This window comes from Spea bombifrons, chromosome 3 (genome assembly GCF_027358695.1).
Source record: "Spea bombifrons isolate aSpeBom1 chromosome 3, aSpeBom1.2.pri, whole genome shotgun sequence".
Classification (NCBI taxonomy): Eukaryota; Metazoa; Chordata; class Amphibia; order Anura; family Pelobatidae; genus Spea; species Spea bombifrons.
In genome coordinates, this window is record NC_071089.1 from 33,387,635 (window position 1) to 33,531,813 (window position 144,179).

The 144,179-nt window shown below is 37.8% G+C and overlaps 1 protein-coding gene across 1 annotated transcript; it reads right to left on the bottom strand.

Annotated features, from left to right (window-relative positions):
• Positions 1 to 34,610: 34,610 nt before the first annotated feature.
• On the bottom strand, positions 34,611 to 110,554 carry ADGRG6 (adhesion G protein-coupled receptor G6). The gene is made up of 29 exons (XM_053461059.1): positions 109,979 to 110,554; positions 102,011 to 102,111; positions 74,472 to 74,813; positions 73,033 to 73,647; positions 69,677 to 69,745; positions 68,362 to 68,445; positions 67,221 to 67,322; positions 66,023 to 66,097; positions 60,014 to 60,099; positions 59,277 to 59,329; positions 57,151 to 57,207; positions 56,693 to 56,749; positions 56,103 to 56,156; positions 55,202 to 55,344; positions 54,660 to 54,774; positions 54,139 to 54,200; positions 52,243 to 52,456; positions 51,421 to 51,586; positions 50,893 to 51,033; positions 48,772 to 48,900; positions 48,194 to 48,239; positions 46,775 to 46,884; positions 43,174 to 43,295; positions 42,799 to 43,067; positions 39,760 to 39,865; positions 38,509 to 38,792; positions 38,158 to 38,259; positions 37,356 to 37,511; positions 34,611 to 34,852 (listed from the first exon to the last, which is right to left on the bottom strand). Coding segments are annotated over exons 1-29 (4,041 nt in total). The 5' UTR covers positions 109,981 to 110,554; the 3' UTR covers positions 34,611 to 34,673.
• Between the last annotated feature and the right edge of the window lie 33,625 nt (positions 110,555 to 144,179).

Consider the following 144,179-nt stretch of genomic DNA (forward strand, 5'->3'; position numbering starts at 1 on the left):
TGGCTCAGAGCATCCTTGGAATTCCTGGATATCGTGTCATATGTAGGTGCTCAGCATAAAGGACGGTAATTTTGAAGGTACGTTATAGGTGTAGCTAGGGCACTGAACTAGGTCAAAGCTATGACACCCTCAACAAACAAACAATAAAAACACTGTATATATATTTTGTAGGTTTTTGTTTGTCCTTTGACATAGCTTATAAAACAGACAGAAACTCCCTTTCATTTGGCTTCCTTGAATAATGGTGGTATACAGATTTGCAGTTGTTTGGATTCAAATCTCATTAGATATATAATAAGCAAAGACTAATTTATGTATCTAAAGTTTTCACTTCAGTTGTAAATCATAGAACAGTACATTTCTAATTAAAATTCTGTTACACTGAGTTTGTGTTATTGTAACAGATTACAAAAGAAGAGGGATTACTACAACAGACATGTGAAAGGGAGCAGTGAGATCAAATGTTTGTTTCAAAAGTTTGAGTCTATCCAGATTTAATAACTTGTTTATTTTCCCAAACCCATTCCTGAAAGCTCTTTCAATCTTGCTTATTTTGCCTTTACTGAATACGATTTTACTCGTAACAAGTCTTGGTAGTGGACCTCTTAGCTTTGACACACAACATGTATCATTGCTCTCATTGGAATGCAAGCCATTACCACAATTTTGTTCCTAACACACTCAAAGATCATTTCTGATATATAAAAGAGTGCTTCAGTTAAAGTATGAGGGGAGAAGCAAAATGTAGTTCCACTCTCTACAACGTATCTATTCTGACTTGGACCTATTGATACTGATGAGTGACTACAGAAAACCACAAGTACCAGAAGCTGAAATCTACTAAATCCTACAAATATTTATACAGGAAGTTCCAGCAGCGGCATTTTGATGACATCGTGCCCACTACTGCAGGCTATCATTGGTCAAACTGCCATAAACTGAACGGAAACACACCATCTTAGAGAGAGGTAATGAGATGTTTCTCTTTAGAAAGTGAAAAGTCATATTAAGAGAGGCAGAGACAATACAAACAAACAATGATTCATACGCTAAGAGGTCACCTTGAGTTAAGAGTTATGACTTGACTTCCCCCCACGTGACTATAGAGCCCACTATACCACCCATCCTGTTACCAGTGGGATAGGGGGTACATTTAAGTGAAGCAAAATCCAAGAATTAGATACAATCCTTTGTCACCTCCATGCTACCCATTCTCATGTTTGGTGGGAGGCATTTCAGATATAATTAAAAAAAAAACATGGGTCAAAAAGATCACCTGGATCCTTTGTGCATTGGCATGGGCCTGAAGGTTATGCCAAATAAATATTTTACTTTAACCCATCTCCTCCAAATGGGCAGGGGATAAGGGCAGTGACCATACAGTAGGTAGATTGAATGCCCCCCAAGGGTTTTTATTTGTTTATATGTTAACCCTCCCAGTGGTAAAGGGATGGGTGATATAGGCTGGCATAAAGGGAGAAGTCAGCACACACACAGGAAATACAATTTAAAAGGCCTAAATAGCCAGGGATTTATCACACTACATTCCATATATTTCTAAGCCCACCACTACATCACAGTGCCCCAATTTTGGCAAGTCCTATCTACTTATTCATGGCTATATTGCTTACCAAGGAGCTGAATTAATGGAATCACACTTTTAACTCTAAGGGCACTGGGTCCCAGATCAGGTAGGAGTCTCGATGCAGGGGCAGGCTCAGATTCAGAGCATGGTCAAAGGCAGACGATGGAGGTTGCTCTCCACTTTAGCCCTAGTTTCCCTCTTGGGCGCCATCCATAGGCAATCTGAGCACAAGCAGGATATGAACTTGTGACAGCTTAGGACAGGCAGCATACAGGCTTGAAAAAACAATCTCTCAGTGGCAGAGTGTGCGGCTGGAAAGCCCTCTCTCTGTAGCCAGGAGGAAGCTGCCAGACAAAAACAGCATGGTGCCAAAGGATAATCTCAAGAAGAGTCTCAGTCCAAAGCCAAGGTAAAACCAGTACATCTCAAACAGCAAACTACTGAGTGGGGTGGGGGGGGCTCACAAGCAAGGTCTGGATCCACAGCCACAGGTCAAGCAATTGAAACAGGTCAGAGGCAGAAACCCACAGACTAGGAACAAGGCCAGGAATACAATGGTCTAGCATGGAAGCTTTGTCCTGCTCAACACTAACTTAAATAGTGATTATTGTAGAATGTACTTCTCTAAACCATGGTTCAACGTTTTAAAAAAAATGAGGTCCATTAAACAGACTTCCGTAATCCATGAACTGCTCTGGAAGGTCATGGAAACAGTTTTCAGTGATGTATTACAGCGTTGAAACACAGGACAAAAGAAAGATTACATTTCTACAGCCTACTAGAAATAAAACTACAAACAATTTGTAATCTTTTCTGTAGAAACTGAAACAGGAATACAATGTAACAGATCGATTAATCTTAGTTGATACATTTCTATTTGTCATCACCCAATATGCCTAGAAATTGATTTTTAGTAAACAAGGTTATTTGTAGCTGAAAATATGCCATAAAATAACTAATCAACCCCATTATCATAGTTATCTAAATAGCTTTATCCCAAAAATAATTACATTTGCTTTGACTAGGAACAATTGTCAGCAGAAGAATTTTAAGATTAGGAATCTCTTGAATAATTTAAAGTAATTAGTAAATAATTGAAGTGCCAAGGAAAGGGAGTAGAACGAGAGGAATAAGCCATCTTCCTTCTTGAGAAATCCTTAGAAAATGTAATACTAATTTTCCATGCCACTATAATAATGTTGTCAGCACTATTCATGAGTTACAGGTTTGCACCTGTAATATAGTAATCTAAGTTTTATTCATCATTAAAGTTAGGTTGGCCTCTGTCTACCTTTATTCCTTCTTATTGCTTTTCGTTCACATTAAATATTACAAAATAATACAAACATATACACAAAGATTCCAAAAATAACACAAACAAATTACTTTTTTACCCCCTGGATGACAATTGATGATCTGGGTACATCATGCGCTAACATACAGCTTTCTGCACCCAAATGGTGTTGCTGTAATGCCTCAATGTCAAGCATTCAGCAACACAAAACCCTGGGGTCTCAACGTCCACCATACACTGCATGGTGGCGGACGCTCATTTTAAAGGTGTTTAGGAGGTGATCAACAATGGTGTCGCTGAAATACCTTGATAGCGAGGCATTCAGCGACACCTAACACCCACCCCAGGACGCGCTGTAACGGTTCAACAGAGCGGTCACAATCGCCACTGCAATGGAGTTTGCCACTCGCAAGATGGCGGTGCATAAAAAACAAAGAAGTTGAAAGTTTCCGAGAGGGTCTCTCCAGACCCTCTTGAGAACTCTGGCTCCTAAGCAGGTTGAATACAGGTACTGAGACTCTTTACTATTTCTTTATCTTCTAGTTACATAGTTCATAAGGTTGAAAAAAGACCTAAGTCCATCAAGTTCAACCCTTCTACCTAACCTTCCTACTCTTGATCCAAAAGAAGGCAAAAAACCCTAATTAAGCTACTTCGAATTCTGTCATCAGGGGGAAAAAAAATCCTCCTTGACTCCAAAAAGTAATCTGATTTCTCATTGGATCAAGAAGCTCTACAATATTAATGTTATTATATTTATAGCCCTGTATCGCATGCCTTTCTACAAAATATCTATACCCATTTTGAAGGCATTTAATGTATTGGATAACACCACCCCCTTGGCAGTGAATTGAATTATTGTCCTTACTGTAAAGAATCCCTTCCTTTGTCATCTATGAAATCTCCGCTCTTCCAGTCTCAGAGGGTGACCTCTTGTTCTTTGTACATTTCTGTTAATGAACAGGTCACTGAAGAGCTCTTTATATTGGCCCTACATATATTTATATAATGTTATCATAAAAACTTATATGTGTCTGTTACCGGTTTCAAACATGGCGGAATGAGAGGCAGCAACTGTAGAATAATGAGAAGCAGGAACAGTTTGCAGTCAGTGTCATTCTAGCTGTTCGGCTTTTTTTATTACCATTTTTTCATTTTAGACAAGCATAACATTTTTCATAACATTTTTAACATTAACAACACATTTTCTTTAGGTTCAAAGATCAGGGCTATCAGTGTGCATATTCACAATTTCAGATGCTCAGTCTGTACACTCAGTTCAATTTACTTCAGTAGATTCAAAATGCACACTACTGTGTCTAACAGCATGTGTTCTGCTAACAACAAAATACAAAACGGTTTTTTCCTTTACATCTGGAGTGTTTTTCACTGTACCATTTCAATAAACAATAACAAGTGTCCTGTGTTTCATTTACACCATTATATACACCAATTCAACATACTCATAATACTTAAATGCTTTTCAGGATTGCAGCACAGATTTAAACTAATCTGCATTACTATTTCTTTACCTCTTTAATGCTGCATGGCTGCTAACCACCATTTTACATATCAGAACGCCACATGGCAAAATACATTCATCACTATAACTCAGCATGAGGCTTAACATATTAATCCAGCAAATATACACTTGAAATATATATCATATTTGTGCATCTGTTAGTTTGAACTTATATTTTTAATGATATAACAACTTTTGAACTGATTTTTAGGCTTTGAGAACTTGTACACCTTGCATTGATAAATGCTTGCTTTTAACTGAACATACACCATTGATGAGCCATATGAATCTCTAACATCAGTTTTAGTTGAAATGCTATTATTTAAACAGTTTTGCATACCTGTAGAATAATGAGAAGCAGGAACAGTTTGCAGTCAGTGTCATTCTAGCTGTTTGGCTTTATTTATTGGCCAGAATGTCACTTACCCCCTCATTACAGCATTCAGCGCAACCTACAGGTTGCTTCATCAATACCTTACATAGTACTCCAAGAACTGTACTAATTAAAAAAAATGTGAGCGGTATATGTTTTCTAACAATTTTTCCAGTCCATCCCATGTCCTGGAAAACATGGCTGATGTGGTCTTCCTAAAGCCAGCTCATGGGGAGTACTGCAAGTAGCCACTACAGCTACTGCCACCTGGGTTGGCTCTACCTTGAGGTCCTGAGGGACCTCAATCTATAATTGCCTTTAGACAATTCGACAGGCAGGGACTTGTGCATATACTTAAAATAAAGATTATGTCCCATATAATTAGAAAGTTTGATGTTAAGAGCTCTGAATACCTGATAATTGTCTGCTACAAAACTGCTCATATATAAATACTTTCATAATGGAGCACCAAGTTGTAACTCAATACTACTTGAACAGCCCTGTTACAGGTCAGTGGATAATCTGTTATTTGGCTTGTGAGAGAACAAGCTCTAAGTAAACGGCTAGTTAAAAGGGGTATAAACATAATCAGCAGATGACCTTAAATGTCTGACAAATGTAAACTTTAAAAAAATAATAATATCACAATCAGTAACCTAAACCAATAGGGCAGTTATGTTTTCTAATGCAATATATTAGATGTTTCATATGGAAAACACAATTACATTTTTAAACACCCATTGTACAGCGCTATAGAATTTGATGGCGCTATATAAAACAATAAATAATAATAAACAGGAAAACAAAATCCTCCTTGCAAAAAATGAAGCTGTGCCATGTGCGCACTACTGCTCTGGCATAGCACTGCAATTTTCACATGCAGCGATCTTATAATGGAATAGATGCAGATACTCCTTTGCAACATATTGCACAATGTAAAGGTAATTCTGTACAGTAAACAAAAGGCAAGGATCTTATCCCATCAGTATTGTATAGTACTAATACCATTGTTACCAACATTTAGAATTTTTTTTTCCAGGAAATAGCCAATTACATACCTGAAAATTTACCACAGCCACTGCTCCAAAGCTCCACCCACTCTGCCCAAACCACATAATTAGCATAAATTAGACCAGCCTAGTTATTACAGTACAGACACAAATTATATATAGACAACCTTTCCACCAATGCAAAAAGATTACTTTATGATAAACCAGAAAACAAGCATATATGTTGCCTTATACACTGCCCATACACACATATACACTACTCATGCATAGACACACACATATACATTTCTTGGTTCCTAATTTGCCCAGCCATGTGTCCAGTGCCCTGCCTGAGGGCTTCCAGTTGTGTTCCAGCCATGTGCCCTGTCTGAGGGCTTCCAGCTGTGTTCCAGCCGTGTGCCCTGCCTGAGGGTGTCCAGCCGTGTGCCCTGCCTGAGGGTGTCCAGCCATGTGCCCTGCCTGAAGGCTTCCAGCCGTGTGCCCTATCGGTCATTTTCCAGAGAGCGGGCCCTGCCAGTCCAGCTACAGCATCCTAGCACTTGTGCCCGACTAGAGGACTATCATGCTGTACATCTGCCTTTGTGCCTGTGCCCTGTTTGGTCCTGTCTACAGCCTGTACTTACCTGTCTTGCCAGCTTCTTCAATATAGACAATCTCATATTAAGATTCAGCCTGCTATCTGTTTCATTTTGCCTGTCTGTACCTTCCTTCTGTGAAAGATAAGGCTCCTACCTGACCTGCTTACCCGGGCTCTCCTATCAAGGGAACCACACAGTCCTATAGATACACATCTAAAATACAATGTGTGTGCAAAAAACACACACAAATTACTACTGAAACTTTGACAAAGGCTGGTGGTAAAATTAATGTATGTAAAGAGTTAAAACACCAGCATTTGAAATACCCTTGGTGTCTAGTGTCCATAAATAAATGGTTTTGTGGGTAAATCTATTTGTCTGACTTCAATGATGTCCCTAATAGGACATGAGACCAGGATGACCAGATTTGAAAATAATGTTTTTGGTACAGCAATATGCTAATTGTACTGATTGCCTTATAACTTGTACAAAGGAAAAAAAAAAAAAAAACATAAAACATTGGGCATTTCTAAACTCAGGGCAAATATTAGAATCGATTTAGCAGGTTTTCATAAGGTTTTCCAGATGAGTAAATACTTTCAAATAAAAGTGTTTTTTTTTTTTTAATTCTTCAACAAATTTTATATTTTTTTTCATAGTAAATTAGATTATATCATAAACATAATGGTATGCTTTCCTGAAAAAAAAAACAAGTATATAATGTGTGTGGGTGCACCAATTGAGAAAATTACATGTTACATGTTTAAAGAGCCTTTGTCCCAAAGTGTACAAGTGACTTGTCATTAAGAGGTTAATAACACATGTGAAGTGAAAATACAATAAACATCTTGATTGAATATGCATTAACCAGTCAAACATTATTTATTAACATTCACTATTTATATAAAAAATCTTAGGTTTTAATGAACGCAGGAACAATTTACAGCGTATTATCTAGTGTATTATAATAGGATGTAATGTATAGGAAAAATGGGCAGAGTAGATGAGCCGAATGATTCTTATCTGACGTCAAAGTCTATGTTTCTATAATTAATGACACCTACAGCTCTAGTGAGACAGGCTTCCTGCAGTCTTACAAAGAATATTCAGAAGAGTGAGTAATAGGTGTTCTACACACAAAGGTGATTATATGCACATATGGTGGAGCTGTGACAGGATAAAATAGTTCTGGTCTATAAAGACATGGTTGGATGAGTTTGGTGTTTAAGAATGTGACTGGCCTGAAATACAGCCCTGACCTCAACCCCATCGAATAACGTTTTGAAGAATTGTAATTCAGACTGTGAGCCAATCTTACCTCACAAATGCTCTACTGAATGAATGGGCAAAAACAGCCACAGAAACACTCCAAAATCTTGTGGAATGCCTTCCCAGAAAAGTGGAAGCTGTTATAGCTGCAGGGGGGGTGGGCTGCAACTACATATTAATTTCTATGTATTTGGGATATGAAGTCCCTGTTGGTGTAATGGTCAGGTGTCCCAATACTTCTGTTTTCTATAATGTGTGCATATATTCAAGGGTCACTGCATATAGGTATATGAGCAAACTTACAGGGCTTAATTGGCATGTGCATAATGAAGAATGAAGCCACACTCCCTGTCACCGATTAAAAGTTCCTGAATAAGATTTGGTTAACGTACCATAATTTCAATATTAAATGTCAGGGTGCGCCTAGATTTACCAATTGAGTAAAACAAATAAACAGGGAAGTAAAGCTTTCAGAATGTAGCACCACCACAACCAGCAGACCTTCCAGGTAGGCTCAGTCTTTATAAGGACCAAATCGTCCTAACTGGGTTATCTGGCTTCCCAGTGGGCACAGCTCAATGTTGGGATTTGCCATTACGGTTCAATAAACATATGGTTCAAATAAAAAAGAGGCTGAGATCTTTCAGATATTGGTGATTAAAAATATTTCTATGGTTGTTGCAATATGACATTGAACTGCATATCATGGTGCCGAACTTATCTGAAATGTAAAAAAGTGCTGGTGCTCAAGAACTTTAAGAAAACTTTAATCACCTAGAATCCATATTACACAGCAACAACAAAAGAAGTTGTCAAGTAATATTCTCTCTCATACAGTTCATTGTAAATCCCTTTCATTTCTTACTTGAGTGTACCAGAAAAGAAAGCAAAGCTGGTGGCATTCTTAAATTATAACCTGAAATAAAAACTTAAATTTTTTTTGTTCTTTTTACTGCTTTTTGGAAAGAAATAAGCACTCAAAAACAACAATTTTAGCAAATAAATGTGGACATAGATTTTTAAAATTGACTCCAAAGATGAGTTCTAATCATTTACTTGGATTTATTCTGGTTTCATTGGACTACCCTAAAGGTCTCATATTATTGTTGTGTATACGAATACAGTACATTTTTCAACAAGGCCAGTGACTCTGCTGTGTGGATGATGGCCATGTGTCAAGCCTAGGGCAGCTCCCAAGGTAAATACATCACTGCATCAACCCATTCCATGATTTACCATGTTATCCTAACAGAGGATCATCAATTTGTGAGGATGGGTCCAGGGTATCTGTAACTTGTGAGTTTAGAGACAGCATATGAACTGCTAGAAAGTGGTATTTTTCACTATGCTCACTATTGTTTTTTTCAGTTATAGATATAAAATTGATTCGTCACTGTTTTGCCTTTAGATTTTTAGTTTGCTAGTTAAATTAAATAACACAATATACAACATTTATCTATGTATCTCTTTATTTAAAGAGAGCCACATTCACATGACACTACCATAAGCTTTGAAAAATGATTTTCTTAAGGGGTAAAAATAAGATAAATGTCTCTTGAATAATACTATTATTGCCATTATGTTAATAATTATTATATTCTATATTTCTTCTCTATGTATTTATTGTGACATGCTTCTCTGTGTACAAAATATTTTGGTTTTTCATCACAAAAAGTAAACCTTATAGATGGATTTATGAAACCTGTTCTGTTTGTTATATGTAGTTCACTTGCCATTGTCCTGGATCAAGAAAAAAAGCAAAGAGGACTAATTAAGTCAGTCACTCATCCAAGAAAAAGATGTAAAGCTGTAAAAAAAAAATATACCGTAAAATGCATTCACATATTGTAAATGGACACTATGAATCAATATTCCATTATTTTCTAAAGTACATTTTCAAAGTGCTGCTTAACTACATAATGTTACTTGGGTAAAAGCTTGTCACAAACTGAATAAGTGTCAATGCAACTTAACTGATTCTTGGAGGGTGAGATCAGGGAAGCAGCTATTTCTCTGCCAGCCAGTAAGAAATAGAAAATCACACACTAATGCATCAACAAACCATTCCATTCCCTGCTACTGGAGAGCAGGCTCGGACTGGCCATCTGACACACTATGTGAGCAGAATAAAGAAATGTGTAGCCACACATATCCGCCAGACCTAAAGTGTCAGGACTCAGGGCTGCCCGACCATCACCAGTCCAGCCCTGCTGGATACACTGTACTCTCATGTAGATCTCCTTCTTTCCTCTGTGTTGTTGCACTTACATCACTTAGTACATAGGCGTCTCTATCCAGTGCCGGTCTTAGTGACAGGTGAGTCAGGTATCTGTCTGGAATGCCCAGACCAGGCTACGCCAAGAGTCAACCTAGTGAATCCTCACAATGTGTAGGAGTTGCTTTATCAGCTTACAGGGGTGCAACAGAAGTCAATGTGTGGGGAACATGCACAATAGACCTTGGCTGCCTAAATGTATAGTGCACTTAGTGCGCCTGCAAGATGTAAAAAAGGGGCTTCTTGTCTGGGATACTACTTGGTCAAAGATTGGCCATGTCTAATAATATAGATGGGTGGACATACAAAAAAGTACATTGTGGTAAGTATTGTATGTATATGTGCAGGGAGAGTGTCAACATGTATATACACAAGGTTTGCTTGACAAGTACTAGTTGAACTCACACACTCTGTCAAAGCCACACTTTTTATACCTGAATCAAAATTCGAAAATATGTCAACCCTTCTAAAGCCAGTACCACTCTTAACCAATTTGTGTTATTATTAGCAATAGTATTGTTTTTCCACTGGCGTAACTACAGGGGTTGTGACCCTTTCTTCTTGTCTCCTCATACCAGTTGAAAATTGTTTATAAAGGACCCTTCCAACCTGGACCACACCGTATTGGGGTCACGTAAACGGGGGTGGAAGGGAGGTGGGATGTATGTGTTATGTGTGTGTGTGTGTGTGTGTGTGTGTGTGTGTGTATGTATATATATATATATATATATATATATATATATATATATATATATATATATATATATATATATATATATATATATGTGAGCATGAATGTGTACTTGTGTGTGAGCATGGGTGTGTACTTGTGTGTGTATGTGAGCATGGAATGTGTACTTTTTTGTGTGTGTGAGGATGGATGTGTACTGGTGTGTGTGAGCATGGATATGTAATTGTGTGTGTGAGTGGGGTGAGATTGAGTGTTTGTTAGTGAGTATAAGTAAGTGTTTGTAATTTATGTGTGTACATATGTTTTATGTTGGAAGGGGGGGCAAAGGGCAAAGAAGGCACAGACTAGCTGTTGAAGTTGGGAACTTTCGCATCAGGGCCCTGTGGTTTCTAGTTACACCCCTGATCATAGCATATTTTAATAAACCAATAACTATAACATACAAACAAGTATCTATTGGCCAGTCTTGTTGCTTCTCTAGAACAGCATGAAATGTAACATGCTGCGTACTTTTATACAGTTCATTTTGGAAAATATGTATTCGGCAGGAGTATATTCTGCACATGTTTTTTCCTGCAAGGATCTAGGTTAGGTCCATGGTCCTGCCCCAGGCCCTGACTCCATCTTAATCTATATTCTACCATGCCCCCAACAGGATTGCCCTGATTAGGGCATCTGACATGTTAGGGAATATGTCCATGGGTTGTTCTGCTTGCAGGCCCACATGATTTTTGGTGGTTGACAGCACCATGATAAGAGTCAGATCTATTTTTACTAACACAGTTTAACCCATACACCTATGAATGTACATGGTACTGCTACTAAAGTCTTCAGCCTCTTTGACATCAGACACAGGCCTGTACAATTTTTCATGCAGTTACCTTAAAAATGAGCAGTCCTCCATATATAAAAATGAGTAGTCCTCCATATATATCGTCTGCCACATGAAGTTAAGTCTCTTACCTACAGCAGATGAACTTCAAAATGAATAATAATATTTTTAATAGCTTTTCAGAATAATTTATGAAATAAAGAAATGAGAAAATCTTTAGAAACTGTTAGTACATATATCTAGACTACCAGTGCCATCTATAGGTAGCATACAGAAAAGAGAACCTAGGAAATCATCTAAACTGAAACAAATTGGATATTGGAGATCTCTCAACCAGTAGCAAAACATAGCACAATGCTGTTTAATTTAGCTTTTTCCCCATATTGTAATTTTACACTTCATTTTCAACACATCTCAACAAGTTAACGTCCAAGCAAAATTGAATTCTAAAGATACATCAGTATAATGCCTATACATTATGTATATTGTCTTCTGCTACCACTATGTTTTTATTTTTACCTGTCAAGAGTGTATTAGCTCAAATGCACACCCATTGGCCAATTGTGCCAAATAGCAAAACTTAGAAAAAAGCTGTCCTGCAGGTCCAGGCCAGACAAATGCAGAAAAAACATCAGCAATTTTGTCTGGGCTTTGGCCCTTTGGCCCTTTCTCCCTCCAATTCACAACTAGGCCATGAAACGAATCTGGTTTAAAGTTGTCCAAAGCCAGCATCAACCATAACATCTTAATTATTTTGTTTACATTTTAACCTAAACATATAAAGGAATCCCAACTAATGGACAGTTATCAGAGCAGGCCTTAATTCTCGTACGCATTCACACTACCACCTCTCCCCATTTACCCCTCCCCTTCTTATTATCTGCCCCTTCTCACTATGTACCCCTCTCCTCTTCTCACTGCCTTCCCCCCTTTCTCACTATCTATCCCCTCTATCCCTTTCTCACTATCTAACTCCTCTACCCCTTTCTCACTATCTATCCCCTCTGTCCCTTCTCACTGCCTTCTCCCCTGTCCCTTCTCACTGCCTTCCCGCTCTGCCCCTCTCATTGCCTCCCCCCTCTGCCCCTTCTTATACCTGAAGTATAATAACTATGTACCCCCTCTCCTCTTCTCACTGCCTTCCCCCCTTTCTCACTATCTATCCCCTCTACCCCTTTCTCACTATCTAACTCCTCTACCCCTTTCTCATTATCTATCCCCTCTGTCCCTTCTCACTGCCTTCTCCCCTCTGTCCCTTTTCACTGCCTTCCCCCTCTGCCCCTCTCATTGCCTCCCCCCTCTGCCCCTTCTTATACCTGAAGTACAATTTATGTGAAAAAAAACAGTAATTTTACTTACCGTAAATTCTCTTTTCCCAAGTATAGTGGCAGTACCGTTGGGGTTGCTCTTTCCCCGGGACAAACACTGAAAATAGATCGAAGGGTTAAGCTCCACCCCCCCTCTTACCATATAACCGCCCGTACCGGCATGGCTAGTCAGTTAAATAACAAGAGGACCAAAAGGATGAAAAAAACAATTATCTTTATTAACGAAATTTGGGAGGGAAATCCGTACTGCCACTATACTTGGGAAAAGAGAATTTACGGTAAGTAAAATTACAGTTTTTTCCGGCGTATAGTGGCAGTACCGTTGGGATGTAGCAATATCCCCTGAAAAAAAGGGAGGGAGTTAGACCTTGACTGCATGAAGGACCTGATGTCCAAACTCAGCTGCCGCAGCAGAGGAAATGTCCAGTCTGTAATGTTTAATGAAAGTATTCCATGAGGACCATGTTGCTGCTTTACAAATGTCCTCCGGAGAGACTGAAGACCTGGAGGCCCAGGAAACAGAGATGGATCTCGTGGAATGAGCCGTAATCTGAGGAGGAATCGTGGCCCCACAGGAGTCATATGCCAGTCGGATGGTATCTGTGAGCCACCTGGACAGCGTAGATTTCGACACCGCTTGTCCTGAAAACCTTCCATGGAACTGAAGAAACAGATGGTCAGATGAACGAAAAGAAGAGGTACGTTCCAAATATATGGTAAGAGCTCTCTTAACATCCAACGAGTGCCAGTTACTTTCTTCTGGTGTCGCAGGATCTGGATAAAAAGTTGGCAGGATTATAGGTTGGTTAATATTAACCTGAGATAACACTTTAGGCAGGAATGATGGTCTAGGATACATCACCACTTTGTCTTGATGGAAAATGAGAAAATCTTTAGAGGCTGAGAGAGCCTGGAGTTCCCCAATCCGCCGTGCTGACGTGATAGCTACTAAAAATGCTGTCTTAAGGGAGAGGAATTTTAGCGACACCTCTTGAAGAGGCTCAAACGGAGATAAACACAGAGCTTTTTGTACCACAGTAAGATCCCATGGGGGAAAAAATGATCTAACCGGAGGTCTCTTAATTGTGATGGCCTTACAAAATCTCCGAATTAAACGATCTGACGCCAGATAAAGAAGCAGGAAATGACTGAGAGCAGATACCTGCCCTTTAAGTGTAGACACCTTGAGGCCCGCTGTAAACCCCACATGTAAAAAGCATAAAATGACCGGAATGGATGGAGGAGAATACTGCAGATCTAGAGACTGACACCATTCCAGAAATTTCCTCCATGTTCTCAAATAAATTCTTGATGTAGATAGTCTTACTGAACCCAAGAGGAGATCAGTCATAATAGGGTCTATACCTTGATTTTTCAGGATCAGCCTTGCAACAGCCAAGCCGTCAGTCTGTACATTCGGAGTATATGGAGCGGAATTCCTTTCGTCTCCAAAATGTCCGAGGACAACGGAAGTTCCCAATAAGTTATTGAAAGTTGGCAAAGGTCTGAAAACCAGCTCCGGTTTGGCCAAAACGGGAGAACTGCCAGTACTCTTGCCTTGTCCATCTTGACTTTGAGCAAGACTCGGGGAATAATCGCCACCGGAGGGAAGATGTAGGCCAGGTTGAATTGCCATTTGATCTCCAATCCATCCAGAAAAGGAGGGTAATCCATTCTGTACAGGGAGGCAAAAAGAGGGACTTTCCGGTTCAGTCTTGTTGCCATGAGATCCACTTCTGGCAAGCCTACTAACGCCACCAACTTCTGAAACATAGTTGGATGAAGGGACCATTCTGCTTGAGAGCATCTGTTTCTGCTGAGGTCGTCTGCTAGTACATTGTTCTGACCTCTGATGTGAACCGCAGAGATAGCTTCTAGATTTTTTTGTGCTCATCGCATGATGTTGGTGCATAAAATTTGAAGACTGGTTACTCTCATACCTCCTTGTCTGTTTATATAAGCCACTGTTGTGGCGTTGTCTGATTGAATCTTTACCGGGTTGCCCAATATCCATGGCTTGAAAACAGCTTTTAGTTCCCTGAAGTTCGAGGATTGACGTGCTTCCTGCGTTGACCACTTCCCTTGTGCTGTGTGAGACTGGAAATGAGCTCCCCAACCAGTCTGGGATGCATCTGTGGTAACTATCAGCCGCTGCTTGGGCTGGAATGACAGGCCGCTTGTCAAATTTTTCTTGATTTTCCACCACTCTAATTGTCGAAGCACTTCCTGAGATATCAGAATATCTTTGTCTAGGTCCTCGTCGTTTCTGGACCAGTGGGACAGAACGTGCCATTGGAGCGGCCTCATCCTTGCCTGTGCCCAAGCTACTGCCGGCATGGTGGAAGTCATAAGTCCCAAAACGCTCATCACCCTTCTGATAGAGCATATGGGGTGTGCTTGAAGAGCTGCGACCTTTAGCCGAATGCGTTTGGCTTTGTCTTTTGGAAGAAAAAGACGTAGAGATCTTGAGTCTACCCGAAACCCCAGAAACTTGATCTCTGGTGTTGGATTTAACTTCGATTTGGCCACATTCAGAAGCCAACCATGGTCTTTGAGCAGATTGATCGTCACTTGAAGATCTATTAAGAGTTGTGCCGCAGATGAGGCTTTTATCAACCAGTCGTCCAGATATGGGACCACAGCTATTCCTCTCAATCTTAATTCTGCCGCCAAGGGGTTGAGAATCTTGGTGAAGACTCTTGGCGCGGTTGAAAGGCCGAAGGGTAGTGCTTTGAATTGAAAGTGATGGAGACCTTGGCTTGTGTTCACTGCAAATCTTAGAAATCTTCTTGACTTTACGGTTATAGGAACATGTAGGTAAGCGTCCTGAAGGTCTAGGGAAGCCATATAATCCCCTCTCTGAATCATTTGAGTAACTGAAGAGATGGTTTCCATACGGAAGTGTTGGTAAGGAATATGTTGGTTGACGAACTTCAAATCCAACACGGGACGAAAGGTGCCACCTGGCTTTGGAACCAGGAACAACCGGGAATAAACCCCCTGAAAAACTGAGACTTTGGAACATTTTCTATCACTCCCTGACTGAGGAGTTTTGATGCTGCCCTGATTAGTGCTGTATTCTTGATCACTGATGGGTAAGAGGATACTAGGAAAAAATCGTGTGGAGGTCTGCAAAATATTATGGTGTAGCCTTCCGATATAATCCGACGGATCCATGGATTGCTGGTAGTCTGGAACCATCTGTCCCGAAACATCCGAAGGCGACCTCCTACTTTGTCAGAACCGTTTCGCCCTATCTTGTCTAGCTCCCATAGGGTGAAATCTGGTGTCTTTATTTTGTTTCCGAAAGGAAGACTTATCCGATGGTCTGGAATATCTCTGCCTATTGTAGGGATACCTGTGGTTCCATTTAGGCTTAACATCTTGAGGCAGCGCTTTCTTGGTGTCTGACATTTGTTTCAAGAGTTCTTCCAGAGGAGAACCAAAAAGCTTTTTCCTCTCAAATGGTAAATCACACAGTGAAGATTTAGATGCAGAATCAGCATTCCAGGATCTAAGCCAAATCGCTCTCCTGGCAACCGTAGACAGCCCCATATTACGGGCGGATAGTTTGACCAATTCTTCCACCGTATCAATTAAAAATTCATTAGAAAGCTTCAAATTTTTTAGAAGTTGAGAAAGATCATTATCTGCATCCTCCAGAACGTGTTCTTCTAATTTCTGGAGCCATAAGCCTTGAGCTCTTGCTACCGCTGCTCCAGCTGATGCTGCTTTGCTTTGAAGTCCTGCTGCTTGGAAGATTCTTCTATTAGCCGTCTCTGCTCTCTTGTCCATGGTATCTTTTAAGCCGGAGACTCCAATTGGTAATGTAGTTTTCTTAGACAACTGAGCAACCTGGACATCAACCTTAGGAAGCTCTTCCCATATGCTGTCATCCTGAAGCTTGAAAATTTGTTTGAAGTGGTTAGAAACAAACGCTCGCTTACTTGGATGCTTCCACTCACGCTGTACAAATCCCATGAGGCAAAATAGGAAAACCCTTTCTCTTAGCTTCTGGATTCAGTAATACATGATTCACTTCTTTAACGAATTTCGCCAGTTCTTGAGAGGGAAAACCGGATTCGGATTCAGAATCTTCAGAACTGGATACGTCCATAGATGAACGAGAACATTCCCCAGATGACAATTCTGATGTGGATGAACTTCGCTCTCTTCTGTGTTTTTTACTTGGCTTGTCATATACAGTTGGCTTGGCAGCCTCCTTAAATGCTTGAAATGTTTGAGACAAATTATCCTGGAACCAGGATAGGAAAGACTGCATATCCTTCTGTTTCTCCTTTGTCAGGATATCTGCTAAACACTGCTGGCATGTCTTCCTCTTGTAGCCGTCTGGGAGAGGAGTATTACATTCCAGGCAAGCCAAATGTTTAGACTTGCATGAAGCCTTTTTGGGAGGAGCAGAAAGCATTTTATCCTTCTCTGGAGATGAAGGGGTTAACATATTTTTGGTGTATCAATAGAAAGATCACCAAAAAAAAAAAAAAACGTGTGGGGGTCAGACACCACGGCAAAACCTGTCCTGACACACACTCTTGTGGTCAGACAGGCTTGCACAGTATTAATAGGCAGCCAATTTTTGAATTTGGCGCCAAACAACGGATGATCCGAACCTGCGCATGCGTTGTAGCACGCCCGGATCACCAGTGGAACGCATAGCCACCCGGGCGTGCGTTCCACCGTACTGCGCATGCTCCTCCCCTGGCTGCTTAAATCACCGCTACAGAACCCGTCTGTAACGCGGTGTTGCTGCACCGCAGCCGAGCACCCACCCGGGGAGCGAACGGACTGCAGGACCCCCTCTTGGCCGGCACAACCCGTGTGCTGACCGAAAAAAACTTATATCCAGAGGAGCCGAAGCCCCGTGTGTTCGTCCCTGCGGGACAAAAAACAACTGACTAGCCATGCCGGTGGGGGTGGAGCTTAACCCTTCGATCTATTTTCAGTGTTTGTCCCGGGGAAAGAGCAACCCCAACGGTACTGCCACTATATGCCGGGAAAAAATACTACCACAAATTTTGGCAAATCTCATGCATGGAAATGGATGGAAAGGGTTAAAATACTAGCATTTGACATACCTTGATGTGTCTCATGCATGGAAAGGGTTAAAATACTAGCATTTGAAATACCTTGATGTGTCTAGTAACCCCTGACGGCGAACTTACGGATTTCCGCTTCGGTCAACTCCCGCAATGCCGCGAAGATAAGGTAGGCTAGATGGGGAAGGGACCGGGGAGATTAGTAGACGAAGACGAAGACAATCACATAGATCTTCATCTACGTTTTACCGCCGCTGTCTTCTCTTCGTCGTGTCTTCGGAATGAACACGAAAACGCACTCTTCGTGTTCGTTTTCATGTTCGCCCAAAGACGAATGCACAAGTCTACCAGGAACTGTAAATCCATACCTGAAGCAGAATTTTTGTGATAAAAACACAAAATAAATTACTACCACAAAGTTTGACAAAGGGTGGTAGTAGTGCATGCAAAGGGTTAAAATGCCAGCATTTGAAATACCTTGAGGTGTCTAGTTTTCAAAAATATATGGTTTGATGGGGTAAATTGCATTGGCCGGCTTTAAAAATACCCGAAAAAGCACATGAGACAGAATGACCAGATTTAAAAAAAAATTAGTTTTGAAATAGCAAAACACTAATTGTACTTATTGCCCAATAACTTGCAGAAAAAAGCAAAAAAAAACATAAAAGACATTGGGTATTTCTAAACTCAGGACAAATAGTCAAATCTATTTCGCAGTTTTTTTCATTAGCTTTTTGTGTGGGTACCTTATATGGGTGAGCAGAAAATTACATCTAAACACGAGCACCGCAAAAGTGTTACAACAGCCTCGGTCCCAAACGGTACAAAAAGTTAAAACAAGCCTGGTCCTTAAGGGGTTAAAGTATTGTAGCAGCTAATGAACAAAAGATAGCTTTCCCATATTACTTATAATGGTGCTGTGATAGGTGTATGTATGAATATATATATATATATACACCTTATTTTCTCTCACCTTTTTGTGTTCACCATGTAAGGTATTTTTAGGCAAAACAATTGCAATCTCTACTTTGGTTCACTCACTTAAAAACACCACAAAAATATGTTTCTATGGCAACAACCTTCTGTGTTATATGAGTATCAAGCGTTCCTGGCAAAATGTATAAATGCAGCAAAATTTTACTTACAATAAATGTATAATATTGTATTTAGTTGCTAAAGTTTTTACCACCTTGGCGACAACTGACATGACAGGCACAGGTTACCAGTGGGATACCTCAGGGATCTGTACTTGGACCCATTCTCTTTAATATTTTCATTAGTGATATTGCAGATGGTGTTGATGGAAAGGTATGTTTATTTGCCGACGACACAAAAATTTGCAACAGGGTTGATGTTCCTGGAGGAAGAAGCCAAATGGCAAACGATCTAGGTAAGCTGGAAAAATGGTCAGAGCTGTGGCAATTGGCATTTAACGTGGATAAATGCAAAGTAATGCACCTGGGGCATAAAAACCCAAGGGCAGAGTATAGACTATTTGGTACTGTCCTAACCTCAACGTGTGAGGAAAGGGATTTAGGGGTAATTATTTCTGAGGATTTAAAGGTAGGTAGACAATGCAGTAGAGCAGCAGGTAATGCTAGCAGAATGCTTGGTTGTATAGCGAGAGGTATTAGCAGTAGGAAGAGGGAAGTGCTCATGCCGCTGTACAGATCACTGGTGAGACCTCACTTGGAGTATTGTGTACAGTACTGGAGACCGTATCTCCAGAAGGATATAGATATGTTGGAGAAAGTGCAGAGAAGGGCTACTAAAATGGTTTATGGATTACAAAATAAACCTTACCAGGACAGGTTAAAGGATCTTAACCTATATAGCCTGGAAAAAAGACGGGACAGGGGGGATATGATAGAAACATTTAAATACTTAAAGGGAATCAACAAAGTAAAGGAAGAAAGTTTATTTAAAAGAAGAAATAAAACCGCAACAAGAGGACACAAGCATAAACTAGAGGGGCAAAGGTTTAATGGTAACATCAGAAAATATTACTTTACGGAAAGGGTAGTGGACGCATGGAATAGCCTCCCAGTGGAAGTGGTAGATGTTAATACAGTAAAGTCATTTAAGCAAGCATGGGATAGGCATAATGCCAAGCTAGATATAGGATAAGGGCAAGTACTAAAGGAGAGTACTCAGAGGTTGGGCAGACTGGATGGGCCTTCTGGCTCTTATCTGCCGTCACTTTCTATGTTTCTATGTTTCTATCACAAAAATACATGTCCTTAACGACAATCACTGGCATAATTACAGGGGTGCAACCCTTGTGACCCCTCATTCCTGTCTCCTCATAGCGATTCAAAATTGTTCAGAAAGGGCCATTTCTAAATTACTTTGAATAAGCACAGGGAGACAGGAACATATCGGGAAGCCAGAGATAAAGCTGTTGCAGTAGAGTCAGGCGTATGGATGTATAATTGTGTGTGTATGTGAGCATGGATGTGTAATTGTGTGTGTGAGGATGAATCTGTACTTGTGCGTGTGTGTGAGCATGGATGTGTACTTGTGTGTGAGAGAGCATGGATATGTAATTGTGTGTATGAGCATGTATGTGTAAGTGGGGTGAGATGGAGTGTGTGTAAGTGAGTATGAGTAAGTGTGTGTGATTTATGTAAGTGTGTTTACATACGTTAGAAGTGAGGGGACAAAGAAGGCACAGACAAGTTGTTTGGGGGCAAAGAAGGCACAAACCAGCTGTTGGTGTTGGGGGCGGTGCAATTTTTGCACCAGGGCCCCGTGGATTCTAGTTACACCCCTGACGACAATTGACGTGTCTGTCATGGGGTTAAACGAGCATAGAAAGCAAACATAGATTGCTTTGTTAGCTCAGCTGTTGTTGTTGCAATGACTAACTCATTCGGCAATGCCCAAAAAAATGTAGAGGCCTTGTACGATCGCTCCAAAAAGTGATCATATTCACCATATTGAAAAGCTATATGCCTTTTAAATGTCAGTGCATGGCATTCAGCAACACAAAAAATAAAGCTGAAGTGCAATGTGTGTGGGGGGGGGAAATGCAAAAAAGTACTACCACAAAGTTTGAAGAAGGCTGGAAGTAGAATAAGTGCATGGAAAGAGTTAAAATACTAGAATTTGAAATGCCCTAGTTTAAAAAATATATAGTTTCATTGGGTAAATTAAAGACAATTAAAGATGTACCAAACAGGACATGGGGATAGAATGACCATGCCAGGAACTGGGTCTATACAGACGACTGTAATGACCCAGAGCGCCTAAAGATGGAGTTCAGGAGTTATTGCGCAGTAGCTGAGTAGGACAGGGCCTGGTGCAGGGCGACTGCAGTCTCCCGGGTGGACATCTAGTGTTATGCAACCACATACCAGCACCCTGAGATAGCAGCTGATGTTGTCCAGAACAAAACAAAGTGATATCCTGCAGGCACCCTGGAGCAGGCATGAGACATAGCTCTCCAGACAAATGTGCAGGATGCTGCAGGCTGGCAGTGTGGAAGCTAAGCAGAGTATATAGCAGAAACATAACAAGCAAGGGACAGGGAGACCAAGCAAGAAACATAACCAGACAAGATACACATAATACAGGGTACCACAGGGAACAATACAAGGAATACTCAAGATCTGACATGAACAGGACAGGACACCCCTCTATCGGGGATACGGGACAGGACACCCCTCTACCGGGAATACGGGACAGGAATACACAGAAACCACAAAACCAAACAGGACTAGCCTAGGACTACAAGATAACAATTGGAGATTCTCTCACATCTTATGGACATAGTATGCTTAGCCCACCACTGCGCCAAAGTACTCCAATATTTGCTGGGTGCTAACGCTAAACCCTGCCTACAGGAGTACTAATAAATTGAACATTGAATCTATACACAAATCCAAGTAGGACATACCTTTAGACTGCTGACTGAGACAAACAGAACACATGGGTGGGGCACACCTTATAAAGGAAACAGAGCTGAAGCAAAGAGCAAGACTGGAATCAAGGAATCAGAAGCACAGTACAGAGCACAAGGAAATCCAGGAATGGACCACAGCAAGACAGGGGAACAAAAGACAAGCAGCTCCGCAGCCTGGATGGGGCCTGACAGACCAGTTTTGAAAAAATGGTTTGAAATAGCAAAATGCTATTTGTACTCCCTATAACTTGCAAAAAAGCTCAAAAACAACACAGGACATATATTAGAACCTATTTAGCAGGCTTTTTCATTAGCTTTTGTAGATGAGTAAAGGATTCTTCAAATAAAAGTCAGAAAAAGTGCTTTTTTCAATTTTCACCATATTTTATAAAACATTTTTATAGTAAATTAGATGATATGATCAAAAAATGTTATTTAAAGAAAACCCTTCTTGTGAATAAAACAATATATAATTCGAGTACAGTAAATGAGAGAGATGAAAATTACAGCTAAACACGAACGCCACAGAAATGTTGAAACAGCCATAGTCACGAAGTATACAAAAAAAAAAACAGCTCTGTACTTACGGGGTTAAGTGTTAAATTAAGCAGAGCGGAACAGCACCTTCAACAATACAGCAGTCTAATTATGTGCAATGCACTTTATTGGTATACTTATATTCCACTCACAGATCTTGACATCTGTTAAAGATAATCAACGGAACCTTGTTGTTTATTTTTTAAAAGCAAACATCAGAAGTAATGAGCAACATACATACAAAGAATTTAATTATATATTGCTTGAATTTCATGAATGAAATTAAAATGGAAAAAACTGGTCATACACAGTGACTTCAACCAGAATGAGCAGTGGAATATTTGCATGTAATGGTTCCATTATTGTATATAAGATTATTTGAATCTTAAAATGATGCATTGTGGGATAGCCCAGTCATTTCTCATATTAACTGTTAAGGCTTAAGTCATCCAATAGAGCCTTAACATGGCAATATAGTGACACAGCTACAGGTCAACCTATCAATACCTCCTCCATTTTAAATGCAACCTCTTCGCGGTAGGTTCAGATGCCACAAGAGGGAGAGCAATGCAGTTCATGTGCCATCATGCTGCTTTCCCCAGTAGGACTGAAAGGGCTTATTTTAAGTTAAATAGCATATAGTTTACTCCTGTGATATGTTGGTCATGTTTTTGGATAGGTTTCAAGCAGTATGCAATTTTTCTGTGTCTAAAGACATAGTCGGCAGAATCTCAGCAGGTGGTGAATGGTTTTTAAATATAGTTTTTTTCCTTAAATCTGTCTGGTAAAAAAAAACAGTATAATATTTTACAAGGCTTTATTCCATATGGGCATATTTTCCTCTGAATCTGTGGCATAGTAATTGAGAAATAAATCTTACTAAACAAAGCTTCAGTGAACCAACTGAAAATGTGCAAAAAATGATTTAGGAAAAAAAATATCTACAGCGCTACGGAAAAGGAAGGAACTATATAATCCAATAAATAATAATAATAATAATGATCTGTAATATTAAATATGGGTTGTCTGTTAAATATGGAAACTAGACCTAAGAAATCACATTTGTGTGTTAATAGGAAATTGATGAAATGTTTCTATTACATTGTAAAATGAACTAGACCCACACACAATTTGAAAAATGTGATACTTTCTACAGGTAACATCTGGTGAGGATATAGTCACTAAATAAGGTCATATTTTGTTATGAGTCAGAAAAGATATTGCATCTGGATTGGACGTTCTCAAAGGAAAGGTGAAAATAAAAGGTGAAATAAAAAATAAAGCTTACAAAATTAAAGGGCTTTGTAAAATATCCTGAGGGTCACAAAATAATGTTATATGCTTTAGGTCACAAAAAAACCTTTATTTTGAAATGTCAGGGAAACAGTAAAGGTGACAAATGCTGAAGTAATAAAAACAAAAATAATATTAAACCAAAGGTGGCTCAAATTTTGTAATTATAAATAAATAAGGTGTTTCTGTTTTCAAGGCCTAAATATGGATTTATCTACAATGCATCACCTCTTATGTAACCCAATTTAAACGTGCATTGCTGGCCCTGTCTTCCTGCCACCAAAAGGCAATATACTAGATGTAGGTGTTTAGATATCAGGAAGTAAACTGAAAAAGTATTTTTTGTAACAGTGTTTCTCTGATAAAAATGGCAGCTGGGTACCTAGAAGAATGTTTAGGATATCCTTTGACATTTTGAACAGAAACATGCTCATCTTCACTTATCTTAGAAAACAGGGCTAATTTTCCAAAAGGTACCAGGTCCCCTTGTTGTTCAAAATGGGCAAATACCCAGTGGGACTTTGATAGCACTACCTCTCACTACTATGGCTCATCCAATTCTTTAGTGTGTGTCTGCCTGTATCAACTGGAAAAGCGTAAGTAGCTGATGTAAATTTTACAGCGCTACGAAATTTGATGGCGCTATATAAAACAATAAATAATAATAATGTAAGTAATGTAAATGTGCAGCACGTGGCCATATGTAACAGTTGCACACATGTGATTAATCAACTGTTTGGCATAAAGTGCCAAGGACAGATTTTCAACCCTACTCCGCTCTTGTTCATTACTCACACACGAACTGGAAAATTATTGAGACTGCAATTTTATATTCTGTTGTAGTACTTTGTGTTGTCACTCTTTTTGTTTGTGTCTTAATGCGTCACTGTCTAGTCCACCTTTATGGTAATTGTGAGTTGCTCCCTTAATACCTTTGCCATTCTTGTGTATTTAATGTTGTTGTTTGTAGGAAGACCATATAGCTGTTGATAAATAGTTTGCAATAATGCATTTTATTGGTAAGTTTATTATTATTATTATTCATTATTGCCTGAACAGACAAGTGTTGAATTTGATTCATGTAATGCTTTAATTCAACACCAGAGGTCAATATTGCACTGCAAATAAATAAGAATCACAAATGTCAGTGTATAATACAACATTTAATATGTTAATTTGTTTTACAATATATAAAAATTTATATTTTGTTTAACCTCACAAGCATGTAGAAATATTACATCCCTCAGCCTCCTCAGAGCCAGGCCAAGACAGGCCATCTAAAGAGTGAGGCCAGTGGCTGTATTGGCCAGACTGAATGCTTCTTGAGCAGAAAAAAAGTTGAGTGTGGCGACGCATATTCAATTGCTGGCCACACTGATGTCATCAGGCGTCTGCCAGCCTTAAAATGCCCAGCCCTGCTCAAAGCCTGTAACATCTCAAATGCCAGCCCTATTCACATACCTGGGAACTTCTCAGCTTCGTCCGTGTGCAGTCCTGGCCGGGTCCCGCAAGGGAAGGCTCCGTGCCTTCCCTTGCGGGACCCGGCCAGGACTGCACACGGACGTCAGTCGTGGGCGGACCCGCTGATGTCGGGGGCGTTCCCACTGACATCAGGGGGAACACCCCCATGTAAATAAAAAAATGGGCGGGGAGCAGGGTGTGTCAAGACCATGATCCCGCGACCCGGAGGATTTGGGTCTTGACCCAGAGAACCGGAGGAGCAGCGCTCACACGGCAATCTCCGTGTCAAACCCGGAGAGTTCCCAGGTATGCCTATTCAGCACATCATTTCTGGTAAGCCAGAGTAGATACTCAGATACAGACCACTGTTCTAGAGGCATGGTGGTAATCACACTGGAAATAGCTCCTAGTCCTCCATACCCTAAATTGGGGTAATCATGATCATCCTAAAATATACTGATATCGTTATTATGCTTTGATTCATCTTTTTCCCATATTTTGAATATTGTCACCATGTTCTATGACTATAATTTTTAGAAATACCAATAACAAATACCAATAATACCAATAACCAATAACATAAGTTATAGTGGGTAATGGTGCAGAAAACTAATTTTAGAATCTGTAATGGTCTTTCATGTTTCTACTTTAAATATGGTGCAGTTGGAGAATACATACATGCTTGCTGTTTGCCTATGCTCAGATGTCCAGCATCAAGTAACTCATTTGTGAAAGAAACCAATTACAAAGGAACATTTTGAAGTGAAACCTTGTACATATTCCTTTTAAACAGATATAGTGAAGCAAAATAGTTTTACATCATTTATCTCTTTGAAAAGAATTTTGGACATGACTGCTACTGTTATCTTCCTTTTTAATTGGTCTTCACCTGAACCAGCAAATAATATTCAATAACACTTTGTTAACAAATCTAAACTAAGCATACTGCTACCACAGGACTGTGACAATAGTTGAAGCCACATTCATGGCTACCTCCCAAGTAATTTCACACTGTTGAACATCCCTTAAGGAAGTTACTTGCTAAAGCAAATTTCCTTGTTTAAGTAATTTATATTTTCCTGATAAAACATAACTGTAAATCATGCCAAGTAAGTCTATGTCTCACATTCTCACCTTCCTCTGTTTGTGGCCCTGATGTCTACTCAGCTATACCTTTTGCCCTGCCATGACGCCCCCACCATTTGTAAGGAAAGCAAAATCCTTTTATGAAATTTCTCTGGATATACAGTGAAGGAAAAACATATTTGATCCCCTGCTGAATTTGTACGTTTGCCCACTGACAAAGACAGGATCAGTCTATAATTTTTTTTTTTATAAATCAAATTTTATTGTTTTATAACAACAAATATACAACACAGGTGGAAGACAGGTAGGAATGGGGGGGGTCAAGAGAAACAGTAATACACCTCATGATCCTGACACAGCAGGATAGGTTATAGAACAATGATGACAAATATGATAGTATCTTAGTCAAGGGAAATACAGCCCTCTAAACATTAAAGAAAAAGTCAGTGTAATAGCACCTGAGTGGAAAGATCCGCCAAGAATCGGGACCAGTAAAACCAGGTTCGACGATGTCTTTCACCAAGACTATCGGATCTGGACACCAGCTCCTCCATTTCTCTTACAGTCTCAAACCGCAACACCCACTCCCGAACAGAGGGCGGAGACGTCTCTCCCCAATGCAGTGGAATCAGGGCTTTAGCTTCGTTCAGAAAGTGCCTAACCACCGATCTCTTGTACACGGAGACTGGCAGGGAGGTAAGATGCAGCAAACAGTTAGCAGGAGCAAAAGGAGATGGGGAGTCGGTAAAATGGTGAAGGGTACCATGAAACATCCAGATTAGTCCGAATCACTTCCAAAAAGGGTTCCAGAAAAAGGACAAAGAGCATGGGGGCAACGGTCAACCCTGTCTAGTGCCATTAGCAGTCTATAATTTTACCCATCCACGACCCATTTTCAATGCCCTGGTTGAGGGAAGGAGGTTTTCACCCAAGATTTGACGGTACATGGCCCCATCCATCGTCCCTTTGATGCGGTGAAGTTGTCCTGTCCCCTAAGCAGAAAAACACCCCCAAAGCATAATGTTTCCACCTCCATGTTTGCCAGTTCCTCCTCCTCCAAACAAGGCCAGTTGAGTTGATGCTAAATAGCTCAATGTTGGTCTCATCTGACCACAACACTTTCACCCAGTTCTCCTCTGAATCATTCAGATGTTCATTGGCAAACTTCAGACGGGGGACCTTGCGGGCGCTGCAGGATTTCAGTCCTTCACTGCGTAGTGTGTTACCAATTGTTTTCTTGGTGACTATGGTCCCAGCTGCCTTGAGATCATTGAGAAGATCCTCCCGTGTAGTTCTGGGCTGATTCCTCAGCTTTCTCATGATCCCTGAAACTCCACGAGGTGAGATCTTGCATGAAGTCCCAGAGCGAGGGAGTTTGACAGTTATTTTGTTTCTTCCGTTTGCGAATAATCGCACCAACTGTTGTCATCTTCTCACCAAGCTGCTTGTAGATGGTCTTGTAGCCCATTTCAGCCTTGTGTAGGTCTACAATCTTGTCCCTGACATCCTTGGACAGCTCTTTGGTCTTGGCCATGGTGGAGAGTTTGAAATCTGATTGATTGCTTCGGTGGACAGGTGTCTTTTATACAGATAATAAGCTGAGCTCGTTACCTGTATAAAAAGACACCTTGGAGCCAGACATCTTGCTGATAGATAGGGGATCAAGAACTTATATGTAAATCAATTTACTTATTTGAAATGCGTTATTCTGGATTTTTTTGTTGTTATTCTGCCTCTCACTGTTCAAATAAACCTAGGATAAAAATTATAGACTGATCAAGTCTTTGTCAGTGGGCAAACATACAAAATGACCAGGGGTTTAAATATATATATATATATATATATATATATATATATATATATATATATATATATATATATATATATATATATATATATATATGCTAGGTCAGGGCTTGACAAATTTGTTGTGAATCTAGGCGCCAGGTAAAAAAGTTAGGAGCCAGGATTTTTTTTAAACTTATAGTTGGTCAGGAGTGATCTGATCATCATCAGCCCACTTACTAAACTCACAGCGTTTGACCTGGAAGCACCCTGGATCTTTTGATGCTGATGTTCCATTGGAGCACAGCATTGACATATTTAGTCCCCACATGCTTGTGGGGACAAATGTTAACCCCTGCTATGCCACAAATGTGTCATACACAATTGTGGCATTGAAGGGGTTAAAGCTGCACTGTCAACTCTTAGGGAGCGATCACGAAGCAGGGGGGTGTTGGGGCTGGTGTCCACACTCATGTGGAGACCGAAGAAGTCTCTCCCCTGTCCCTGAAGCTGCCTCTGGCAGCTGGGACTCAATTGCTGGTCTATAGACCAGCCATTGCAGAGGGGAGTCTCTGATGACTGCTGTAGGCTTCCATGCCTACAGGAATCATCAAAGGGCTTGTGGGGGCTCGTTTTTGCTGTTGCTGGTCTGCCTGGCCACCAGCAGCAGAGCCCCATACAAAACGGGAATTAACCCCTAAATTGAAGGTTTTAACGCTGCACTGTCGCTCTCATGGAGCGATCAGGCAGCTGGGGGGCGTTGGGTCAGGTCCCCACACTTGTGTGGGGACCCAATCAACACACAACCCCCTTCCCTGAAGCTGCCTGTGGCAGCTGAAAACACAATTGCTGGTTTTGCAGCAACCGCGGTTTCAGCCTACAGGCTCACTCCGTGGGAGTGATCTCAGGCTCGGGGGCGGGCTCGGAGTGGCTGTGCTGCAGACTCCTGGGCAGGCAGCAGCGCCCCCGTGTGGTGACTCAGCCTCTTACATTCACAATTTTTTCTGGATGTAAGAGGCTGACAAAACCTAGGCGCCAGGACAAAATTCTCTGTCGCCATGGCGCCCTGGCGCCTGGGATTTGTCGATCCCTGTGCTAGGTATTCACTGTGAGTATATTGCAAACTATTCCTGGTGCCCATGGACACAAAGTTGGAAGCATAGCATTGTCCACAATGTCTTGGTATGTCCCCTTCAGCATTGATTGTCAATATTTTTGAGAGTGATATTATATAATAATAATATCCTGATTCATTAAGACGATGTTGATAACAATGCTGGGTCTTTATCTGGCATAGGTGGCATAGAACTGTTCTAGCCGCTGTGAGGGAATTTTATTGGAACTGGATGGTTCCTCTAATGGTGACATCACTAGGATTTTTTTTTCATTTTACCACTGTGATTTGTTATCTAGGGTCTATTGACTTACATGGTTGAATTAAGTACCTCATGATGGTCTGGAGAGGACCTCCTGGGAACTTGTTTATTTTTTAATGGGTAGTACCATAATGTAAGAGGCAAACCTCTTGCTGTGTCGCTTGCAACGGCTCTCCTGAGTGGTCACAGTGTGCCCTGGGATGAGTTTTTCGATATTGAGGCATTTCAGCGACATCGTTTGGAAGAAGAAAGCAATCTAAGATCGCTTTCTAAACCTGTGTAACCTCATGACATGCAAGGCACCTCAATAGTCAACAGTATGTTTCTGTGATGTGCTGGCACATCATATGTTGTCAAGGGGTTAAGCACATACAAATTAAGCAGCACTGATTGAATCACTAAAACATTGCTTTATGTAAATAACATGATATTGTTTGATGTAGGTGTTTAGGGTGTTGAGCTGTTAGGATGGGCTCCATGAGGTCCTTTCCTCAGTTAGCATGCAAATGCTCTAGGCACATAGTTTAGCTAGGGTGAGATTAGAGGACTGAGTCCAATATTAAGGTCATATAATATAATTTCTATGATATTTTTGTGATTGGTAGTTTTTTCATGTAGTCCTTACAAACATAAAACATGGTTCAATTAGAGATATGTTAACGACATGGTGACATGATAGGAGTTTCATGAGAACAGTGCAGTTTTGTTGTTCAAACGATAATATTTTGAACTGATCCAGATTTAAGTCTAACTACGTATTTCAATAGTTTCTTAAATTACCCATAAAGTCCATTGTTTTTACTAAAGCAAGAACTAATTTTTAACAAATTATTTTAAGTAATATAACTAAATTGAATTTACTCCATTCCAGCTCACAACTATAATGCACAACTGAAGGTTAAATAATAACACTTATACTTTCCCTTTTAACGTGCACAGAAAACATTTATTTCCCTTGGAGGTACAGTCATACACCCATCTGATAATATTCCTGCAAACTAAGAAATGTTGCTATTAAACAAACACAGCATGTGTATCTTTATTTTTCTTCTGTCTAAGGAAATAATATCAATGAACTTAGGTCAGGTATTTCCTGATTCAGTAATTAAGCAGGAAATATCCTCCCTGCAAGTGAGGAACACGGTAATAAATGTTTTTGCGGTAATATAGAACAGAATATCTTTCTAAAGTTGTCAGGGTGGGATCCCTATCTGAAATATTTAGCACATCATCATATAGAATACAGAAATTTTAATTAATATGGCTGCCATGCTACAAAAATGACAGAGAACATAATTTCTACCTTTTGTCACTTAATCAAACTCATATTATACTCATTATTATACTTAACAATATGAAGTACAGAACAAGCATTCTGTTGAGCACCAAATGGGTTAGTAGTAGAGTATAGTGAGACTTGACAAGACATGGGTGCAAGGTCACCATTATGACTAGAAATTGCATCCTTGTGCTTAGAGAATCATCTGCTGGACACATAATCCAGTTATATTGAGATCCGTCTTTTCATTTCTCTGGGCTGCTGGGCAGTGGGAGCTTTTTATGGTCACAAGGTGCAATATCACAGGACTCAGCAGTGGTCTCGAATTTTGTAGCTGGTTCCTGCACGTACAGTGGATTTGTTGGGTCTTGTTTTATGGTATTCTAGGGGTTCATATAAATCTACAGACTAGCAGGGTTTGCCCTTGAGTCTCGGGGTGAAAAAGCATATTCTTAAGGAATATATTCTTTGATCAAGCAACAAAAAGTTCAGATGCAGTCCTATCAATTTCTTAACATGATAAGCAAATGTGGTGCTCTTACAATGGAGATGTATAACCATTTATGTAAAAATGCTTATGTAAAAATAAATTATGTATTAATCATGTCCACAACAGAATAAACTAAATAAAGTCAAATTTTATTAAAAAAACACACTTGCTCATGTGTTAGAACATGTGATATATTCACTGCTCTAAGTCCAATAACTAATATTTTACACAGTAACAGTTGTACAGTGAAAGGCACTCATGTTATAATTTTTTCCAACACTCTCAACTAAATACAACACAAAATGTCCTCTTTCCTTATTGACGTGACACAAGCTAATAATATGGTAGGTACTGGAAAAATCTAAGAAACCGGTATTATTTGACACATTCACACAAATAAATAAATATGTACATGGCAGGCCATGCCAACCACAGTGTTATATGAACTGGGGTTGACAGGAAAACAAAAGTCAAGAACAGTCAAGCATATAATGTACAGAGGAGACTGAATACAATAAAACATCAGTGTTGAAAGCATGAAAACCTGTTACAATAATTGAAAATGAGATATTGGACAGTAATAAAAATTCTACTACACAGTAGTAAAATAAAAGAAAAATAAAACTGCAACATATACATGAACATATTTGACATTTCATATTTTCAGGTTACTCGCAGACATTTTAATTGGCATATTTTATCTTTATCATATTTATATTTAAAATTCTGATTGATTCCAAACTTCTAGCAATAAGTTAAATTCTGTTTATACTTAAAGTATTCTTGAAAATTCTTGATTTACCACTTGATTATGTCACTGTGTCTAGATAACAACCTCCAAGGCTAACAGGTAGCAACGTGTTTTTATGAAAATAAAATAATAATAATGCAATTTTGGTTGATTCCTAATTGCAGAGGAGTAAAGGCACCAAATGTTGCATAGACGACCTCCATCGAGCAGGACTATTTAGAGGATTCGGTGTAACAAAACTGGTCACAAAAGAATATAAGTAAACTGCATCTATTAATCATCTTTTTTCTCTAGAAACATTAAAACAAAATGCATAAATCTATCACTGAACATTATTTAACCGAGGCTAAATAGAGATGTGCTTGTAATAACCGTAACAACCTCTTTCGTGAAATCCAGCGGTGTAAAGACTTTATATAATATGTTTGTATATATTGGTTTGTATACCTTTAATGTTTCAAGTAAAATAAAACAGCAGATTATTTTACTGTAGCTTGGAATACCGAAGAATTCTACATCTATTTGTTAATTATGTATAGGGCTAGTATGATTCTAAGAACCATAATAATAGTTTTTGTTTTCTAATGCCAATAGATTGGCAGGATAAGATGTCAATGTATATAATTTTTGCATCCCAGATGTTATTACACTATTCCCTCTTCTAATGTAAGAACCTTACAACACCATGGAATTCTAAAAGAGATTCAACGTTGTAGAGACTGATAAATTCACCCATTGCATCTAAAAACGTTTTAATAAATATCTTATTAGTGTGACATAAACCTTTATATAGCTGCATAAGAGTGCAAAGGGTTAAAGGGTGAAAGGGTTATGAGGGTGTTGATGCAAGGTGGTGCATTGAGACTTGGTTACTGGATTCTTTATCTTTACCACGTGCTGATTTCTGAACAATGAAGTTCATTTTTACTTATCTGCTGTATTGGTGGTAGGCCTTGCTATGATACCAATTATCTTCCTTTCTGTTTCATCATGTGTTCTCTTTTGTTGGAATGTCATATCTCAAAGCAAATCGTTTTTATTATCCCCAAAGTCCCTTATTAAGGAATCAGACCATAGAATAGAAACGATTGCAGTTCCATATATCTAAATGATCCTCTGCCATTGTATTTGTTTAAATGATGGCTGGATTTTCAGGGAACCATTTTTTTCCATAACCATAACAGATACTAACAAAACTACAAGCAAGACAAATGCTAAAATGAACATCTACCTTGTGTTCTTGGCAAATATGTAGCCATCACGGGGAACCATACAATCATAAGCATGATAAGCCGTATGCTGAAAAATGTTCAATAATATCTCATATACATTATGAATTTATGTCTACCTGTAGATACAGTTTTTACATAGCACTACTAAGCTACACAACACTTCACAGTAATATTAAGCAACAATAAATAAATCAAAGGGGTTAAGGAAAGATATTAGCAGATTCTTTTCCTGACTGGCAAGGTCAAAGTGTCTTTTTTTTTATCCATCATTTTGGCCAGTACCACCCATAAACTTCGATATGTATGTGCAAGCATTACATGTGAGACATCAACCTCAGAAGCACAAGCTAATATGGACTTTCAGTCCCAAATACCTTACCTAAAGAACATTACAAATGATGTGCCTCGATGACACAGTCTTAAGTCGTGAAATTATAATTGGATTTCACTTATAAGTGTTATGCCACAATTTGGATGCCTAATACATGGTAACTAGCAAAATAGTGTTCAGGGTTTGCTTTAGTGAAAATAAATATTTTCAATTTGAGACTATAAGCCATATTATACAGGCCAATACTAGAGAAATTCTGTTGCAAAGAGTAGTTTAAAAATAATGTTTTATCTGCTCATTCAACATATAGTATTTTGCCCTTGGTTTCCACCAATACTTGTTTTAAAAATAAGACCTGTTAAATACAATCTACAAAAGTTTAGAGTTTTCGGTGTATCGGAATTGTTTGTTACATATTGTGCTGTTAGGAACATATCCAATATATCAGTTGGGTTTCTACTAAATCTAGAATTCCTCACCACTGTTAACTAATTCTTGGTCAATCTAATATTCCCTTTTTTTTTTCTTTTACAAAAATTAGGTATGTGCTTTATTAAATTGAAGCCACAAAAATGTGCCATAGTTCCCTTATAAATATATAATTTCAAAGCAAAACAGTTCTATTTTCTGTTTATATGATATGCATATTATTATTATTTGTTGTATGTTATAGTTTCTACATCACATGTTGAAAAAGCATTGGAAATGAAACTGCTGAAATATTGTAGCTGAATAGGTAAGTTTCAATATGATAAAAACAGAACACAAAACTCCATCAGTAAAAAAGAACATGGATTTCGATACAAACAGTTCATATTATTGACAGGTATATGCCACTAAGACAACTATGGTTTTCAGTAATAAATTAAGAGATACATTCACTTAGACATTTAAAATGAATTGCATTGGCTCAAAACATTGTCCGTTTAGAAGACACATATATAAATGAATATGGGCTGCTTATGGTCGCCCTAGGTTATTTTTTTGAATTTACAAAAATTAAAGCTCAAAGGTCTCCATGTAGACAAGGTGCAGCACACACCATCAACCTTAAAATAAACCGTTTTTAAATCCCATTGACGGAGATTAGAAATCCTACAAAGGCTGCCGAATAAGGCTTTCAAAACTGAAAGTTCTTCAGATTTTCTTATATTTGCAGTTATTTAGCGGCAGATCGTGGAAAGTGCCAGTTCCAAGCCAAGTTTTTGTTGATGACAATTCAGGGTCTCTGCTTTTAGCTTCTAATCATTGGTTTTGCATGCATTTTCCCCTTTCCATTTGTGTGAGGCCAAGCGTATCTTCATGCCATAGATTATTGTGGTTTTCACTTGGACCTAAAATTTGGTGCTATGGCTAAAAGAATCTGACAAGATGATATTTTTATAGAAGTTGTCAGAGTGGGAATGGCAATATCCTTTGACTTTGTCAATAACATGATGAACTTGAAGAATTGAAGTCTGTTCACCATCCACCGGTGCAAACTTGACAGAAGGCCTCTGTCCAAAAATATAACCTGTCAAAACAAAATATATACATATCTTTATTAGCTATTTACACCTTTTTTATTGTGCTGTTCTATCATGTCTATTTAAAGTAGTAGCTATTTTTAATTTACAGTTTCAAGTTGTCTTAAACAATAATTTTGTAAAGTTGAATACTGACAATTTTAAAACTAGGCGGTATAATTTTCTTAAATACTTTAACACTAACAGCTTTTAGTAGTTATTTATATATAATTGGGTGTATAAACATATAATGCTATTCAGTTGCAAACAGGTGACGAGGCCTGATCACTCTTTATAGCACCATGTCATGCAGTGGCATATTAAGCCTAGGCCTAAGGTAGCCTTGTAACAGGAAATACAGGCTGTAAGCAGGTGCCACCCACAAGGAAACTAAGCTTTCTTCAATTATGTGATATATATATATATATTTATATATATATATATATATATATATATATATATATATATATATATATATATATATATATATAAAAATTTTACCAAGCCAAAGTCACCATGGAGATATAAAGTCATGAATAAGCACATGCACTGAAGTGTGTTTGTGTGAGTATGTCACAGGCAAAGCATGATGTCAAGCACTGTATATGATAGCTAAAAATACCCTGTACACCAGGAATCCATACAATGGGGTCCATTTATAAAAAGTTGAGGCAGTTGAGGTTAATGTTTACCACCCTAAATGACCATAACTCTTTCACCATTTTAGCATACCTTTGTTCAACAATTAACAAATAATCCAGCATTAATTATTAAGTGTAGATAAAGTGCATAACAAATATTTTTTTGTTTAAGTCTTAGTTACAAATAATTTTAAAAAAAGCCTGAACAAAAGACTGATCTAAAAATGTCTTAAAATACCAATTTGCTCCCTGTGAACATATATATTGATTTATTAGCCAAAGAGAAAATGGGAGATGGGACTTCTGAGGTCCCAAAATCTTTTTCTATATTGGCCCAATAAAAGGTAGCATTTCTTTTTGATCTCAGACTGGGGAGTGTCAATAGGCTCTACCCATTCCTCTCCTGGTTCTTTCCACTCCCACCCCTGACTTCAAAATGAAATGACAGTGAGCGTTCTTTTGGTGAAGACTTGTGGGCTTCCTAGGTATGTGCGTAGTAGTCGTGCCAGTGTGGCTGGTGACAGCCAAAATGACAGCTGGCGGCACGCAAAATTAATAGAAACATAGATTTGTGATATCATGTCGGGATTATACAACTTCCTACTAATTGACCTAGCCCTCCTACCTTTCACCACTCCCACCCATCCTCACTACAGCTAGATTAATCTTTCTCTGACACCATTCCACATCTGCTGCTCCTCTTTGCCAATCGCTCCACTGGCAAATCCTTTTAAGTATGTAAATGTTTCTATCACATCTTCTCTTCTTTTCTCAAAGCTATACATATTAAGCTCCATTAGTCTTTCCTGATAATTTTTTACCCTGCAAACCATTTGCCATTTTGGTAGCCCTCTTCTCAACTCTCTCCAAAATGCCAATATCCTTCTGAAGTAAGAGTCTCCAGAACTTTACACAATATTCAAGGTGAGGTCTGACCAGAGATCTGTAATGTGGCAGAGCCAACACCTTATTCATTAAGTTAATGAAAATTGCTACGTGGTTGCTCTGCTGTCCGGCACAAGAGTTAATAAATAAAGAGCAGTGTTCACATAAGCACACTGTTGGTGTTACACTTTCAAGAACAATACAGATCAGGTTTGGTGCAACAGAGCAGAAAAAAGCAAATGCAAATCTTTGTCGACCACCAGAAAGGAGAACCAAAGGCCCAAAGAGAAGTAGCAGAATGATTAGACCAAAGTCTTTAAATTTCCCTTAGATGACTTCATGCAAGAGCACCCCACCCTTTGGTTGAAAGATCATGCATCCAGCAACAAACCTTAAAGAAACATTACCTGGATGACTCCACCTCTGTTTAAGGAATGCTCTTAGAGGCCATTATCTATACCATAAACATGAATGTCTGGGTCAATTGTGCAGCAGGAAAATGAACATTAACCATAAGAAATATACAGCATTAAGTGAAATTTAGAAATGGCTCTTTTAACTAGGCTTCCATTACTTGGAAGCCATATAACAATATTGTAAAAAAAAATTATGATCCAAACTGTAAAATTCAAAATCTAACCAGCTAAATACAATATAATTGTCGTTATTGTGCACAATAACCTCTCCAACCCACTGGGAATTCTGCTCAAATGGCTGATTTAATATAGTATTATGTGTCCACCTCAGCAGTGGACAAACCCTTTTGATAAAAAAAAATGTGGATATATAACTTTTTTGTATAAATTGCTGACAAATAATGATAACTTGCTTGTGATAATGCTGTATTTCGTTAATACACATCAATAATGTTTATTGTTTTTTTAATGCCAACGATAACAGCCACAAGACAAAGTATTATCACTATAAAAACTTTCACATATATGTTGGAAAAGTTCACTAAACATTCTTTTATCAAGGACCTTACCTGTGCTGCTGTTTCTTTTAAAGAAAGGGTTTGAGCTAGATTTTGATTTAGACGTCCAGTAAGTAGAGTTCGAGCCTATTGAACTGGAGGAAAGGGATTTCCCCAGATTATCTGAGCTGACCTTCTTTGTGTTGTTAGTTGCCGTTTTGCTCCAGTCTGCAAAATAAAATAGTAAAGGTTCCTATTTAAGAGAAGGAACAGCCACAGATAAGCCCCGAGACATTTACAATAAACACAGAATAATATTCTGTGTGTTATGCTAATGCAAATTCGTACTGACACCATTTGTCTACACTTCCTAATTCACCTTCCTAACACACATTACAATGATTCGGAAATCAGGAGATTAATGTAAAATGAAGTGATGGTTTTTCTTTGAACTTTTTTATATCATGGTATATAAATATTGCCTACAACTCATCACCAATCACATTATAATAATATATTGGGGTCATTAATATTTTATAACTTGTGATATAACACCATCTTCCACATTCTACATTCTACAAGTGTTTTTTTTCTATCAGCTAGCTAAACTTTTATTTTAATAATTTATTGAGGATTTTAAAGCTCAGCTTCAATAAAAGTTACACTTTTTTTTTTAGGTTTTGCTGAACTACATAGCCCAGAAGTGACATGTCATTTTGTCTGGTTTCCACTATAGATCAGTGCTGTAGGACGTTCTAATGCCCACTTCCTGAGAGTCCCTGGTGACTGTAATACAAACTTGTCCATGTTTTTATTAGTTAAGCTTTTTCCAATGTCTGATATCTGGTACAATGACTAATTGAAAACACCATACCTGAATTATCAGGGAGTCTGAGTTTACCACAGCAGAGATAACGTCTCCATTGCTTTTGGACATTTTCTTTTAATGCACAGTGGAAAACAAATATAAATAAACCTGTAACAAAATGTTTTTGAAATTAGTGGCAGTCTACAAAGTACACCACTACCCTTTGTCAATACTGCATATACTTGAATATTGTATAGATGCATACTGTTTGTGTGTGTGTGTGTGTGTGTGTGTGTTGGCAAAACAAAAGAAAAGCTACATAACTGGATGCTAAGGGAAGCAAAAATATGCACAAAAGTAATTCACAGACATGATGATATGATGCTGTTAGTTCATAGGTCTACATTGACAAGTTACCTTGCAGCGAGTTGAAAATAGTAAACAAGTACATGAATGTGATAGTCAGGGAACCCCAGGCAAAGAAAGCAAAACCCCAGGTCATTCCCAGAAGGAACGTTAGGCTGACGACGCTGCGCAGGTTCCGTAAGATCTCTTCCCGAATGCTACGATTGGTCCTCTTTCCATTCCTTCCACAGATCTGGATCATCACCACAATGAACATGGCTATGTTCATCAGGAACATAATTACGAAGTAACCAACACAAGTCACATAGAAAACGATGTTGTTTGTGATCCAGCAGCTAAAACAGAAAGAATTACCATAATTAAAGTTACCATAATTCATTTAGGCATGTTATATATTACCATTATTTATTTCCATAAAAGTATATTGTATGCGAGTAAACCTTTAAAGGGTTTTTTTTAGTTTCTGATGTTAAATGATCAGGGTTTTACAACTGGCTTGCAATTACTTATTACTTTTAAAAAGGGGTGTTTAAAAGGAAACGCCAATAATACAACTTAAAAGTACTATGAGGTTTTCTGCTTCTAAATGTTTATTCTCATTTAATAACATGTATTGAGACATCTGTCTGTTTGCTTTGTGTAATAGTTGTGCTATACAAAGCTTGCAAACACAAAAACTAAATCCTTATCATACTGTTTTGTGCTACACAATAGAAAACCTCAATCCTTATCTCCCTAGGGCACCATATCACTAATGAATATCTCCCGGGAAAGGACTTCACATATACAAAGATAATGATGGCAGAAAGGAAAAGACAAATGGCCCATGTTTTCTGCCTGTCTTCAATCACATTTTGCTTGTTCATTTTACAGGATAGCTTTATATGCAGATCCCAAGATTCCTTAAATTCCTTTATTGTGTTACTATTCCAGGTCTCTACTACCCTTCTTGTAAAGCAGAATATTATTAAATTACCTCTTATTCCCCTGCCCTCTAACTCTGTCATGCCCTATTCTGGCACTCCTAATTTTATGAAAAAGGCTCCCTTCTTGTATTTTACTACCTAAATTGTGACCTTGAGGCCTAAACATAAAGGTTCTAAGTTGTATTCCTAAACTCAAAAGCAGTTAATTCAATATATAGATCCTGTAGTTGGATTGAAAGGTTGCCACTTGGAGAAATAAACACGTCAATTCACTGAGTGCTAAGTTGTGTGTATTGTTAACATTTATTTCAGCCCAATTATCGAAAATTACTGAATAAAAGGTAAAAAAACAATTATGCTGGATTTAATTACTTACAAAGGATCCCCTCCGTAACCGTCATTTTTCCCATACATGCTGCTTCCATAAGCGCTCTTGCTATGAGTACTCGCAAGTACAACAGCAACCACCACAGCCGGTAAACCTATAATGCAAGTTATATTTATATTGTTGAATGACTTAACTTCTTTAAAAGAAAATAACTTAACAAGTGCATTTAAAATGTGATAAATTGCAAACAAAAAGCACCTATTCTTATACAGTTAACTGTTAACAGATAAAGTTGACCTAGCATGAAAAACTTTGCTTCAACAAAAGGTATACAAAAGTGTCCTCATGTTGTCAATATGAACATGAGATGTCTAACCAAAATTCTGGTTCTGTAAAAACCACCTGAAATGAATTCTTAGTTCATAGAAGGATGGCTCTATGAAGATAAAAACAAGTAACTAATCAATATACCGTATTGGCCCGAATATAGGCTGCACTTTTTTCCCCACTTTAAGTCTTTAAAGTGGGGGTGCGGCCTATATTCGGGGTCTAGCGCCCGACGCCCGGGACATGCAGTCCCGGGCGCCGGGCAGGCAGCGGGGTTAGGATACAGATCCCCCGCAGCGGTGCAGGGGACCTGCATCCTACTCCCCGATACGCTCAGACAGCCTCCCCTGCCAGCACTTCCCACGGGGGGGGGATTTGTGCCGGCACGGGAGGTTGTCTAAGCACATCGCGTGGACGTTCACCGGCAGCGGCGATGCGCCGCTGCCGGTGAACGTCCGCACTATGCATTTTACACCCCCCCCGACTTACCAGAGCAGACTCCCGGGTGTCTTGCAGGGCCGGCGGAAGACATCTATGCAATACGCGTATACAACTTCCGGTGCCGGCACTTCCGCTGAGTGCCGGCACCGGGAGTTGTATACACGATGTGCATAGATGTCCCCCTCCGGCCCCGTAAGACACCCGGGAGTCTGCTCTGGTAAGTCGGGGGGGGGAGGACAGTGGCAGCATATCTCGGGGGGGGGACAGAGTGGCAGCATATCTCGGGGGGGAGGACAGAGTGGCAGCATATCTTGGGGGGGAGAGGACAGAGTGGCAGCATATCTCGGGGGGGGAGGACAGAGTGGCAGCATATCCGGGGGGGGGGGGGAGGACAGAGTGGCAGCATGTTTTTTGGTGCTTTTTTAAAGAAAAAAACTTTTTCTTTAAAAAAGCACCAAACTTTTAGGGTGCGGCCTATATACGGGGGCGGCCTATATCCGAGCCAATACGGTAGGTAGGCAAACTCCCAGTCAACTTTATATTAAGTTACAAATCTGTCCAGAGCTGAGCCTTTCTTAGCGTCCAGCCCTTGCCTACATCCTGTAGAAATGTAATTGTGTTTATAATGATGAATAATGATTTTGTTATTTACTCTACGACTGGCTTGGACCTAGACAACTACATAGTTCATCTTAGTAGCAAGCTCATCAGTGGACCCCTGGACAAACCAATAATAATAGGCCCTAGACAAATTCTGTTGACTGGATGAAGAGGTCTTGCCCTTTTTTCACAATTAAATCAGAGATTCTAGACTTAAATGCACAGAGACGGGTCTCTTCTTTAAGATCCCTTACAAACCAACCCAAGCCATTCATTTTACACGTCAGCCATCTTGGGGTACGTCTCTAAAAGCTTGGCACATCTAGCCACTGGGATTGTTGCCCATTCTTCAAGGCAAAACTGCTCCAGCTCCTTCAAGTCGGGTGGGTTCTGATTGTGTACAGTCACACCACATTTTCTCAATTGGATTTAGGTCTGGGGTTTGATCAATCCAAGACATTTAAATATGTTTCCCCTTAAACTACTTTTCCCCTTAAACAGTTTTAGCAGTATGCTTAGGGTCATTGTCCTGCTGGATGATGAACCTCTGTCCATATCTCAAATCTCTGGAAGACTGAAACAGGTTTCCCTAAAGAATTTCCCTGTCTTTAGCAGCATCCATCATTTCTTCAATATTGACCAGTTTCCCAGTCCCTGCCGATGGAAAACATCCTCACAGCATAATGCTGCCACCACCATGAATGGTGTTCTTGGGGTGATGAGAGGTGTTGGGTTTGCCACAGACAAAAAGCTCAATTTAAGTCTCATTTGCCCAGCGTACCTTCGTCCATAAGTTTGGGGAGTCTCTCACATGCCTTTTGGTGAACAGCAAATGTGTTTACTTATTATTTTCTTTAAGCAATGATTTTTTTTCTGGACACTCTTCCAAAAAGCCCAGCTCTACGGAGTGTATGGCTTAAAGCGATCCTACAGACAGATACTCCAATCTCCGCTGTGGAGCTTTGGAGCTCCTTCAGAGTTATCTTTGGCCTGTGAGTTTTTGGTAGGCGTCACTCTACAGCAGTCTTGTTGTGGTGCCATATTCTTTCCATTTCTTAATAATTGATTTAATGGTGCTCCGTGGGATGTTAAAAGTTTTGGATCTTTTATTTTTTTTATAACCCAACCCTGATCTTTACTTCTCCACAACTGTGTCCTTGACCTGTTTTGGGAGCTCCTTGGTTTTCATGATGCAGTTTGTTTGATAGTGGCCCTTGCTCAGTGGTGTTACAGAACAGGCGTGTATATATATATATATATATATTTATATATATATATATATATATATATATATATATATATATACTGAGATCATATGACACTTAGATTGCACACGAGTGGACTTATTTAAATACATGACTTCTGAAGGCAATTAGTTGCACCAGATCTTTTTTAGGGGCTATATATAAAAGGGGGTGAATACATATGTATGCACCATATTTAATGTTTCAGCATATATATATTTACGTATTTTTAAGCATATATTTTTTATTTTTTTCAGATTTTTTTTTTAAAGTTATTTTCTTCATTTCACTTCCCCAATTGCGACTACTTTGTGTATGTCCATTTTGGACTATTTTGTGTATGTCCATTACATAAAATCCAAATAAAAATCCATTATAATTCCAGGTTGTTATGCAACAAAATCGGAAAAATCCCAAGGGGATAAATACTTTTGCAAAGCACTGTAATTTATGTATGATTCGATGTTGGACTTACCCCAACCAATAATGCAGAATTTCAAAATGTATCTCCTGATGTATGTATTGAAGACTTTAACTAGTGCAATATACATATGCACAGCTTCCAACCCCATCCATGTGAATGTGGCTAACAAGAAAAAATGAAGTAAGACAGCTACGGTAATGCAGAGCTCATTAATCTCGAATGATGCAAGCCAACCATCCAGGAGAAAGAAAAGATTGAGGAAGAGCAATGCAGTGCTCAGGTTCATTAATATTTTTGAAGGGTAGTCACGTCGTATTTTCCTAAAAGAAAAAAATATAATTGTATTATTATAAGCCAGGAGTATTGGAATCCCACTGATAAGAGAAGATAGATCTAGAAAGGACAGTAAGTTAAGATAATACTCACTCAAATGCGATATATGTTAGAAGTGTTGCTGCAGTACAAATGGCTGATATCCCACAGCCAATATATGTTATAAATGTAAGGATTTTGTTATTTTCCTGGTCAATTTCACCTCTCTGGAGGTCCTACAAAAAGAAATTATAACTTTCAGATTTCGGTTAGCTATAACAAATCACCATAAAATATCTAAAATGTTTCAAGTCCCCATATACATCAAACCGCAGGTACACCACCACATGTTGCTTGAAGGACACATCCTTCTGCTCCTCTCATCTAATTTAAAATCTGTATTAGCATGTCAGCAAGCTCACCAGAAATAAGAAATTTATTGTGTGTTTCTAGACTTCTATAAAACATGTGTAGGAACCGTTATAGGTGGTATAGGCTTTTGAAACATTGAAGGCACTGCAGTGTGTCACTGACTCTAAAATAGCAAACATCTTTTTGGTTATAAAATGATGATTTGTGATGACTATATTTCCTAGTCCTATCTAACTGAACATGTTACTAATTATGAATACCAAGCCTATTAAGAAAACAGGGGAAAAAAATCAGAAGCAAAATGTTGGTTGCGCAGAATAGATCATTTTAGAATGAATGAAAAAAAAAGATTTTTTATCTTTATTTAAAGAGTAAAAACCACCATTAATTTAAAAAAAAACACAGACTTAAGCGTGGCAGCCAAGTGTGACATGAAAACCATGGCAAACCAAATGCATTTCTTGCCAACTGGCTTAATTTAATTAGGGAAAGGCTTTTGCTTAGCAATGTAAATTTTTATCTGCCAGGAATTGAAAGCATTACGTTCTAAGACGTGATTCACAGAACTTTATCCAATTTATATTATTATTATACATATAATAATAATACATTTTGGTTTCCCAGTAAGACAAGATTTAGGAGCTATACATGGTTCATATGCAGTTCTTTCCTTTTTCCTTTACTGCTTTGACACAAGTAATTAGCTACTGGTGTCTCTTTGACCCCCCAAAAAATCCTTGCTGTAGAATAAGAATTTGGTTGTTTTGAAAAAGCTTGCTGAGCCGGCAGTAAAATATTTTTGTTGGAATGGTTTTCTAAATATTGTTAAGCCCAATAGGTAGTATTCTACTAGACACTGTAAAACTAAAAATGTATATTAAGAGACTACAAGGGTATAAATGACCATAAGAAAAATACTTGGTTATGCACATTATGACTTATAGCACATAACAGACCAAAATGTTCTAAAGGTTAGTCTCAGTCAAAATTAACATTTTGCATGTATGTCTATGGGGTTTAATGAGTTAACTAAGTTCCAAAGCAAATGCAAAGCTTATATTTATATTGTACTTAAAAATACAAGTCATTCATTACTATTCATTTAAATCCACCTTTATGTTGTGTGTTCACTAGTCTTTCTTTCGTAGATTATTTACCTTTTTCAAAGTGAATTACAGAGTTTAGCAATATAAGACAACTCTCACAGGGCAATACAGGGAAAGATACTCTGACATAAATACCGATTTGATGTCTTCTTCACTAAACATCCACAATGCAATGAACATGTAAGATTTGTAGTAACATTATTAAAATTATGTAATCATCAAAATACTTACTACATAACAAAGGCTTGTTAATTAGAATTAAAAAAACATACATAGGGGAAGTGTTCAATGGTTTATTTAAAGGATCTTAGCAAATTCTGGGCCATGGAACAAAGAGTACAAAGTGTAAAGTCCTGTAAAATTTGTCAATAATAAATTAAGTGTATTTAGAAGTTATCTGGTCATCCGCAATTTGGCTAGATTGCTTAAACTAAATGTCTACAGACTGATTGGCCTAAGTAGACACAAGAGTTATTTGTAGTTACTCTACAAGTAATTTCAGGTGGGACATTTGTGTTGGGGGGAGACAGAAGCAGGCGGGGTTGAATGCAGAAGTTGACAGGGCATGACCACCCACTTGCAGAATAGCCACCACACTGCAAGGTGGTCATGTGGAAGCTACGAATGATTTGATTTTACAGCTTCCCGGGCCTGTCAGAGGAAATCAGAGGATCTCGTTGACTGGCCCACGATCCACACTACCCACAAAGGCAGGAGAATTGGGGCAGCTATGTGGGACAGTAGGGAGCTCTGAAAATCGAGACTGCCCTGCTAAAAATGGGACACAAGGAAGGGGTACGCATGTGTAACCTATGTCAAATAGGCCAATCAAAGTTTGCAGTTCTTTAAGCTGGTCTTGATAAAGGGAGGTGGAAAGATCATCCTCAAAACCAACTGTTAGTAATAAAAAAAGTATCACCATAAGCCGAAACACTAATTTTCCCCATGTATAGCATTTACTAACACAGCTATCTTCAAAAATGTGTGTGTGTGTGTGTGTGTATATATATATATATATATGTATAATAAAAGGTGCAAAGTACATTTTCTCTAACTTCAGTCCATTTATCTATGTGTTTTTCAGTCTTGTAATATTTTATGAGTTCTATTTATACAGGTTAATGGACCTAATCAGCAATAAAATTTGCATTATGTCTTTACAAGCTTAAAAGGTAACACCTTTAACCACACCTGCTACATATATATATATAATATTTTATATATGGAGTCTCGAGAGACATTCAGACGCTAAAATGTTTTGAGGTTACATATCTTCCCTTATTTAAAAAAATAAAGTCATATGGTGTTTACACACCTAGAGAACCGAATGAGGAAACATGACAAGGTACATTGTAGGCCTACAGTATATCAGCTTATTACCTGTGCAGAAACATTATGAATGTTGCTTTATTATGTATTATTTGTGTGCAACTCAATTTGCATATATCAACCAGACACAATAAGAAGGCACACCAACAGAGACCATAGAAGGACCCAGCTCTAAATTAAAGGGAGACTCCAGCCATCATATGTACTTTAAGGCATTTTAAACTGTATGGCCCCTTTACATTTTCATGGAACCTGTCTTGCAAATACATTTGCCCGTTCCCCTGCCACCTAGCTATTGCAGCACGGGAGAGTTGTTGGTTGGACCCATCTTCCTGCACATGATACACTCACCTACAGTAAGCTCCAAGGCCGCCTTAATGAACACCGCAGGTTCAGACCCCCATGCATGGCAAGCATTGCCATTGATTTCAATGAGAGTGCTTTCCTGCCACTGATTGACTGATTCAAGTGGCCAGTCAGTGGACCATGGAGGAGTAAGTCAGCTGCTAGAGCAGCAATGTCTATGTCAGGTAAGTGTGTTTTTCTTTGAAGAGTGCATATAAAAGTACATTAATGTGCATAGTTCTTTAAAGGGGTCTCAAGGACATTAGACTGTCCATTTCAATAGGAGAACATGTTGTCCTCAAGCAAAGGTCCCAGACAGTGTACTTAATTTGTCCAGAGGACAATAAGATGTTCACGAAGGTCACATCACACTTACAGTCAGACTAGAAATCTGGTACCACTAATCCCCTATGGACCAAGGAGTCTAGCTGGATTTAGTGCTAGTCTCACTACGTGTGGTTTCAAAAACTACCACCCAACTACTAGATTTGTATACCTGTTGAAGCTGTAATCATTATCGTGGAAAAACAAGATTATTCCATTTCACAGAAAGATCTACTTACCATTAGTATACCAAAATGGGTGAGGTGATTGCACAGGCAAACTGTCTCATTAGCATTGGATTCATTGCTCAGTACTGTGCAGCCTGACTGGCTCCAGCCACCATTGCCATCTGAAGAAATACACAAAAAACATGTACAAATGCAATGAGGTTTAAAGGTATATAATGCTTGTTTATACTGTTTAGTACCTTATTATTATCATTTATTTATATGACTTCAACAAATTCTACTGTGCAGCACAATAAATTATATGAACAATAACAAATTTAAAGCTGTGATTTTAAATAAAGTTTGATCCCTTTATTACAATTTCCCTTTAAAATCCAATGTTTTTAATTTAGCAATTTTGTTTAAGGTAGATGTCTTTTACACATGTAAATTGAATTGATATTCTTGCATATACTATTTGACCTGGGAATATTAAGTACATGTTTCCCAAATAAAATCAATCACTCATTAACCTAGCAAAATGAGAATGTGTTGCAATTATTAATCTAAGGAAATGTATAGGAATTGTATCAGTAGGCTGGGGAAAGTCATTTATCTTCGTACACTTTTTCTTCCTGTGGCTTATTACATAACTCTATTGCAAGGAAGATGTGCAGGAAGGAAATACTTCAGAGGAAAAGAGAAGCCACAACCTTCAGGAATTTAGCACATTATTAGACATAAAAAATGTTTGTCAAGCAGTAAACAAATTCATACAAAATGTAGCTAGGCATTTAGTTTAAAATAATGGTATGCTAGACCTCAAGTGTGTCTAAAAAAACACATCTAAACCTAATACATTTTACTGTGTTCAAGAAATGATTGTTTCATGTTTTTCTGTGTATTCATTGGTAATTTTTCAATACAGCTATAAAGGAACAGTAAAAGTCCCTAAAATTGTAGTTTTAATCCATGTTGGTGTCATTTTTTCAAGGAGTTCAATGTATTTCACTGCATTTGATTTGAAGCATTTATTCTTTAGTTACTGGAGTTAGAAAGGTTTACACCCATGGCTGCCTCTGCTGAAACCACGAAACATTAGTATGTACGCTTCTTGCCCATGCTCATGTAGTACTCTCACTGAAGTCACTGAACCAGAAGTCAATAACATGATGGTAGAAAACCATCATTGTTCATATGTTGGCCGCTGTCACTCCCATGGACTGGAATGAAAGTTCTACTTAGGATATGCACATGCATACCGCAGTATGCTCCCTGCTTTCAGTAGAGGCAGCCAGGGGAGGAGTTAACTGAGACAGAAGAGCCCCAATACCTAAAGAATACATGCACTGATTTACATGCAGTAAAACGACTCCAATAGGCATTTAACATGAGGATTTGATATTTGAGGATTTGCTAGTGTGTACAACATATATACAAAATAAAACAACCGTAACAAATAGAATAATAGCACAAAATACAATAACATACAATTCTTATGTGTATCCCAGAAAACGCATTTTGGTTTTGAATTTTCCTAAAAGAAAAATATAGAGAAAATTATTAGTAATACTCAAAAAACACAAACACAATAGATGCATCCTTTTAAAATATTTCTTTGAATATAAAAATAATCATGATTTCAGCTTTTTATAAATCACAATCCTGTCCTTTGGATGATTTTATACCCACCCAGCCAATTTGACTGTCTAGTTTATCTATAAATATATTATTTTAAGTTAGATAGCAAGCAGATATGTACTATATACCATAATGGATTTTTAGTTGGTGTTCTTAGTATTTACTGTACAATATTATTGAACTAAATATATATATATGGGATAAATGTGGGAAAAGATTACTCTATTTACTTGTCATTGGTGGTATCAGGTCCAAAATACCCTTTAAGTATAGACCCATAGAATATAAATATAGAAATTATGGAGCTTGCATCCAGGGAAGCCTAACCTTTCTACCACATTTAAGATTTGACGGAGCTATTAAATATAACAGCATGCATTGAAAAAACACAGTATACATGTTAGTATCCTTTACAAAGCCCTCCTTACCTTGAATATTTTGTGCTTTACTGTAATCTTGACCGGGTCTGTGAGGTTACTAATCGTAAGATTTCCAATACTGCATGCCACAACGTAGCTACCAAGAATCGTGCGACTTGAACTAATCAACTCTGCATCCTGTTTTGTAGAAGATAATTTGACTTAAACCTCTATGTTTACAAAGCAGCATACACAGACTAAATGTTCGTCTTTAAATAAAACCAGCCAGTAGACAAAATCTATATAAAAACACATATAGATGAGGCCTCAACTAACTAGTACATAACTAAAAGGAATCATTATGAGATGAAAATATAGAAAATTAAATCTTAAGTGTTCTTCATGTGAAAACTAATTCTAAAGCAACATTTCCCTTGTTTTAAGGTTTCTGGTTCATTTTATTCTGTTACCTCCAATCTTATGTTCTTCTGCAACGTAATTCTAGCAAGGCCTCTTTCTCTAGGTTTAAATGCTGTCTATTTCACATACATGCATGTTATACATATATGTGTGTGTGACCTCCCCTCTACCCCCCTCTTTCGAACTATTTTTCTAAATGTAAGAAAGAATAATTAGAACCTAATGTCCTGTTTATAGTCTCAAAGTATTCATAATGTGTAATGTTTTTTTTACATCCTTAATGAATGCACATAAATTAGAATGTGAAATGGATAAATCTTTTGAACTTCCTCGCTGTAATCATCATAACGATATCACAAGCTGTAGCCTAAACAATGCCTGCTTAAAACATGCTATAATATTGTTAGATCACTTCCTTTGGAGAACAGCTTTTTGCCTCTTATCTGATGGGCACTGGAAAAAACTGCAAGGGCCAAATGGGAAAACAAATATTTGCTCTGCTAAAACGGATCTCCCAAAAATGATATTTACTGTACTCTAATTTATAACACTTTTACCCCATCCAAACTGTAATAACATTTTGTACCGCACAAAACATCATCAAAAAAGTTCATGCAAGCTATTTTAAACAGGAAAAAATAATCAAAATCTCAAGGCAACTAAGCTGTGGCAAACAACTTGGTGGTATTAAAGGTTCAACACAATAAAGAATGCGCTGAAGTAAAACATATATTAGGTATGTACAACTTTTTACATTTTCTGAAAGCCCTTAAAGGAGCAGTTTTATACAGATTATTTTAGGGATCAGTTACGCAAACAATATTAAGTGATCAGTATTTCAAGTGTTTCCGTGGCCACCATTTTTACATATCACGCAACATTTCAGGTGTTCAAACTGGGATACCGTGGTTATAAACAGATGGGGGCAAGACTATAGGAGGATGGGGCTAAGGGTGCAGGGAAGTACCAAAGGTGTCTTCCTTACTTCTCACGAGGTAGAGAAGCCGAATGCTGGGATATGACATCATATCCTGGAGCACAACTTCACTACATCATGAGGTGGCCAGGTGGGAGCTGTGCTACAACAGCATGAACTTCAATTGATTTTGCAGCTCAGTGGGCCAGTGAGAGGAGTTAAGAAGATCTTCCCAAATGTAAGAAATAGTCATTGGATAATTTCTACATAATGAGCAGCTATTAAAGGTTTATGTGTGTATGTATATTTTTCCATTTGGCTTCACACTGAAAGGCTATTTGCATTCTATAGTATCCAATGCACAACTGTCACAGTTAATAACCAATATATTTATTTTTATACATGTGCACACAGTTTTTATATGAATATAAAACCGCCATCAACATTCAGTCAGTGGAACGAAAACCTAAACCATAAATTCACTGGGTGGTAATTTTATTGTGCCAGCTAGTTTAGAAAGCCGATCCCAATAATTGCATTCACAGGAGCAATTACCGAAGCAGAAGACCCAGAAATCAATCTGAAACAATAGCTGCTGTTCTTATTTGATAACACAAGCTCATTATTTCTTCCAAAATAAGCCAAAATCTATAAATAGGATTTTGATTCAAATAATAGTCTAATTCTTTGTATGTGTCATTCAAACTAGAATCTTGGGTATGTCAGAATCTGATATGCACCTTATCATTTTCAGCACTGAAAGATAAATACTAACTTTTGCTAAATATTTTAGATATTTTTATGAAAGGCAGGTTTATAGAACATTTTCGTCCTCGTCATATCATTTTACTTGCCTGAAAAAGACCTGATTTGTTGAAGAAGGTAAACTGAGCTCTTGATACTGTGTAGAAGTCACTGGCGCTTAAACCTGAAAGTAGGTTGGAAGGCAATATAACAGACGCCAGCATATTGGCTTGATTGTCTTCCATGTCAATCTGTTGATAAAATAAAAAGCTGTTGTGAATATTATTATTATCTATAAAGTGTCAACAGATTATGCAATGCTATACAATTTAAATGGAGTGGTTAACACATACATAACAAATATACATTAATACATAGACACAACACAGGAGTTGAGGACCCTGCCTGTGTGCATGCTATCTAGCTGTATGGTACTTTTACACAAAGTTACTAGGAAGAATGGTGGGCTAATGAGGGCCCCGCTCATCAGCTTACACTCTAAAGGAATAATATGGGTAACTGAAACAAAAAAGAGGGCAAAAAAGAGAGCGGTAACATTTGCTTTTCATGTCTAATCACCCAAATAACATATACAATACATATAAATACAATGCGTGAGCTGAATGGGTGTGACTTACCTCAAAATCAGAACTGTTGCTATGGGAACCCATGCTGAAGGATGAGCCATGGTAAGAGGTTTTGTTTATCTTAGACACCCCAAGAGCCAGGTTATTTGAAACAATACTAAAAGATGGTCCAGTAAACTGAATCTTAAGAGCCAATGCTTCAATTGTTCTTAAGGCTCTGAAATGAATCATAATTCATTAGGAAGAATAATAACAGGATATACTGCAAAAACATATCAACAACATGTATGTTTAATATTGGTCTCAGTGTCTGCAAGAATTAAAACAACAGGATAAAGCATGGTGCACAAGTAAATACAACATTAAAAAACAGTTTACTATTTTAATAACATTAAGGTATTTATTTCTATGCTCTATTGATTTTTGTAGATTTTTTGGCAAGTCCATTATTTACTTATTTTACAGAACAACTGAAAGTCCACTTTTGGATGGAATAAGGTACCTTATGCTGTGTCTAGAACATACTGTAACAATGTTAGTAATAAGGAGCTAAATACTTTTTTTCTGTCATGTTTAATGATACCAAAAGAAGAAAATAAGAAACAAACAATTTTGGGTTTTTTTCGAGGGGGTGGTATTACTTATTTTATTTCTACATGCCTACATGACAAGTTTACATTACATTTGGAATCTTCCCTGTAGCAATACAGTGTACCTTAATCCCATATGAAGTGTACATTTCGAGTAGCTGAACTTATTCTGTCACTTCTGTGTCATCTTCTAGAGTTATTGCTCTTACTATTCTTCATTGCAGTTTTTTAAATAACTAATCAGGCTACTGGACACATCAGTAAGATCCGGCAAACTACTTACTTAGAAGAGGATTTTGCTAAAACAGCGTCCGAGCTGTTCAAGATATTGGAAAATACATTTATGACAGTTGACCCCAAAGCAGTATTGATATCTGCATCATTGACTATTTTTTCTAGTGTCTGGACAACATCATCAACTTTCTCTTGCGTCAACGTCTTTCCACCACCAGTCATATTGAGCAGCTGGTTTGCTAAGTCTTCAGCATTTTCTGCATCTGAAAAAACAGAGAATTTGAACATCCATTCAAAAAAAAAGGGTTGTTAGGTTTTACAATGTAAAAAATCAGTATTATTAGCAAAAATCAGCATGGTTTTATGAAACATGGGTCCTGTCAAACTAATTTAATTGCATTCTACGAAGAAGTAAGTAGAAGTGTCGATCAGGGGGTTGCAGTGGATGTAATCTACTTGGATTTTGCCAAGGCGTTTGACACGGTTCCACACAATAGGTTAGTATTCGTACTGAAGGAAATTGGTCTAGATGCAAATTATTGTTCTTGGGTAGAACATTGGCTTAGAGATAGAGAACAGAGAGTTGTTATAAATAGTAAATTTTAAAGCTGGTAAAAAGTGGTAAGTGGTGTCCCTCAGGGTTCTGTTCTGGGACCAATATTATTCAACATATTTATAAATGACCTGGCAATAGGCATTGAAAGTCATGTTTCTGTGTTTGCAGATGACACTAAACTAGGTAAAGTAATAAAGTGCGAGCAGGATATTACAGTGCTGCAGAGGGATCTAGATAGACTGGGGGACTGGGCACTCAAATGGCAGATGAAATTCAATGTAGATAAATGTAAAGTTATGCACTTCGGGGTAGCGAATGCACAAGCAACCTACACCCTAAACGGTAGTGAATTAGGGGTAACGACAAATGAGAAGGATTTGGGAATTGTTATAGACAACAAACTAGGCAACAATGTGCAATGTCAGTCTGCGGTTGCTAAGGCCAGTAAGGTATTGTCGTGTATAAAAAGGGGCATCAAGTCGCGGGATAAAGATATAATTTTGCCTCTGTATAAATCAATGGTAAGGCCGCACCTTGAATATGCTGTGCAATTTTGGGCACCTATTCTAAAGAAGGATATCATAGCACTAGAAAGGGTGCAGAGGCGGGCCACAAAATTAATAAAAGGAATGGAGCACTAAAGTTATGAAGAAAGGTTAACTAATTTAAATCTGTTTAGTTTAGAAAAACGGCGCCTCAGAGAGGATATGATAACGTTATATAAATATATTCGGGGCCAATACAAACCATTGTGTGGAAATCTGTTCATAAACAGGACTATGCATAGGACACGTGGTCATGCGTTTAGACTGGAAGAAAGGAGATTTAGACTAAAGCAGAGGAAAGGGGTTTTTTTTACAGTAAGGACAATAAGGATGTGGAATTCTCTGCCTGCAGAGGTAGTTTTATCAGAGTCTGTACAGACGTTTAAACTGCAACTGGATGGATACCTAGAAAAACATAATATTCGGGGATATAATCTTTAATTGTGGGGAAACAGCTTATTGATCCAAGGAGAAATCTGACTGCCATTTTGGGGTCAAGAAGGATTTTTTTCCCCTGGTTAGTGCAAAATTGGAAAGAGCGAAACCGGGGGGGGGGGTTGCCTTCTTTTGGATCAACGGCAACAAATTAACAGATATAGGAAAGGCTCAACTTGATGGACGCATGTCTTTTTTCAGCCTATGTAACTATGTAACTATGTACTTGTTTTGTTACATTTCTCTTATTGTATTCAGTAATAGCTTACTTGCATACATTGTCTGAAGATTCCCTTAATGCATTTCGACTTTATGCATTAAACATAAATACAATTTGCTGTATGAACTTTGCTGCTAACTGTATCATTGATTATAATAGAGTTTCCACATTATCCAAGTCCATGCTTACCAGTGCAGTTTATCAAATTGGGAGATCCCCAGTGAGAAGTGAAGTTTTGCGAATCTAAAAAGCTAAAGAAAGGAAATTAAGAACTACAATAACTACAATATAAACATATGTTATGATAATCCTTGACAAGACTTGATTGAATTTAGCAAACATCTAATTCTCTGTACTCTATTACTCCATTCATTGTCAGTGCATTTTTTTGAAGGAAAAAAAAAAACAAATTTTCTGCCAATGGTCACATTCAACCTCTTAACATTATGAATCAACACACAGAGTACCGTAATAACAATTATCTGGAATACATAGTTAATCTGCCATGGGACTGAATGCCTATGCCCTTTATGAGCAACTTTCTTTTACAGAAGCAATTATTATTTCATTTTTGTTGTGGGGATTTGTAAAATTGTTTGGATTTGCCACATTAGAAATCAGAAAATTCTAGCAGGAATACAGTCTAAGATGTCCATGTAAGAAATCTCTGATAAAATGTACTTACAAAAAAAGTTTATTGTATTTCTTACCACATCCTTGAGGCTAGTTGTCCTTTGTTGTTTGGGCACTGTATGGTTTGAAGCACTGTTGGCTTAGTTGCTGGCCAGTTATAGGAATCTGGGTTTTGCTCTGCTTCGCATAATTCTGAAACACATGTTACATTTGAATATAAACATAAAGTACTCTATGTTGCATGTTAACTGTGAATTTCCATTATTAAAGAAATAATTACATGCATATTACACTGGGTCTGTTCTGGAACGTTTTGAAATCACTTTCCTAATCAAAATATCATTCGAAAGACATCCTGTCGAACAATGTACGGTACACATGCATTTGCTCAGTACTGGCTTCGTAGTAAGTGCTAAAGACCACTCATCTAACAAAAAATTGTAAGAAAACACAACATAGAGAAGGAATAACTGTAAAGTGGCCTAAACATAAAGCACTTTTCCTTAACATACTTCATTTTCTGTAACGTGACATTAGGAAATGCTAACTTTTTTTTTTTCAAATCATCTCTTGGATACTTTCCAGACTACAAATCCAAAGCATTTAGAAGCAAACTTACCAACTGGGGAAACAACAACAGATTCTAGTCTCAGGTCCTTATCTATGGAATTATTATGCTGAAGCAGTTTTTGATAAATTGTGTCTTTTGGTAAGACGACATTATTGGTGTTGTTATACACCAAAAGTGCCCATACATCGAAGCTGTAATACAAGAAAACTCAATGTTACGCAGACATTTCATGGTAATGATACGACAATAAGAAAATGCACGAAGTGCTATGTGTGCAACTTGACTTCTGACATGTACATAAAGACATTTCAGCACCAGAATATTTAGATAGGCCCCATTATAAAAGCAAAGTTAAAAATACACAATTCATTAGCCAATAACATTGTGTGTATTTTGTTAAAGAGGGGTAAGTCGCCTTTTTTATTCTTTTGTCCTATCTTTGAAACCCAAAGTGTATATTGTACATCTATGACTATAATTCGGCATCAAACACGTACAGTTAAAATGTACATATATTGGTTTAAATACTTTGGTAGTCATATTCTGGACAAGCCTCACTTAAGTTACACTGGTTAAGCACACATATAGGTGTCATTTATGATCTTTAGAAGGAATAATGTGTATGCAGGAGTTGTGAATATTAGACAGACATGACAAGTAACCTAGAATCAGAATTGAGAATCTACTATCCCTTTAAATAAATAAAATGCGTTACAGAATTTGGAAGTAGTTTGAACAGTTATGCGATGGTTGTTATTGTTGGCGCTTCTGGTGTTCACATCTATTTTATTCTATTCACCCCCCCAAAACAAGAAGTGGAGTAGCTGCACTTTCCTATTGTAATTGTACTAGGCTGTTGTTCGCATTGTTTTTTTGTGTATGGTATGGTCCAAAAAAACACTGATGAACACATTTTTTGTGTTATTGACACACGTATACAGTTCATTACCTTTGATTACTGGCAGTCACAGCCCTGGCATATCTTCCTTGGTTCTGCTGAATACTGAGCAAGGAGCACAGAACAATTACAAACAGTATTAAGTACTAGCAATAGGGATAACATTTTGTCCAAAATATTCCTGCCGTGTTCCAATAAAGTTAGCAGCTTATTATGATTTTCATCCAGTGGTGCTGTTTTTATTTGAAATCTGGCAGTCTGTGATCTATATGAATAGCTGGCAAAACCAACCTTGGCAATTGATAAGTATGATTAAGTAACAAATGTTTTTGGCCCTTGTTCACATTTGGCTCAATGGGTTTTAAATACAGTAAAAGTACAGTTGCTCTTTTTTGTACCCTGAGTTTATTTAAGCATGGGTTGTTGATGGATGATGATAGATGAAATGTGCTGTGGATAATTTGATAAAGGACTTTATTCTATTCCAGCACAGAACATATACCCACCATTGTCTTTCTCAGTATGGAACAAAATGCACCAAGTAACATAAAAGGTTCATGTATTACTGATGTTGCATTAACTATATAATATTAGACTTCCTCTATAGAACATAATGAAAATAATTTACTATACTTCATTACCTTTTATCACTGAGCTGGTTTACATCTCGGACATGCCTTTTCATACTCTGCGTCATGCTGGAATGAAAAGAACAATTTTAGTTACAGACAGAAATCCCAAAGATTCTTGATCCTAAATGCTACTGGTTATTTTAACGTTAACTTTGTCCACTATCCTCATTAAAATTGTTTTACATGGGCTCCACAAAATCACTCCTCTAGCTAAGCGCCCCTATAGTTGTTACAACTGAATTTATTCTACTTAAGTACCTCCTAAATTCAGCTGCTCATCAAGGTATCAGGTATCAAGATACCCTTGTGTTAATTTTAGTGAGAACCATAGGTCTACATGCGGCAAATGTAGCCCCATGTGTACAGGCCACGTCAGTAGAAGTACAGGAGTAAACAAATCATACAGACTATAAAAAATATCAAATATGTCAAATATGTACATGTAAATAAAATATATGATTCAGTACCTTTTCTGGCTGAGATCTTTTGCATCTCGTGCATTTCTCTCATTAGTCTGCTGTATGCTGAAATTAAAATAACACGTAGTTCTTCTAGATTACAATAGTTCATAGCTCACATTTTACCCAGCGCATTATTAAACCATTGTATTATTTTATAAGGTGAGGTATGAGAAGAGAGTTGGAGGTAGTAAGTGTTCTCCCTGCTTAATTAAACACAATTCATGTACGTTTATTCTTTTACCATGTATATTTGTCCTTATCCTCCTTCATTCCTTTTTTCCCATTAAGGTAATTTGGGGTGTTTTATGGGGCAATTAGGGGGGATCTGAACCAAAAGGGCCAGGATGGCTTCCTATTTACAAGGAACAATGACACCTATTTGGACTGCCCTACCACATGCAGTGGAACAATTAGAAAACTAGACTTCTGTCTCATTTTCTTCCTTTCCTGTGTGTATTATGACTTCAATGGACCCTAAACTTAAATGACTGCGAGTTGACCTGCCGGAGGGGACCGAACTGTGACAGAATTCTCATTTTCTTACATCGGTATATTGAGTTGCATGTGGCAAAATGCACTGGAGGGCATGTAAAATAAATGATATTGAAATAGCATATCTGTTTTGAAATAATATTATAATGCAAAGCGCAATAAAGAGCATGAAACGTCCATACCGCTATTTGCAGCCCCTACACTACCAAATATTGTGATTTCTCAGGCAGTATTTTGTGTTATGTTTTTTTTATGTCAATTTCAAATATATTTGTTGGCACAGTCCAATCACAAAAATAAAAAACCTAAATCAGTACAAAAGAGGTATAAGTTTTTCTCATCTGTGCAAGGATTTCAGTGAGCATGGTGTTCTATACACGACCTGTCTTGCGGTTCTTAAAAATGTGTTCATAAACCTTCCCTGTTTAGTTAAAAATACTCCGGTAAATAGAGATATTATGACAGCAGACATTTAGTACAGAGTTAACTAAGAATTCAATGAATATTAATGAAAATTAACAAGACAAATATACCTGTAAAAATTGGTGAATATGCGGCCTGGACTCTTCCCTTCTCACATACGATCAGGGTGGAGGAAGAGCCCAATGTTTTTTTTTTAAGACATATTGGTGTAGATTTTATATGGACTTTATTGTATTTTACATGCATGCTGATTACGGACGCTATTCTTTAGTTATTATATTTACAAAATAAAAAATGTTACCCCTCCTTCAATGCCTTTACCGACAGCAGGGAACATTGATGTGTACACGTCTCGTACATGCTCAGTGGAACTTATATTCTAAACAACTAAAGCTGAGCTCCTATTGAAATCAAATGGGACTCTATCCCCTATTGTATCTGAATATCGATGTTGTGCTAGCTGCTGCTATTCCCACTGGAAGTATTACTGAGCATGTGCAAGAAGTTTACTTACTAATGCTTTCTTGTTTCAGCCGATAATAATAATATGTATAATAATGTATAATAATGTATAATGCATGCACCAATTTGTATGACGAAAACTCCATTATGCCTACAGCTCTGAATTTTTTAGTTCATTTTTTATATATAGTTTAGATGGTTCACCATGCAGCCAGCGGCTGGATATGCCAAGCTGCATGATATATGGACTACAGCTGGACTATATAGATTTAAAGTGCCAGGGCCGCTCCACCAGTCTGGCCCTGGATTATACCCACCCATAGTGAAATGCATGATTGTGGTTGGTTAGATTAGTTTTTATTTTATTCTATTGCTCCTTATTTTATTGTATCATATTTTCAACCAGATATGACAACCAGACAAGCTTGATACAAAGTTAAGATGGCACTGCTTGCCTATATTTTAACACTGTACACCTTCTCGTTATAACATAACCGCTTTGTAAGGAAGAGATTTATCATGTGGGTGACCTCCCCTTGTAGCTTGCTTATATTTTGAAAGATTAAATGAAAATAAAGATTCAAAATACAATTTTGGGGACAAGACTGTTCTGTTAAGCTAAAAGATGACGCACATTAGGCCTCAAAATAAAATGGTCAAATTTGGTTTGATATAAAGCTATGTGTTAGAATTTAGGGCCGATAAACCTACAAATTTACCATAGGTTTAATATGAAACATGCAATTACAACTTACCTTATATTTACTACGTAAACTGTGTAGCTCCAGTTCTGGAATGTCAAATTCAACTACAAATGTGGTAGAAGAAAGAGTCAACAATATAACTTCAAACATTATTTTCTTGGAAGAAACAATAATACAGCAAGAAAAAAATATTATTGCCTTAAATAATAATTCTATAAAAGCTTAAACTTATCAAAGCCCAATTTAAATTAAGTACACTAGCTACATAGATACAGCCCATGGTATATAAACAGACATTATTATGATTTTATTTATGTTTCTACGTTCTTGTTACACACCATTTCACTATTTCCTAGAATTCTACAGTAATCCTGTAATTGAAGGCATATGTGAATCAAGGCATTTTTAAATACTGCCTGAGTGAATATACTGAAGTTATTGATGCATCCATTGGATTTTATTATTTTTTTATGAATGAAATATAATACCAAAATCTCTATGCAGTCAAGCTAGTCCGTATAGGTATGTCCGTATACAACATGCATTTAGTTCAAAGCATCATTTTAGTTTCTCACTAGTAAAAGTAAATTCTTTCAGAACACTCTATCTAAAGGTTTTGATAAATGATACTGAAGGATATTGATGTTTTCAATTAAGGATGTGTACAAATACAATAATAATTGCAATGCAGTAAGTGAACCAAGTTATAAAGTTAAAAAATAATATATATATATATATATATATATATATATTCTCAAACAAACACTGACAAAAAAATATCTACTTACCCAAGTATACACTAAACTTTGCACACTTGATTGGTCTTTAGGATTGATGTTAACAACTGTAATAGAAATCCTATAAAATGTCCCAGCTGCACAGAAAAACAAAATAATATTAAAATATACTCTCTGAAAAATGATGGTTAATTACTAGTAGTTTGTTTTATCTAGGATTAGTTCCTATGGAAAGTCACCAAAATCCTAATATGGTTATTCTACCACCAAAGTGAAATGTAAAAATGATCCCCAATAACAGGTTTCAGTTTTGATAAAAATAGAAAAATAAATGCTCCTGAAAGTTAGGTTATGAAACTCGAGACATAAATTGGTTATTTGTATGGTGATGAATGAATATGTTTATTTTGTATGGATATAAAACAAGCAAGTTTCGCGCTGCAACATCTCAGTGCACAGGAGCTATGTACGTGTTTAACAAGTGCTTTCTTAGTTTTTTTTTTTTTAACAATAGAATACCTATTTTGGCTCCGTATAACTTCCTTTAGCTATATATTAATATTATGTCATGTTTGTCTGCATCATAAACCAGTAAAACTGGTTCAACTTGATACCTGCCACTAGGTGGTGTTACTAAAATCATATTACAAATTAGTGGAAAATTAGAAAACTACTTTTTTACATTCCGGGGAGACTGCATTAAATGCGTAGGGATTAAAGAGTTAAAGGGGATAGTCCATCATACTGAACAGTAAAGTTCCAATTGTGGTTGCAATTATGTTGAACTGAGGTTGGAAATAGTCATCATAAAATATTCACATTGGTTGTGATTACATTCAACGTTCATACACATCTCAGAGCATGTGCATCAGATGAAATGTTCCACAATGTCTTCCAACTTGAATGTCCTCTAAAGTGTCTGTTTACTAAGCCTGAGACAGCAACTTCACTCTGTCAGGTTTTCCCCTATGGGAAGATTCTACAAAAACCTGTTTTACTATCATTTCAAATTTATCCTCAGTTCACCTTGGCAACCAACAGATTAAAGGTAACAAACTAGAAGGGGGGGGGCAAGCCTACCTTGCATCTCAGTAATGGCTTGGTCACAAATTAACTCAAGCTTGCATTCCAAGAATGTGCAGCTGCAGTTAGTACATTATATGGTAACAACTAAAAGGTTAATGTTGTAAATCCTCTCTTTGTGTATATTGAATTAACACAAGGACACAATTAACCCCTTAAGGACAATGGGCGGTCCCTAACCCCCATTGAAATCAATGCATTTTGAGCCCGTATAAAGTACGGACTTTGTCATTAAGGGGTTAACACAATGCATTACCATATAAGGAACTAGTTAAGAAGGACCTTTCATGTGAAATGTTAGAGCACAAATAAGAGCACATATAAATGTAGGGCATAAGGTATAATGGAAAAATTAATATAAATGTACGTTATATCTGGGTTTTTGCAGTCTCCCAAGAGTGTCATTCAGAAAGTTAGAAAAGTCTAATAATAATAATAACAATGAATATGGGGAATTTATCACAGTTAATAAATAGCAGAGACGGCGTAGTTAATTTTAACATGAAAACCAGAAGTGGAAACAACAAGTTTAGCCTTCTAAAGAGGGAAAACCCAAATGATGACTTAGATAAATGCCCCTTCTAGATACTTCATGGAACTACAACAACTAAATTGTTACATAGTGTGGCTCAGTTACTACAGAAACAATAGAGTTGCATTTACCTAGAAGAAGCAAAACAAAATGTGCTAAATGCGATAACTAATATGTCTCTAAATACCATTGCACTAAAGCACTACAGATAAGCTGAGGATACTCCAACTGGTAATGTACTATAACCTCCATCATATCAGCAGATATGGAAGTTGTAGATCAACACTACCAGCTGAAAAGTAGCAGGTTACTAAACCTTGGACTATATGATACATAGTATCTAAAACTACATATACATTTTCACATACTGCTGTTAACTTCCAGTCCGCACAAACAGGCCACATCACTGGTAGTACCACAATCACAATTCTGGAATGTCAGTGGCCAAGCAAGCGGAATTAGTGGTTCAGTGCTAACGTACTGTGGATCAGCACTGTTAAACAAATCTTCTTTAACATCTAACACATATGGTTGCTGTATGCCAGAGACAAATGTGTCATTTGGGGGTTCTTTTGTTGATGTCTTAGTGCTAAAGAGGTGACTTTCTGAAGTGTTTGGGATTCCAAATAATGAACTCGTAGGTTGCGTTGCTTTATGAGTTGCTGAAACGTCCATCTCAGAAGAAATCTTTTGTGTGTGTTCATATCCAGCTGGTACCTCAAAAGAGGTTGTGATTATCCAGTAAAGCCATTCTGTATTTACGTAGGTGCTAGTACTTATAAAAGATAGTTCAAAGGTACTAGCATCTCCTTTTGGATGTGTAGAATTGGATCCCTCTTCTAGGATTGTCTCCCCATCATCAGGGGTCACCTTGTTACTACCAATATTATAGAAAACCATTATACTTGGATTAATGTCACCATGGCTTTGCTTATCTACTACAGATATGTGACTTTTGGCAGCTGCCCAGAGAGATTCAGAGGTAACTGACAGTAAATTACTTAAGGTCTGACTCAGTGGAGGAGTTTCGACATACTTGCCAAGCTCAATGTCTACAGACATGGCTGTATAATCCAACTGGTTCAAAAATACCTGGGATGGTTTTAAATCTACCCCAAGGTGGACAGATTCTTTTGTTAAAAGACCCATGTCTGGTTCTAAGTAAAACATTTCTGTGTTTTGAAAGCTGCTTTGAGCTTGAATATTGTTGTGATTAAATAGGGCTTGCTGATTTTGTGAACGGTTCAGACCTTGATTAAATGATTTCTCTAATGAACATGGGGAATGCTCGTTTGTGTTTCCTTTATCAGTGGTTGCTTGTTTTTGAAGCACAGAGTACACATTAGACAACTTTATACTTTCAGCAAAAGACTTTCCTTCTTTATTATACCATGCACTAGAAACATCCAATCTTTCTTCAGTTTGGAAGCTTTCACTAATAGTAGGGGGATACATCGTATTTGAGGGTAAAATGTCACCCTGTAAAAGTAAATCACTATACAACACTTTTGGATGGTCAGAAATACTATATTCACCTCCTGGATTAGGAGGGTCAGTTTTTGTTGGAAAAATATTCACATCTTTACTTAGGCTTGGTGGAACATCTTTTATGTTTGCCACATTTTCAACTCCATAAATTCTGGAATTAAAAAAAAAAAAATCCCCTTCCAAAAAATCATTGTCACCTGAAAAATGCACATTAGCCCGATCGTACTCTTCTACGTGTGGTCCGGTATTGGGATCAGGGCTAAGTATGACTTCCACAGAGGAACCGTCAAATGGAAGCTTTGCAGTTGGTTTAAAATTAGGACCCTCAAAGGAGAATAATAGATTCTCTAGGGCTATAGATGTGCTTTGATGAACTAGCACCCTTTGACTTGATGTCCTGATATTATAATAATGACCCTGATCTGATGATTGGTCTTGTTCTTGGGAAGATACAAAATCATAACTTACTGTCAATACATTTGAAGCATCTATAACTGGAAGTGAAAGGGGAATATCAAATGGTATTAACATTTCATTTTGAAAAACAAATTGGTCGGTTTCATTTAAGCTACTTCTGACAACTTGTGTTTGGTCCACACGACTTTGTGAAGGATCTAGTGATGACTGTGTGTACATTGCAGTGGAGTGCTCCATTTTTGCTTGAAGTGCAGCTAAACTTGCTGATAACTGTGCTGGCAAAAATATATCAAATCCAGTTTTCAAAGAGGTGCAACTAGAAAACTTGTCACAGGTGGGCGAGATTTCCAGAAAAACGTCATTGTCTTTTTTGCTTTCAGAATGTATAAATTTATTTCGTAACATAGGAGATGCTAAGTTACCGGAGTGGTTAGTAGTTTGCAAACTATAGGGGGTGGTTGTCAGAAAATGATCGAGTCTGTCAATTTTGACATCTTTATCTATAGTTGCCATTAATGAATTTGAGTCATCAGCCATTAGTGTGGCCCCAACACTTCCCACGTATGTTTTGTTTGATATAAGGAATAAACCATGTGCTCCAAGTTCATCTTTTTCTGATAACAAAAAACTCTGAGGTGATACAACTGATAACCGAGGTGGAACAGAGGCATTTACATGTAAAAGTTCATGAAACGTATGCGAAACTTTAACGTTCTCATCACCAAGCCCTGCAATTATGTCTTCATTACGATGATGAAGTGTGGAAGTCCTATTGTGGGAGTGTAAGCTCCAAAATAACGCCCAAGTCCTATTCATATTGCTACGCTGTGTGCTATTCAAACTGGAAAGTAAATTTCGACTTGTTTCAGTTCCAGAACCTTCTGCCTCTTGTTGCAAAAGTTCATCTTCTCTGTTGCTGATTGGAAACAACAGTCTTGAACCATTAATAGGAATGGATGAGATAAGATTATAAGATGAAAGGACTGTGTGAGTAGACTGGGTCTCAACAGTGTTATGGTTTGCAACTTCTATTGTTGTTCTATGATACATTGACATCGTTAGTAAAGACTCGGTGGGTGCAAACAAAACATTGCCTATATTTTTAAGGTCTTCCTGGTCGTTTGCTGCGATCTCTTTCTCTGAAAATTGAGGTCTTTGTTTCACTGGCCAAACAATTGGAGTGGAGATGATTCCTATGTTTTTAACGCCTTTAATTTTTGAGTCCTGCAATTGCAGCTGGAAGTTAGTCCAGGAACGTGTCACTGCGTCTCTCTTCATTCTGATGGGAAATGTACCAGGAACTTTCAGTTCCTGCAAATCTGCATGTTATGCCAAACAGTAAGTGGATCGGAGAAAAAAGTTGTTACTTATGCAAAGAGGAACACATTAATAACAAACCAATAATAAATCAGTTCAAATTGCTTATTAAGCGTTACTGTATTCATTTTTCTAAATAGTAATGGTGTATAAACCATATTTCCATGTGTATAGGCAGCTATTATTATCTATCGATTAATCACAAGTTTAATTTTGGTGAACCACTTTAAACATTTCAGGACCCCAGGAAGTACTATTACGTCCTGGATAATTCCTGGAATTTGGCATTCTTTCCCTGTGGTGTTAGTGCTGACACAGCAGGAGAGATCAATTTGGGCACTAATCCCCCTCAACATTAGTGCAAAACCTATTCATGTGGGATATTATGCTTTTTCTGTAGCAAAACCCACTCTGTGGAAGAAAGCCTAAGAAAAATTCCAAAGGGTGTGCAACACCCACTTTGCCCTGAAAGAATATATAATCCGCGTGGGTTGTTACACAATCAAAAAAGTCCTTTGAGTTCAACATAGCTCTGGTCATGCAGGGGTTAGGTATATTACAGTGTTACTTGATGAGAGGGTGGCAAAAATAAAAATATATTTTTTTATGTTATTACCCCCACTTTTATGTTTTACATTTTCTCTTTAATAGAACAACAGATTAGAATCAAATTAAGTCAATACATTTTACAACTTGTTTATTTAACAAAACATGATACGGTGGATTTTACTTTTTTAACTAGTAAGAACAATCATTATTTGATTTTATACGTATATATAAATAAGTAAAAACAGTATTGAAGCAGTATTGATTCTACTAACTGATGCGGAAGCCTCAAAACTGGTCTTAAATGTTAATTCCTCATGCATTTATAGGCTTAAAACCAACAGTCGATCAAACAGGGTATCCATGCTGCCAAGCGTTGCTGCCAAGTTTATCTGCAGACTCCAGTAGGGTCCCAGCCAAGTTTACTTTGTGGGAATGAAAATCAGATTTTGATCTATCAATAATAATTTGAGAGAGAACTCGGCATCCTTGGGGGTTTAGTGAACAGATCCGTTCCAGCTCTTGCACCAAAGACACAAATTCACTCCATTCCACAGAAGTGACAGACAAAACTTGGTAGCTGTATTAAGTGTAAACATTGTAGCTAGTGCTTTGTGATAATTTCTATTTCAATATATGTATTTCTGAAAATATAGATTATAAAATGCATTTCTTACCACGTTTGGGGATATCGGTGCTGTTAGTATCATTCATGTTAGTGGTTATCATGGTAGGTGGCGAAGCTACAGTAGCTGGTAAAAAAGACAATAAATATGTAAACTTGAATAGTACCATTTCACGTCTTTCAAGAGTTAAATTAAGTATTTAAAATATTAAAAGGAAGAACTTAAGTTAAGTATTTTAAAATATTAAAAAGTGAGCATGCATTTCTTGCTTGGAGATAAAGATTGATTTATTTTGCCCCCTATACAGTAATTGTATGTTACATTGGAAAATAGGTCAATTATTCCCTAAATGCGTTCACCTATGATCAATTATATATTCTCTATCCAGAGATAAGATATTCGTTAAGTTTTTATAAGAAAGAAAAGATTAAACATATGTAATTATATGTGGCATTATCATGGTACACAATTTACAAAACTCAGGACTTTACTTTTATAAGGCATGTAAGGCAAGTACCTAGAACTATTTTTTTGTAGGGGTGCTCCATACCGTAATAGGAGATCAATTGACTGAAGCCATGCCTGCCCATGCAATGTTCATTTCTGACCTTCTTAAAACTATTTTGAACATACTCAACCCGTTTCAGGGCAAGGCTTCTCGCAAATACATCCCACTCTTTAAGTATCAACCTTGTGGGATGATGAGTGGGTCACATGGAGCAGCTGGAATAAAAACCCAGCCCTGTCATATTAGTTGTCTACGGGTTATAATTTTAAAAGAAATTAAGGATATTTTTAAAAAAAATATTTAGCTTTAAATCTTATGTTGCAATATAAGGGCAACAGCATTTCATGTCCTGTTTCCTATAAACACGTACATATAAGACAGTCCCTTGAAGCAGAAACCCTCCGCTCCATCACTTAATCATAGCTAGGCTATAAGTGAAGCAGAAAAAACTTGTTTTTTTCAGGAAGTCTTGTGAAACTATCATGCTGCAAAGAGGAAATAATACTCTATGCCCAAGCAATATTTAAGGGTTAAATATAAGAGATTAAGACCTGCTTGTCTTAACCGTGTAAAAATGAACAAATCTTTACGGAAAAAAAAAATACTTTCAGTAGTATTAAGTTAATGTAATGGCATATACATACAAAATAGTCCCCATCCATAGCACTGTAATATATATTCTTGACAATTGGTTCCTTGGCAGAGTTAATAACATGGTGAATTACACGATTGGATGCTTACCAGATATAGGAATATAGGTGGTAATATTATCAGTCGTATTAAAAGGGCCCAAGATAGACGGTAAAGAAGAGGTTACATGTGCTGGTAAAAGAGACAATGAAACTGTAAGAATGATTGTAAAGGTGAAGTTAAACCTTTGTATGCTATGCAATACAAAGTTGTTGATGCATTAAAAGGACACTGTCAAGAAATTCAAATCATGTATTTTAGCATTGATATTGGGATTCACTGAAAAGGCTATATAGCAAAATAAATTTTAGTGTTAGATCAAAGTAAGCAAAGTAAAAGTTTGCTGTGATTGGTTTGGCCCTTTCATGATCTAAAAAGAGACCAACAGAAGAATCATGGCAGTGGTACCAGTGGCTACTGCTGCTTTAAACAGTGTTGTACTTACTAGATAAATATTTCTGTATTAGGATTCTACAAAGATCTCCATGAGACATATTATTTAAACCTTGGGCTTCTTAACAACTACACTGGAACCCCTCCATCCGGCCGCATAAATAATCAACAGGCCGGAACAATCACATTAAATTCTGAGCAACCTTGGCTCAAGTTTAAAAAAAAAATAAAAAAGTTAAAAATAAAAGTAATAACACTTAGGTAAAAAGAAAAGTACCTCAATGCATTTGATTTCTTAATTGTCAGTATTGCTGAGACATTTTTGTTAGTACTGAATTTAACAAACACTGAAATTGCTATTTATCAAAAAGTAATTGAATTATTTAGCTGTGTTTCAGTCTATGGGTATATAAAGCCTTATATTTGCGGATTTACTGTTCTGGTACCGGGATACGTATGTGCTAATATTGTTGACAGTGTCGCTTGCATAGCAAACAATATTTTGAAATTTGTAGTTTCCACATGCATTTCATAACTGGTAACGGCAAAAAGGACACAGATGTTGCACACTGTATTGCACAAGGAAACGGTTATAACAGTAAATGACATGATCTGTGAAAAAAAAGGTTTTAAGGATATGGTGTATTAATCATGCCATTTATGGAATAAACTATTGCATCTATTCAGACAATAAAGTGACTCCATCTGTACATAGCAAAGCTTTCTTTTTCTGGTATACAGAAAAAGAAATATCCGAAGCAAGTGTTAATTTTAAATATGGAAGAAATTGTTTTCTTACCATATGAGACACTGGTAGTATGAATGTCAGGCGTGTTAGTGATGACAATGGTTGATGAAGGAATTATAGTAGATGTTACTGTAGCTGATAATGGAAATGAAAGAAGAACTTGTAATGTAACATAGGGGAATTAAATACCATCAAGTACAAGATTATATAGACATTTTGCAAAATGCTTTAACATTCTGGGGAAAACAATGATCTAAACTGCAAACCCATTTTTTATTGATAAAATGTGAAACATTAGTGATGTACATTTACATTCTAACCTCTAATTTTGTTAAGATACCTTAGTCATACTATACCCCAAAGAACCTCACCTTATTCTCAATTCCTGTGCATTTCACCTTCACTTGTGTTCCCTTTAAATGGACACTAGTACCATAGCTAAGCCTAAATGATTTACTGGGTTTGCCGCCATTGTGAAAATTGTCAGACTTAAAGTCAGAATTCCCTTTTTGTGTTTTTAATTTAAACCACACCACTAGTACTCTTCATTACTCTTAAGAAAATAAAAGGCAGATATGCTATAATTCCTATCATCTTATTCTTCTATTGTTCAAAAGGATGTCATATGGTTAATAAGGCAGACATCTCAGATAGACACCAGCCAAGTCCTTTTGGAAAGAGATTTTGCAAATCAAGAGTACTTGGGACAACCGCTCTTTTTTTTTTACCAATTGTTAATCTACTTCCACCAAATAACAAAATAGGTTAGAAACATTTCAAGAAAAAGAGAAGAACGTTATCTCCTAAGCACATGACATAGATAAACTAGGTACCAATATATTTGTTGATACAGTAAAAAAAAAATTCACACATCCACAATGTTTAATGTCCTTGTTGTTAATCATAGCTTGAAAATGTAGCCATACCTAAAAAAAAAAATAACACTTAAAACATTATAGTCAGCTATAACTGTCACAGTGAAATAGCTTATAATTTGTTACAGCTCACCAAGCAGAGAACGTTTCTAGAAAAAGAAACACCTCTACAGGTAGGTGATGCTGTTAAAATACCCTATTATTTCATATAACAAAGGGAAGCCCAGAAGAAAGATTAGGAAGTATTGTAAAAAAAAAAAAGGTCAAAGTCACATTACTGTACAATAGCTTAGAGACAAAGTGGGGCATAGCTTACAATACCAAAGATATGTGTGAGAGAGAGAGAATATTCTAGTATATAATGTAATGTAATCTCTAACATCTCATGTTATGTCTGTCTTTGCTTGAATAGGTTTTGTTAAACATAGCATTGTACGTGACACAAACAACTTTATAATACATGAAGAGACAGCCCTATGGATCATTTCTACCTTGACAAACGCCTGCCAGCTTCTCACAGGTAGTTGGTTCTGTAGAGGGTGTGACCGGCAGAGAGGTACCTTTGCAAAAAAAGAAAAAAAAACACGGTGTTTGAAGTGATATAAATTATGTATACACATACAACCCCTGACATATTGTAAAACCATCTGTTATTTATTAATTATATGTTATTGATTGATCTAAACTGCTAGTAACAATAACAAAAAAACATGGCTGTAGGTAGGAGCAAAATTTTGGTTCTCACACAGAAACTTGTCATTAGGCTTCATTCCCACGCAGCCCTTGTAAGCCCACCGAAGACAACAGGAATTCCACAATCAACTCAAAAGCTGCTATAGATCTAGTTGAATCCCCACTGCCATAACTCACAGGCTCCAAGTTGAAGGCAACTTGTAAGTTGCAGACTGGTAAAGCATACTTCCCCAGTGTACCTCTTTATGAGGGACAGTCCCTCTTTGAGACCCTAATTCCTCTGCTCAGAATGTTTGGTGGGTGTGTGTTACAGTGTTCTACAGGCTTCAAAGTAAAAAAAATGTGTATACGAACAGTAGAAGTGTGTAATTAGATTGTGTTACTACAGTACATGTAATGGTCAAAAACGGTAGGTAGAAGTCAAAGGGTTAACCAGTAACAATTCAAGGACAAAAGGCAGGCAGCAAGCAAAGAGTTAACCGGTAACATTCTGAGGTCCAAAGGCAGGCAGCAGCCAAAGAGTTATCCGAGTACACAGTCTAGGGATTAAAAGGGCAGGAACTAAGAGGTCCAAACGGGTACCACAGAGGTAGGTCCCCATTGACAAACACTTGCTAGGCATTGAATACAAGAGCACTGAAATTAGGGTTTCCAGGGGTTTTATAGGGCTGTCAGGTGTGATGTCACACATGATGTCCCACTTCCTGTACCTATGCACTGTAGGAGGTGGCGCTGGCTTCACAGACTGAAAACCCCACTCCCGCAGGGAGGAACAGACTCCATCGCATAGAGGTAAACTAAAACAAAAGCGTTCCTCTGTGCCCATTTTGAAATGTAACTGAACTCTCAAGGTTTCATCCTGCTCCCCTGGATCATTTTCTTCTTTTTCTACCTACTCAACTTTTTCCTTCTCCCTGCCCTGATCCCTCCCAGCACAGCTGTCTGGGACTCGAGCTCTACACCAGGCCACCCCATGGAAAAGGGAAAGCTCCAGGTAGTCTACCCTGGGAAGTTCCCATGTATAATGCTAAAGCAATTACTTTTTTTTAGCATATGCTTTAAAGAGAAGACTGTCTGCCTATTGCTAGTTGTAAATAATTCAACAAACTCACTTTCCATTAAGAAAACCACAAAAACACATTATGATCAATTCTATAAGATAAAATGTATGCGTAATGATGATGACTGTGTACTTTATAGCTACATGATAAGGGTATACTGTAAGAAATAATAAGAATCAATAAAGGCTATAAGGTTAAGTCATTTGGTGTATGATATATTTAGAGTTGTACACACAAATACACTTGTAAGAGCCCTTGAACCAGGCTTGCTAAAAATATCAAAACATGACAAATCAGACATGATTGACATATACGAATGTGATATAACCTGTTTCGTTTCTTAACAACCATTCATGTGAATGACTGAAGCAACAAAAGCTTAACTGATATCACGGATGATTATTAGTTCCAGTAATCCCTCCAAGATCCATCTATTTATATTCATGTATGAATATAAGTGAGGGTGTGCCAAGAACTCTAGATAGGAGAGATTCAGTATAATCATACCTGGGAACTTCCCAGGGTATGCTTTCCAAAGCTCTTCCTCCTCTTGGGGAATGGCTTTGTGTGGGATACCATAGGAGTATGGCCACATTTTAGTGGGAGAGAACCCAGAAAGGTATCAGGAGGAACATGGTCAGCAAGTGGGCATGAGAACACACAGCTCCGACCCACTGACCTTCCCAGTCATAGTTATTTCCCTCTTTGGGGTTCCAATCCCTCTTTCCTCTTCTGATGTCTCTATCTCAAAGTGTTCTACGGCTCCAAAAACCACAATAATGTGTATGTAAACAGGAGAAAAAGTGGTTTATAAATTAAGTTGCCTAAATAAAATGCATTACATTTGTACATAACTCACTCAATTACAGAAATCTACGACATACATCTAAGGACAGTGCATAAAACAAAAGGGTCCCTCTATGGCCTTTTCTAATGTTGGAAGGAATGCAGTAGAGTAAGCTGCGTGTTATGGAAGAAATTGCTTATACATATCTCTGGCTGTGAAGAATGAATTCATTTTACAAGTGGGTGTAAGCAGTCTAAGAAGCGCGTAACATATAATCACATGCATTTTATTGTTCAATTTGTTTATGTATGCATAATAAATCAATGTCATAGCTAGCACTTTCAAAGTGTATAAAAACCAAACCCTAATATATTGCAAATATATATTTACATTTGCCATGGTTTTTGGCAGCAGACTTACCGTAGTTCTCAATAAATCAGTCTAAAAAATAAATAAAAGGCACTGGCATAAAAATAAAGTATCAGCACCTAATAACTTTATAAATCTCAGAAATATAGAAAGCAATGCTTTTGATTTTAATTAAAAAAAATGTATTTTGATGGTAATTTTTTTTTACAAAAATAGATTGGGCAGAAACATGAAATAATCTACACAAATAATCTAGGCAAAACACCTCTAGAAAAAGTGAAATTAAATGTCTGCTCATTTCTATGTATAAATAACCTATGAAAAATTACTAATTAGTAGCCTGGAAAACAAGTAAATAGATAACTGCACAGAGTATCAGACAATTAAACATTCTCTCTTTAGGAAAACTACATTAAGCATTCATGTATATATTCCCATACTGAAGGGAAGAAGCATGTATGTATGTATGTATAGATGTAAATAATAACTACTTCTTAACTCTAAAGTTCGAAGTTCCACTAAACTTTAAACCTCTTGTGTTTTCACGATATACTATGAAAGCACATTCTACAGCAACCCATGGAAAACTCAATTTAAACAAACATTAGAATGTTCTACATTCTTAGTCATCCACGTTTGTTAAAACTGTCTATCCTGGCTGATTGTTTCACATATTTAGTATCGCAGTGAGGAGACTGATAAACTGCCCCTTTTGCCTCATGGTTAATCTACCTTGTCTTTTTTGTTTTGGGGGTTTTTTTTGTTCTATTAATGCTAGAAATTCAGAACATAATTCATATTAACTGCTGTCTTTTCTCTTCTCTAACACCAACATATGCTGCCAATAAAACACATATGCTCTACCTTGTAGAAAACCAATATTTTGCACAATACCCTAGGGAACAGAAGAAGAAAAGCAGATGTGAATCCAACTTACCACAACTGAGGCTGCTTTCAGCTTTTCTTGCGGATGAAGGGATGCGCCAATAATCATTTTCCCAGTTTATTATGTTCCCTTTCACATCGCAGCTGAGGTTTGAGAGTGCCACGGAGTCCATTGCGTTGTCCCAAAGACGAAAATTATATATATCTCCTTGAAGTGGCCCAATATTGTCATACGATCCTAATATAAATTTTCCTTCACCTGGAATAGTTAGGCCCTTTAATTGCGGGCAAGGGATACTCTGATATCTGTTTTTGACACTCACGCCAAGTTCATCAGAGAGGCTATTCCAGACAATACACAGCTGTTGAAATCTCTCTTTCAAAAACTCCCCGTTTGGAAGTAGAGGTAAAATTGAATCAAGCATGCACTGCACGCCTGAAATCAAAATAAAATGTCCACTTGTTGACTTCCCAAAACTAAAATAGTCTGTTGAGGACATCCAGTAGGAGAATGCTTTCCAGTCGTCTGTGCTGTTACTGGTTTTTGTCGCCTCAAAGCATACAGTTAATTGGCTTAGATTGGGCACAGTCACTTTGTTTGAAACAGAAACACTGGAATTTTGGTTTTGCGGTAGAATGACTTTTTGATTTCTTAGCGATACTGCCACTGTTTAAAAAAAGAAAAAATATATAAATACGTTATTTGTATAACCAAATAAGTACAGGTTTCAACAGAAATTACACTGTGAGCCAGGCCCCTGAAGGCTTGTTTTGACTTTTTTGATTGCGAATGTGGGCTAGCCTTTTTTATATCTCAAAAGGAGTTGCATGTCACTCCTGGGGACACTATGGTCCAGTAAGTATCTTATGATGGTACATGGATTCAGCCCCAGAAGAAAAACTAATCCCCAGACCCATCTCAGCCCTTGTGCTTTTGTCACAACTCTTTCCCCCTGTACCATTTTCTACCTACCCCTCCTATGCCCACATTTCCTTCCACACTCACTTTTTTCAGCAACACTGAAACTGTTTAATGTTCACAGTCATAAAAATATGTGTTACTCATTTTCTTTGGAGTAGAGCCTGAACTTTTAACTTGGGATGATGACGGTACCACCGTGTTTATATTTCACTTTGAGTGCTATCTTGTAGAAGACCTTTGTTACACGATGGAGCAGTTTCAGATGAATCACAAAATGGGAGAATACAGAAATGTAATCCAATTAATGGATTTGGTGATATTCAAGGACAGGACAACATGCTTATGGTCCATATGTTTAAGATCATCCATTTGAGAAAAAGACAACATCAAGCACTCTAGCCCTCACATCTCGCCTAGTAATGGCATCACCTTACTAGTAGAACCTATAAATTCCTTTACTTAGAATAAAAAAATAAAAGCCTCCTTTTTTGTTTTTAATATAAGACAAACCACAGACAAAATTCCTTTCAATGCATCTACAGTATATTTAAAATTGAATTGGTACTTACCATGACTATACGTTGCATTGAATCCTTTTCTTTGGATACTAAAGTCACTTACAAAAGTTATGATCATTTCATTCCCAGTTGAGTTGAACGAGAGGCCGTTTGCTGTGACTCCACAAAATTTTGACGTGGTTTCCCCATTGTTTATTGACAGTGAGTCATACATGCAGTTCTGAGCCTCTTCAATATCGAAATCCACAAAAGTCACTTGGATGATAAATCCAGGGGCAGCACGTAAAGTCCATCTGCAGTCCTGACTATTTGAGTACAATTGAGGGTAGCAAGGAGAGGTGAAGTATCCAGAGGGTGCTGTCAGCATTAACTTGCAGTTTGAACAACATAAAACTGTTGGAAATGAAAAAATAGTAATGTTATGCCACCTGTTGACACGTTTCCCCATGGTAAAGTATGATGACTAATAATTACAGAATACATTAGTGTGTGAAGGAAAACCATTTTCTATGATATTATTATCTACGGTAGACATACATTGTTCCAGGCAGTACAAATACTGTATATGTTCAATGAAGATTTTTTTGTATTTCTTTCATTGCTACTAAACGTTTTGTAAGCTTCTAATGTTTCATTGAACATAAGAACCCTCTGAGGTGCTCATGTGCCATGTGACACAGTAGAATGGGAATGGATGCTGCACAGAAGGTTTAACTGGAATAATATATCAGATGCAAAACCTGGTCATATTTAGACATGAGTGATCCCCCGTCTTCCACCATGGGTATTTCCGCACCACCATCTTCTCTGTTGACTGCTGGGATATGACATCAGTTCCCAGCCATCTGAGAACTGATTGGGTGTATAAAGCATGGATACTGCATACTTTGCAGGCTGTGCCGGCTAAGGAAACACTTCCATAGACTTAATGGACCAGCTGCAAGGTCAATATCTAATCTCCCCAAAGTATTTGCCTGGCAGTCTGATCATCTTGTAGGGTGAATGGCCCTCTTTTATGCGAAAGAGGGGCTACCTCTCTAAGGTTACATAGCTAAATATATAGGGTGGAGTCTGACAAGAAGTGCAAGGGGTAATTTGTAGGATGATGATAGAGCTACCAGAAGCTCTGATGCCCACAGTCAGCAAGGTCCCCAAAGAGCCCCGGTGCATTGTTTTTTTTTAATTGGTTAAGACTTTTTTGTTTGGCATATGAAACTTGGAAAAAATATGACTGATTACAATGTAATGTAATGTGATCATTCATTACAAAACCTATAAGAACATTTAGTAAGATTTATTATTCTGTATTAGTGAGCTAGTTAATACAAAGAAGTGATCAAACTGCTAAAATCTCTATCTTAACAGTTATCAGTCTTTTGCATAATGTTCCAATTAAGCGACATGTGATTCCTGTTCAACTGTGATCAAATGCCCTTTAAAATATAATATTATTAACATATTTGGGTACATATGGTCCGTGAGAGAAAAAATACAGAGAGGTTTTCTTTGGAACAATGTTTTTTTTTTTTCCTCTAGTGTTGACTTGGCAATGTTTTCCCCAAAATTAAATTATAATAATAACCATAGAATAAAAAAGTTCTAAAAAAATGCTATGGAAAGTATTAACATACGGACAGAATTAGACAAACTGGTTTTAATAAGAATATTACATAAAATGAAGAATCTACTGTATATTTAAGGTCTTATGTTTGCTAACTCATCATGGTTTAGCGAACATCAAGCTAAATTACATTACATTTATTTATATAGCGCAAGCAGATTCTGTAGTGCTTTAAATCAGTCAGTAGGTTCAATTTAAAATCACAAACAATAACAGGGTACAAAAGGAGAAGATGGCCCTGCTCTTTGGAGCCTTCAATCGTGTCTAAATGGTAGTGGAGAACAAGCCATATGAAATGACACTGAGGCAACCTTCCTACCTACCTTCCTTCCTACCTTAGTATCCTCATATTGATAATCTAGTTTTTTCTTCTTGTGGTTTACAGTACTTAGGTATCAGATGGTTATATATGACCACAGACTTTCCTATAATTTACTTATTGAGTCATAAAGTTTTCAGATCTGTTTTCTGAAGGACAGAATGGAACTGTATATTATATTGCATTATATCATATATATTTAAATGGTATGATCTGTAATACCTGTATATTGTTCTTTCAAATTGTATTTGTGTCTGAATGCATTCATGCTTATATTATTATATGCAAACTGTATTTTGTATAACGTTAGCTGTGACATTCTTATATTGTGGTAGATGGAAATACTAAATCCCTTCCTCCCGTCCCCTCTACCATGTTCTCCCCTTGTTTTGAAATGTAAAAATACTTAATAAAATATATTTGAGAAGAAATATAATTCCTTGTACTGTTGAATGATCAGCAACCTCTTGCCACCCCACAAGATATGTGTCCTTATATGGTATGCTGATCCTCCAGACACATGAAAGTATATGGAGGCACAGACTTAGTTTGCATTACCACAAAGAGTTTAAGTGGAGAAAGTCAATCAAAATATCACCCAACTGACAACAATGGCAGCTGTCAAGTCTGCAGATAAAGGAAGTTTTATGAGCAGAATGAAGTATAACAAAGTCAACAATAACCATCCATGGGGCTTCCCCTTTAAAGCAATATAGCCTAGGGTTTTGTTACAAGATTCTTGCAATACCTTAGCTGGAGACAAAAACAAAAACAAAACCCAACCTTCTAGACAGCTGTAATTCATTCTTATCATCTCTCTCTCTTGTAAGTTTTTATGGGGTCCTAGAAACTGCAGTTTGATTAGACAGCATGGATTGTGGAATAGAAAGTGTGCTACTAGAAAGGAAATATTCACACGTTTAACACAATAGAAAAGGAACAGTTGGAAATCTGTGATAGCAAGTATGCTAGCTCTCTGGGGAGTTGGTCTCAGTCTCTGTGTCCCATTTAATACTTTGGTATTTAGATTAAATCAAGGGTTTACAGCATCTCCACAATCAGGCCAATTGCATAGTATGCGGTTATTGAATGGCTTATCATTGGGAACTAATCACCCACACATGAGATGTCCTCCAGTTACAGTACAAACACGATCTATACATTTAAATCTATATATTTACTAGCCATAAATCTATATACTCACACACAGTAAATACCGGTACATGCAAACTGATTAGAAGTTGCACAATTGACGTTATCACGTAACAGGGAAGCATACGTGATTATTAAATTATTCAACACCTCTCCTGTACGTGTATCCAATCAAAATGCTTTGGCCCAATGGTCTCAAACTTTCACTTAACAGCCCCAACCATCAGAATTAAGTCTGAACTTCCAGCTGTCCCGTTTGCTTCATTTATTGGGTCCAATGAAAGTTTAGAATGCATCGAGCGCACCAATGTCTCAGCATGAAATACCGTAATGTTGGTAAGTATGGGAGACGTATGCATATGTGCTTTCTGTATCCTTTTGTTCACTTCTGTACTCTTTCATTTCTATCACTCCACATGTCTCTAAACACAACTTCTCATTTCTCAATTAAAAAATAAAGGGAGTCATGAGAATCTCAGCGTGTTTACAGGCAGCTTACAGCTGTCTGTATAAATATTCTAATTGGCACATCTTCTGTGACCTTATCAACAAGCAGGTCCTGGAATAGGGTGACCACATGTCCCGGACCCTATTCCAAGTTTGAATGCATATATATATATATATATATATATATATATATATATATATATATATATATATATATATATTTGTGTGTGTGTGTGTGTAGTCTCATGCGCTTCATTGTGTGTCCCTGAATGGCAGAAATAAAATGTGGTCACCCTATCCTGGAACCCATTTAAAATCATAAAATACAAAGAGCCCTACCACATATTGCAGCATATACAATTACGTTCCTAAATTGTTTTGTTTATGGTCCTCTTTCTTATGAGGCCCAGAAATTAAGAAGAGTCAGCAAGCTTTTACTAATTATAATAGCAAATCAATGTCCAGGGTGGAAACTAAGGTATTGACACACTTTTAGATATCACCCACAGAAAACACACACTCTGACAGCCTAATTTTAAAAACAGAATGAATGTTTTTGAGGTACATCCACATCATCTGCTTAGACTCATAGCATAACCCTACCCCACACCTGACTAGACCCAATATAAAGACACTTAACACCATTTTGTGGGGGTGGAGCATTGGCCACAGCTTCATTACAACATCAATTTTGCACATCAATTCCCCAAGCAAGGGATACACCTGGAAATCCACACACCAATTACAACCTGTCAGCTGTTGAGCAGTAAGCCCAATACGCAGCTCTTTATGACACTTTGACCAAGAATCCTAGCCCTGCAGAACACACCTGCAGAGCACACCTCCCCAAGCTTGTTATGGGCGATTGTTCCTATAACCTTAGATTCCACGTTGGCCAGGGGACCCAGACCATAACCTTCCAGCTGCAACACTGTTTAATCCACCCACAAATGGTGAACCCGCTTACTGCAGCCTCTCCCATGGACCATCAATCATGCTCCCCATTCCCTATTGGTCCAAGGGGACCATATATATATATATATATATATATATATATACATATATATATATAGTGATGGTTATTTAAGCATTAATGAATATATACATAAGCAGTTGCTCCTAAATTTGAATTTTTAATACATAAAGTTTGAATTATAAAAATAAGCTAATTGGTGTTAAATAAAAGATGTCCTTTCCTCTTCGTTAATAAGAGGTGCCATAATTTTAAATGCCTGCTTTAATCAAAACACATACGATATGAATGAGTAGTTTCTTGTAACCCTCTTCAAATCAGGCTCTTAAAGTTCTTCACTCAAATTTTCAGATAAGAAGCTGACTTGATGAAGAGCTGAAACACTCATAAACACGTGGAGACAGTTACACACAGGCAAATATTTATTCTGGCAATCAAGAACGTGTCTGCCATGTATTTAGAACACATAGTACCCTGTGTCTAATGCCGATATTAGAAATTTAACTATTAAACTATTAAATGTCACTATTAAACTCTAATTAAAGCGGTGATATTAAAATATGTGTTTGTGTTTTTAATGTCAGACAACATGCTTACATGATGAGTGATTAATTAACGTGTGAATGAATTATCTGCAGAGCAGATGAATTGTCCCTGGAGTCTTTAATCAGTTCCCATACGTCAGTGATAAGATAGGCAAAAGAAGAACAAATACCATGTGTGTTCTGGTCCCTTACACCTCAGTAATGAGAAATATAATGTTATATATATATATATAGGCCCGATGGCAGCTGCATCTCTGGCACGCATGCCACTAGAGACAGTAACAATGTCCAGTTATCTTTATTTCTGGAATCAGAGAATGAGAAACATGTATAGCAACTAATCCACAGGGACAAAAACTCTCAGAAAACACAGCTACAAACAAACTGACAATTATACAAAAATCTATATTATACAATAATATCTATAGGTGTTTAATTATTTTATAGCACTGCATGCCACATAGTTGCCGTAAATTATATTGATGTGTTTCGCTTTAAAGTAAAAGTCTTTGGCAATGATATATTACAAATCAAACATTGTGCTTTCTGGGAAACACGTGTCCTCAGAAGTTACAATGATACTGCCCTGAAGGAGATTACATCATCAAAGCTGGCACATTATGTCATGGCAAACATATTCCATTATATTGCATTAGAAAACAATGTAATCCCCAAAATCCCACTGAACACCTTCACAGTGTGTCCAATGGCCAGTCCTTTCCTAAAAACAGTCTAGAAAATGTGATAATTCAAACTGGATGAATTGTAGATAATACATAGAAGTGGACATACATGTCTAACTTTGTATTATATATGAAATAGTTTAATTTATTTATTAATTTGCCATTGTCTTACCCAAGAGTTGGGTGAATACCAAAGCTAAGATGCCAGTGTAAATGGTCTGTAGAATGTCGTAACAGAAAAATGCAAAGCATTTATAATTAAATACTGTTACTTATTTTAAGTTTAATTACTGTATTGCTTTTTTTAGTAGTTATATAGTTTGGCTTAGTCAAGCATTTCAGCTATCTTACATAGAGGATTCCCATTAAAATGTGTCTGTAGCTTCTTTGAAGACCTGTACAATCTGTCAATTGCTGAAACAAGCATGAATCTATCCATAAAATAAGGGAACTGATTGTGAAGGAAATCTGGCACATGAGAATCCTTAAAAAATGTAATAGAGTTAAACATGGCAAGTCGCACACAGTGTTTTCTTTATGTTCTGTAATTCCACACACTTTGCCGTGGTAGAGAGACTGAGATTGGATATGCAATAGTAAATACAAAATATTACGATAATTCCAGCTTAATGCCATTTGCACGTGTATTGTCTGACATAAAATTAAGACCTGGTGTAAATAAAAGGCTGATGCAATTTAAGATATGGCATGAATTAAACTAGTGAGCCCCCAGAAATGGAGGTGTGAGGGCATCTTGACATAACCACAGGTTGATAAATACATTATTCAATGAGAGGTACATACGTAACTGTTATTACACTTCTGCATTGAAAGTGTCATCCTCAAAGCCTTCATTGTTGTGAAAATTAAAGGTTATAGTACAGAAAATAACATAAAAAAAATCACATATATTACACCCATATTGGCTGTGACATGAACATACTGGTTTTTTTTATGAAGTAGATACTAAAAACACAATATTAAACATAATAAAGTTATAAATAATCCTTTCTGTTAAGGTTTTTGAGAAAGGTACCAATATTTATTACCAGAAAAACTGAGCTGGGTTGGATTTAGAGTTTATCACTGAATGCTATGTAAACTATGTTTTTCTAGGTTTTCCTACGGGGATCTAGTAATGCAGAACTGCAGTATGAAATACCAATGGACATGGCCTTATCACCAATGGGATCTTAAACCTTAAACCTTAAATCTTAAATCTTCCTAACTCATAAAATAGCATATTGATGTCTCTACTTTAAAGTTACAGCCAAAGGATTAAAATATTTTTTTTCTCCTAAAGAAGACTTCTAGCAAACCAGCAATAATAGGCTATGTGGAGTCAACATCTAATTGTGTTACATATGCCCAAAGAAAAGTATCATAAAATTCCTTGGACTATATAATCTGCGATCAGTACAGGAATATCTGCCCCCCCCCCACTGTTATATACTTGATATAAACGTATGTCCAACAAGAAAATGTTTCTTCTTTAATTTAATATAATTTTGAGCACGCAATAATAAAGAAATGTAGCTCCTCCCTGCTCCAAACTATGGAAGATCTGCTTATTATGCCGTAATTGCTGTAGTCTTACATTAATAACAGCGTGGAATTGTATTTCTGCCAGACGAACAAAGGTTGCCAACTCAAATTTGATTCCACGATTGTTCCCATCACATCATCAGCATTAGATAACTGTGAGCGTCTTTTCGCTGCTATGAGATATTACCAGATGGTTGAATGAGGGCATTGTGTTCTTCAGCAAATTAATCTAGTGGTCATTGCTTATGAAAGTAAGGAACAAAGAGAGCCCTATTGGAAACATGGTCAAATAACTTGCCCACACTAAGCCATCATTCTTTTAGCTCTCATTACTTTTATTCCCCCTCAAGCTGGAAAAATGCCTGAACACAGATGACAATATCTAGTGGTCTTACGTCTCAGTACACTGTATATTAGGAAAGTTATTCTTGAAAACTTTCTTCCCCAGTAAGCTTACTGGTTTCTGCTTTATTTTTAACATTTGATGTTTTGATGATATTTGAAGGAGTTGTCAATCAAAACTGTGTAAAGCCATAGGATATAACACACTGTTTTAAGGGGAAGTCCCACCAATTTTTTATAGCTATATTAACTTTGAAAAACACTGCTGTTTTTTTTTAAAAAAAAATAATTAAAGATGAATTCTAAGATAATGTTTTTAGGAAGCTTTAGCTCTGTTATCTGAGCCCAATCTACTAGACAGACATCACTGCTTGTGTTAAACAGTAGAATGGCTTGGCCTTAATCAACCAGCAAAGAATAAAGAATGAACTTAGTGACATGAGTGACAACAATGAAAGTCTCCAGGCCTGAAGTGTAAAAGAAAAATATTTGTTGTTCCCTTGGACCTTTAAGTGTGTATTCCTTCTGAACTATCCACCTTGTGTCTCAGTGAGACCACCTCAAGGATCTAACAAAGTGTATGGACACTGCCAGCATGTGTACTGTTCAGGTTGGGGAGCAGGCAGCAGGAAGTGATCTACTTTAAGGTACATGATGCAGATTTTTTACTCAAACACTTAAGATAAAGATGTAAACTTGTTTTTCATACGAGTAAGGTTTGACTAATCATTTTAATAAGGGTGAAGAAAGAAAGATTAATTTCGCTTTAAATTAATAAACTGAATTCTGGGCTAGCTACCCTAATATAAAGTCTACGCTCTTTCTTATCATTGATATACAGATGGTCTACAAGTCCTGCATCAACTGTATGGCATTATTGCTACGAGTAGAATATCGGCTAACTCTGCAATGTCTGACAAGCTTACACAGGTTCTTTTTTTGGTCATCTCATATTAATTTAAAATACCAATCACAAATTAACGGTTTGTTGATCACATTTTGCAATGCGGTTTGAAAGTGATTCCAGGATTAGATGGCTTTCAAAAACAAAACACTTGCACTATGAAGAATTACACTGTTCTAGAAACCTTTTTTATTTTTGTTGAATTGTGTTTTTTTTTTCTCAGAAATCTAATATTTCCAAAATATCATGTTTCCTGCCTGTCTATAAAGCTTTATTGCCTCTCTTGTTAATCATGGTAGCATTTTAAAGAATTTAAAAGAACCACACCTACAGGTCAGCAACTTCCTTTCAATCCCATTGACAGAATTGTGTAACAATGAAACAGCCTGCAGTGATTGTGTAAATACACCTTTTTTGTTAAAGATATGTAGGCTTAGATTTCCTATTCAGCATTACAGATGCAAATGCTAACCAACAAGTTAAGCTTTTAATATTTTTTATACTGTAATTATTTACATTTGTTAAGAAATAAAAGAATGTTATCAGCTCTATTTTCTTCTATAATGTATTAAAGCATAGCTTTATTCCCAGAAATCGCAGGTGGTGCTCGCACCTAAAAGCATTTGATGGCTGAGTGATCCCCTTAAAATTCCATTGTATTTGCCCCTTTTCTTGCCCCCCACAAATATTTGTCACGCAAGAGGTATGTTTGGCCAAAATATATCAAATACAAACTTCTGCGCTGGCTCGGTGAGGATTGAGAGGGAGGGATATATAATGAGACCCTCGTGCCAAGGTGCAGAAATCGCTTGTATTGATTTGTTGGTGTGCTTTCCTGCCAGCGATTGACTGCTTCAAGGGAAACACTGGACCACAAAGGAGGCTTTCCATTGAAGCTATGAAGCTGCAGCTTCTCCTAAAGGTAAGTTCTTTATTTTTTTAATAGTTTAAAGAATGCCTTAATATGTATTCTTTGTTGGTGATCTTTCCTTTAAAATCAGCATGTTATGGCTTAACACGAAGAAAGCAGCAGATTCTTTGCTTGCTTGCATTTATGAGGATGTGCGCTCACTTTATGGCCCGTCTGAAAAGTAATGACACAATGCACATGTGTGAAAAGTGTTTTAACAATCTGGAGGTAAATGATTTTTAGTATTTGTTTTACTACGAAAGGAATGATCTGGCTGACACAGTAGCACACAATTACAGTTTGAAAAACAGTGCAGTAAGAAAAATATTATTACAGCCAAGTTGGGGGCCTTTTTACTGATTATTTGGGATACTGCCAATAAAAATGGTTGTGGAAATAAACATATCAACTGACTAAACCTTTGCTGACCCTTTGAACACTGTTCACACAGTATACTATGGACTGCCAGTAGATAAAGTTATGCATTTCCCTCACAGGGTGAGGGCAAGGTGAAAATTCAGTGTTACACCCATTGTGACTAAAGACTATTTTTATTGGCATTGGTAGGGTAGGGTAATCTCTAAAACGTGATAAACTGTTCTTTGGTACATTTTATACGTAAGCAAAATTAAATTTATTGTAAACATAATAAACACAGATTAGCATTGGGCAGGGTAGTCGTCAACAGGCTTTGTTATATTTCAGTGAACGAGCCATATGGTTGCCGCCAGCCTTGTCAAAAACATGTGGGTCAGCATACAGACTCTTTAGCTTACGACTTGTTCATACAAATTAATAAAAATAGATTTTCTATTATTTCCTTTCATTTGCAAGGGGTTCTTTGGTACTGAGTGAAATGCTGTAAAGTCCTTGCCTTACCTGGTGTTGGCAACCAAGCCCATTTTACAGGTTTAAATGCTGCTGATATAAAGAGCAAACAGATTTAAATCCTGAGGCATTAACTTTTATTTTTGGTGAAAAGGTTTCATGTTCCTATTAAAGTGTATAACTCTTATGACAGGGCTAGACAGTGAGTTGCAGTCACTCCTGCCCGATTTCTAGTTTATTGCGTTCTAGCTTCCATTATATGCCTTTCTGATGACAGAGCCTTCTTTAACATGGGGCAAAAAGGGTATGCTTTTCTTAGGAAACCATGGAAGCTGTTTCTTGACTACATTAATAGCAATCATATCCAGGTGTTGGAGGTCTGTGCATCTGGAGAAAGACTTCCACCTTTCGCTCATGTACGGAGGGGATGACGGGAAGCTTAAACTGGCATCAATTAGATAAAAAAAAAAAGATGCCTTGGCTGCCCATGCCTCCCCAACTTAGCCGGAGCAACAGAAGAAGACCTCTAGGGGATCAGCCCTTGGAGGTTCCTAAGTATATTTGTAGCTACTGCAGTTAGTCCTGCTATATCTTCAAGGTAATAAAAAAAGGTTGTGTTCAGTTATCAAATCAACGCATCAAGCTTCTTTGTGGCTACTAATGTTGGGGACAGCAACAAAACATTTAATCAATAAGTATCTAAATACTAAGTGTTTTGTAAGGGTTTTAGAAAAGTTCTCAATAAATAAAATATTCCGGAAGTGAAGTGACAAGTATGCAATGTCCTAAGAAAAGGAAACCAAATAACATTATTAGGAAGGGAACATTATGTCTTCAAGTCTTGCTTTCACAAAATCTCAAGAATGTTTTTCCGTAAACATATAACGGATATTGACAGTTTAAGTATGGGCAATATAAGCATAAAATGTAGCTTTATGTACAAAATAATCCATAAAGTTCCCAGCAGGACAGGCGGTAGAGACAATTTAGAACAAGGTGAGACAATCCAATGGAATATGAAGGAGCTTCTGGTGGCGAGTTGGAAAGTGCTGCTTACAAAGGTTAATAACAAAACAATAATCAACTAAACAACAATATGCAAAATGTGTTCACTTTTTCATCTGTTCACCCTAAATTATTTCATAAAGAAAGCATATGACAGGGTATAGATCATGTATGGCCCCATACACCGCATTTGTGAAAATGTATTGTCACTGAATCCAGTTACCATCAAAGAACATTTTCTTTTATTAAACAGTTATGCATTTTGGAAAAGGGAATAGAGAAATGATAAATTGTTAAGGAAAGAGGTGAAATAATAACATTTGCTAATTAAAGTTCATGTCATGGTGTTACTTAGACAGCATACATAATTTCATCCATATGTTGTAGACACTTTACTACAAATATATATAGGTGAAAAGTTATGTTAGCTGAAGAATCGGCATAAAAAACCTATAAATATGACTGCCATTTTACCTGGGAACACTCAGTGTTTGACACAGAGTCGATGGGTGAAGCCCTGGTTCCCCTGGGTCATTTTTTCTTTCTCTTGGGGGGCAGCGGCATTTGGGCATGCCACTCCCACCCATTTCCCGCAACTAAAGATTGCCTGGGGCTAGCCTTGCCCCTTCACAAAGCCACTTCCCATAAGAGGGGAAAGCCCCAGGTAGCATATTCTTGGGAAGCTCCCAGGTATGGCTGCCTGGTGAGCTCTGCACCCTCACATAAGACTAGCACAAAACACTAGACACTTGGCACTTAGTGTAGAAACGTTCCATTGGTTGAAAAACAGAATTGCAAAATGCAAGCAGTTTCTGAGCGTACCAATAATCTTGACTGCCACTTAAGTTTCAATTAAACTTCACCATTGTGCTAGACTAAGTGTCCTTTTAACACTGAAGTGTGAGTTGACAGGCAAAACTCTAATAATAATGCAATCTGGTCATTTAGACTTACGTGTGCACATTACGTGTAAACATATAATTTCATCATCTTCAAATATGTCATTAACATGTTTATGGGGCAGGTGCTCTTTATTTTAAACACACATGAAAAACACCCACATTTTCTACCGATTATTTTTTTTGTATAATAGTAAACCTAATGACACATTGAATACATAAGAATTTATATAGTCTCTAAGGAGTCTCAAGTTCATTGAAACACTGGCGTAATTTACAAAATTTCACGACAGACTTATCATTGCCAAAGACATATAAAAACAAAAGGATTGGATCTGGCAGTCATACCTATGAAGGCGAAACAAGAACATTTGTAGTGTAAATTGCTATGTTTAAAGCAATTCATAAGCATATTCCACTGAATTGCTGCCTCAGTTTTAATATTGTCTAAGAATTCCTAAAGTTTTACCCTTGTTCAAGACTTTGTTACAGAATTTCCTTAGTTTTACCCTATTGTACGTGGCCCTTTGTGAAATAGTATCTAAAATATTATTTTATGCCTTCAAAATTAAAATCGACTGCAGGCAAAACTGAAGTGAAAGAAGCTAAAAGAACATATTTTTCTAATCCAATTTGCTAGAGGTTTTGGGGAGAAGCAAGTTCACACCAGTTTACTTGTGGTAGGCCATCACTGGGCCAACCATCAGTCCATGGATGCAACGCTCAAGCTCTGGTTACTCAGTATCTGCATACTCGGCCATACAAAGCCACATACAGTGGTTGACTCTGGGTCAAACACAGAGTGTTCCCAGATAAGCCAATCGGGTGGTTAGTCTGCTTATATTTTCACACCACCACTGGCCACAAGTATGCTATGTCAAGTTTCACTCACTGCATGCACCCTCCTCTACTAACTGCTAATTACTCTACTTGCTATCGTGCCATATGGATCTATAGATCAATATAAAAAATATCAAGTATTGTGTTTTCAAGTGGGTGGACTTTTGAGCTTACAACAAAAAAAATGTATAAATGAAATGCAAAATTATAATATAACTAATCTTTCATTTTGCAACCGAGGATTTTTTGTGGGTATATATGAGCATATTTGGGAACTCTCTGTGGGGTCTATGGATCAGTTTCTTCTTTCCCCACCATCTAAAGGCTAGCCTCACTGCTTCACGGGCCACACACAAGAATGAGAGCTCCAGGTAACCTACGCTGGGACTTTCCTAGGTACGTGTATGAGTTGTTTTCATGGGCAGACCAACTGTTCTCTGGGTTACTTGCTGATTTTACCCTGTTATATCGGTGTCCGAAAATAAAGAAAATAACTGTATTTTCACCACTTGTTTTTCGTTGTTCAAAATAATCAGGGTTTTTTCTTATCGGCTTAATCTAATTAACTTCATGACACACTGGCCAAGTTCACTAGACTGTAATCATGATAGTCATTTCCCTGTATTGAAAAAAGTTGCCCATGTATACATATTTTAAGAATCCCCATTTAAAGCATTCCTTGGCAGTTTAACTTTGTTCCCCTCCTTGTTCCTTCCACTGGAAGAGGCTAAAAAATAATCATGAACTTTGCCTTTAATATATCTAAGATATTTTTCTTTTTTTTTTCTTCTTCAAGTTAGCTTTGGAAACAGTAAGACATTATCACAGATTTCCTGTCCCATGGGAAAATGGCTCCTTAACGCTATCTACATGAGAAGGCCCAGTGGTCTCAACTGCACTGTTTCATATTTCAAAAGGGAATCATTTGGCTTCATTGTGAGTGAGTGCCAATGAAGGATGAGGTATATACAGACTTTAAGGGGATGTTGATTTGTTGAAAAAAAACTTGGAGTGAATGCGATATCTAGAAAAACATTGTGGAATATTGCATATCACAGCTATTTTAATTTATACAATTTAAATCTCCTATTATCACAGTTAGACAAGACCCTACAATTTGAGATCTGACGTGTATAATTTGGTGAAACATCATTCTTAGCTCTTTGAACTTTCAAAGTAAATTTTAAATCATTTTTTTTAAACAATATTCTTTCTGTTGCCCACAGAAATTGTGTAACTTGGGTGCTACAACATTAGAAAGTAATTATTCGACTTTGAATTTTTGTTTTGCTATAATTTGTTGTAAAGCACTGAATAAATAGTATTTGGACTACAAATGTGTTAATATACAATAATATACACGTAAGCCGTTTAAAAAGTAAGACAGTTGGTTCTTGAAGTCCTAATAAACTGCAATCTTCAACAAAAAGTAATTAACAGAGCTGTTTACCTACTTTGGTGAAAATAACATTTTTAATGACATGTCGCGCTAGGAACATAATTCTTTTCACATTTTCAAACACCCAATCCCTTATTCAAAAACATTCCTTTAAATATGTCAAACTTTGGAATATTAACATTCTGTCAGGGAATGCTTAATTTTAGATTGTATTTATGCACCACAAAAGAAAGACCGAAAACTTTTTATTTGAAACACGTCTGTGAGTAAGTTATAGAACACACACTACAGAAGTGGAAGCGAGCAGAAAAGTTGCATATCATAGTGTCCCTGTTTAGGGAGTCCCTCAGTCTCTTCAATCTTTGTTGAGTATAGTTACATTCTTGTGTTCTACTGCCCAAAAAGTCACAATAATGTGTACAGAAAAAAGCAGAAATGTTATTTATAAAAAAATGTTATGCATACAGCATACTTTTCTTCTATACACCTTACTCAATTACATAAACAGCTGTCATTAGGTAAAAAAGCCAAATGCAATGTCTTTGTAAATTGTCCCTCTTTGGACATTTTAAATATTAGAAGGTATGGCCGTTGTGGCTCATCGTGCCTTGCACATCCCTTATGTGTTTCTCCTGCAAGAACTAAGCAGGTACTACATAACTAACTAATAGCTAAGTTGATAAAGAGATCAATTGTCAAATACAACTACTACTGGAAAACCATCCAGAAAAATGTATTAGTAGTAGGAAGGACTGTATTTGTTTTGTTCATTTGCACTAAGCCATTGCCTGTAAATATGGAGCAACTTCTGTTATTTTGCAGTGGGCAGACACATTATGTTTTGGACACTGAATAGTTATATTCTTGAATATAATCTATACAGATTCTACACAGTACTGTGATTTAACTCTGCATTCACATTTATTTATTTTATATTAGTGTGTATTTTAACTACTACAATCCGTATCACTCCAGTTTGAACTCCAATTTGCGAGCGAGGCCACATTAAACAGTCATATAAACAGGTAAAAGCCTCTCTTCATAAGTAAATACTGTACTTTGATCGCTGGGGTCTTACGAATTAAAACGTGTAATACGTATTGCCAGAAAAGTGTCAACACTACTTAACCCAGACTTCCTTGTAGTATGGCTGTATGTGACAAGACATCCTTTCTCACGCAATAAATGAGCAGAACTTATGCAACATTCAAAAGGTTATCTTTACTTCTGTTCAGAAAAAAATAATTTAAGCAATTTTGTTTAGGTTTTTAGTACGTAAAAAATACATTATGTATCATATATATCACATGCTGTTAAAGTCTTTAAATTTATATTTGTGAGATTTAATTTTATGCTAATTAGATTAATCATATTCCTTGTAGAGGTTCCTAAAAAAAAGTGGAACTAATATATAATTTACTTGTAAAGTCTCTATGCAAAGAGACAATAAAAAAATCCAATTTGTATATTTTCATATTCAAATTACTGAGTAGATTATAAAGTAGTATATAAATTAGGTGATTGTGGATACTGCCGTTTATACAGCAATTCACAAGCAACGTTAACTTACTTATTTCTAGATCTTAGGTGCAATAGCAGCCCCAGTAACCATTTTCTACTAGTCTTATTTAAACATATAATAGTAAAGGTGTTGACGTAAAACATGCCAGATTGCCCTATACATAGTGCCTATACATGAAATGTTTAACGTTTTGTAATGTATTCTCTCTTCCTTTAACAACACTACAGGATCTGCTGAACTTTAAAAACAAAATGTAATGTAATCTCGACTCTTAAAGTTGTTTTTATTGCACTGCGTGCCATTGTAAAGTCATCAATTAGAGTTCACTATAGACTTGGCACAATGTGTAAGGTAATACAAAGTAATTCAAAAGGGACTCATAATACTTCCAGAGATCCTTTAAAAAAGATCTGAGCCTTCACAGCTGTTAAAGTGAATACATGTTTTTAAAAAATATATATATTTGCCTATGGCTAGTACACATTGTTTTGGAGAAATTTAGGTTCAAGGTTTACCTGAAGGAAGCTGAGAGCTGAGTAAATCATGGCTGAACTAGCATATCTAATCTACTTCCTGCCCTAATGCCCTCTCCTTTCTCTCACATCACCCTTACCTAAACAAGCCAACGATAATCGGCATCTTAACAAACGGGGAAAGATAATAGTTTATTGGGACAGTCATGCAGAGCCTGAGAAGAGGAAGTTAATATGGCTGTTCCCATGATATATACATAGAGTGAGCTTCAATTTGCTTATGTTAATCTGTAAACACCATTACATATGTTTATTTAATGTAAGATTGGGAAATAGACCCACTAAACCATACCTCCCAACATTTCAAATGGTCAGAGGGATACTTTTCTGTAGCTGTGTAGTTAGAGATATGGCTGGGGGTGAGGCTTTTTATGTGACCTAAAGATATATCTTTAGAAGAAGAGTAATGTGTTTAATTAATACATCTTTATTATCATTTATTGTTTTATATAGCACCATCAGATTCCGCAGAGCTGTACAAAGGGTAGACAGGACATAACAAGTAGCATATAACATAACAATTTGACTAACAGAAACAACAGGTGAGGAGAGCCCTGCTTAAATGAGATTACAATCTAGAGTCTTAAAAAGGGACTACAGTGACCTATTTAGGAGCGAAGTATCCTGAGCATATTTGCAATGTGCCAACCTGGGCACATTACAAAGCTTTTATGCAGCAGCTGTCTCATTATAATTAAAGAAATCGCCCAGTCCCTTTCTGTGGGAAGTAAATGATGGCTCTCACTGGGAGATACATAACCCCATATGAGTTAGGCTCTGATAACAGGTTAATAACCCAGGACAAAACAAAATACTGCCACGCATAACCGGTGGAGTGAGGTATCTTTTTAGAGTGTAAATCCCAAAAGCTACAAAAATATAACAGTTTTTACGACAGGTGGATTTTAATACAGACCATGTAGGCTTTGTACTCAAATACAGCAAATTACATTTTAATTGGATTTTTAACCACATGTATTGAGTTAAAGGTTCACTGCTTAAATGTAGTCATCTCAGAGACATGATTGAAGGCAAGACATTGTACAAACAAAATTAAATTAACGTTCAGGCCATGGAATCAAGAACAGGTGCAGAAGCTCGAACTACTGGAGTTCTCACCATTTCAGTCATCATAACTTAATTGAAAAGGAATGATGTGCTTCAGAAATTTTCCACAGCGTGTGGAAGCTGAGCCAAGGCATTGAAATATGCGCATATTTTTAAAAGTTAAAGAGGTACTACAGGTTAATGGGGATTTATAAAGAAAATCTAAGCGAGGAATAATTACAGAATAATTTCTAAAATAGGTTGTCTTAAACAGAAGCTTTTTATGTTTTTGTGGTGTTAACCTACAGAGCAAGAACTCTACGGTGTTAACCTAGGAAGCAAGAAATCTATGAGTTATGATGTAAAGCCTAACTAATGTATGAAAAAAGCTACAATTTAAAGATGGATGCCCCTAGCATGGTGTGGTATTTAATTTTTTCTTTACATTTCATGCCAGGGAAATAATAGCACCTTGGACCAGCAGGCCACTAATAACTCAATGGGTGATGAGTGCATTTATGATGTCCAAGACTCCTGTTGACTTTTAGATAGCTAACCAAACATCAACCTTTATGGAAATGAACCCTTCTGCCCTAGTACTCAATTGAAACCCCAGTGTAATCCTAATTCTTATTTAACTATTTAAATCTGTAAAAAGGTGCAAATGGCAAAGGCATAGCAACACCTTATTTGCAAAGCAGATCATTGATGTGATGCAGGGCGAACTGTTATTTCCACAAACATATAAATATTTTACAACAGGAAGATACGAGTGCATATGGGTTTTATGATTCACTCGCCACATTTTTATCTCTAGTTGAGGAAGATGGAAGCTTGGATGGCTTCCATCTCCCACAGGTCATTGGAGCATTAATTAAAAAGATCACTGGAGTGTCATAGTATTTTAGGACAAAGCAACTTCATTCAGAAGCAGATAACCATCTAGAAATTGACTCATGTGGAACCAAATGTAGCTGCAGAGTTTAGGGCTGTATTCCACAAAGACTAATTGTTTCCGGCTGATATGGTATCTCTATGTGTTTAGCCAATAAAGGGAGCTTGACCCGGACAGGCACATCATATAGATATAAATATTGAAATTATTGTGTGTGAAAGGAATCTCAGAGTACATTATCTTCTAAAGCCATGATGCATCACATATGCCACCAATTGCACCAAAACAATGTGAAGCAATTCATGAATTTCACAAAATGACAAAAAGCCTGTTAACACATAACTATTGCTGAAAATACTCAACCATCCTTGACGTATTTGTCGCACTTAACATTACCCGTATTAAAAGGCAGTATTTAACCTTAAGATATGTTTTATAGTAGCGTTACAAAGAAACTACACTAGAGATCTAATACCAGAGATCTAATACTAGAGGCTCTAGTTTTATTATATCCCATTATTATTTATTGTTTTATATAGCACTGTCAGATTCCATAGCGCTGTACAATGTATGTTTGCTAATACAATGCAGGTAGAGCACAGAAAGTATATAACAAATTCATGCATGGGAAAGATTCAAATACACTAATATAATATAATAATAATATAATATAAATAGTTCATGGTACATTGCATAATAATAATAATAACAAAAGTGATAGAGGAATACGTATTCTTTTACTTGTGATCATGAATAATATCGGATTCTAGTTGCGTATTATGGCCTAGAGCAGCAAGTCTGTAAGGTGGTCCATATTGGGGGGTTCATGTTAATGAGGTCAGATTAGGTAAAGATTCACCAATGTCCCACTTACCCAGGGCTCCATTTGTACAACAGAGCTCTGTGTCTTGTGAGCACAGGTTCTTACCCCTTGAGGATAGGTCCTAACAAGGGCAGCAACTCCAATCTATATACCACTGATTGATACTTCTTAGCAGTGTTTTAATCACGAGCAATATTTCTTTGAAATGTAGCGGCACAGCTTCAAACCCAAGGCAGACAGGGATGCCACAATACAGCAAATAAAATGAATCTGAAAAAGGTTACTACTTTCCATGAATTCTGAGAATCCGTGACCACATTTTTTATCTTCCTTTGAACAGCATCAAGCTGTGATTTCTACCCTATAGGTAACATCACAGATATCCTTATGATAAGTTATGAGCTTGAACTCAGAACATATTTTGCTTATGTAGTGACAACACAGTGAAGCGTGTTTTCTGAAAACAGATTTTGAACTGAAACGGGCATTGCAACATTACTCACTGTCAGCAATTTAATAAACAAAGCATTTTTATATTCAGCTAAAGTTCACATGTAGCTGATGTTACTCCATTTTTGCCTTCAAGCTAATTTCCCTAAAAAGATAACCAATAATCTAGAAACTGACAGAAAAAAAATCATGGTGTGCTAGAATGGCTAGCAGTCCCACTGATTCTGTATTTGTGCCTTTTGTATCCTCACCTTATAGCCATCACACATTTCCATGTAGCCACCACACACCTCATATTCTCTCCATAGGGTGGAGAAGCAAATCTACACTAGCTCACTAATGGGTTTTTATCCATCCTTTTAAACGCCACTCTCCATGAAGACATTTGCTATCCTTTTAGTGGACTGATGTATTGCGAGAGGGACAGGAGGTCCCCAAAATGTCTGTGCAGACATACCTTGATTACAAACATCTTGTTACCACAGGGATAGGTACAGATTTTTCTCTTTCAAGATTGTTAGCTGATATTAGAGTATGTCTCCAAGATTTCCTTTAATATTTTTTTATTGGATCTTATGACTACTAAGACTGAAGCTCAAGATGCTGAGTTTTCCTAAAATTGGTCTATAGCATTATGCTGCATTTAGTATATTTGTTATTGTGGATACTTTCTTGATTTTGCATAAGATGCAGGGGGGAAAAAATATTTTTTCATTAAGAGTCACTGTTAGGAAATCAACAAATCTTCTTAATATGCCGACAATAAGAATTTTCCAAAAATGAGCCTCTAATTATCCAGATTATCCAAATTATTCCAGTAATGGTCATAGTGAAAACCAGGGGTTTTCAGGAAGTAAAGATATTCCTATTACGTCACCTGTATACAAACAGGGATTTCAGATATGAGAATATCTCAACATGGATCCTAAAATATTGTTAGATCAACATATAATATGAAGGAACCCCTAAAAAATGTGGGGATTTGCCTCTGGCCTAAACTCCTGGCCCTCTGGGTGACCCCATAGGTGCCTACGGGTGAACCCTGTATACCCTTCTGATTATTTCCGTTCTTGCATGTCTTGCAGATTTATCAAAAGGAATACAGATAGTTGAAATGTCTGACTCAGATCAGCCTATGCCCGCTGCCATACAGGCATGGCTAAAAGCAGCACTGCTGGAGTCCCTTCCTGCGGCCCTGGCCTCCATGGACCGGTCGGCCCTCATCCAGGCGACCCCACAGCCTGATGCTTCTGATTCTGGGGGGGTCTCATCATTTGCCCTCTGAAGAGCGCCCTTGCAAGAAACGCCAATAGGCAGAAGGGGAAGTATATCTTAAAGGCAAAGCTCCTTTGAAGAGAGCCAAAGCTCCCTCGCTGACGGTGACAGCTCCATCTCCGCCTAGATCTGAGGTGGAATATGCGGAACGGGATTATGAGACATTGGACGAATGCCCCACAATCCTCTCTAGGCCAACCTCGCCCATGCAGCAGCCTGCTATGCTGCCACGTGAGTTCTCTCTGGAGAATCCTTTATCTTCTGCGCCCGGTCCATCCACACAGATTTTGGATTCAGCGGGCCTCCCGATGTTTGCTCCACGCACCTTGCGCCACCCTGAGTGGGCTCCAACTACCCACATAGCCCAGTTTTTATGTTTTTGGTTGCACCGGCCTCTGGAAAAGGACGCTCGCCAGAAACTTTGTGCAGAATGCCCTCGTCCAACGCTACCAGACAAAGTGGCGAACACCCCGGAATTTGATCCATCCTTTGTCACCTTTATGTATAGATCCGGCAAAGATCCTCGAAAAGGCCTGGAGCAGGTTTACGTTCCGCCCAGGATCAATTACTGGACGTAGCGGGCCCTTTAATGCAAATTTTGTCCCTGGCAGATGAAGCTATGGTGGCCGGCTCCCAGACGGATTCCTATATCATGAGGGAGTGGGCACAACGTGCGGTCTGCCTTCTAGGAAACGCCAATACGGCCACATCCGCGTAACGTAGGAGGGCAGCCCTATTCAAATTGGATAGTAAGCTGGCTGAGCTGGCGCCCAAAGAACTGGGTCCAGATGCCCAAGGCCTTCTGCTTGGAGAGAAGTTCCACATGTTTAACTCTCTTAACAAGGCGCAGACCTCATTGCGCAAGGTGTTCCGATCCGGAGATCGTTTTTTGGGGAGAGCTGGTCGGCAGAGGGGCTGTGCCACCAGCAGAGCTGCCTTCCACGGCAACAGGCCCAGGTTTCAAGAGGGTTCAAGAACCAGCGCTTCCAGTACCACTCCCCTTTCTACAGAGGCACCACAAGGGGTAGAGGATTCTCCTCCAAGTCAAGAGGCTTGTCAGGTAAGACCTCCTTTTTTCCCTCACATCCCGACAGCAGATTGTTTAATGCATTTTTTCCCAGCCTCGGCGCGCCTTACTCAGGACCCTTGGGTCCTTCAATGTGTTCAAGGGTTTTGGCTAGAGTTCCTTTCCAGTCCTCAGCAGTCCTGCCCCCCGCGCCCTATTTGTTTTTCAGGAGATGTGCTGGCACAGGTCCATGCAGAGCTGGTCTCCCTGCGCGACAAATGCGCGATCGGACTGGCGTCAGGAGATCCGATATTCGTCAGCAGTATCTTCCTTGTGAGAAAGAAGTCTGGGGAGTTTCATCCCGTCATAAATCTCCACGCGCTCAATTCATTCATTGTATACCACCATTTCAAAATGGGAGGCATCGATCTCCTCAGAGACCTGATGAGAGAAGGGGACTGGTTTTCGAGGTTAGACCTAAAGGACGCGTATTTGACGGTGCCGATTCATCAGGACAACATTAAGTTTCTTCAGTTCTGGTGGAAGGGCAAGCTATGGCAGTTCACTTGCCTACCTTTCGGTCTGAGTTCCATTATCTATCTAGACTATGTTCTTTTGATGGCTCAGAGTCGCTCTGCTCTGTCTCGGGACACCCTCCTCATGGTTCGCCTGTTCCAGTCCTTGGGTTTCGTGATCAACGAGGAAAAGTCACAGCTGCTCCCGACCCAATTGATCCAGTTTCTGGGCTTCACGGTGGACTCCGTGGAGGCGGTTCTACACCTCCCGCAGTCGAAACTCTCTTCTATCAGACGGGACGTCCGGCGTCTCCTCAGCCGACCATACGTGTCTTTGAGGGATTTGGCCCAGATCATAGGCCAACTTTCGGCTTCCATTCAGGCAATCTTCCCGAGTCCCCTTCATTATCGGGCAATGCAAAGCCTCTCTGCGGCTTTCAAACTCCTACGACCAACTCATTTGTTTAACGGACGAGGTCCGTCTGGAGTTGAGGTGCTGGTTGCACCACATGGAAGGGTCTTTGGACACACTCCGGATTTTTATCTAGAATCAGGGCCCTTTATTTGTCTCTTATGTTCCCCCTTTTCGACCGGTCTCGGTTCCTACAGTGGCTCGGTGGGTGAAGTGGATTCTTCGATCCGCTGGTATAGATAGTTCTTTTGGGGCCCATTCGGTTAGGGGTGCTGCAGCCTCTGCAGCCTTAGACCTTGGCGGTTCCCTTTCAGATATCCTTTCCGCTGCAGATTGGTCCAGGGAATCAACCTTTCTTACCTTTTACTATCGGCCTCAGTCTCATGTGGCTTCTGCCTTGTTGCGTTAGCTTTAAAAGTGCAAATATGAAGCTTCCTGTCTTGCCGTAAAATTAGGGATTACTTTAGCCTAGGTGTAGAGATAATCTAAATTTTATTAAAGACAGGAGGTGAATATTTCCCTCCCTATAATATTTTCTTCCTGTTTTTCACTCCCATGATTTTGTGTGGCGGGGTTTATTGTTTGGTTGTATATTTATTGTTATTACTATACATCAGTGCTTTTTGCTACGTGTTGATATTTCACTGTTATTTTGTACAGTTTACTTCCACAATGTTTTTTCTTTCCAAAGTCTGAACCTATCGGGATCTTGACTGGATTCGGAGTATGTTGGTTTCCTGGAAGTTACGGTTCCTGGCTCTTCACGTTACTCTATGTGCTACGGTTTTTCGGCACACCAAAGAAGAGAAAGTGGTCTGCTTTGCAGGCCTTCTTATGACCTCTGTTTGTGATTTGATTGTTTGTTTGTTTCTGTCAATATTAACTATTTCTTTGCTGCTGAAGGTTTGAGTAAAGAAGGTGATGCAAATATTTGCCTCCTGTCTTTAATAAAATGTAGATTATCTCTACACCTAGGCTAGAGTAATCCCTAATTTACAGCTAAATGAAGTTCTTATGACACCCAGCTGAACTGTTCTTTATTAGGAAATTATAGTGCAACACTTCATCTGTCTTACTTAGTCATAGCCACACCAAAATGTGCAAAATAATGATGTAACAAATTAAGCAATACAAAAAAGGGTGTCAAAATGTACTATGTACTATCTATGCAGCCCGTCTAGTGGCACAATACTATTTGCCAATTGATCTTATTACAATTTTCTGTGTCTATAATGTCATCTCTGTATGGAATAATTCAGTTCTGTTCTTAGCATAAAAGCAGTGTCCTAAATTTAAAAATGTTCATTTTATTTTCTGAAATATATGTCAACCTTGTTTCAATTAGTCCAAAATAATTTAACCTGCTTCAACTTTCAGCCAGGAGAAAAGTAAGCCTACTAACTAAAACAAAAAAAGACAATTGTTAGAGCACCTTAAGTAGAACCTACAAAATAAACTAGGCATAATTATTTTAATATAGCAAAATATAAGGCAGCCAAAAACAACCAACTTGGTTTTCTAGATGGCAAATGCTAATGGGTCTAAACTGTGTGAATCATCACTTTACAACCAATATAACTATTTTTATAAATATTTTTTACAGTCTACTAATGCATGTGTAAAGCCATTTATGAGACAGTCATTTCAATAACATGATTATACTTCTGATGTCCTAATCTATAATATTTATATTTGTTTATTCAACTACAATCTGTGGTTCGTCTCCAAAGAAAATGACATCAAACTTCAATAAAAATGCATGTGTTGTTATGTTATAAAATATTTATTGGTGAGGTACACAGTTACCATATCAACCCATTCATAAATTTTGCCAGTAACACAATGTGATGCAAAAGCAGGCATTGATACGCGTTTCCCAAAAGAAACTGAAAAGGCTTCAGACATGGATATAGGCTCATTAACTAAGCATTATACGAAGACTTCCTTTTACATCCCCTATATATTGGGTAACAATGTTAGCGGAAACAAACAGTAGCTTTTCAATAGGTGTAACATTATATAAAGTACAAAGATATTGTGTTAGTTTTTTGAGCAGTCACTGCATTTTACACTTCTACACGTTGCTCTCCTTAGCGCTAAAGGCATTTTATTTCATTTGAGGGGCCATTTTTTTTCACTAAGAAGTCCTTATTAGTTAGTATGATAAAAATACTTATTATTTTGCGAGACGCACCCAGGGCATCGCAAGAAACACCCCCATTTAAGGAGAAAAAAAGTGGGGAGTGGGGCGTGTTAGGACCCCCCCGTGACCTGGAGGATTCAGGTCTTGACCTGGAGAACCAGGGAAGCGCCAAACCTGGAGAGCTCCCAGGTATTTTGATATCCCTTGTGGCTGTATACCCAGTTTCACACACACACACACAATCACACCATCCCAGGGGTAAATTCCCAACTACACAGTTCCATTAAAGGTAATACACCTTTACCTTTCACAGTTCATTATCAACGTTGTGTCCTATGTCCAGAAATCAGAGGCATATCGACCTATTAGGCAACCAGGCTCTGTAGCATCCAACTTCTCAATGGTCTGGTTAAAAGCAAATCTGTAGTCTCCCTAAACAGCCCATTTACACGATGGAGGACTGTACGAACCAGCACAGCCTCCATAGTATGCTATACCTGGCACAGTACATACTTAAGATGTGGAGCATGGGTATATAATATCCCATACTGATATAATTGGGTCATATGATATCCTATTATTCAGAAACAAGGATGCGGCCATAGAGGTGAAACCCAGGAGGAGCCGGGGCAGTGCACTGGGTTAAGCCCTTGGCAATGTCCAAGACATGGTTCTAGGAAAATACCAGGAGAAATGTTAAAAAATTAACCCAAAATAGTGAATTATTCATAATATTTTTTATAAAAAATATGAAATGATTATACAATAAAAAGAATGTTTTTTTTGCTAAACATTGTTGGATCCAAAGGACGGCTTAACCAGTGCAATGTATACACAATCACCTTAACGTATTTATTGCATCTAGAAAAGCTCCAAAGCTGGAGTATAAAGCTGTAGAGGGTGTGTGCTAAGTTGTTACATATAAAGAGACACTAATGCCTTCTTACAGACAATTCTCTGATAATAAGTACACACTACTTCTTTAAATCATGAATCTGACATGAGTCAGCGTGTGCCGTAATAACCAAATGAAAGATACAGGTTTCACAGGGTTTTTCTATGGAAGCTCCTTATTTTTCACAGGAGTGGCATATTATTACACACCTCGCAAAAAGATCTAAAGCATTGATAACCATATAATAATTACTTTATGGCATCTGCAATTTTTTTTTATATAAATAAGATTACAATATCTCATAAGGGTTACATTTTAAGAAAGTGTTAAACTGTTACTTTTACAATTTTTTTTATCTAAAACCAACATTTAACCACATTTTAACACGATTCTGACTTTATACGCCTGTGATGTTAATTCCCCTTTAACGCGTGCATTTAATGAGTCATATTTTAATGTGAGGCATTAATAAGGCATATCCTGTTACAAGGCTTCAGAAACTTGTATTTTGTGCGGCGATCATATCTGTCCACAAACAATTCATATTTGTAGCTCGAGTAATGCAGAGTTAAGATTTATTTTATCTAAGGTGAAAGTAGGCAAGTTATCTGGAAGTCCTTTTGAATGCAAGCTATCGCAGACAGGATTTCCTGTCGCTACTCTTATGCTTTAATGTCAATCGTGCATGTGTAGAGTTTAGCATGAGAACTCGATGATATTCTTTGTCACTTAATTGTCCAACATTATAATGTGACCAACTGAGAGTTCTTGTTAAAGAAACACGTACGCATGAAAAATTACATTTTGTTTTCTCCCTGACAATAGCTACAAAACAACAATGCCTTAATACAAGAGGGTTAAAATCAGATACTACACTTTGTGACATATGCAATCATTACACTTAATGAGCCACTGTTTATTACACAATTGTTTAAGTATAATTCAAATACATGTGACGTGTTGTATGCAAATAATGCATATGATTTTTCTATGTCAATATATATATATATATATATATATATAGCTATACTGTGTAATTTTCTTACAGGATTGCATATAGCTTATGTAAGTGTCTTTAATGTATGTTTGTCAAAGTAAAAATATAAAGGAAAGACATTATTGAATATAGTCCAAGGTTTCCCAGAGCGATATTCAGGGTGGTATCATGAAAAAACATACAAGAGTTCGGGTGAATTACACATGGGTGGGGTAGATGAAACTGGGTTTTTTTTTGGAGGATATTGGTATATAGTAAAATGTGTGTTCGTTAAGCCCAGGCGCCAAGCCCTGGCTAGAAGATTAATAATATTGTGTCCCAAAACGCAATGACAGAGGCAACGATTCTCAATATCCACAAAATGGTCCACTAGTATATAATAAGGGTTTAATTGCTGCCAAAAGTCATTGTTATGTTACCCTGGTGGCTATAGGTGGAACTGCAAGTACAACACATGGAAAGACTTCTGGAAGTGGGCCAAAATCAAATCAGAGCAGTCCAGGAGGTGAGTGCCACCCTGCCCCTTTTGTGCTGGACTTAACATCTACAATCATTTTAAACATTTCTCCTGCAAAATGTTAATACCTTTCAAATCTATATACACCATGGCATTGTGCCAACAAGGACGTTTTAGGCCTGAAATTTGAGATCGAAAAGCCACTTACCAGTATGCTGAACACAAGCAAAGTACACAGCTATAAAATACAGAAAATGCGACATCTTCCTTTTCCAGTGTTTACACCACATTCCATTCATGGGGGGCGTCCTGAGGAAAAAGAAAGGGACTATTTAGAGAACGTCACCAGAACTGGACATTTCTTTTTTTGTTCATGAAGTACTATTAACTCTTGGATAACTACTCTTTCGCTTCAGTTATATTACTGCATTTTTTAAGACAATGTAAAAACTATTAACAAAAGGTACACAAATGTAAACAAGCTATTATACCTACATTGCCTAATCCAATAGCAATGGAAACATCATAATTTAACAAATGTTATTTCATTGCCATCTGACTTTATTGTCCTTGCAAGACCTAGAACAAAAATAATTTTAATAGATTATTTTTATTATTATTATTTTTAAAGAGCGTAAACACAGTAATGCATTTTCAGACATTTTTTTAGGTAACATAATGATTTTAAAGCACAAATCTAAATGTTGATGAACAAAGGTGCCTTTTTTGTGAGCCAGGTCAGGTGTGTTATACATGGAGAAAATGACTCAAAAAAGTCCATAAATATATAAGCTCTTCTGAGCCATTCATGCTGAGGAGGAACCTGTTCTGGTTAATGTTCTGTAACAAAGTGAAACTTTAGTCATATAGCATTGTCAGGTGGAGCCAGAATTCCAAATCTGCTACGTACCCAAAGGTTGATGACTTCAATTGACTCCATGAAACCGTCACATATGACGTAGAATCAAACTGTGACTGAATATATAGCAGCATTAGCAATTTTAACAATTACATATTCATAAATAAATTAGAATAAAAACCAGAAAGCTTCAGACTGTAAGACTATAAGAATCTGCCCATGCACCCTGAGACCCTCAGGTTGAGGTAGAATTCCTGAGACTTAAACCCTAAGTTTTCAGTCATGGCAATAGAGTATAAACCTACTTTACATATGTGCTGTAACAACACACATGTTAAAAAGACAGTCTAGTCCCCAAAATAGCTTTTAATGGATGCTGAAGTCCATGTAGCATGATTCCATTCTTCTCCCTGTACTTACCAAAGAAAGAAGTTATTCCAGAAAAAAAGAGAGGAGGGTTTTTAAAAAGGCAGATGGAATGAATCCATTTAATAGAGGATAAACGGCCATGCTAACACTATCATATTCCTCACATGGACATATCTACTGAAACCAGGAAGTGTAAACAGGAAACATACTTTAGTACATTCCCATTCGCTCCGTTTAAGTCACTTGCCCATTTTAAAAATTATTTTAGTGCAACAAAAAATCTCACTCAAATATACATAGTTACAAAGTACATAAGGTTGAAAAAAGACCTAAGTCCATCAAGTTCAACCCATCTACCTTCCTACTCTTGATCCAAAAAGAAGGCAAAAAAAAAACCCTTTGTCATCTATGAAATCTCTGCTCTTCCAATCTCAGAGGCTGACCTCTTGTTCTTTGTACATTCTGTTAATGAACAGGTCACTGAATAGCTCTTTATATCGGCCCTGCATATATTTATATAATGTTTATCATATACCCTCTAAATATACTTTTATTAAAAATTCAACTAGTGTAAGCAGAAGGTTTTCATGGAGTAATATATAGGGGTAAATATGTAACATTTAGCATATGTATCCTAAGCTAAACTAAAGCAGACTGATTTTCTTAAACCTAGATATTTGTGTCAAGGTTGATTACAATTTTTTTTTTTATGACGGTGCTACCAAATGCCAAAGAAGATTAAGCAGCTAATGTGTCTTTTTATCATACCATTGGCACCGGCCCTGGTGACGCAGGAGATAATAGATTCTAAAACAGCAAACAGTGCTTGCTATTCACTTATGAAGCAAAACCAAAACTGCAAGTCTTCCATGAAAGGAGCCATACATCCGTAGTCTCCAGCGATGCCAACTAAACTGACAGCTGCACACGTTATGCAGTCAAGTCACTTGTTGACTATATTTTTTCTTTAAGCCGAATTTAATGTTTTGTACCTTTACCTTAAAATCAACAAGCAGAGGTGTAATGATAGACCAAACTGGGTGCTCACTTTTTTTTTAATCGCCGCTTTTTCAAAAGTAAATTTATTCAGACTCCACTCTTGCCAAACCTCAAATGTTCCTGACCTCCTCTGATACACTTTCCCGATGCCAACATTGTGGGTAGGACTCTCGGGTTAGTTTTTTCTTTGGGCTAAAGGGAAGAGGGGACAAGTGACACAAAATTAATATATAGCCCAATCATCTGCCAGAAATCTGTGCTTCTGGAGCATAATTGCTCTCGTGGGGCTTGTGGTTGTTGTTAAAGCCATAAGTTACAAGCCCCTCTTATAGATCCAGCTCAGGTCTAAATGCTTGGAAAAGAACAAAAAAGAACACTTGGAAATGCCCAAAAAACAGACTTCAGAAGAGCTTTTGAAGAGAAAGCATCACTAAGCTATATAGGACCTGCCTTAGCTATAATATATTTTAATTAATCTGTGCTGGATTTTGTTGTGTACTTTTTGGTGGAAAGGAGGGGATGGGTTGTGGTACCCTTCCAGTCTTTTAATCCAGACATCAATGGTAGGAAAGAGATATATACAGTATTCCTCTTTTCACACATTTAGATTGAATGATTCTTTTTTTTTTCGTTTACCTAACTTTACCTAGATGGACTTTTAACAGTGTTATATATAAAATAAATGTTAATCCAGCTGCTAGTGAACTGCTAGAAAAGCAAACTTTGTCCATTAAAACAACATCAAATGGATCAGAAATACAGTGTAGGTGCTGTTAATGTTAATGGCTATCGTAGCTGGAAACGGCTGATATGTAATGGAATATCTTAATAGTCTTACAGAGGCCCTTTATCAGCACCGATCACTCCTGAGTTCCAAGGGCACGTTGTATTAGCTAATCATAACTAATAAAATACGTTTACAGTTAAAAGGCTAATTGATCATTAGGAAACCCTTTTGCAATTATGCTAGCTAGAAATGTCCTTGGTTTCCAGCTAAGTGACCCTAAACTTTTGAGCAGCATTGTATATATATATATATATATACATATATATATATATATATACACTGTAAAGATAGATAGATAGATAGCTAGATAGATAGATAGATAGATGATAGATAGATAGATAGATAGATAGATAGATAGATAGATAGATAGATAGATGGATGATAGATAGATAGATAGATAGATAGATAGATAGATAGATAGATAGATATATGGCAAGCTGCACATAAGAAAGCGCTAGGTGTGGCTTATGGTTAGAATAGGGTTAGTGATGGCTGGCAGAGGGGAAGAGAGGAAAGTGGATGGGGAGGGATGACGACGTTTTGGAGGGAAATATCATGCACAAAACATACTGTCTACTCCAAGCTCTCAATAGCATAAGCTGACTAAATAGAAATATCATAAAAAGATCAAAGAAAGGATACAATAATTATGTAAATGCAGTAAAAAAAATCTGTTACTCTAGACAACCTGTAAATAAATCTTATACAAGGCTTGCAACTGATAATATAGATTTTACACATATCTATTAAAACAAAAGCAGAATTCTCATTACAATCTATAGGCATTTGCCATTAGTACTGTAGACAAGACTGCCAGAAGATACACCTATGCATCACAAATGTATATAATATTTCAAAGGATTAACCCTTTATTTGCACATTTGTATTTATCCACAATACTGGAAGTTGCAACAACTGCATTGAACATAACTTAGAATAGTTCCATTTGTGAAAGTATTTTGCTTATTGGTGCATTATCCGTATGGGGAGACAGGGAAATGAAAATTACACCTTCAAACATGCAAGTTATAGACCCACCATGTGATATTTCTGCAAAACAAATGTTAAAAGTTATTATTGTAACGGCTTATCTCAACATGTACGCTTTGGATTGTGTAGCTATGATCAAGATGCCTGGAAACTATTATTCTTAGAAAAATGATTTTTTCTTTAGTAAATTACCGCCAAGACACCACAATTTAGTTCGAAAAAATGAAAAATGGAATGTAATATTAGCTTGCCCAAATAATGATTTCTCTCCAAGCCATGTTTTAACTAATATTGGTGCTAAATAATGGTAGGGGTTTCCTTCCAACTGACCATTCTTTTCTATAGGCATAAAGCACTGATATACATCCATTTCCTCCACAGACCATAATCTTGTGAAGGAGACGTGTTTAGTTACTCCGATGTATATAGTATATATATATATATATAGGAAAGGACGCTGATTTCCTACCATGGTGTGAAACTTCTCTGAATAGCCTGAGGCTAAACAAAGGAAGTCTGTTTGGTCCCATTTAAGCAGTCTACTGACCGTACACACAATATCATTTTCCTGTCATAATGTCCAACCTCAACTATTACCTATTCACCATAGTAATAAGAAAATAAATTGACTTAGTTCGAAATAGAATTAAGTGTTTGGACGTTAAAAGGGAACCTAAAATTGCCCCAGGTACCTAAAAACATAAACTAATACTTGTTTGTAAAGTTTCTTGCTGATTTTCTGTGCGCTGGAATGCTGGCTCAGTTTCGTAGCCCTCTGACACGACACCTGCGACAGGAAGTCTGGTCTCAAATGTATTTACTACAAAGGTGTACAAAGCGCCTCTGTATTAAGTGCAGCCATCCCCCGCCAACTCAGAGGTGGCAGAAAACCTACACTCCACGGGCGGCTTACTAAATAGCCACAGCTGTTTTAATAAATCAGGAAATCTGTGCTAAGGTTTTTAAGTTCTCAGCCTTCGTCGCTGGACCTCAAGAAAGGAAAGCGGACTAAAACATTCCCAATTTCATGCCGATCGCTTTCCTGTAATATTCAGACAACTTAAGCAAACCATAATAAAAAGTCTCGCTGTTTCCAAAGCTGTCTCCGTTTATATTGAAAAATGGCTTGTTTGACAGGAACTACATCAATACAGATATTAGCATTGCCATGAAGGCTAATGCTCGCCGGCAATGTATTTCAGGTCCTACATACTTTCTGTGTGTACTGTTTTTGGACTACAGTTCTCATCATCCTCTGTTTCAATGATACATAACAGACTACTGGACATCAAAGCAGTGCTCTTTAACTGTACTAAACAAAACCAAATGTACCTTGCAAAGGCTACACTTTCTGAACTACAAACAAGTTGGCTTTAGTCAATTTTTTCATTATGTGCATACCTGGGATTTTGTTCCCCCAATCTCATGGTTTTGGGGAGGAGGGGCAGATTCTCGGGGTCACACAGTCAGAAACTGACTCCTTTCAATTCTACACTTCTGTGATCATAAATAAGACTTTGGGGGCTTTTTCTACCAGTATGTTATGGTTGACATCCCTGCTTGATGTTGGTGACTCACCTAAGTTTATCTTTAAATAATGTCAAGTCAAGGTTTCCATGAGCACTAGTATCAAAGCCATTTCGTTAACTCATTTGGCGAGTTACTACACAGAAGCTTCACAGTGGACTTTTAAAGGGTTAATGGCTGTTAGGATCTGCCTACTAAGAAAGTCCCCTGGCATGATTATATGTCAAATGCAGTTGATAACTTTTTCAAGTAAAGTTAGGACAAAAAGAATCGTTTCAGTGGATATTCAGAATACAAAATACTTTTTATGTTAAATGTATTTTTGTATTGTAAAAACTGAATAATTTTAACAAAAGTAATGTGCCCATTAGTGTAATAACTATGTAGCATGAATGCTTACAGAGCAGTAACTTTGGACAGCAAATATGATGAATATAGATGGATATCCATACATTCCATACATTAACTTTTTCACTGGGGGGGTGGGGGTAAGCAATGCAGAATTAATGGAGCGAATTATATATTTCCAGACATGAGAAATAGCCTTTTAAACCAGTAATTTTGACAAAATGTGAAAATAATTCAAAACGTCATCGTTGATATCTGGCTCATGCGCCTCTAATTTGATGGATTTTGTTTACAAAGTTGATGTGATCATTTGCATAAAATTAATTACAAATATTTTTTGGAAACTGAATAATATTGAATTAATATTACTCTCTTAATGATACGCATATACTCTTGTACATTTCAATCAATTAACTTATTTTAAAATAGATTACCTTTAAATGGATTGTGTTATATGATATTTCCATATATTAAGAAGTATTTTTAAAAATTATTACTGTTTTAATGTTTTAAAGTAAATTTTAAAAAATACATCATCCTGGCGTGCAAATGAAAATAGTGGCAAAAAAGTTAGACGCAGTTTGATGTTATATTTGGGTAAATACGGTATTTCGCTCAACAATGACGTCTTTATTCCATTGTAATTATCATTCATTATTCACTTATGTAATAGTTAACATGCAAACGCTTATAAGTCAAAAAGCATGTTTTACTATCATAAATAACAAATACTATGCAGTAAGAATAAATAAATCAAAAAAGTGGAGTAAAATTGTTTATTCTGATGGCTAACATGGTACCATCCTTTATCTAATGAGTTTTAAATATTAAATATGCGAAGAAAATACATTACATCAATTATATATATATATAATAACAATCCAACGACACTAGTTAGGTGTTACAGGATAAATTATTAAATACGTTAACGCCTAGGCATTAAATCACAAAAAAACAAGACTCAAATTTTTGTAAAACACTATAAACTGGCTCTGCGCTCCCCGTCTGACATGGGCTCTTACTTGGCAGAGCAAAACTTTTTCCTTAAACATTATGCCAGGGAATATAAAGTGTTCGCTCTCGGGACATAAGCAGTTAAATGCAGGAATCTTATGGGGGAAAAAAAGATTTTACAGGGATGTTTAGAGCCTTTAAGATCCCTACAGAGTCATCAGGATTGTTTTTTTTATCAGTTTGAGTTAAAAGACAGATGTTAAATATTTCAGTGCTGTTTGGCACACACATTAGAGGTAAACTGGTTAAGCATTAAAAAGCTAATTATGGGATAGTAATAATAACAATAAAAATAATAATAATTAATTATTATTATGCCACCTATATGATTGGTTAGATAATAGTATATATTACAAATGAGAATATCAGCCTGGCTTCATCATTTTGCAGGGGTATTGCAGTGGGTCAATGTGGTTCTTTAGGTGGTTTCGCGCCAACAGGCTGGCTGAGGGTGATGGGATTTGAAATCTAGAGCCCACACTTTGCTCCAACAAATGTCTTCTATCCCATCACAGATACCAGCCAGTTCCCTATTAAAAGGCTACTAAGCTAACAAACCTGGAAAGGTCTAGAGCCGATGTGGGACATCAGATGTTTTTAGACACCTTTGTGAATTTTGTGAGGCTCCTTTATTAAAATCACCATGGAAGATAAATGCCTCTCTCTCTGCATCATCCAAGAATAATTTCTACTTCCAGACTGCACAAAATATGTCAATATTTGATCTGGATTCTACCTGCACCGGTCTAGAGAGTAGAAAATATATATTTTTTAATATTTTGCCCAGCTTGACTTTTCAAAAAAAAAATCTTCCTGTTAATTTCCTGCTTCTTGAGCGACAAAACACGATTTTTTTTACTTCGCTTTCTACAAGCCTCTGCATGTAACCACCTAAACCGCACTCCGCTGGATACATTTCTCAACTTGAAGGTGCAGCCCCCCCCTGGGGTATTAGTACTCCCCGATCCACCTTGTTTAAGTAATAGCAGATGTTCTTGACTACAACACCAATCACTCTGAGCCAAACACGCTTTAGGGTCCTAATCAACTCTCAGGGTAGCAGATCGGGGAGTAAAAAACATGGGAATCAGAACGCTTTGTGAGCGACAACACCCATCACCCTCAGCCAGAGACTGCGATCAAAGGTGATGCGAGTAGTAGTCCCCGGTTGCTGCCGTTGTTCGGACCCGAAAGTCGCGATACAGGACAGGGAAGTTCGGTATCGGTCGATGTTACATGAAGCCACTGTGGCTAGTCATTAAAAATACATTGGTTGCACTTACATGTTGGCATTACTAGCCCGATGACCTCTATTCCACAGCAGTGAGGGTCCGGGTGACCATTCTTCAGCGGGTGTCTGTCTCAAGCTGTCTCGGGTTTAATCGAGGGGTTCCACCGGGTGATCAGAAGTGTTGTATCGGTGATTGAAGCCGGTAAAGTCCTTCTCTGTCCAGCAGCAGCAGGAGGAGGAGGAGAGCTGGCTGAGCGGGGCAAAGGGATGTCCTGTTGGGGTCTATAGTCCGGCCGAACCGGTACAGCTGTCCCGGGGCTCGTCCTCGCTGTCTCTGCCTGCTGGCTCCCACGACAAGTGCAGCTCAGCCACACGAAACGTGGATTGCAACAGAAAGCAAACCTGTCTCGGGCTGAGTCAATTTACCATGCGAAGCGCAGGAGAGTGATGAGTGAAGGTGGCCCACAAAGGGCAGATCCAGATTCTTTATCTACAGTACACGTAATTTCCACAAGGTAGATCCACTCCAAGGCTGACCCCACACAAGCTGCGTGGGAGATCCGCGAGTTGGATGGGAGGGGGGGCGATCTGGACTTTTCAGATGACTTACAAACTCCTCTGCTGTGGTCCTTGCAGGTTCTGCCTGGGAAAGCCAGCACCCCCTAGGAAAGCCAGCCTTATCTCCTCTCCCTGAAGGCTGTCTGTCTCATTGGCTTATCTTTCAATATGCCGATCAGGTCTCTTTACTTGTAGAAGGCACAGCCGTCTCGTTTTACCTGGAGTGATCTGAAAGTGTTACATCACTAGTTGCTTCTTTCTTTTCTCTATCTGTGTCTTTACTCTATACTTTACTTTCTTCATTCCGCATCTCCTTTCCCCCAGGTATCAGTAGTCCTTTAGACGCTGCTTGTCTTGAGGCTCTTGGCTGTCAGCACTGTCAATGCTTTAGGGGCTGTTCCTCCCACACATTCTCTTGCTGTCCCAATGTATCTGTGAAAAGGACTGCTGAGACTTCTATACAGAACTGCCCCACCCTACACTGCCAAAGCACAGCACTCTAGTATTAGACGAGTGAGCATTGCTTTCTCAATTTTTGTCCTCCCCTTTTAGAATCTGTTTCCAAATGTAAGTCTTTTTTCTCTTTTCTTTTTTCCTTCCCTCTTAGCACCATTATATTTGTCCAATTTTTTCAATAAAATATTTTATCTCACAGTTTTCTTCCTGTAATTAAACATCTTTCTTTCTCTCCCTGTAATATATATATATATATATATATGTGTGTGTGTGTGTGTGTGTGTTTCTGTAAAAAAAATTTACATTATTTCCTTAAAGCCATAACAATTATTTTTAATAAAAATATTTTTTTTCCACTGCTACATTTGTTTTTTTACATAATCACATTTTTTAATCAGAATTCGTAAGCTCATTTTAGATTGGATTGTAGCATTGTGTTGTTGATATGTTTTTTTATAGCTAGCATACTTTTTAAAAAAATACCATTTTTAATCCAGCGCATTATCATTTATTAGTGTTTTGCATAAATTTAAAAAACGCACACACACGCACGTACACACATACGCACGTACGCACACATCCTTAAATCATTATGTTATTATACTTAAATTATCAAAAGCATCGGGTGCAGGACATTATCCCTTTTCCCTTTGTAATTGATTGCAAAACCTGCACAGTTGGGCTCCACCCAAGTAATTAAGGGTTAAATTGTTAGTAAGTGAACATTTACTCAGCTTTATAGAATTCGATTTGTGATGTCATTGTGTCATTCATGAAAAATGCACAAAATGTTGTTTTAAGTTGTGAACTGTGATTAAATAGCAAATGGTGCTAGATTGTTAAGAAACAGTATTAGAAACTACTAAATATTTTCTTTTTTTGAACTTAAAAAAATGAGATCCTCTGCATTTAAATGTAGTAAAGTATCACTTCACATAGAAGCTTTAGCCCTGCTGCTGCAGTTGCCATCGTCCGCCACGGTCTGACTATTCTTGCCGCTGATTGGCTGCTTGAGATCAATGGGATTGTTTTCTATGCATGCACATGGTCTAGATAGACTCCATCCCCAGCATCCATCAAGCCCGCAATGGAGCTTACTAAAGGTTAGTGTATCACGGCCCGTCTCCTACATGCCATTTAGCTGGGGGGGGGTGGAGGAAGGGGCCAACTCATATTCTGCAGAATAACTCCATGCATTTGCAAGGAGGTGCCACAAAAAGCTTGCAGGGGCAGGGAACTCATTTCCCAATTTATTCATCCCTTCGATTGTAAGCTCACAAGTGGGGCCCTCAAAGCCAGGAACCCTGTGTAAAAGTACAATAAGGCTAGATGGCAAGCTCATAGGCAGGGTTCTCAACACCCAATGTATCTGTATGTATTAATGTGTATTTGTTATGTATATGTTAACTGCCCCACTTAATTTGTATATCGCTGCGCCATAAATAAATAAAAGGTAATAATAATAATATTCATATCTATTGTACCCCAAGCAAAAGGGCTGTGGATGTAGAAGTACATCTGTTAACAATAAATAACAATATACATACAAACCGCTATCGGCATTTATATTTGAGAATGGAAAAAGTAAATACGGGGTCAAACCTTGGTTTCGTGGGTCTTAAAAGAATAAGAACATTGTTAAAAGGTAAAGCATGTTTTTATGTGTGTGTATTTAAAAACAGAAGTCTGTTTTTTTCTCTGCAGAAGAATTCAATTTGAAATGTTTATTTTTGCTGGGACAGAAGGACGGCTTCTTTCAGCTATTCAAGCGCTCAAAAGTCCATTCTAAAAGTGAGTTTGTTGTTCAGCTGGCCATATTGCTAGCAGATACGTGGGTCAAATGTATTTATAGTTAAACTTTTTGGCTTAAAAATACAAATTTTATGCCACTGAGGGTCACTAACCAACAATACACTTTTCATGATTTATTAATTATTCATTAGCAATGACTACTCCACTTGAAACCAAATATTTCACTAGCACAATGAATGGATTTTCATGGTATATTCAAGTTTAGCTTCATTTTAAAATAGAATTTAAAAAATATTATAAAATTTTATTAAAATGATTATTACATTTTATTAAAATGATTAGATTTTTATTTATTTTTTTGCTTTCAGATGGTAGGCATTTTTTTTTTTTTTGGAAAATAATTCTGCTCACAGCTAATATTGTTATGCAGGGTACCTCTGTTTAATAACGAGGAAAAGGTCATGCCTGAGTAAAACAGCATGTCAAAATACACCAGCTGTGTCCACATCTTATAGCGCTTAATAGAGCATTTGTTGCAGCAATTGGTTGTTTAGGGTGGCCTCTAACCGCTTAATTGCCGCCATGCAGTGCAGCGGCGGGCTTTGACCATCAACGCTTGAATGTTATTGTCTTGCATACTTTAGCAGCAATGCAAAATAACGTTTTTACCCTTAAAAGATGCATTGTGTGTCTATGTTATGCTTTCCGGAAGTTTAGAAAAAGTTGTAAGTACATAGATATCTAAACACTTTATGAACCCAGTATATACACACTGGGCATTGTATGAAGAATTCAAATTTGCTTGTTTTCAATTTGCTTGTTATTCACAAGAGAAATTGATGCTAATGCAAAGTGGTCTTAAAACCATAACAACCAAGGAAATAATCCCACTGAGCTGTTGCTATGGTCATAAGACCACTTTTTTTGAAATTTGCAACCAGAATAACATGTATACATCATCACATTGGAACATTTTTATTCTAAACTCTCTGAGCCATCATGTGCACATGTTACATGATCTTAGTGCGAGCTTAAAGGGAGAGAGAGAGAGAAGAGGGAAGATGAGCTTCGCCGAAGATGAGAGAGGGAGAGTGTGTGTAAGTGTATGTATATGTGTCACGTTCTGCCCAGGCTGCGGAGCTGCATGTCTGTCTTGCTTCAGTTTCTCTGTTTTGCTTCGATCCATTCCTGGATTTCCTTTTGCTCTGTTCTGATCTTCCATTCCTTGCTTCAGCTCTGTTTCCTTTATAAGGTGTGCCCCACCCGTGTGTTCTGTTTGTCTCAGTCTTCAGTCTAACCCCTTAGTTCCCCTATAGACGTACCGGGACGTCCAAAAAACGCCCACAAAGAAACCCCTATGGACGTCCCGGTACGTCCAGCCTTTCGTGCAGCGTCAGGGACACATCCCTGCCGCTGCACGGGAGACCAGGCTGTCGTTTGACAGCCTGGACTCCCCCCTGGCAGCAGAAGCCGGCATTGCCGGCTTTCTGCTGCCCGATCTCCCGTAACAGCTTCCGGCATGAAAGCCGGTAAGCTGTTACGGTTGAAAGTGCCCGATCGCGCGATCGCGCAGTTGCGATCGCGCGATCGCGCAGTTGCAAACGCGCGATCGGGCATTCCCATCCGGGTTACGTCACTTAGGTCATCCTGCGGGGATATCCTGCCCTCTGATGAGGCACAGAGACCCTGCGATCTCTATGCAGGTCTGTGAGGACCTGCATAGAGATCACAGTGTGATCGGTGCAGGGGGATCGCGGGGAGGGGAGTGAGAAACCATCTCTCTCACTCCCCCTCCCGTCCTGTAAGAGAAAAGCAAAAAAAAAAAAAAACGGTTAGTCATTTAAAAAATAATATTAAAAAAATCATTAAAATATTAATATAAATAATACCAAAAAAATTATAATGTGGGCTGTGATGTCATTGTGACATCACTGGCATGTTCAAGAGGTCCCTAGGAGGACCTCTAACCATTACTGTGTAAAAATAATATATAAAAAATAAAAAAAAATGTAAAAAAAATTAAAATAAATTTTTTTTAAAAAAAAAATATATAAAAAAAGATAATAAAAAAATTATTAAAAAACCTTACTTCCTATTGCCCTAGTATAACATCTAGCCAGTATAACCCTTCTGCCCCCGTTCACAACCCCCAAACCCGTTAAGCCATAGGCATAAAAATTATACAAAATTGTACACCTAATAGAACGCTCCCTGGTGCTGGGAAAGTCTGGAAAATCTATGTAAATTAGGTATTTCTGAAATCAGGACACCTGAATTAATAAACTTGGAGGGGATTTTCCATCACTTTACCTAATTTTGTGAGGATTCAGAGGGAAAATGTAAAAAAAAATTAGATTTTCTAATCTTCGCTAGTTTTTACTAAATTTCTCATTCTAAATTTCCAGCTAATCATCCAACTATGGTATCAAACGAAAGCTCTATCTCTCCTTGAAAAAGCGATATATAGTTTACATGGGTACACTATTCACAGGAAAAGAGAATCATCGCTAAACCGACATACCCCAAAAATGGCCAAATTGCTCTGGGCTTTGAGGTACCAAAAATTCCTGGGATTGAAGGGGCTAAGGTATGTCTCAGTGCTATGTGTTTGGTTTACATGTTTGGTTTGTTTCGTACCACTGTCAGCAGGAATTAACGTTAGGACCCACCGTCATTGGAGTACTTTGGCGTAGTGGTGGGCTAAGCATACTATGGCCATATGATGTGACGGAATCTCCAATTGTTATCACACAGTTCTAGGCTAGTTCCTGTATTCATGTTTGTCTGTCTCTTATGTACCTTTGCCCTTCTTCCTTGTATCATCTGAGGATTCTGGCTCCTCTCTCCTCTCTCCTCTCCCTTTGTCCTAGTTAATATGACCTATCCTTGCTTAAAGGAGAAGCGTCCGTGGATTCTGGCTCCTCACTCCTTCCCCTGTGTTCCTTGCCTTCTTCCCTGTCCTTTGTAGTGCCCTGTAACATGTATGTCTAGTCTGGTTATGTTTCGTGCCTGGTCTCCCTGTCCCTTGCTTGTTATGTTTCTGCTATACCCTTTACTTAGCTTCCATACTTCCAGCCTGCAGCATCCTGCACGTGATTCTAGTGATATGCTTCATGCCTGCTCCAGGGTGCCTGCAGGATATCACTTCACTTCATTCTGGACTTCATCCGCTGCTATATCAGGGCGCTGGTGTTTGGCTGCACAACCCTAGGTGCTCAACACCTGGGTGAGTGTGGTCGCCCTGCAACCAGGCCCTGTCCAACTCCACTACTGCACTGTGACTCCTGCATACAATCTTCGGGCGCGCTGGGTCCTTTCAGTCATCTGTTTGGACCCAGTCCGTGACAATATGTAAGTGTATGTGCATATATGAGTGTATGGTGTAAGAGTGTGCGAGTTACTGTATGGCATTAGTGTGTGTATAACTACATAATGTTTGCATGTGTGTGCATGTATGGTGTTAGCATGTGTGAGTGTTTGCAGTGAGCATCTGTGTGTTTGTTACTGTATGTAGGGTTAGTGGCACCCAGGGGCGGGCTGGGCCGGGGGGCAGGGGGGCAATTGCCCCCCAGGCCGCCCTAAATCTACATTAAACGGCCGCCCATTTGAGCGGCTGATCCGGCCACACCAGGGCCGTCTTTAATGGCCGCAGCATCCACGGTAGGCCGGCCGAACTGGCCGGCATACCGAAATGCCATTGCAGCCGATGTGGCTGTGACTCTTAAAGCGGCCAGCGTGTCTTACGGACGCTTTAAGAGTCACAGCCACATCGGCTGCAATGGTTAATCATTAAGCGGCCGTAAGACACGCTGGCCGCTTTAAAATCATCAAGCGGCCAGCGTGCCTGCACAGTGCCGCCCAGTGTCCTGTGTGACTCCGCCCCCTTGAGAGGCACATCACATCGTCAATGTGATGGGCCGCTCAAGGGGGCGGAGTCACACGGAACAGCTCCTCGTGACAGCTAGAAGAGCACGTTGGAGCACAGCAGCAATGAAGGTTGCGGCAAAAAACGTAAGTATTAAAAAAATAAAAAAAATACACTTTTGCTGCTGAAGCTAATGAAAAGGATACTTAACCATATCATTTCTGCCAATTAAAAAAAAAATAAAAAAAAAATAGTTGGGGTAATAGGCGGAAGGGGAGCCATATTCAAAGGGGGGGGCTGGATTGGGACAACAATTAAATGCAAAATGGGGTGGCTAGGGGGTATACGTACACAAAAGGGTGGTTGGGGCACCACATCAATACACAAAGGTGGGGGGTGGGGGGCTGGGTTCAAATTACATAGGTCAGTCATTAACAATGCAAAGGGGGGCATCAATACACAAGGGAGGGGGCTGGCTGGGGACATCACATAAATCAATACACAAGGGTGTTGGGGCATAATGTACAAAGGGGGCTGGCTGTGGGCACAAATCCACATGGGGCAATACACAAGGGGCATAATGTACAAAGGGAGCTGGCTGGGGGCACAAATCCACATGGGGCAATACAGAAGGGTGTGGGGGGAAATACATTAAAACCAAAGGGGGGGCTGGCTGGGCATCAATACACAAGGGGGAAAAACAAACATCACACTGGTTGCATTTTGGATGTGGGTGTCAGTGTCGCAGAGCCTGTCCTGGTGTGTGTGTGTTTGGATATCGGTGTGGCAGAGCCTATCCTGGTGTGTGTGTCTGGGTGTCGGTGTTGCAGAGCTTGTACTGGTGTGTGTGTTTGGGTGTCGGTGTTGCAGAGCTTCTACTGGTGTCAGGGCACGCTGTTTGGGGACAAAATTGACTCACCCTGGGCTGTTTGGGGATAAAGTTGGCTCACTCTGGACTGTAATTTGTTAATTGGTGCTGGTCGAGTTCTATGTGGGCAGTGTGGACACCAGGGCTGGCTTTGGGGGTGTGCATCCTGTGATCTATGCCTGTAATTTAAGGGTTTTTATCTATACCTTTAATGCTTAGTTGTTATGTGATTTCCAGTTGATCTTTACCTGCAAAGCTGGATTTGTGTGTTATTCTACTATGCTATGTTTGCATACATTGTTTATGTATACCTGCAAATACAGAGTTTGTATTTCTTATTCAGTTGATCTATACATGCACGTGCTGTTTACATGTGTTGTTTATTTGATCTATACCTGAACTACCGGGAGTAAGTAAAACAGAGGTGTGGCTTAGTGAACGAGGGACAAAGGGACTCTGGGGATAATTACAGGCAGGGGCCCAAGGAAATGCCTAGGGTCCAATTCTTCCATATTTAAATGTTATTTTGTTACAAAGATTAGCTGTTTTTAAATGTATTAAACATAATTTTTTTTACTCCCAGTCCCATCACATTACATCAATATGCGTTAGAAAATCAGGAAAAGATGGGCATGTATAGTGGGCTGATTCGGTGGCGCAACGGGCCACTTGACTAGACTCGCCCCCCAGGCCTTAGGCTGCCAGCCCTCCCCTGGTGGCACCTGTTCAAGAGGAGCTAGTGTGTGTGAGTGTTAGTATATGATGTTAGAGTGAATAAAATGAAGTCAGCCATGGCTGATCCTACTAAGGACAGTAATGTGTTAGGGGTAATATTTCCTTGCCTTCTCCTTTTAGCTGCACATGACACTGCAGGACATCTGGGTATCCTATACTGCCCATTACACAAGTGGTACCACTTCCATATGAGAAACAAAGTAGCGAGCACGCAAGTAAGTTGAAAAGCAGTAAAGATTTATGGAATATTTATTTTGCTTTTATTTTATTTTTACAAAAAAAAAAAACATCAATACAATATTTCTTAAACAATATGTACTGTTACATGCATATATAAAAACGGAATCAGTGGAAAGGTAGGTAAACATTTTGGGGTGCAGCACTTTAGCCCCAGATCTTTTTTGACCCTAGGATTGGCCCTGAGTTCTACACATGTCGTTTCATAAAACTGTTCATGTAAATGTAGATGTACTTGCATACACATTGCTTTTTGTTACTTCAGGCATAATGAAACTCAAGTACTGCTAACATTTTACCTCTATGCGCAACCATTTCTCAGAAATAAAACAGCATGAACGATTTCACTCACACTTTCAATAGTAGGACAGGGGCAGAGGTTTAAGAAAGATAATCTAATTTACATACATGAAAAAGGTCTATGACATAATTTAGCCCGTTAAGTCTGCCCATGTAGAGACTGACACCTTAATCAGTGCTTGGTCTTGTCTTAGATTCAGAATAGCTTTGTGCCCATACCATTCCTCTTTACATTCCCTCGCTGTATTATCCTCCATCTCCATAAAGTAAAACTTACTTAGAAGTACTTAGCTATCCAAGACAGACCCATTAAGAGAAACTGCCGCAACTCGGTATGCACAAGGCCAAACACTTGGCAGCATGACCCAGTGATGTCATTACTCATCACAAGTTATAGGCAGCGCTATATATGTGACATCACATTAGATCTAGAAACCCTGGAGTCATAGGCGTAAGGGGAACATGACCCTGCCAGCACTACAGGACGGTGCACATGGTATTAGGGCAGGAAAGGGTTAACTCAGCAAGGGTTAGCACGAGGTGAGAATGCACAGGGAACGAGGGGGAAGTCACAAGGAACGTGACTGTAGGGGGAAGGGGACAGGGCTATAAAGCCCCTCTAAGCACACGTGCAAGGGGCAATTACTGAACACCACAGGAGCAGTTTCCCGCCCGCCCTCCCTCTTTTTGTCTTTTGCTTTGTGTTTTTGTGTTGGCTTTGTGTGTTTTTTTCTTTCCCCCTTTCCCTCTTTCTTTTTGCAGGATCCGTTTTCTTTGCTGTGGCGGAGGAGTTCCCTGGAGAAGTTTGAATGATAATGGGAGTGGCAAGTTGATGGTTTTGGTTAGAGGTTAGAGTTAATGCCCTCCCTGTACAGGATTAACCAAAGCGTTAAGGTGGAGCTCCCCTATCCGACCCGCGGTCGCTTGGGCGATTGTGGTATCCGGCGGAAGGGGTAGTGTGAAGCCATTGTTTTGTGTTTAGGTTGGGAACCCTCAGCTGTTTGTACACAGGTGTACAGAAGACTGTATAGTATTTATACAGAAGTTATTATTAAAGTGTTTTACAATAATTTATAAGATGTTAAATAAAGTTATGTCGAGACATTTGTTAAATAAATGTCTCGGCCTTTTCTAAATCCAATCCTGCTGGTGTCTGTCTCTTATTTCGGGTTTGAGAAATGGGGAACCTCCTGGGTATGGGCAGTGCAAGGGTCATGTGGCCTGGCGTGGGGAATTTTAAAATAAATATATTTTCTGTAATAGAAATACAATGTTAGTTAAAATAGGAAAGCATAAACATTGGTTAGGATATATGCTTTAAAGTGGATAGATGTGAGTTCCTAAAGGCGCAACATCGGCTTTATGTAAGACTGGCCTAAAGTTAGAGGAATACTGTTTATTTTTTTCACAGTGTCAGTGATGTGCTTTCATTTAGCACAAATGGCTGTGTTGTCCTGTTAGAAATGGGCAAGGCAAGCGTTATACAAGTGAGATCATGCAGATGTCTCTAATTGAGCTAGAAACACTTCTCAGCCAAATACTAGAATGTTGCTGACACAATTAAACAATACATACTATGGCCAAAATACTTGTTTATGTTATATCTGTAACAAATGAAACATACCGAAAAGGCATAAGAAAAATGTATGTTAAAGAGAACCTCCACCATTTCTTATTACTAGTATTAGATGATTTTTTTTGTTATAGTTTCTGCATAACATAGTTTTTTTAAGCTGCACCTTAGCCTGGGTCTAAACGAATAAACGGAGGACCCAGCTAAATGCTGTGGACTGAGCCCCTTAACATTCCAGCCATGAGTAAGACTGATTCTGATGTTAATAGGTCACAGTACTTTGATTTAAAAAAAAAAAAAAAAAAAAAAAAAGGAGATCTAAAGACTCTAGAAACAGGTCAGAACTTTTAATGCTGTTTTTATAAACAGTGGTATATGATTTTTAGAAAACAAAGGATATTTGTACTATATATTATGTCATTTTTGTTTAAAAAAACATATCCGGTACGATCTACAGAGACACTGTTCTTCATAACATTATTTTACTTTTGTAAAAACATACATCAATGGCTGACACTCAAAAATGTTTCTTGAACAAATTATCCAAACATTTGCCTTTTAATCTTAATCACATAGCTTTTTGTCAGTTTTTCAATTTTTCACAAAATGATGTTGAAAATTCCTTAAACTGCATCAAAGGCGTTTAATTTACCTTGGTCAGACAGGTCAGACTAAGAAAAGGTATTGGAAGCCAAGGAGAGCAATCAAGAGCCAGTCATGGACAACTTCTTCCATGTTCTAAAATGAGCTGTTTACGTATATGCAGATAGACTAAGAAATGTATGCTAATTGTTTGCTTGGGTGTAGACAACACTTTGAATGTATGGGCATCCAAGAAGGACCTCACTCAACAGAGATTGGTAGGGTTGTCAATGGGGGGAAATAGCACATGAGGAGTCCTAAAGAGAAGAGCAGCATGAACATAAACGATAAGAAAGACATAGGACACAAACATTAATCAGTGGTGTATTTCTAGATGAAAAATATGATTTAAGACCAGTTTTCATTCTGCAGGTTAGGGTGAAGATCTGTAGGACTGTAGCCTTTTTCAGCTCTTTGGCTTCCTCCCCTATAAGCAAACCATAAATATGCATCAAGGTCAATATATAGTTGTATACAACCAGGGTGTTAAACGCAGATACATTTCACCTACCTTCGCTATTATTTCTGTTATCACAATATATGATAATCTGTTTTATATATTTTTTTTTATCCTGATGAAATATATTCTGTTTTTTAAGAACCCCAGTGGTTTTAACATTGTCTCTTATGTTTTCCTCACCTAGGGGTAGGTGTGTAACTTTAGCCGCCTCTCATCTATTTCCCAGCATACAGCAAACATCTCCTTACAGATTGGTTCTTTTTTGTACCTTTTCAGATCCTTGCCAAAGGTTTTACCACAAGAAATCAGGAAAAGGCACAGCGTGTGCCTTTCTGTCTTTGCCTAATGAGCTCTTTAGCAGTAGACTTGAAAGCTATTATAAAAAAAAAAGTATCTTAAAACATGCCAAACATAACACATTTGCAGTTTCTTTGCTACTCTTGATTACATAGAAAATAAAGTTTAATGACAAGTCCTAGAACAATGATGGCACGTGTATATATCACAAACGTCACTCTTTTCTAGGAGTTCAGAAGGTTTGCTGGGTATTAGAGTATCACAGTGTTCTACAGCCCCAATGATGTGTTTGGAAACATTATTCTTAGTAATACATTACTCAATAACGAAACTGTACACCTGTAACTACTCCCCAAAATGGCCCTTTTGGGCTGTTGGGGGGGGGGTATGCATATTGCTAAAGTTCTATCTTATTAGGTTCAAACTTGTTCAGATTTCTTTAAAGGAATTAGGGTTACAATCTGTCTGTCTGTCTTACTCAAGAAGGTAACAAAAGTGTGACAGTCCAAAAGGAGACCTCTCAGTGATCTTGTCACTTGTCAGTGCCAGGAAACCATTAGACTCCTTTAAATCGAATACAAGTCAGCGGGTGATCTGGCAGGTGCTGAGTATCTTGCCTCTGCGCTTTGTTGGGGGGGCTTCTTCAGAATACCTATACAAATTTAAAGGGGGGCAATATAATGTAAAGGGGAGACTCAGCTATCATATGCATTATAGTGACACATTAGACTGAATGTACGTTTTGTTTTATTTCCATCAAATGTGTCGGTCATCTATTTCGAACTTTACCAAACTTAATTGATGTCACACTGTCATTCCCAAACATATCACATTTTTTAAAGAACATGTCCCTTTTTAATGCCCTCCATGTCTAGAATCACTATTTATTTAATCTTTATCCCTTTGGTGTCACTTACACACTTAATTCACGTAACAACTGGTCCACTGCTATAATACGTACATCTATGAATTTATCTCAGTTTTCAAGGGTACAAAAATGCTGGTTTCTCTTTTTGTCATGTGACAAACCATTCTTGAAGAGGAAGTTTATAACATTTGCTGTTTAACATTAATGCAGATCTCCACACTACTTGGCACTGTTCTCACGTAGCGACAGTCAAGTAACATTTACCAGCAACAATTTTTTTTTCACGCGTTGGCAAAAGCGTATAAAGGATGTGAAAAAGGTTGAGGTTTTCAGTGCTTGTGTTGCAACGTAATAGCAGATCTGCGCATAAAAAGTACAGCTGCCTTCCAAGATATAACCAGTTCTGACCTGTGGATTACCCTTTTTGATTAGAAACAGAGCTCTTCAATACATTAACATGCATTTGCAGAAGTGTTAACTTTGTTGTACTTTAGTGAGGTGTGTCACATTCCCTCTTACGCACTTGTCCTGAGAGCACATTACCTTCCCAAGAACATTCTTAAAGCTATTAAGTGACAGAAAACGGAGCTTGCAAAAAATATTTTTCTTACATCACAGAGTCCTCTAGCATGTGTTAACTCATGCTGCTCAAACTGAGACCAAAAACTGGCCTTGGCATGGTTGAGTGGCCACACAATCATTTTATTAAAATATAGGTCCAGTAGCCTACCAGGCAATTATGTTGTATCTGTGCTATGGCCAAGCCATGGCATAACTCTTTTTTTCTTTGCTTATGCCATTGCTGCAGGTCTAGACTCACCATTTGGTAAACTGGGCATATGCCTTGTGGGACGATGCATGAGCTGCTTATCTTTGTTGCCAATCACATGGTATTTCTAGTCTTTGAATGTGCAGCTGAATACCCATGGCAGATGGTTTATTGTGCAGCCATGTTATTTCACGATCATTAACTATAAGTCAGTCTCTGCCAACCACTTCCACACTCTCTTCCACATCTTCTTCTTCTTCCATCTTCTGTTTTCTCCCTTCTCTATTCTATTGTCAATCCCTAATCTGGTATCAAGCAAAATGAAGGCAAGCGCCACCATATTGTCCTTATTTGAAGCTTTCTGTGAAGTCCTCTCCCCCGATTGGAGGATCGGTGGGGACATCACCACAGCACCGCCATTTTGGCGGAAGTTGACAGGTTATGTCCGCAGAGATGCAGACGAAGAAAGAAGATACCAGATTAAGGATTGCAGATAGAATAGAGAAGATGCAGAAGAAGGTAAAAAGAAGAAGAAGATACGGAAGTAATAGTGGTCGTCAGAAACGGAAATTTTTGGCAGAGAAGGTAGGGAAACACTTAGAGAGCGTGAGACAGCGTGAACGAAAATGCGAGTGTGAGAGAGTGTAAATGAGTGTGGAAAATGAATATGCACTTGGCCATTTATGTCTTGGTCTTCTGCCTTGTATTCATTTAAAAACATATTTAATAACAAAATGTTAAAAAAGAGGGTATTCATTTTTCCTTATATAACTGCTTGGTCAGAGAAAAGTTCAATTAGATTGGACTAATTACGGCCAAGATGAAAAGTTTTGAAATGAATGTTAATCTGACGCTGCATATAAACTGCTTGTGTGCTTGTACTGAATAGTTTTATTTACAAGGCCTTATGTAGTTTTTTAATGCAGTTTAATTTCATTGTGGTTGGATCTAACGTATAAAGGGCATGCATCCATAGATAATTGTCAGCTGAAAATACAGATTTCTGGTAAATATATGCCTTTTATACTAAACAACTGCATAGTTTGATTGTTTCTGCCAAGAGTTAAACAAATCCCTGTAAATGGGAATTTAACTGATTAGGTAATCTATCTAGGGAGTGATTGTATGGGTATGGATTTCTGTATGGTGCAATTAACGAGACATCTGTGTATTCAATTTATTTAGTAAGTTACAGATCTTATTTAAAACCATATGTTGCAGTACAAGGCCCGCAAGGAACACATTTGTTAAGATGTCCCGGAAGAATGCCTGCACACTGCTTCTGATTTAATGAGGCATAGAGGAGAGGATTCTGGGAGAAACGGTTACGTGTAAGAAAAGCGTGCATTTTACTTCTTTCATATCATGAAATAAATAAATATTGTACGACTAAATCAGTTTCAGGTTTGAAATGAGGTAATAATGATACAATTAAATGGACACTTATGCTTTGCCATAAACAGCTTAACCTAAATGGAACTCCAACTAGCCCCTAGAAGACAGTTTTTAAATTAATTATAGGAAAAATGGATTCCTGTGAACTGCTTCAAATTAAATGGAAAGGTTTCACACAAAAAACAACGTTCTACTGAGTCGAGATGATGTAGTGACTGTGCTATTACCATTCCCCCTAAGTTATATTTGATGACTTTGTTTAGTAGTGGTGTTTACTGCAACACGCCACTTCAAAATTTCAAAGCATCATTTTAATTTACACAACAAGAGACTTGTATTTGTAAATTGGAACTTTTCTCTATATAGGTCTGCGTTATCATTTAAAGTCACATAAAGAGATCCATTCTTCATTATACATCTTGCTTAACTATGGTATATAAAACTTTGTGGAACTCAAGCGCACCCGGGTTCAACCAAGTTGCACTCTTTGGATATAACAAGAAGCCTAGGAGCCAAAATAATTTTAAGATTTACAGAAGGTTAAATACAAGTACATTGGATGGCCCGTTTTGGATGTGCCATTTAATTGTATGGTTCTGTATTTTGCTTGCTGGTATAATATGGAGTGAACTAGGGCTAATTAGAGTAGCCTTTAGCTAGTTTCTTTCAAACTCAGTGGAAGCTGTCAATAAACATCAATTGTTACCCCCCCATATAAACTAGCACATGATATCACTAGTCCAAAATGAGCAATACAAGGTGTCTTTTTATTAAATACTATAACATTTTAAGATATCTATGCTTTCTTATGTATTATTTTAGTTAGTTTAATGTAAACCAGATAAAATCTTTGTGAATATTTGTCTTAATAATTTATCTTATGTTAGTGCATTACCATTACTACTTACTTACCTGAAACACAACCATATAATTAGCTAAATAAAGTGACTAGGTGATTTACTGTAATTACATATATTAGCTACAGGACATCAGACCAGACCAGAATACCTCTGCTAAAAAACTGATCATCTAAATTGATATATCCTTCTATCATGCACCATGAGTCATGGATTACTGCCCTTGTGAAGATAGATGTCAAAAACCCGCAGATACAAAAGTGCTCGGTCTATAGTTGTAAGCCTGGCAAACTTTGAAACCTTGCTGTTAAGCCTGGGTTTTTAAAAGACAGATCAGGTACTTGCCTAGATTCTACAATGTTTGGCTAATTGTAGACTCTGCCTAGTTTTTTTTTCTATTACACACCTTATACATCATATCTCCCACACACTGGTGTATTCCAGCCTACTTTGGGTGCTGTATTAGGCACCGATAGCTCAATAAGGCATTCAGCTTCCCTTAGTGTGCCTCAGCTGTCAACGGACATCAGAGATCTCCCTTGAAATTAGCTTGTTTATACTGCATGTGAAGACCTCTGTAGTATGTTTTCTGTTACCTAAAGGGGATGTTATTTAGAAAGAAGCCAAGATAAAGGGAAAGGACCGCTTGAAATGGTGGGACTGAGGTAGTTGAGTTGACTAACAGGTTTTTCTGGTCAGCGAGGTACTTTTCCATATGTGTCAAACAAGTGATCTATTGATTTTTCACGAATCGTTTTGGAGATCTCGTACAGGATGTGTCAAAACAGCTGCGTAGAGAACTATAACCAAAATGTATATGTTGATGGGGAAGTTAACAGGTTAAAATACACGTAAGATTAGAGATAGGGATTGTTGATACAAACTGATACATAGCTTTTACTGCCACTTAAAGAAACAATCCAGCTATTATATGTACTTTACTGCATATGGTAGCTGAGTGGCTCCTTTTGCAAATGCACAGAAGGGTGCTTCAGTATTCCTCTATTTGCATGTACCACCCATGCTTCTTGACTTGCAGTCTACGATCACGTGGCATACGCACCTCCAGTCAACTCCATTGGTAAGGGTTCCAGGAAGTATAAGACCCATGCACACTTATGCAGAAAGTGATTCCATTGATTTCAATTGGAGCACTTCCATGTCACATATTGGCTGCTCCTGAAAACAGTGATATGAAAACAGGTCCAAAGCCAGGCACTGTGCTGTAGCTCTGAAGCTGCAGAATCATCTAAAGCTAACTGCTTTAATTTTATTTTTGACGTGTTAAATACATATGAAAGTACTTGCATTCTTTGTTGGTGATTCTACATGGGACATAAGAATCTCTCTTTAAAGGGTTGATATATAAGATACACTGTAAATGTGTCAAGTCCTGCAGGTATTTAGAAGAAACATATTTTTGCCTAGCTGTCACAATTAGTGTAATATGGCAGCAGGCATTCTAAGTGCAGAATGGTGTTCCTTTTGGAATGCAGTTTGACAAGTCAAGTACACAAAATACAATTGTCATCCGTCCTGTATAAAAAGTCTCAGCCCATTCCTCCTAAAGAGTAAGGCGTAATATGGAATACACAATAAAATACCAGACTCTTGCTTCAAAGCAAGTCGAGATTTACCAGAAGGCTCCTAAAACTGGGGCCACTTAATGTTATTATCTGCATGCCCTAAGTGTTTGAGGTTCAAAGAGCTATCAAGTTATCTTATGATTATCTTAAATAAATTGCTCAAGGTTTACTTACCTATTAAAGTGATACAAATGTGTTACATAAGAAGTGCTACTTCCCTTTTTTATTCAGCGTAATTAGGTGGTTTCCGGTAAATGACCCACTAAAAGTGGAAGCACGATTAGGAAATCAATGTTGTGAGAAAAGAGCCCAACCAGCAAGGGCTTATCTCCGTTCTGAAATCAAATAAAGGTCGCACTTGTGGTAAGACTGTTACAGTGTTTCAGTTTCCTGGATTAACCTATATGTTACATAAAATCTAGCAGGTTGTTATTTGAAGATGGCTGGCAAGAAGGATTCCAGATCCCCCAGGGTACTCTAATTTGAAAACCATGAACCACCACCAGAAGCCTCTTTCATTATTCTGTGTGTTTTAGTTTTGATTTCTTATGCATGTTTGATGCACACCATATCAAGGATGTTACTCTTTGATTGGATCCTCTATGTCAGGGGGCGTCCAACATGCGGCCGTCGTAAGCATGTTGGCATGATAGGAGTGTGATTGCTAACAGCAATCACAGTCCCATCATGCCTAGGTTCCAGCATTTACTGTTTGGATGTGTAAGTGCTGAAACCTAAGCATGATGGGACTGTGATTGCTGTTAGCAATCACACTCCTATCATGCCAAGTCAGCCAGTACATGCTGAAACCTAGCTAGATGTCCCCTTGTGTATTGATGCTGCCAGCAATGCGGGGTCTGCACATCACTTACAGCCACCCTGTACCAGCATGTACTGGCTGACTTGGCATGAGGGGAGTGTGATTGCTAACAGCAATCACAGCAAGCACAGTCCCATCATGCCTAGGTACCAGCATTTACTGTTGCCTGGGTATGATAGGAGTGTGATTGCTTTTAGCAATCACACTCCTATCATGCCAAGTCATATTGCTAATTTTTTTTTGTCCAATTGTGGCGTGTTACCTACTTTTATTAAAAATGTGAGTTTTTATTATTATTTTTAAAGGTGGGGGTCATTTTCGGTTTTGGCTAAGTGAACCATAAATGTTTTGGTCCAGAATTTTCATTTTGGTGCATCCCTAGAAAAAAATAGAACTATTTCATTTTTAATTATCCTGATATTGTTGTCACACAACTTTCTAGGCCCAGAAATCAGTGAGGGGAAAAGTAAAGGTTTTGTGTCATTTACTTTATTTTAATCTGCATATTTTATTAAAGGCCATATTTTCTCACAGTGAAAAATGAGTGCGGCCCTCGCACGTATACAATTCTGGTGAAGTGGCCCACTGCAGAAAAAACTTGGACACCCCTGCTCTAAGTAGACCTTTTAATGGGATAAAAGAGATAAGGACACATTTGTGCTATTAGGATTTAGTACATAAGTACTAAATTATTCTATGAATTAGGGTTTAAGGCATAAAGGTTCACTTAAGGGTTTGTATTATAGCAGTAGCCTCAGGGACACAGAACAAGAACGGTATAATTGCACATCTTCCAACATTTCAAATGTCCGAGCGGCCACTTTAGGGAGCAGAGATTTACCGTATTGGCTCGGATATAGGCGGCCCCCGTATATAGGCCGCACCCTAAAAGTTTGGTGCTTTTTTTTCTTTAAAAAAGCACCAAAAAAAACATGCTGCCACTCTGTCCCCCCTCCCCGAGATTTGCTGCCACTGTCCTCCCTCCCTGAGATACGCTGCCACTGTCCTCCCTCCCCGAGATACGCTACCACTGTCCTCCCTCCCCGAGATATGCTACCACTGTCCTCCCTCCCCGAGATATGCTACCACTGTCCTCCCTCCCCGAGATACGCTACCACTGTCCTCCCTCCCCAAGATATGCTACCACTGTCCTCCTCTGCCCCCCCCCCCCGGACTTACCGGAGCAGACTCCCGGGTGTCTTGCGGGGCCGGCGGGGGACATCTACGCAATAGTGCCGGCACCGGAAGTTGTATACGCGTATGCGCCGGCCCTGCAAGACACCCGGGAGTCTGCTCCGGTAAATCCGGGGGGGGGATTTGAGGTTTTGAGGCTTAGACAACCTCCCGTGCCGGCACCACCCCCCCGTGGGAAGTGCTGGCAGAGGAGGCTGTCTGAGCGTATCGGGGGTAGGATGCAGGTCCCCTGCACCGCTGCGGGGGATCTGTATCCTAACCCTGCTGCCTGCCCGGCGCCCGGGACTGCATGTCCCGGGCGTCGGGCGCTAGACCCCGAATATAGGCCGCACCCCCACTTTAAAGACTTAAAGTGGGGGGAAAAAGTGCGGCCTATATTCGAGCCAATATGGTACTAATGCTTTTATGTGACCTTATCATTGTTACCTACATAAGATGTGTAGAAGAAGAGTTATATATTGTGTCTGCAAAATTCAATTTCTAAACACATGCAAATGTGCTGTTTAACTCTTTCTCCTCATTTTATTTAAATAAATACACCATTAGTAACATTTTACCTTGTAATGTTGAATATCCAAACTCTTTCCATAAAAAAATATTTAATCTTAATCATTTTAACTTAGCCTCATTTCTATTACTGGGAGCACTCATCATGTGACACAAAAGCTTGCATTGATTGGTTGTTGCCATATAAACTGAAAAGCTTAAAAAACCTTCATTGATCAATCAAGAATTCAGTGACGAATCTGCTAAGGTTTAATTTATTTAACACATTAGATGCAATCAGTGCAATTAATGAACAACACATTTAAGTTCATAGAATTATATTTGGGACAGGTAGATGATGTGGCTTTTTTGTTCTAGTTCTGCATTAAGAAGTTAACAGGACAATTATATCCAATGCTTTAAAATGTTTCAGTACATAAATTAAGTGAAATAATTGTGAAAACGGGTCTATTTTTGTAAGTGTACATTTCAATTTAAATGTGTCATTTACCATTTCTAGTTTCTGGTACACAATGTAATCTGGTTTCTTTTGAAGCTTTGGTTTCAGTACAGAGAAAGAATAGTGCAGTAGAAATAACCAAGGCTTTGTAAGATGGAAGTCTACCATGCAGAATTTATTGGTACCGGTAACAAATATGATCTCACTCAGAAAATAGCTGATGTTTCCTTTTAAAATATTCTTGGAGTTTACCTTTGGCATAATCCAGAGAGTCATTTATTCTTGTACAATGACTTTATCTCAAAAATAGCAATTTCAACTATGGATAACTACGGTACAAATAAAGAAACAATTTGAGAGAGCAAGAAATAAGAAGGATAGGGAAAGAAACTTAAAAAGATAGCTTTGGTTTCTCTCTTTTTAATTTAACGTGGCCACTTAGTATTAAATGTGTATTATGGGATTCTCCATTGTGCTTCTTATGCTGTTTTCGATGGTTATCACTGAAAAACAGGCAGGGAGGGAAATTGCACTCTCTGGCAATCTTTCATCTCCCCAACCGATCTATCTACACCATATAGGCTGGTTCTGTGATCCACTAACATAGTAAGAGTTCTGTTAACCTTAAGATGGAATGCCCATCATTTTTAATTACTGGTCTCAGATTAAAAATACATTTTTACAAATATTACTAGTTTCTGTATAATATTATGTTTTCAGGCAGCTGCATATTAGCCACTTGCCATATGTTCTACCTATCTTAACCAAATCTACTAGACAAAGACTCTGTCTTCTTGTCATGCAGCCCAAGGTAAATACTGGACTGGCTCAGTCTTAATCGCTCAGCTATAAACCCTGAGTAATGGAAGACTATGAGTGAATGGATTTAAAGAATCAGTTCAGTGTGGTATTTGAGCAGGAAGTCACCTAAAATATCACATGGCAGACAACAATGGCAGCCTTAAAGTCTGCAGATAAAGGAAGTGTATTGGAACAAAATGAGATAAATCCAGACTTTTGACAATAACCGTATAAGAGAGAAAGAAAAATAATTATTTCCATAGGACTTCCCCTTTAAAGACGGCACTGAAAAGGCCCACCACAACATTGCTTTTGCTTCCATCGTGCTCTCTGTTTTTCTATATGGCAGTCTTCTCTGTATGTTGTGTAAAGCTATATAAATGAATGTGTATTATTTGTGGGTGTTACTCATTACAGCTAGAGAACAATTAACCCCTTAATGACAAAGCCCATACATGTACGGGCTCAAAATGCATTGTTTTCCATGGGTTTAGGAACCGCCCATTGTCCTTAAGGGGTTAAGAAATGTAATAGAACATCCATGTCCTTTTTATTATGCTAATATATACTTTTAAATTAATCTATAAAAATTCGATTTCTGCAATAAAACCCTAAAAAAGGTCTTTCATCTTTTTGGTTTTATTAGCTGCTTGACATTCCCCAAGCGGTAAAAATACAAGAAAGAAAAACCAAAGCCTGCTGTTGACAAAATGTTATAAAAGTAACACTGCCAGCTGTTAGTTAACCGGGATCAACTCTTTCTGTTTGACTCCAATATTGTTTGTGTTGGCAGGGAAATTCTGAACCAGTGAGATAGCAAAACAAAAGCTTATATGAGACCTCAAAAAATGTGATTTTTATACCCAATAGTCTCGTCTATTGTATCTTACATGCTTTGAAAACAAATAGGTTACAGTTACAGGGATATTATTATTAGTAGTATTTTTATATTTTAGTTATATTGCGCCAACATAATTGTTTAAAAGCTAACCTCAAAGCTATGGACCTTCACATATGGAACTTGCGAAATGTTTACCCCTAATTTAGTTGTGGTTATTTTGGAAATGCAAGGCAGTTTTTCTTCTTCTTTGTAAGCCATGAAAAATTAACGATGCTGACAAGGAATTAGAAGATTGGGAAATAATTGACCTTGCCTTTTCCTCACTGGTGACAATCTGCTCAAGGTTTCTTTGTTTTCTACCACATAAGTAGCTCATTAATTTGCAGATCTCTACATATATAATTAATTTACAGTGGAACAATGAGCTTGTCTTCATTATTACCGTATTTACAATGGTTAATGGAAGAGATAGTGATCTAATGCTAATGAAGTGATAAAATCTTAACAAGAGATGGGAACAAAAGAAACTCAAGAGATCAAGGAAAAGGACTTAGATTTTCATGTATCTATGGTGATCAGAAAAAAATTTACCTCTGAAGTACACCTATGACAAAAAGCCCTATAAATAAATGATTATCATTGCGGTTAATTTGTTTCATCTTCTCGGGTTTAAGGGAACAGTTTACTGTTCTGTTCAGCCTTACAAACAAATTAATGCTTTTAAAGTACTTTATCTTTTCCGAGTGATCTTTGGGGATATATTTTCCTAGCCATTACGTTCCTAGCACATTCTGTGAGTTTAGTGAGTAAGATTAATGCAAGCCACGGAAACTGTGGAACAACTGGACTCAGCTGTTTTTTCTTGTTCTTGTTTTCGCAGAGATCCGACATGCATTTTAACCTTTCTGCAGACATACTTTTTTCAAGTTATTTGCCATATTAATAGATAGATAGATAGATAGATAGATAGATAGATAGATAGATATTGAACAGCTAGCCTCAAAAGGCAATGGGAAAATTAGATTAAAGAATCCTAGATGTTTTTATCTTTTTTTCAATTAAACTTTGACAGATATCTCTGGTATTGAATCCAGCCCAATGTTGGGATATAAAATCTGATTTACTTATCTGCTTAAATCAACTATTTCTAATTAGTGAAACTTCCTACTTTCCTACTGATATTCAATATCCAGAGGAAAATGGTAAAATAAAACTACCTTTTTCAGCAAATATATAGGCTGACAGACCTAGGGTGGTAGGTCCAGGGGGGAAGCGGCCTCTCTGCTATAAAGTTGAGGTCAGGTTCTCCTCTTTGGGTAATTAGGCTGCTCAGTGCCCCACTGTTCAATTTGCTGGTTACAAGGCAGCCCTCTGATCTCCTAAATCAGCTCGTTTAAACTATGGAGGACTGCGCCAAGGCACATCTTCCATAAAGCTATACCAGGTATCGCATGCCTTTATGAGATAGAGCACTAGTATATGACATCACTCCAGCAGTAAGGACAGGAGGCACAGAGGAGCCAATGCCTTGGTTCAGGCCTGTGGCAGCACTGGTCATCAATACAGCACACCATGTATAAGCAATTTTTCAGGATGGCAGGTCAACTTTACTCAAAGTTTACTTATTCATATTCCTCAAAAAAATTAATGTCCCTTCAGTAAGAATGTATGCCCGATTTACACTGGGTGAGTGGACCAATAATGACTTCATTAAGTCTTAAGATCCTTTTAAGATAATAAGTATTATCTTTTAATGAAAGCCTTCTATTCTTATCTAAGGATATCCCTAAAACCTGCTTTCTAAAGAGTTTCCAAGTATACATTGTACTGATGGTCACAGTTCTATAGACATGTACTAATATAATTAGTAGTGTACTGTGTATCACTCAAAATTTGTCTAGTTCTTGTGGGCACCTATGTCCCTACAGCTTTGTTCTATTGGTTGCACTTAGATACATATTTCTAAATTGCATTAGGGAACATTATTAGCTCCAAATAACACAATACACATTGACACTAGCTAAATTGCTCTGATATGATTTATTTGAGTATACAATTACAACAATACTTAAATATTTAAGGTCCCATTTATGGGCTAGGAAGTTACATCATACATAAATAACAGCTTGGGGTTGAAAGGCCACAGTCGATTTATTAATTTAGCCTAGCCATTGCCGCGCAACCTAAACCAAAATAGGTGCATTAACATGGCAATGACTACCAAAATTGAACACAATCTAGGGCTCATCTCTGACCATACCAGCTTAACACCCAGAACTAACTTCAACAACCTATCTACATCCTGCTGCATCATCCAAACTAACTCCCGCTGAGGCATGACCCCCATGTCATTGCTCCCAGCATGACTTAATAACAGAACCAGAATCACCCCATAACACAAGTACCATATTACCTCTTACAACACACCTTCCCACAACATACCCCAGCTGCAGGTCATTAACCCTAACTGTGGCTCTCTGTCAGGCCCAGAACACATGAAAGTGGCTGATAATCCAAACTGGGGACAAATGTATTTTGTTGTTGTTAACAATAAATGGTGCTTGCTTATTACAGTTAAAGCATTAAGTCTCTAACCTATTAAAAAAAAAATATAATATATATATATATAAATATATATATATATTCCTTCTGAGTAGGTGAACAGTAAACTGGCACTTAAAGTTTCTTGTTAACCAGATTTTTAAATGTATCTTTTTTAGTTAAAGCATGTTTGTCTAGGAGTCAGTTAGCATGCTCTTACATTATGACTTAGAAGTGATCACAAACACTTGCATGGCAACTAGCAAACTTACACATCAACTAGCATCAGAGTTTAGTTTCTTCAAGCAATCACATCTTTTCGATTGCAACTTTTTTCTTTTAATGTTTGCTTGTGGTTAAGATGGCCTTAGATAATTTATGTTTAGTGAATTAATCACAATATCAAAGCCAAGAAAAAAACATGAATACAAAAACAAACATCACAGAGCACACCGAGGATAAGGCAGAGGTGAAACAATGAAATGAAGTAGACTGAAAAATGCTTTGGTTGCCATAAAACTAACCTCAGATACCTGTATATATTGTATACTTATAAGGAAACAGTGTTGATGTAAAAATCATTCATTGAAGAAGGTTATGTTTTTTGTTTCAAAACTAAAATAGGAAACATAATATTATCAGGGGAAAAAATGGTATTTGTACAGTCATATTTTCCCTTTCAACATTTTTGACAAAAGAACGATGGTCATCATTTTATTGCAAACCTGGCAACCCTTTTCCAGCATGAAATATTTACTTGTGTCCTGGAAAGTTTGTTCGTACCTCTTCCGTTCATCTGTGTAGGAGCTCATTTTTTGTCTAGTTGCTTACCAATGAGCTCCCAAATTATATATTAAGTCTTGACTAGCAGCTGTTTGCAATCTATCAAATGAAAAACATGTTAATTAAGATTAATAGCAGCTTGTGAAGGAAACAATACAATGGATACAAGCATCTGGGTGACAGTGCCTTTGATTAGACATGCTAACGAGATGCAAACACAGCAAAATGGATTAATATTGCTTTTTTTTCCCCCTCAAAACCCAAAATTGTTTCACTGGGTTAATTTTAATAATGCTGTGCTAAATTAATTTTTTAAAAAGTAATAGAACTCTGTTTTTTTTTTCGCTTGAGATATATACAGTTGTTTAATGAGAACTTTCAAACACAGTTAGTATATTATTTGGTCAAAAATGTATCTAGCCCATTTACAAAGTTCCAGACAGCTCAAAGTGGATATGTCCTTGAATTTTTAGACTTCAGTACAATACATTAAACCGTATAATACTACTTACAGATTAAGTAGCAATGTATATGTATAAGAAACCTACTCTATGGATACATCGTGGGACCACCCATCTTGATACCCTGTTTTCAGGATTAAATTATTCCTTACCTTTAGTTAAATTAACACTACTCTGCCGTAGAGACTTAATATAGCTCTGTATGCGCACATAAGAGGAGGGGATTAACTTTTTTTTTTTATCTCTTATGTCGGTTTGGAAGAAACTTGGAGGCCCTCTTTGATTCAGAAAAATAAATCAGAGGGGTAATTCCAAAGGCGAGGGTCCCTGACACCTTTTCAAATTTAGGGAGCGGTCCAGACTCGATTTTGGAGCACCACCCCCAGCATCAGCAGCACTGGCCAAAGTGGTATGGCCAAAGTTTCAAACGAGCAAGTGCACATCCAGAGGAAGCAGAAATAAGAACAGCAGACAAAATGTAAAATCAAAAAACTTTATTCCTGTCTGTGAACAGCAGCAACCTCAACTGACAGCGTCAGACTTCACGCTTGATGCTTTTCGCACACCCCTGTTTAATCTAAAGCGTTTAAGGCTGCTAAAGTGATAAATGTGAGGAAATTATAAAAATCATGTCTTCCTTTGGAATATGACCTGTACACAGTTTACACCCTAATCTACACTTCCTCTCCAGTACTTTCACCCTCTCTTTTCACCTGACTGACTGTCTTTCAGGAGTTGAATCATGAAAAAAAAACTGAAAAAAGGAGATTTTGCCTCCATGAACGGAAGCGGAAGCTTGCTTGAATCAAATATGCAACACAAAGTAAGATCTTGTCATCTGGAAGTGTTTAATGATAGATAACAAAACTTAAAATCAGAAACGTTTGCTTACATCTCAGAAATAGATTTGGATAAATATGTAACAAACTGTCTAAGTGGTAAATTGGATACAACATAGATAAATACAATGTTATACACTTGCGAAGTGCAAATATATGAGAACGTTTGATGAATAATAGTATGTACAAAAATGTTCTTAAGTTACTGGTGATCTGTCATCATTGTTATGAAGTTTAGAATGTAGCTCTTATATAGGACCTATTGAAAACGTCTGGCAAGGTTTACATATTTTTGACAACAGGGAGGTGTTTATAAATGAATACGCTTACCATAAAATATACGGTGACCAGCAAAGCATAGTTTGCACGAATTACAAAAGGGGAAACTAAATAACTCAAATTTAATCTCAAATATAAACTGTAATACCAAGCGCCATTAAAGCTAGTATGGTTCAAATTGACAGTCATGTTTTCTAAAGCGAATAAGTCTTAGATAAAGTCAGAAATCGGACACCGGACACCGGCCGGTGAACAGCCTCGTTGACGAAGAGGAGGATGGGACCACGTGACACTGGCAGGAGGCCTTACCTAAGTTATTATCATTTACTTGGTAATAATAACAGAAGATTTTCATCTTCACTGCAGACTGATATAACTAGGAGCTCAGAACACCACCTTAAAGAAGGAAATGCCTATCTGACCCCTGGTTACTTTATAAGCAGACTGAAGAATACTGTACTGAGGAACATGTAAATATATCCTGGAATCTATTTTTTTCCTACAGTCAGCAAGTGATTATGTCCTGCCTAATCAATATGACTCATTTAAAAAGAGAAATGAAACAAAAAAAGAGCTTACAGATTCAACTGGATGGTTAGCTATACATTTTTTATGCATACTAAAAGTATTTGGATCACAGTTTCCACGTGATTATTTTGCAGATGTAAGCAAATTGTAAGCAGTAGTTAACACTGGTAGCAGAATGTTGCTAACCACTAATACTAAAAGTAACCAGTCTGAGCAATTAACTAGTTATATGAACCGCCATGTTTAGGTAAAGGTACTGGAGGTGTCAAAAATAGTCTTCTGAACAACTGAATCCAATGGTTGGATACTGCCATATGGCTCTGCATGCTCCAGATACAGTTGGTTGGTTGGTTGGTTGGTTGGTGACCATGAGAGTTCCATTTTACTTGTGCTGGACAGCAACATCACAAATTTATGTGTCCTGAAAAGAAATGTCCAGCATGGTCATAGCTAACTGGATGATTTAATTCATTAAACCTGAGATTTGAGAATATAAGAACAGATGCTTCCATACTCCTGTGTGGTCCATCTGGAATATTGGACAAATGTATGGTGTGCCACTGGCTCTTAAACCCCCCATACATACCCGATCTGTCAGTCCAACAGCAGTGGTTGGCCACCGTTTGCATACGCTCCTGTACACTGAGTTAGAAAAAAAAAAAAGTAACGTGTAGCTGCACGTACGTCATTTGGCAGCCACTGGCCTTAAAGTGCCAGGGCCGCTTAGTCATCCTGTGTCTTGCCCTAGTCCTCTGCATTTTGTGTAATTAGACGCTGAGCAACCATTGAGAAAAATTGACTAACATTCCTTTCCAGTCTTAGGTGTAGCTATTGATTCTCTTCTATTTGCAATATTAATAACATACAAACATACATACAGATTAAATGTATTTCTTTTTAAAATGTTAGTGGAAATATACCACAATTCTTCTTAGAGACACATCTTAAGCGATTGTGCAAAAACTTTCCATACTCAAACAGTTGATCCAAACTGTTTTATGACAAGTCTCACTTCAGATCATTAGCTCAATTTGCGTCACTGGTAGTTGTAAATAAGAGCCTTTGTTCCTATTTGGCATAAATTCTGTACATTTTTGGCACACATAATTTTCTATCTATGTTACTATAAGGTACACATAACTCTTACTACTCTCACATATTTTTGTGTTCACAGACAAATGTGGACATACAGTAGAAGGAATGTATGATTCCCAACAGCTTACAGAGACCCTCTCCAAGTAGCTGTGTTAAAGATAAGTCCGACCATGCCAAGGATAATGCGTGCAATCAAGATGACTACTTATATGTCCTTATACTTATATACCCTTATGTGACTATTGCAATTATTGTTGTTGTGTTACTAAAGTGAGAGGCTTATAGCTCAATAAACAATTATGGTATTATATGTGCATTTCCATATTTTATGCTAACACATAGTTAACTTTCTGCATTATTTTTAAACTATTTTCTATTTTTTTGTCTCTAAAAATGCCCTTTAAGTCCATATTAAGCTTGCAGGTAAAATACATGAATTGTAATATTATAGCTTGGAGGCGGAATTTGTAACTGGAATTTATGTTCTTAACCCTTTCCAGTATATGCCTACCCTGTGTACTGTAATCTATTGGATACATTAACTAAGCAGGATGGTGGCTTTTAACAAAAACACAACATAAATGTAAAGGGGCCGGTGAGCTATCTTATGCAGTAAAGTGCATATGATGGCTCGAGTGGCCCTTTAACATTGGGGATCTGAACAGCTTGTTGCCTGTCTTGGATATCTTATTGTCACCAACAGTAAAAAGACAAAAGAAGTAGAGATGCATATATTTTTTCTTACATCACCATATATGCATTCAACATACATCTCCATGATCACTTCTGTCAAGAATTAGTTCAGCTTTTCACGATACAGGAATTAGCTGCATGAAATAGCAATAGCAACAAGCATTTAAAAGCTATGTTATTTTATATTCCTAAAAAAACCCCAGACATTACTTTTTCTTTAAGAAGGGGAAACAAATGAGGCACATGATAACACAAATTTTATGTTAGAACTAGACTTGGGTGCCGGCCAACTCTTTGTGTTCGTCTTCGTGGGGGGAAAAATATTCGTATTCCACGAATATTTACCCGCTCCTGTGTTCAGTTTGGGCGAATATTCGTGTATATACTTTGTGTCTTTTGTGGGTTTTTTTTCGTTAACACGGTACGCGCTACGCAGCAGCTTTGGTGCCAGGATTTTAAAGGTCCGTATGAGCAACTCTATTGGTCGCCTCCTCTGCCATCAACCAATGAAGTACACCCATGCTCCAGGAGTTAAAGGTCTATACGAGTGACTCTATTGGTCACCCGCAGGGAGCTCCTCTGCCACCAACCAATGGGTCTCCTCAGGCAGAGTTTTACCGTCAGGGGTTAAAGGTCCATAAGAGCAACTCCATTTGATGCCAGAGGAGGCCCCTGCAGGCGTCCAATAGAGTCGCTCGCATGGACATTTAACTCCTCACGCGAACCTACGGATTTCACTCCCGTTAACCCCTGTGATGCGGCGTAGATAAGGTAGGCTAGATGAGAAAGGGACCAGGGAGATTGGTAGATTAACAAAAACGAACACAAAGATTCTTTTTGTTGTGTGTCTTTGTGTACTTTTGCCACCTCCATATTCGTTTCTTCAGTATTCGGGCTGAACAACGAAAACGCACCCTTCGTTTTTGTTTTCATGTTCTCCTGAATACGAATGCACAAGTCTAGTTAGAACAGTATTACTGGTATTGGTATATGGGGAGATGAATTCTATTTAAGGGATGTTAAAAAGCAACACCTTTTATAACAATCAATTATAGTGCCGTAACCTCCATGGTGCAATAGGGGCAGCTGCCCTAGGCGCTGCAAGATAAGGGGGTCTGTTGAGCCAAGAAAGGGATGTGACATCAGCACAGGATGAGACCTTGCCCCAGTCATCAAGATCCCTGTTTACGGCTCTGATGTTTTAGTCCCCCAGCATCCTCTTAACTGCAAAGTGTTTCTGTGTGAAATGTTCTGCAATATGTCTAAAACTTACTATTTTCAATATGATAGTGTCTTACCCTGCTTAGAGTAAATATGTGTCCCTATAAACCTGATGATGCTGCCTACCAAAAGACAAGCACTAGCCACCAGTAAACTCAATGAGAAGAGCAGGAAAAACCTGGCCATTATTGGCTCTTTAACCGTATAAGTGCAGGAGGTTGGAGCACATTATGCTTCTGGAATTTTGCTATCACAGCTTATACTCTAACTATAGCACCTCTGCTTACATCCTCTACATTGTTGGGGGGTTTTCCAGGCTAAGTTATTATCAGGGTAAACAAATAATTCTGTTACATAGGACATATGAAAAAGGAAGTAACGCAAAGGGACAGTTTACTTTAACGCTACTAAGGAAGAATTTATATTAAAGTACTCTGTGAGTCCTTTAATATGCATTCTTAAAAAAAGAAAGACACTTGCCTGAGGCAGGAGCTGCAGCTCTGCATCTGCAAATATCCTTCTTTTCTGTGGTCAAATGATTTTTGACACTACAACAGCCAATAAGTGGCAGGAAAGAGCTCCCATTGCAGTCAAACGGAGCAATTGATGTGCATGACACAGTAGTATGAACAGATCCATGCCCACAACGCTCGCTATGAAGTTGTCGATTGGTCTATAATTGATCAGCAGCTTTCTCCTCATTTAAGATAAAGCTGAACGTTTTTCCTTTTTAAGAGAACTGTTAAATGTTCAATACTTCCTCTTTTATTTTTTTTTTGCAGTCATGAAGAAGGGACCCTAGAGTGTCACTACATAAACGGTACATAGTTGGTAATTCTGACCTTTTAGACCAGCTATGTGGCACTTAAAGGGTTAAAACAATAATGTAATGTAATAGGCGCAGGGTTCACAAGCAAGCTAGCTGGATCTAGACCATACACCTCCACAACAAGATTTTTGTGTAAAAAGGGATTTTTGTGAGAAAGTGGTCTAATAACCATAGCATCAAGTAGGTGTAACTGTGTTTTGTTTTAGCTATAGCAATAAGACTTCATGTATTTAAAACAAAATCCAAATTATTTTAAAAAAGGATTAAGATTGCTACACCCTACAGGGCAGGGATGAGCCTAGCGTTAGTGGCAGCTGGGTGCAGTATTTTATTGGTATCCCCCAACTAAAGCACATGCATATGCTAACAAATCCTCTCTAACACCCACTCTCTCTAACACCATACACTTACACACTATCTCCTCCTGATCCCCCCTCCAGAGCATTAACCCTAGGCTCATCTCTGACACTCTAAAACTATATGCTGCCGCACATACTCACGCTAACACCATATGCATGCTCACAAACACTCTATTACCATGCACTTACACATACACATACACAATCTAAAACACCATACACTAACACACACGCTTACCAATTCTGACACTATACACTTACATACCCTTCCTCATTATCCAACCCAGAGAATTCCCAGGTATGCTTACAGCTGTGAGTTCTGATGTCATCAAAGGGGAGGGACTTGGACTCAGTACGTTTTTTTTAAATCTACTGTGCAATGTACATAATGTGCACAGTTGAAATAAAAAAAAAAAACATAGCTGTTCCAATAACACTTAGTGACAAGTTATACGATGAGTGATGTAAGATGTTGATGTCTTAATAAGTAGAGGTGAATTGGTTTCCAATAGCAGACAGCTGTGAAGTGTGAAGGCAGATGTAATGCTTTCACGGGAGGTAAGTGTGTAATATGTCTTGCTTTACAATGCTGGTGAGTTTATTAACAGATGCCCTCTTGAGCAAAAACATCTGTGAAGAATGCTATTCCACTTAAGTGATTCAAAAGTATTTTTCCACAACCCTTTTACTATATATTTTACCAGGTCTTTGTCCCCTTTTAATTGTGAAATACTGCAGTTCTTCGGTTTACATAAACATGTCAATCAGAAGTTAATTAATCTCTCCTGCTATTTCCTAGTTTCACTGTTTTATTAAAACCATGCATGGTCTATCCCTACTATGTTTTTATTGCATAGTATTTTGATATTTTAAGAAATGTATTTAACTGGATTATGTAACATACAGTAAGATACCCTAAGGGAGCTTTTTTTAATTGAATATCTAAATGAGAGGAAAATTACGTTTTTTTTTTTGTTGTATCTCTTTAGAAAAAAATATACTTTTGACAAACTCCAGATTTTCATGGATCACTGCATGGACTCGGTCTTAATGAAAGTAAAGGACATTTAATATAATGTAATTATATAAGATGATGTAATGTTCTTTCTTTGGCTGGAGTCTGTAAGAAAATGTAACATCATTTTAGTTTTAATTCTATTGCTTAAAAATGTTTAAAAAAAGGCAACATATAAAACTACATGGTCCAAAGAAGGCACCCTCTGGAGATAACAAGGGAAAGAAATGTATTAGTAAAAATGATATCAGATTTTAGGGTTGATGCCAAAACAACTTTATTTACTTTATATTTTTCCATTATCCAAACCTAGCAAAGAAAGACAGCCCGAGGATTAAGAATTGAAATTAGGGCTACATATCAATGAGTGCATAGAATAGTCAATTATATACACTCTATATACAAAATGTATTGGGACGCACCTAATAATTATTGAATACAGGTGTTTCAATCAGACCAATTGCCACAGATGTATAAAATCAGGCACCTAGCCATGCAATCTGCATTTACAAACATTTGTAAAACAAAATGGGTCATTCTGAAGAGCTCGGTGAATTCAAGTGTGGTACTGTCAACCCAGTAGCGTACTTAAAGGGGGGCAGTCCGCACCGAATGCCACTCATCAGGGGGGTGCTGCGAAGGTCTGCATGGCCCCAGTGATGATCGGCCGCCCCCCGGACCAGTGTAATCTGCAAGAAAGGTAACGGGGCGCAGGAAAGTGAATGAATCAATGAATGAAGTGTTTAGGGCACAAATAGGACAGGCAGTCTGTTTTGGCGGGGGCAGAGGTGGCACAGGCAGGCTGTTTTAGGAGCAGAGGTGGCACAGGCAGGCTGTTTTAGGGACAGAGGTGGCAGACACAGGCTGTTTTAGGGGCAGAGGTGGCACACACAGGAGGATCCAGGTCCCCTGCATCGCTGCGGGGGATCTGGATCTTAGTCTCATAGTCAGATCTAGCTGAGGTCTGATTATAAGACGACCCCGATTATAAGACGAGGGGTATTTTTCAGAGCATTTGCTCTGGAAAAAACCTTGTCTTATAATCGAGCAAATACGGAATATATATATATATATATATATATATATATATATATATATATACACACACACACTAATAGCTCTGAAATACAATGATTTAAAAACATTTTTTAAATTGTCTATTCATTTACAATGTATATTACGAATATAAAAATGTATAGAAAATCAAAAAACAAACAAATTTTTTAAGTCTGATATTCTTCAGAGTTACTTGCTTGTGTACTTTTCTATTTATTTAGAAAGAGACACGAATTCATAATCCAGTTTCATGGTGTTTGTTACAGATTCATTTGCACATCAAAGCATAAAGATGTTTTTGGAGTTACATCTGAAAGCAATTCAATAATATTTAAAACACAAAATTATAGATCAAAGCAATAAAAATCAGCCATTATGCTGAGGTCATGTGTTCATTTTAAAATATGTTTAATAAAGTAATAAAGTGTTTATGGTTTTTTTTTAACAAACACTGCCTTTTATTTTTTACATTCATTGTTGGCAGAAAAATTCGCACCATACTCATCTTTTTTGAAAGAACATTTTTCAGTTAAAGATACAAATTAAACACCAGAACCAGAATAACATAGGTGCTGAAGAGCTGAAGCTTCTATCCATGCCTCTTTAAACCCTTCATGACCACTTTTCCATTTACCACTTTTTTGCATAGTCCTTCAAAAAAAAAAAAAAAAAAAAAAAACAGTAAAAGCTGTAAAAAAACGATTTTTTTTTTTATAATTTTACTTAGAATTTCT

Excerpts from the sequence above, each read along its gene's own strand:
- ADGRG6 (XM_053461059.1), bottom strand. Across the intron at positions 68,446-69,676 it reads GCTGGCAGGCGTTTGTCAAG|CTACAGTAACATCTACTATA; the intron begins GTAGAAATGATC and ends TTCCATTATCAG. Across the intron at positions 55,345-56,102 it reads GTGACTGCCAGTAATCAAAG|CTTCGATGTATGGGCACTTT; the intron begins GTAATGAACTGT and ends CTTGTATTACAG.